Here is a 142,160-nt window from a genome sequence, read left to right as displayed (position 1 = left end):
GGGGGAGGGGCTCACTCCAATGACTGGTGTCCTTGTAAGAAGGAAATTTGAACAGAGACACACAGAAAGGAGAAGGCCACGTGAACATAGGCAGAGAGACACGTAGGAAGAATGTCATGTGGTAACAGAGGCAGAGACTGGAGTGACGCATTTGCAAATCCAAGAAAGGCCAGAGACTGCCAGCAGACCCTGAAGCTAGGAAGAGGCAAGGGAAGATTCTACTTAGGATCTCCAAGTGGCCATAGGCCTGCTGATGCCTTGATTTCAGAATTCCAGTCTCCAGAACTAGAAGAGAATAGATTTGTGTTGTCTTTTTAAATTTTTATTTATTTTTAGTTTTGGCTGCACTGAGTCTCCATTGCTGCCCACAGGCTTTCTCCTGTTGTGGAGAGCAGGGGCTAGTCTTTCGTTGTGATGGGAGAGCTTCTCACTGCAGTGACTTTTCTTGTTGGGGAGCACGGGCTCTAGGGCACACAGGCTTCAGTAGTTATGGCACACAGGCTTAGTTGCCCCACAGCATGCGGAATCTTTCTGGACCAGGGATCGAACCCACGTCCCCTGCATTGGCAGGTGGATTCTTTACCACTGGACAACCAGGAAAGTCCTTGTGTTGTCTTAAGGCACTCAGTTTGTGGTCATTTTTCATGGCAGCCCTAGGAAACTAATATATAATCCAATTCCTCATTTCTCTAACTCCCTTTTATAGTTGGGGCTTCCCTTGTGGCTCAGCTGGCAAAGAATCCGTCTGCAACACAGGAGACCTGGGTTCACTCCATCCATAGGCTGGGAAGATCCCTGGAGAAGGGAAAGACTACCCATTCCAGTATTCTGGTATAGAGAATTCCATGGACTATAACAATCCATGGGGTCGCAAAGAGTCAGACACGACTGAGTGACTTTCACTTCACTTTTATAGTTGATTTTCTTTCTTTCTTTCTTTCTTTTTTTGCCCCTTTGGCTGTGTAGAATCTCAGTTCCCTGAACAGGGATTGAACCTGGGCCACAGCAGTGAAAGCCCAGAATCCTAACCACCAGGCAACCAAGGAATTTCTGATAATTAATTCATCCTTGTTGAAATTGCTGTGTGGATTCTTTCTCCCAGTTGCATCCAGACTTGCACCATCACCAACAAAAATACCAGTGTTTATGTACTAAAGAAAATGGAATATCCAAATCTTGAAAGTTCCTACTGCAATTAATAGGAAAATATTATCAGAGAGAGTTGGCCATTTTTGACAGAGGTTTAAAATCTTCATTGCGGACATATTCCTTAAAGGCATTTTGAATACTCCTATCACACCTGAAAAAGAATAAAAAATGAGAACAGATGGTGCCTGTGAGGAAGCTGACTCAACCACAGTGGAGGATGTTGTGCTGGACAGCTGCCCTGTTGTCTCAAAGCCATTCCTGGCCTTCTGTGGTTTCAGGTAACGGCCAGCTCTAGACAACACTCAGAATACAAGTCTAGAAATGGGTGCACCCAATATTATAGGTGGGAAGAAAGAGAGATAGTGGTATCAGTAGCAGTGCTGGGGCAGGAAGGTCCATGACACGCAGAAAACACATTCACGGGGACTTCCCTGGTGGTCCAGTAGCTAAGATTCCATGCTCCCAATGCAGGGGCCCTGGATTCATTCCCTGGTCAGGGAACTAGATCCCATATGGTGCAACTAAGAGTTTGCATGCCAAAATGAAGATCAAAAGCCACAAATAAGATCCAGCGCAGCCAAATAAATAAGTACATATTGAAAAAAAAGAAAACCACACTCATATGCCAAGACCTTTGCCCTAGAGAAAGAGGCCTAGGTGAAGGAGGCAAGGGCCAAGGCTTGTCAAAAAGGCTGTAAATATGAGATGACATGTCCATCTATTTGTTCAACACATTTTTAAAACGCCAACCACATGCCAGACACACAAAAAATACTGTGGCAAGCAAGACAATGAGAGTCCTTGTCCACAGAGAGAGAAGCAAAGAGAATGGTGAATAGTGACATAAATGCTAAACTCAGCTTATATACAGATTCCCAAAAAGGACATAAGCAGAGCTAGAGAAATTCTCAGAAAAAGTGATGAATCATCTAAGAACTGAAGGAAAAGGGTTTGGGGGAAGGAGAAGATTGTACATGGGTCAGTACAACTGTGCAGAGGGGCAGAGGGTAAACTCAGAAGGCTGCAAATAATTTTTGGGTGTCAGCCTTCCATAACTAATGCACATGGGCTTCCCTGGCAGTCCAGTGGTTAAGAATCTGCCTGCCAACACCGGGGACATGGGTTTGATCCCTGGTCCAGGAAGATCCCACGTGCTGAGGAGTAACTAAGCCCATGTGCCACAACTAATAAACCTGAGTTCTAAAGCCCGAGCTCCGCAACAGGAGAAGCCACTGCAATGAGAAGCCTGTGCACCACAATAAACCTCATAACCCTTGTTCATGGCAACTGGAGAAAGTCTGCATACGGCAATGAAGAAGCAACACAGACAAAAATAGCATAAATAAATCTTTAAAAAATATAAATGTATAAAAGATGTCTTAAAAAGAACTAATGCACACCTTTTAGAATAAATGTGTTGAATATATGCTCCTTTTACTGTGACAAAATAAATGAGTAGAGAAATAACCCATCTACAATCCTATTTTCTGAAAATCACTAACCCTTAATACAATTTAAAGGACAAAATCATTAACTTAAAAATATGTATCCAGTGGTAACCTATACATAACTTAGAATAAAAATTACAGCTATAGGCAACAATGAGTGAATTTTGAAGCAGAAGAAGGCAGATGTTAAAATGTGTGTGTGTGTATACAAAATGATTCCATTTGTATTATGTTTGAAAAGAGGCAAAACTAATCTGTAATGTTAGAAATTGGACTAGTGGTTATCTTTGGGAAGAGTGGCGACTAGAAGGTGCATAAGAGGTTTCTAGGAAATGCTTTGGTTTCTTGATCTGGATACTGGTTGTGTGGGTGTGTTCATTTTATGAAAATTCATTGAGCTTACACTTAAGATTTGTGCACCTTTGTGTATATTATGCTTTAAAAAAATGTACATCTCAATATATAAATGCTTGGGTAAGGCTTTGCCAAAGGATTTAGTGAAGTGTTCATATAGAAATATGCTTGCACCTACACAAAAGGCTTCCCTGCTGGTTCAGATGGTGAAGAATCTGCCTGCAATGCGGGAAAACCTGGGTTCAATCCCTGGATTGGGAAGATCTCCTGGAGGAAGGAATGGCGACCCACTCAAGTATTCTTGCCTGGAGAATTCCACAGACAGAGGAGCCTGGTGGGCTACAGTCCATGGGATTGCAAAGGGTCAGACATGACTGAGTGACTAACACTTCACATATAGGATTTTTTGTTTAACTTTTTTTATTTTTAAAAATTAAAAAAAAAGTTATTTATTTATTTAGGCTGTGCTGAGTGGCTTGCAAGATCTTAGTTCCCCAACAAGGGATTGAACCAGCACCCTCAGCAGTGAAATTCCTAAGCATTGTACTGCCAAGGAATTCCCTAGAATTTCTATGAACATAGCAGCTACAAACCTTTGACTGTGTGGATCACAATAAACTGTGGAAAATTCTGAAAGAGATGGGAATACCAGACCACTTGACCTGCCACTTGAGAAACCTATCTGCAGGTCAGGAAGCAACAGTTAGAACTGGACCTGGAACAACAGACTGGTTCCAAATAGGAAAAGGAGTACGTCAAGGCTGTATATTGTCACCCTGCTTATTTAACTTACATGCAGAGTACATTACCCACTCCAGTGTTCTTGCCTGGAGAACCCCATGGATGGAGGAGCCTGGTGGGCTGCCGTCTATGGGGTCGCACAGAGTCGGACACGACTGACGTGACTTAGCAGCAGCAGCAGCAAAGTACATTATGAGAGACGATGGGCTGATGAAGCACAAGCTGGAAGCAAGATTGCTGAGAGAAATATCAATAACCTCAAATACGCAGATGATACCACCCTTATGGCAGAAAGTGAAGAAGAACTAAAGAGTCTCTTGATGAAACTGAAAGAGGAGAGTGAAAATGTTGACTTAAATCTCAACATTCAGAAAACTAAGATCATGGCATCTGGTCCCGTCACTTCATGGCAAATAGATGGGGAAACAGTGGCTGACTTTATTTTTTTGGTCTCCAAAATCACTGCAGATAGTGACTGCAGTCATGAAATGAAAAGATGCTTACTCCTTGGAAGGAAGGTTATGACCAACCTAACAGCATATTAAAAAGCAGAGACATTACTTTGCCAACAAAGGTCCCTCTAGTCAAAGCTGTGGTTTCTCCAGTAGTCATGTATGGATGTGAGAGCTGGACTATAAAGAAAGCTGAGTGCCAAAGAATTGATGCCTTTGAACTGTGGTGTTGGAGAAGACTCTTGAGAGTTCCTTGAACTGCAACGAGACCTCACTAGTCCATCCTAAAGGAGATCGATCCTAAGTGTTCATTGGAAGGACTGATGTTGAAGCTGAAACTCTAATACTTTGGCCATCTGATGCAAAGAGCTGACTCGTTGGAAAAGACCCTGATGCTGGGAAAGATTGAAGGCAGGAGGAGAAGGGAACGACAGAGGATGAGATGGTTGCATGGCATCACCGACTCAATGGACATGAGTTTGGGTAAACTCTGGGAGTAGGTGATGGACAGGGAGGCCTGGCATGCTGAGGTCCATGGGGTCGCAAAGAGTTGGACACGACCGAGCAACTGAACTGAACTAAACTGAGCAGCTACAAACTCAGGCTGTCACAGATGGGTTCTATTGCTGATTCAGATTCAAGTGTAGCCATTTATGCTGTGATTTTCCAAAATGGCAAACAATTCTCAGCAAAATTCCAAACTAAACAAAATAAAATCTTCCCTCCATATACACAGGCTTTCCTGGAAATGTCGGGATTAAAACTGTACTTGTAAGTTTGTGCTTCTACATAAAGTAGATTCAGGTTCTGTACTCAGACAATCACAAACCTATTTTTACCTACATGAATGTCCATGGAGCATTCTGACAATGATGGGGAACAAAGGACAGTTTTTCACTGAGCAGGACTATCTGGTTCTGAGCAAGACAACTGATACCCTTGGGCCCACCCTTATCTATGTTTATTGGAAATGGACCATTCTCCCACTGTGGAATGTAAGCATCTTGAGAGGACCTTTGCCTGTTTTTTTCCACAGATTTATCCTAAACTATAGGATACAGAATAGACTGGAACTGGCAGGGAAAAGCCATGAGAAGGAAGGACTAGGATAACAGGATTTTAGGTCTGATATACTTGCAACGTAAATGAAGTATAGTTGAATAATCAACTAAAATGTTTAGGAAAAACAACAAGCTCTTTCGACTCAACAAATATGTGAAAATATTTAGCAGCCAGTTAGATGTGCAGGCCTAGAGGCGGATTTCTCAACTGCAGTTGGTTGCCTGAAACTTCGGGAAATTTACATTAAAAATAAGGGATGTAACAAAGAAAACAGAAAGATGAACTGAAAAATAAAACCAACAAAACAAAAAGGGATTCAGAAGCCACTGGAGGAAAGTGGCAGAGTGTTTTAACAAAGAGGTTGGCAGGACTTGGAGAGAATTCCTTTAGCAGAACAGTAGGACAACAACCTGGTTGGCATGAATTTGTCCTAGGTGGACAGGTGATGAAAATGTAGCCCAGTAGCCAGTAAGAAGGGGAAAGCAAACAAATTTTTTCCCCATTATTTCAATATTTTTGAGAAATTGCTGTGCCAGGAGTAGCTGTACAGCAGAATGGTTGGGATACATGGGCTTCAAAATCAGATACACTGGATTCTATTGCTGTTCCTTAATTTAGCAGTGTCGGGCTTCCCTGGTGCCTCAGCGGTAGAGAATCTGCCTGCAAGGCAGGAGCCGCATGAAGCGTAGGTTTAATCCCTGGGTCGGGAAGATCCCCTGGAGAAGGAAATGGCAACCCACTCTAGTATTCTTGCCTGGAGAATCCTATGGCTAGAGGAGCCTGGTGGGCTATATAGTCCATGGGGTCGCAAAGAGTCAGACACAACTGAAGCGACATAGCACACACAAATGTTACAGTAAAGAGGTTCTAACTCGACTGCGCTTGAGCGCCCCCATTCGGAAAGTCCATGGGGTCGCAAGAGTCGGACACAACTTAGCGACTAAACCACCAAACCGCACAGCTGCTGGCACATGGTGTGGGTTGTTTTTCTTGTTTCACTATAGTTATTAGATGCTCAGGTTAAATTCTGACTTTGCCCACTCAGCTGTCAGAGCGGTGGAGAAAAGGGAAGGGGGCTCTTCTGTAAGTCACTGAAGTCCAGCTAGTCTGTCAGGGACTTTATGACAAGACTGTCAAGAAATGGACAGTCTCGGGGCCAAGATGTCTCAGAAGGAAAAGCCCTAGTGATTAGGTCAGAAAGAGCACTGGACTTGGAGCCAGATAGACCTGGGTACCAGTCACCCAGTCTCAATGTTCTTTTTTTAAAAAAAATCTTATTCTTAAATAGGGCTTCCGTGGTGGCTCAGACGGTAAAGCGTCCACCTGCAATGCGGGAGACCTGGGTTCGACCCCTGGGTTGGGAAGATCCCCTGGAGAAGGAAATGGCAACCCACTCCAGTACTCGTGCCTGGAAAATCCCATGGACGGAGGGGCCTGGCAGGCTACAGTCCTTGGGGTTGCAAAGAGTCTTTAACAGGGACCATACTCCCTGACCTCACATGGAGCGTTGCTCAGAGTTAGATGATTCCAATCAGAAGACTGTTTTGCACCTGAGGAACAATGTAGAAATTCCACAAAGGTGCTCAGTTCCATAAAACCGGCATATCTCAGGACAGGAACCCAGTTCATTTTGCTGTCAGGACGCACTCTCTGAGGCCTTGGGGGTCAGCAGAACAGAAAGAGTCGACGTAGAATCTCCCAGAGGGCGCTGATCAGTTTGGGCTCCCTTCATTAGTAACCTCCTGGGGACTCCTGCTGCAGACCTGCGAACCTGGCCCTCTGTCACGCGTTACCTAGCAACAGCGTCCTGGAGTCTGGCCCAGGAGGCCAATCAGCGTGGACTTCGTTATTTCAGTGATGTAAACAGTCCAATCACTGGGCATTGTCAGAAGACACGTCCTCAAGCTAATCTCCCCAAGCACCAATGAGGGGTTAGGAGTATTAAGAGCTGGAGCTAAATATTTGGAGCTGGCTCTTATTTGATAAGATCATCTGAAGGAAACGAATGACTAGCTTCCGACTGTATTTGAATGATGGTTGTGAAGGCAGTCGCCGCCATATTCTCTTAGGGCATTTTCCGATGCCTTTGTTCACTCTTGAGTCCTAGAGTGACCCACGACGCTATGATTCCTCTGTTTTGGCCGCAGCTTGGCCCCACGTGTAGCCAGATCCGGGCCGACTCAGACGCCGGGTCTAGCAGGGCAGTGCTCCTTGGCTCGGAAAAGAGAGTGGCCCTTGGATTGGGGCATCCAGGACTTGGGGACTGGAAGAATTCAAGCCCGCCGCACCAGCACCGTTCCGCAGTTGAAGCCCAGAGCCTGGATCCCGCCAAGGAGGCTGTGAGCTGTTTAGCTTTACCGCCGCGGCCGAGTATTCTTGGAGAAGTGAAATCTGAGGCGCAGAAGGCTCTTTACCGAAAGTGATGTAGAGACCTATGGCCACCTGGGGGCACTCTGTGAGGGCCTTTCGTGGTCTCCCTTTATTCGTCTATTCACAGAGTACCTAATTAAGCGAGTTCTTAGACGGGAGCCGCAGAAGCGGATTACTCAAACCGGGCAAAATGCCTGAAGGGGAGAGGAACAGAGGGCGTAGTGAGCTGAAGCTTGGGGAGGGGCTGTCCTAGAGTGTCTACGAAGCCTTTTATAATTATTTACCACGATCATCTTGCTATGTCTATGACTGCTGCTGCTACTGCTAAGTCGCTTCAGTCGTGTCCAACTCTGTGCTACCCCAGAGAGGGCAGCCCACCAGGCTCCCCCGTCCCTGGGATTCTCCAGGCAAGACATAGTTTTGTTTTTTAACGGCTTTATTGAGATATTATTCACACACCATATAATTCACCCGTTTAAACTGTACAATTCAATGGTGTGGGGTGTTTTGTGTGTTTTTTTTTTTTTTTTTTTAGTATATTTAGAGTTATGAAACCATCACCACAATCAACTAAGCACATTTTCATAACCCCAGAAAGAATCTCCTCAGCTATCACTCCTCATTCTCTCCTCCCTCAGCTCCTGGCAACCCTAATCTGCTTTCGGTCTCTGTAGATGTGCCTTTTCTGGACACTGCATGTAAAGGAAATGTAAAAGATTTTGTCAAATTCTTTTTGCACATCTGTTAAGATGATTCTGTGGTCTTTGCCTTTATTTTATTGACACATGATGTATTACATGAATTAATTTTCAGATGTCATGCCAACCTTGCACCCCTGGGCTAACTCCCATCCAATCATGGTATATAATCCTTTCTATAACCCCACTAGAATAACAACAAAAAAGAAAACAAGAGGAAAAAAAAAAAAGAAAAAAAAACACCTTCCTATTCCTCTCTCTTCAGCCCATGATAATCACCCAACCACCATGCTACTTTGTTTCTATGAAACTGGCTACTTTAGATACTTCATATAAATGCAGCCATACAGTATTTATCATTTAATGACTGGTTTATTTCACTTAGTATAATGTCCTCAAGTTTCATCTCAGTTGTAGCATGTTGCAGAATTTCTTAATTTTTTGACTGGTTAATATTCCATTGTTTGTAAACACCACATTTTCATTATCCATTCATTGGTCCACAGATACTTGGGTTGCTACCACCTCTTGACTATTGTGGATAATGCTGCTATAAACACGTGTGTGCATAAATATCTCCTTAAGACCCTGCTTTGACTTCTTTGGAGTATATACTCAAAGAGGAGTTGCTGGGTAATAAATTATATTTTTCAATTTCAGAGGAACAGCTATACTGTTTTTGGTGGCACAGTGGTTAAGAATCTGCCTGCCAATGCAGGAGATGCACAAGATGGGGGCTTGATTCCTGGGTCGGGAAGATCCCATGGAATAGGAAATGGCAACCCACTCCAGTATTCCTGCGTGGAGAATTCCATGAACAGAGGAGCCTGTCAGGCTACAGTCCATGGGGTCACAAGAGTTGGACACACTGAACGACTGAGCATAGCTAGTTCACCTCTGGACTTGATGGCTTCTTATAACCAAATCACAACTAGCTATACTAATCATTGAAATTTGTTCTCTTTTTGTTGTTTTCAAATTATGTATGCTCTGTGTCTCTCTGCTGTGCTGTGCTTAGTCGCTTAGTCATGTTTGACTCTTTGCAACCCCATGGACTGCAGCCCATCAGGTTCCTCTGTCCATGGGGATTCTCCAGGCAAGAATACTGGAGTGGGTTGCCATGCCCTCTTCAAGCGGATCTTCCCAACCCAGGGATCGAACCCAGGTCTCCCTCATTGCAGGCAGATTCTTTCCTGACAGAGCCACAAGGGAAGCCCTGTGTCTCTCTGCTGTACTATAATCTTATTAATATTACTAGCTGTATTACTTATAGCCTATTTATTTTATAAGATTGTTGCCTCTTGCATTACCTAATGTATAACCAGCTTCCCTGGTGGCTCAGAGGTTAAAGTGTCTGCCTGCATTGCAGGAGATCTGGGTTCGATCCCTGGGTCAGGAAGATCCCCTGGAGAAGGAAATGGCAACCCACTCCAGTGTTCTTGCCTGGAGAATCCCATGGATGGAGGAGCCTGGTGGGCTACAGTCCATGGGGTCGCAAAGAGTCGGACACGACTGAGCGACTTCACTTCACTTCTTGCATTACCTAATGTATAACCAGGCCTCCAACAGAATTAATGGTGGCTAAATGTCTTGAGGCAATTGATCATATATATAACTCTATATTAAATAATTCTAACAGTGTTACTCTAGGTATGAAGAAGCAACAGGGGAAAACATTTCCTGGCCCTAATCCAAAAATAGCACATTGGGTGGCTGATCAATAAAATCCTCCTCTGACCTAGAAATGAAAATTCCTGGTGCCATGGGACAAATTGATTATGAAATGCCTCTTAAACCTAACTTGAATTTATGACCAAGAGGGGCCCCTGTATGGGGGGTGGGGTAGGCCCTGTATGAGAGTTCCCTGTGGCCAAGGGGTTAGGATTCCAGGCTCTCGCTTCTGTGGCTAGGGTTCAATTCCTCATGGGGGAACTGAGATCTCACAAGCCTAGGGGGGTATCCCCCCCGCACACCAAGAGGGCGGGGCCCTATGGAGAGGGAAGACATCCTGCTATTCATGCCATAATGTTGGCATGAATAAATGAATAATGAATTAATGAATGAATAAACCGCAAATGTTGCCCGCCATCAGCCACTAAAACCGCCAAGTCCCCCTGTCCCTGTCCTAATGGGCACCCTGAGGTGAATTCAAGACGGAAAAATACAGGAAACATTCTATTCTTTAGATACTGGGCTATAGTTACAATAAATTGCATATCTAAAGAACATTTTCAACACGTTCCGATGCTCTTCCAACAGAGAAAAGTACAATATCATTAATTTGAAATGTCGGGTTTTTTTGTGATCAGCAAAAATCTTTTGATTATTCCCAACACATATTTTTGTGGAAATATTATTTCCAACAAAATCTGCTATATATACTGGCTCCTTCCTCGGAGCAGTTCCTCAGAGCTATCGGAGAGAATATAGTCCTCAGTTAAGGTCCCTGAATAAAACTCAACTCGCAAGTTTCAGGCTGGTGCGTTTTTCTTCAGTACCACAAAATCTTTGTTCCTTCTGCTTACTAGCAAGTACCCTCTGACTTTTTCCTCATCGGTAGAACCAGGATGATAAGCATCACTTCACACAGAAGTAGCAAAAAATAAATGTTGAAATGTGTAATATGTTGGGCGTGGTACCTGCGTACAGGAAACACTAATATTAATTCCCTTCCCCAAAGGGCAATAAGGAACTAACCCACTATCAGAAGAGAAAGCCAGGAAAGACAACCCAGGGAAATCGCGGGCCCCGGTTGGCCAGAGTGGCTCCGTCGCTGAAATCCTTCCCTGCCTCGGCTGGGCTGCACCTCTAGGGAACAGGGGACCGTTCCTGACCCCGACGGGTTCGCCCCTTTCCGCCTCAAGACTCCTGGCAGTCACCCGACCCGAGGGTCCAGCTTATCTGCCCTTACGCTTCCCTTGGCTTCGTTCAAACAGGCCGCTTTCGGCATCATCCAATCAGAATGCTCGATCTTCGGCCGCTGCCCAATGAGCGCGTGGAACGGGGGAAAAAAGGGCGTGAAGCCCAATCGCAGCGCCATCACACTTGAGGGCAAAGAGGTTAGGCAGCCGGCATGGCGCTCCGGTCAATAAAATCGATAGCTGGAAGCTGCCTGTGTTTCAGGCAAAGGCGGTGCAGTAGCGGCGCCGCCATTTTCCCCGAAGGCATCTTCCGGTGCCTTTCACCCAAGTTCGGGCAGGAGTTTCCTGAATAACAGCGAAAGGTTTCCGTTAGCCCCGCAGGCGGCTGATTCCGGTTCCCGCCGGGCCTCCCCGGCACGCTCCGCACGGGTCCGGCGGGGGCTCCCAAATCCCCGGCCCCTCCAGCGCCCAGGGGCCGACGCTGGGACGGGCAAGGCCGTGGTGCCGGCTTCTCGGGTCCAATGGCGCGGCCTTCGCCTCCGCTTCCTGTGCGGGGACCAGGAGAGGCCAGACCCGGCCGGAGAAGGGGAAGGAGACCGAGGGCGGTGAAGTTCGGGGACGTGGCCTTGTACTTCTCCCGGGAGGAATGGGGGTGTCTGCGGCCCGCGCAGAGGGCCCTGTACCGGGACGTGATGCAGGAGACCTACGGCCACCTGGGCGCGCTCGGTGAGGCCCGGCCCAGTCTGCTTCCGCGGCCCGAAGGGATGGAGGAGCTGGGGGTGGGAGGAAGCAGGGAGTCTAGAGGTCCAGGGTCCTGGCCTGCGACCACGTTATGTCAGGGGAGGAGGACGGGAGCTGGGCAGATGATGCCACCGGGTAGATCAATCTACCCAGGATTGTGTATGAGCTGGGCGTGACTGGTTCTCCTTCCCTCAGGCTGCGCAGGTCCCAAACCAGCCCTCATCTCCTGGTTGGAACGAAATACTGATGATTGGGAAACGGCTGCCCTGGATCCACAGGAGTGCCCAAAAGGGGTAGCAGTCCAAAGAAGTGAGTGGAAAATGCCCCTGGAGGGCTTGCAGCCTCTAATGACTCAGTCCAGAGTTTTTCGGTGCCGAGGGGTAGCTATGACCCAAGCTGGAATGCTCCATTTACTGTATTTATTTTCACAACTTCAGAGTTTTTTTCTCTGTGATGGTGTCCAATCCCTGTTGTCAATTTCTAAACTGACCACATGCAGTTGTCTGTTGTGTAAATGGATCAGTGAACTTTTAATAAGAGTTACCATCCTCTTGGGGCTTCCCAGGTGGCTCAGTGGTAAAGAATCCATCTGCCAATGCAGGAGACCCTGGTTGGATCCCTGGGTCAGGAAGATCACCTGGAGAAGGAAATGGCTCTCCATTCCAGTATTCTTGCCTGGAGAATCCTATGGACAGAGGAGCCTGGTCGGCAACAGTCCATGGGGTCCCAAAGAATCAGACATGACTGAGCAACTAAACCTCCACTTCCAACACCCTCTTGCCTCCTTCCCAGGACTCTGCCTCCAGCCTGTTTTAAATTGGGCTCTAAGACAGCCTATAGGGCTTCCCTGGAAGCTCTGAAGGTAAAGAATCTGCCTGCAATGCAGGAGACCCAGGTTCAATCCCTGGGTCAGGAAAATTCCCTTGAGAAGGGCATGGCACCCCACTCCAGTATTTTTGCTTGGAGAATTCAGTGGACAGAAGAGCCTGGTGGACTGTGGTTCATGGAGTCGCAAGGTCAGACAGGACTGAGCAGCTAACACTGAGAGTACCTATACCTCTTGAGTTTTCTAGGTTTGGATTGAAAGGATGAGGGAAGAGTGGTCTGGCGTGCACTGGCCTCTTTTTGCCCTTCTGGCCAAGTGACCCTGATCAGTGCAGGAATCTTTAGTCCTCAGGATGAAGTAAGGCTCTGATTAAGGCCATTCAGGTAACTGGAGTTTCTTTGCCAGGTTCTCTAAGAGCAGGGATTTTTCTAAGTTTTGACATACTTCCTTGCTTAAAACTTTTCAGTTTTTGCCAAGGCAGTTGTCAAATGGTTGGCAGTTATATGTAAGTCAGTTGGGGAATTTGGTGAAAATACACATTTCTGGACCCTATCCCAGAACTATTCATTTACTCATATAGATGTGTGTGTATGTGTGTGTGTGTATTTTCAATAGCCCCAGTTGATTTGGCTGTATATTTAGGTTTGGTTCCCAGAGTGTGGTCTCAGACAACCAGCAGCAGCAGCAGCATCACTTGGGAGTGTATTGGAAAATGCAGAATCCCAGGCCCCACCTTAGACCTGCTGAATCCCAAACTGGGAGTAGGGCCCCACAGTCTGTTTCATACCCACATGCTCAGTCACTGGGTCGTGTCCAACTCTGCGACTCCATGGACTGTAGCTCGCAAAGCTACTCTGTCCATGGGATCCTCCAGACAAGAATACTGGATTCGGTTGCCATTTCCTCCTTTAAGGGGTTCTTCCCAACCTGGGAATTGAACCCTCATCTCCTGAGTTTCCTGCATTAATAGGCAGCTTTACCACTGCGTCACCTGCGAAGCCCTAATGTGTTTCATTAAACCCTCCAAATGATTAGGATCACAATAAAATTTGAGAAGCATGGACTTAGAGGGCCTTATGACCTAGTTACTGCCAGATCATACCTCATTTGTTTTCATTTCCTGCCTTAAATTTAACCTCTTCAAAAATTTTTTGGTGTTTATAGTCAGGTTAATCTTTCCAAGAAACCTTCCCTGACTTCTCCAAGCTGGATTAGGGGCTTCGGTAGTGCCCTCCATATTCTGGAGTGGTATGTCTCACTTGGTTGGTTGTCTGTGTCACTAACACTCCTTGAAGATGGTGTTGAGTCTGTTTTATAACCTGTAACACTAATAGGAAAGAGTAGAAGCCCAGTATTTGTTAATTTCTCCTTTGTGTCCCTGTAGAAACCAGAAAGAAGAATGAAGAGAAGGAAGTATTCCCACCTAAGGAAGCGCCCCGAAAGGGGAAGCGTGGTCGGCGGCCCAGCAAACCCCGCCTGATTCCCCGGCAGACCTCAGGAAGTCCCATCTGCCCTGACTGTGGTTGTACCTTTCCCGATCACCCAGCCCTGCAGAGCCACAAGTGTGCCCAGAATCTGAAAAAGCCTTACCCTTGCCCAGACTGTGGGCGCCGCTTTTCCTACCCGTCCCTGCTGGTCAGTCATCGGCGGGCACACTCTGGGGAATGTCCCTACGTTTGTGACCAGTGTGGCAAGCGGTTCTCCCAGCGCAAGAACCTCTCCCAGCACCAGGTCATCCACACAGGCGAGAAGCCCTACCACTGTCCTGACTGCGGCCGCTGCTTCCGGAGGAGTCGGTCCTTGGCCAATCACCGGACCACGCACACGGGTGAAAAACCCCACCAGTGCCTGAGCTGCGGGCGTCGCTTCGCCTACCCCTCCCTGCTCGCCATCCACCAGCGTACACACACCGGAGAGAAGCCCTACCCCTGCCTGGAATGCAACCGGCGCTTCCGCCAGCGCACTGCCCTGGTCATCCACCAGCGCATCCACACGGGCGAGAAGCCCTACCCGTGCCCGGACTGCGAGCGGCGCTTCTCGTCCTCCTCTCGCCTGGTCAGTCACCAGCGGGTGCACTCTGGGGAACGTCCCTACGCCTGCGAGCACTGCGAAGCCCGCTTCTCCCAGCGCAGCACACTGCTCCAGCACCAGCTCTTGCACACGGGAGAGAAGCCGTACCCCTGCCCGGACTGCGGCCGCGCCTTCCGACGGAGCGGCTCCCTCGCCATCCACCGCAGCACGCACACGAAGGAGAAGGAGAAGCTGCACGCGTGTGATGACTGTGGTCGCCGATTCGCCTACCCCTCACTGCTAGCCAGTCACCGGCGCGTCCACTCGGGCGAGCGGCCCTACGCCTGCGACCTGTGCTCCAAGCGCTTTGCCCAGTGGAGCCACTTGGCTCAGCATCAGCTCCTGCACACGGGGGAGAAGCCCTTCCCCTGCCTGGAGTGTGGCCGCTGTTTCCGCCAGAGGTGGTCTCTGGCGGTCCACAAGTGTAGCCCCAGCGTCCAGAACTGTGGCCCTAGATCTGCCATAGGGGCGCCTAGCCAGAAAGGCCAGGCCCTTTAGAAGGGGAGGGACTGTGTAAGTTCATTTCAGTTCATGGAGGGGGCCCGGAAAAGGGAAGGAGCCCCCTGATCATACAGATCAGAGTCAGAACTAAACCGTGTTGCTATACAGAGATGAAGTTTAGTGTATTCTACCATGCTGGCTGCCTTAACATACGTATCTAGAACAGATAGCCTCAGTAAGGAGAGGGGACATTATGCGGTAAAAATTTTCCAACCTGCCCTGTCCTAAAGGACTTGCTCTGTGTGGGGTATCAGGCTAAAGATTCTCCCCATCTCATTTAGGGGCTGTGTTTTCTAGTTTGTGCATGCAGTCAGGAGGATCCCATTCATGGGGTGCAAGATCTTCCCCCTCCTCTGCCTCTTCTTCCCTGCTAGGTTTAAAACAAACTTGGTTTAGCCCCCTTTTGACAGTATTCCTGCCAAGTGATCTGCCCTTTAAAACCTCCCTTAATGCAGCTCACTACCTCACAAGGCGGGTCCTTTCACTGTGGCATAGCTCTGACCTTTAGAAGGCCCTTACGTCCTACATTCTTCTTCCCTGGAAGCCTTGCCCAGAATATGTTTAAAACTTGATCTACGCGGCAGCCCTTCAGAAAACGTAATCACAGATATGTTTCCATGTTTTCAGGTTCAGTTCAGTTGCTCAGTCGTGTCTGACTCTTTGCAACCCCATGAATCGCAGCACGCCAGGCCTCCTTGTTTTCAGGTTAAATAGCATTAATTTGGTCAATCATTCCTAAAAGACAGGCTTTCAGTTCCCACACGTGATCCCTCCCCAGGCAGGTCCTGGTTTTTCGATGTCTTTTTAAAAGAGTCATACAAAATAAGCCAGCATCATAGTGTGCACTATACCTCCTTGGTCTGGACTTGTTTGAAGAGGTCTATATTGTACTGGATTGGAGGTGGTGCCAGTGTACCACGGCTTTATTGGGTTGCAGACACCTATATATCTAAGCTGTTTTTTTAAACCGCATGCTTAAGTCTTCTGCACCCTGCGTTTGGAAGTTTGGTTCAAGGTAGGTCTGGGACATAAGCACAGGTGAGCTTTGGGAGACTGATATTAAGGAAAAGCAGGGTGGGGGAGCTGTGGTCTAGCAGCAAGAAGTAAAACCAGGACCAGCTTGTACTTTATCTGGTGGATTTGAATTTCTTGGGAACTGGGTTTCACTCCTCCCTGATTCTCATGAGAATAAGGAAACACTAGTATAGAACCTTCTGTTGATTCCTCTGTCAGCATCTTTCATGAAATGAGGCGAGGCCATTCAGGAAAGTTAGAAAGTTAGATAATTGAATATGAAGCAGAAGTCTAGTCATCAAGTTGTGTTCATGCCTGCCTCCCTCACAGAAGCTCCATATGGCAGCAGCAACATGTTTTAACCTTTGATATGCCTTCATGGCACCCATCCCTAAGTAGGTGCTCAGTAAAGCTTTACTGAATTAATTAAACAAGGCCTACCGCTTGGCCTTGGGGAGCTGCACCAAATTGGAATTTCCAAACATGATGTATAGTCCAACCCTTGGAGTCTTTCATCCTCCTATCCATTGCTTCTTCCCTCATTTCTTCTGCCATCAGCCCCAAGGGTGTGTGGCTGGGGCAGAGTGTTTGTAATTACCTCTGTTCTGGTTTTTAGCAAGTTGCATTGTAACTGTTTCTTCTTGGATTGATGGGCTACCCCAAAGCAGAGGTCATATCAGATTGGGATTCATTAAAATGTCTGATGAGTGACTATGTTCCCTGTGGAATTATTGTTTATAAAATATAAATCTAGTTCCTTGACTAAGGAGGCATTTTTATAGTTATAATAGAAACCTTGCCCTTCCCTAGCAGAGACCTACTAGAATTCTGCCTCACCTTCTGTTGTAGAACTGATTATTTTCCCTACTTTTATCACCAGGCTAACCCAACTATTTCCTTTCCTAGGAATTTTAGAAATTTCTTTGGACCTCAATTGTAACTCATAAAATTTCAGAGCTGTTGGTAGGCAATCCCAGTATGTGGTCTGTAGAGGGCTGAGATGAGACAAGTTCTTAGGTTTACCTCATCAGTCCCAGGATCCCAACTTGAGCTGGTTGATCTAGCCAGTGGGAGAGTTTTTGTTTTTGGCTGTGCCATATAGCTTGCGGGATCTTAGGTCCCAAACCACGGACTGCCTTCTCTTTCACTAAGAAAACAGGGTGTCAAATAAGAACTCGCTCAACATTCCACTATATTGTCACTCCAGAAGTTCTGTGTGACCACGTGTTCCTGCTTGCTGTCGGGGGGGCCCTCGTACAGTGCTTTCCAGTACAGGTATGCCTGGATTTCCTCTACTGCTGCCCCTCATGGGCTTGGCTCCATCTATTATTCTCTAGGTTTTATAGTTTCAGAGTCTTGTTTTTTTTTTTTTTAAAGGTACAAACATACCTTAAAAAAAAATTCATTATTTATTTGGCTATACCAGGTTTTAGTTGTGCATGCAGGCTCTAGTTCCCTGACCAGGGGTTGAACCTGGGGCCTCTACACTGGGAGTGGAGTCTTGACCCTTGGACCACCAGGAAGTCCTAGTTTCAGAGTCTCTTTTCTGAAACATACATACCAACCTATAAACATGCTAAGATCTGTCTTTAAAAACAATAAATTTCCCTTGGCCTCTGTCCTAATCTCCTATTTTCAGCTAAATTTCTTGAAACAGTAGTCTACATTCACTGTATCTACTCTGTTTGTTCTTTGGCCCATTGCAATAGTATTCTAGCCACTTTGTTGAGCATCTGTGATGTGCTGTGTACTGTGTTAGGCACTTCATATACATTCCTGTCTGTAGTTCTTAAAAGAACTCCATAAAGCCAGTGTTAGGAAATGCTCCTCCTTGGGACTCTCATGTTGCAACACATCTTGTTGAGTATGCAAAAATGCAAGGCCCTGTCTTCAACAAATTCTCAGATTTGTGTCAATTCCAGAGCTGGAGCCTTTTGATAGGAGGTTGGGTCCCCGTGATGAAGGACCTTGTTACATTGGCAAAGACATGCTGTCTTCCTACTCTTTACCAAAGATAGCTGCACCCATTTACCAGGATGGCTGGGCATGGGAGAAGGAAAGTAACTAGAATTTTCAGGGTTCTAATTCTTAAGAGATCCAAATGAGAGAAATTTTATTAAGTAAGAGAAAATGTTCTTCCAGAAGTTAACCCTAATAGTTATGATTAATTGATTTTCAACAAAGGTGCCAAGACAGTTCAAGTCTCAATCTTTTCAACAAATGGTCTTGGGACATCATAAGAAAGAAGTTGGACCTCTAATCATATACAAAAATTAACTCAAAATGAACCCCAGAACTAAACGTAAAAGCTATAAAACTTCACAAAGGAAATATAAGTATGTTTGTGATTCTGGATTAGGAAATGGATACTAAGCTATGACACCAAAAGCACAAGTGATAAAAGAAAAAACTGATTAACTGATCATCAAAATCAAAATTTGGGGGGAGTTTCCTGATAGTCCAGTGGTTAGGACCTTAGTGCTTTCACTGCTGTGGCCTGGGTTCAATCACTGGTTGGGGAACTAAGATCCCGTAAGCCATGCAGCACAGCCAAAAAAACCCAAAATTTTAAAAACCACTTTGTGCTTCAAATGACACCTTGAAGAGACTGAAAATGCATCATAGACTGGGAGAAAGTATTTGCAAATCACAGATCTGAAATGGAATTTGCATCCAGCATATATTTTGAAAACTTTTACACTGATACCAAAGACAGGCAAAGACACTACAAAAAAATTACAAATATCCATTGTGAATATTGACATAGAAATCTTGAACAAAATATGAGCAAACCAAAGCAGTACATTAAAAAAAGGTTTATATACCATGACCAAGTGGGATTTATTCCTGGAATTTGAGAATGCGTCGATAGACAAAAAATCAATGTGATATGTCACCTTCATAGAATGAAAGAAAAAAACCCCAGATCATCTCAATTAATGCAATAAAAGCATGACAAAATTCCACATCTTTGCACAATAAAAACACTTAATGAACAAGAAACAGAAGGAAACTCACTATGATAAAAACCATACATGAAAAACCCATAGCTAATAACATACTCAGTGGTGAAAGACTGAAAGTTTTTCCCCTAAAATTAGGAACAATGTCTGCTTTTGCCACTTCTAGTAAATATTATATTAGAGGTTCCAGGCAAAGCAAGTAGGCAAGAAGAAGAAATAGGCATTCAAATTAGGAAGGAAGAAGTAAAATTATCTCTAGTCACTGACAACATGATCTTATATCTAGAAAACCTAAAGATTACACCCACTAAGAGCTAATAAATGAATTCAGCAAAGTTTCAAGATACAAAATCAACGCACAAAAATCAGTTGCAATGAACAATCCAAAAAGATAAGAAAACAACTCCATTTACAATAGCATAAAAAGAATACTTAGGAATAAATGTAACCCTGAATCAAAGTCTCAATGGTGATGAAGCTTTGAAACTAGAGAGGCGGTGGTTATACAACATTGTGAACGCACTAAATGCTACCTGATTGTACACTTTAAAATGGTTAATCATGTTTTGTCCAGACAATACCCAGCTTGCTTCTCTTTCTCTTTTCCTCCCAACATTTTACTTTTAGAATTTTTCAGTGAACACCCATATACTCATCAACTATTTTCTACCCATTAGCATTTTACTATTCTATTCTTTACTATTCTTTATCACATAACTACCCATCTTTCTACCAGTCCATTTTATTTTCTGATGCATTTCAAAGACACTGTCATCATCAGTACACTTCGCCCCTAAACATTTCAGCATGCATGTCGTCAACTAGAGCTCAGTATCTGTTTTACATATTTTTGAGTCAAACCTACATAAAATGCACAAATTTTAAGTGTATTTTGCTGAGTGTTGACAAACGCACCCATCTGTCTAACCCAACCCCCTATCAAGATACAGAACATTATCATCATCCTAGAAATTTCCCTCAGGCCCTTACTTAGTCAATCCCAACCACACCCTACCAGAGACAACTACTGTTGTAATTTTGTCCCGACCATACATTCATTTTCCATTATATAAAACTTCATATAGCTGGTATCACAGAACATGTATTCTTTTGTCTAAGGCTTCTGTCATTCAGCATGATATCTTTGAGAACTGCTTCTCTTTTAAACCTCCAATTTTTGAATTCAGAGCTAGGAGGATGCTCCCAGACCCATTAAAAAAAGCAGAACTATATGTGCTGAAATTGAGCAATTCAAAAGAGATATAAAGTGAAAGGGGCAAAAAAAGCAGTGAAGTGTGATTCATATGGTACTTGTGGGAAAAAAAAAGATGTAAGCTTTTATATGCTTAAAATAACTCAAGAAGGACACAAGAAACCGGTTATAGAAGTTGCCTCAAGGGATGGGAAAAACACTAGAGAAGAGATTTTTTTGGTGAAAAACTGAAGCATAATACACATACAAATAAGTTCACATATCACAAGTGTACAGCTCAGTTTTCACAAACTGAATACATCTGAGTATCCAGCACTTAAAACAGGAATCAATCTGTCAGCACTCTAGAAACAAAAGACAACCCTCTATCACAATTCTTTCGTGGGTGGGGGGGGCAGGGGGCTATGCTGGGTCTTCCATGCTCTGTGGGATTTCTCTAGCTGTGGAGTATAGGGGCCACTCTCTAGTTGCCATGCTCAGCTCTCTCACTGGAGTGGCCTTCCTTGCAGAGCACAGGTTTCAGGGCACGCGGGCTCCAGTAGTTGCAGCTCTCAGGCTCTGGAGCACAAGCTGAATAGTTGTGGGCTTAGTTGCTCCAAGGTATGTGGGATCTTCCTGGCCCAGGGACCAAACCCGTGACTCTTGCATTGGAAGGCGGACTCTTTACACTGAGCCACCAAGAAGCCCAATTCTGTTGTTTATACTCTGGTTTTTTGGCCATGAAGCATGTGGGATCTTCTGACATTTTAACTGTGTCTTGGTGTGGGTCTCTTTGGGGACATCATGTTTGGGACTCACTGCTTTCTGGACCTGGTTGTCTGGTTTCTTTGCCAAACTAGGGAAGTTTTAAGCCATTATCTCTTCAAATAGGTTTTCTGTCCCTTTCTCTCTCTCTCCTCCTTCTGGGACCTCTCTAATGCAAATGTTCATCTGCTTGATGTTCCCTCAATGGTCCCTTAAACTATCCTCATTTTTGTTTTGTTTCCGTTTCTTCTATAATTGAGATTTTACTGGTTGTTTTGAGGATCAATACACAGATGTTTCAATTTGTACACAACTCTTAAGGTACATACTAAAAATCTAAAAAAATCATTTAGTTGTGATTATTTTCTGAACAGTTATTCCAGTGACTTTCCAGCTTGAAATTAGAGGCAAGTTTTCCTTAACAGGATGTGCTTAGTCGCTCAGTTGTGTCTGATTCTTTGCAACCCCGTGGCTCCTCTGTCCGTGGGGGTTCTCCAGGCAGGAATACTGGAGTGGGTAGCCTATCGCTTCTCCAGGGGATCTTCCCGACCCAGGAATTGAACCAGGGTCTCCTGCATTGCAGGTGGATTCTTTACCAACTGAGCTATCTGGGAAGCCCCCTCTACACTCTATCCACTCTTAAGTTTCTCTAACACAAATTTTCCTACCAGGGGAGTTTACTAATATCTAACCCTTGACATTTACAGAAGAAATGCCACATCCAAATTTGCCACTATGCAAAAAATGTTCACTGAATGGAATTTAATGCATTGAACTCATAAAATGACTTGCTCTCATTTTGTCACAAGAAAAATGCTATCACCAGTAAGAGTGTTCCTGACCTAGGAAGCAGCAGCAAATGAGTCACCTTGGAACATGATTTGCCATAAATGACAAGATGCATAACTGTAAAACCCTATTATCATAGTGTACTTACACATATACATTTACTGATGATATATAATATAAACAACATACTACAAGCACAACATACTGTAACTGAAGTACTAAACTATCTCTACCAAGGGGAAAAACACTACCTCATCAACAATGGTAAAAAAAGAGCAAAGCAGAAGCACAATTACACTAAAAAACCATTAAGGCTCCTTCTATCCTTTTTCCATGAAAAATACAACCCAATGATACTGCAAAAATGATAAATATAACCTAATCAAATTTGGAACAACATTCTCGCACTAATTTTAAAGATAGGATTGCTTTTATCACTTAGATTTCTTAAGATTTCAAGAAGAATAATGACACTACATGTAAAGATCAAGAGTTCAATCCAATTATAAATATATATCTATAAATCCAATTATAAATATATATATATAAATCCAATTATAAATATATATGCACCAACACGGCTATGGATGGAGGTTCGTGACATTGTACTGGAGACAGGGATCAAGACCATCCCCAAGAAAAAGAAATGCAAAAAAGCAACATGGCTGTCTGAGGAGGGCTTACAAATAGCTGAGAAAAGAATAGAAATGAAAAGCAAAGGAGAAAAGGAAAGATATACCCATTTGAATGCAGAGTTCCAAAGAATAGCAAGGAGAGATAAGAAAGCCTTCCTCAGTGACCAATGCAAAGAAATAGAGGAAAACAACAGAATGGGAAAGACTAGAGATCTCTTCAAAAAAATTAGAGATACCAAGGGAACATTTCATGCAAAGATGGGCACAATGAAGGACAGAAATGGTATGGACCTAACAAAAGCAGAAGATATTAAGAAGAGGTGGCAAGAATACACAGAAGAACTGTACAAAGAAGAATCTTCACGACCTAGATAATCATGGTGTGATCACTCACCTAGAGCCAGACATCCTGGAATGTGAAGTCAAGTGGGCCTTAGGAAGCATCACTACAAACAAAGCTAGTGGAGGTGATGGAATTCCAGTTGAGCTACTTCAAATTCTGAAAGATGATGCTGTGAAAGTGCTGCACTCAATATGCCAGCAAATTTGGAAAACTCAGCAGTGGCCATAGGCCTGGAAAAGGTCAGTTTTTATTCCAATCCCAAAGAAAGGCAATGCCAAGAATGCTCAAACTACTGCACAATTACACTCATCTCACACACTAGTAAATTAATGTTCAAAACTCTCCAAGCCAGGCTTCAGCAATACATGAACCGTGAACTTCCAGATGTTCAAGCTGGTTTTAGAAAAGGTAGAGGAACCAGAGATCAAATTGCCAACTTCCGCTGGATTCATCAAAAAACAAGAGAGTTCCAGAAAAACATCTATTTCTGCTTTATTGACTATGCCAAAGCCTTTGACTATGTGGATCACAATAAACTGGAAAATTCTGAAAGAGATGGGCATACCAGACCACCTGACCTGCCTCTTGAGAAATCTGTATGCAGGTCAAGAAGCAACAGTTAGAACTGGACATGGAACAACAGACTGGTTCCAAATAAGAAAAGGAGTATGTCAAGGCTGTATATTGTCACCCTGCTTATTTAACTTATATGCAGAGTACATCATGAGAAACGCTGGGCTGGAGGAAGCACAAGCTGGAATCAAAATTGCTGGGAGAAATATTAATAACCTCAGATATGCAGATGACACCACCCTTATGGCAGAAAGCAAAGAAGAACTAAAGACCCTCTGGATGAGAGTGAAAGAGGAGAGTGAAAAAGTTGGCTTAAAGCTCAACATTCAGAAAACTAAGATCATGGCATCCGGTCCTGTCAGTTCATGGGAAATAGATGGGGAAACAGTGGAAACAGTGTCAGACTTTATTTTGGGGGGCTCCAAAATCACTGCAGATGGTGATTGCAGCCATGAAATTAAAAGACGCTTACTCCTTGGAAGCAAAGTTATGACCAACCTAGACAACATATTAAAAAGCAGAGACATTACTTTGCCAACAAAGGTCCATCTAGTCAAAGCTGTGGGTTTTCCAGCAATCATGTATGGATGTGAGAGTTGGACTATAAAGAAAGCTGAGCACTGAAGAACTGATGCTTTTGAACTGTGGTGTTGGAGAAGACTCTTGAGTCCCTGGGACTGCAAGGAGATCCAGCTAGTCCATCCTAAAGGAGATCAGTCCTGAGTGTTCATTGGAAGGACTGATGTTGAAGCTGAAACTCCAATACTTTGGCCACCTGATTCGAAGAGCTGACTCACTGGAAAAGACCTTGATGCTGGGAAAGACTGAAGGCAGGAGAAGGGGACGACAGAGAATGAGATGGTTGGATGGCATCACCAACTCAATGGACATGAGTTTAGGTAAACTCCGAGGGTTGGTGATGGACAGGGAGGCCTTGCGTGATGCGGTTCATGGGGTCGCAGAGTCGGACATGACTGAGTGACTGAACTGAATGGGTTTCCCACATGGTTTAGTGGGTAAAGAACCTGCCTGCCAATGCAAGAGACACAGGAGATTAGGGTTTGGTCCCTGGGTCAGGAAGATTCCCTGGAGGAGGGCATGATAACTCACTCCAGCACTCTCACCTGGAGAATCCCATGGACAGAGGAGCCTGGCGGGTCACAGTCAACAGGATCGCAAAGAGTCCGACACAATCAAAGCGACTGAGCACACACGCACGCACCCAACAAAGGAGCACCTCAGTGTGTAAGGCAAATACTAACAACCATAAAGGGAGAAATCGACAGTAACAGAATAATAGTGGGGGACTTGACTACCCCACTTTCACCAATGGACAGATCATCCAGACAAAAAATGAATAAGGAAACACAGGCCTTATGTGACATTTTAGAAGAGCTGGACTTAAATGACATTTAAAGAGCATTTCATCCAAAAGCAGCAGACTACACATTCTTCCCAAGAGCACACGAAACCTTCTCCAGGACTGACCACATGGTGCACCACAAGGCGAGCTCTGGCAAATTTAAGAAAATTGAAATTAGACCAAGCATGTTTTCTGATTGCAATGCTATGAGATTAGATATAAACTACAAGAAAAAAACTCTAAAACACAAGCACATGGTGGCTAATCAATATGCCACTAAATAATCAATGGGTTTCACTGAAGAAATCAAAAAGGAAATTAAAAAAAGACCTAGAGATAAATTAAAATTAAAGTACAGGGGTCCAGAACCTATGGGATGCAGCCCAAGCTGTTCTAAGAGGAAGGTTTATAGCAACACAACCTTACTTCAAGAAACAAAGAGAAATCTCAAGTAAACAACCTAACCTTACACCTAAAACAACTAGAGAAAGAAGAAAAAATCCCTGGTGGCTCAGAGGTTAAAGCGTCTGCCTGAAATGCAGGAGGCTTGGGTTCAATCCCTGGGTCGGGAAGATCCCCTGGAGAAGGAAATGGCAATCCACTCCAGTACTCTTGCCTGGAGAATCCCATGGAGGGAGGAGCGTGGTAGGCTACAGTCCATGGGGTCACAAAGAGTTGGACAGGACTGAGCGACTTCACTTTCAAAGTTAGCAGAAGGAAAGAAATACAAAAAGATCAAAGCAGAAATAAATGAAATAGAGACCAAGATAACAACTGCAAAGATCAATGAAACTAAAAGCTGCTTCTCTGAATTGATAAACAAAATTGATAAACCTTTAGCCAGACTCATCAAGAAAAAAAAGGGAGAGAACTCAAATCAATGAAATTAGAAATGAAAAAGGAGAAGTTACAACTGACTCCACAGAAATACCAAGGATCCTAAAAGACTACTACGAGCACCTGTATGACCAATAAGGGATTAGTCTCCAAAATTTACAAACATCTCATGACATCTAACAGTTAAAACGAACAACCCACTCAAAAAATGGGCAGAAGACCTCAGTAGATATTTCTCCAAAGATTACACACAGATGGGCAACAGGCACAAGAAAAGATGCTCAACATTGCTAATTATTAGAGAAATGAAAATCAAAACTACAACGAGGTTATCACCTCACATCAGCCAGAATGGCTATCATCAAAAAAGCCACAAACAATAAATACTGGAGAGGGTGTGGAGAGAAGGGAACCCTCCTACACTGTTGGTGGGAATGTACATTGGTATAGCCATTATGGAGAACAGTATGGAGGTTCCTTAAAAAACTAAAAACAGAACTACCATATGACCCTGCAACCCCACTCATGGGCATATCTCCAGAGAAAAACATGATCTGAAAAGATACACGCACAATGGAGGCTAAGACATGGAGGCAGAGGAAGCAACCTAAATGTCCATTGACAGAGGGCTGGGTAAAGTAGATGTGGTGCATATATACAATAGAATATTACTTAACAGGATACACCTACCAATATCTTCAAATGTTGATATGTTGTTACATCATAAGTCCCACTAATTCACAATTTAGTATCATATACAAGACATACTCAAGGTTTTCAAGTGTTCATAGCAAATAACAAAGTTACTAGGAAAATTGGACTACCATGACCCAAGACGTTACAGAGTGCACAAAATTCTGACCAGAGAGCCAAGATCAAGGAGTGGTTTGCTTTGGGAAACAATTCTACCCAAAAACAACAGGGAAAGAGAAGAAATTTAAAGTGTTCAATGAGACTGTCCTGGCAGTCCAGTGGCTAAAACTCCATGCTCCCAAAGCAGGGGGCATGGGTTTGATCCCTGGTCAGGGAACTAAGATCCTTCATGCTGCGTGTCAGAGCCAAAAAAAAAAAAAAAGTGTTTAAGACATTAAATGCACTGCTGATTCCAAATCGCCATTTAATATGCTTCCCAAATTCAATATAATAGTATTTTCTGGTTGTACCGGAAAAAAAAAAAAAAAAAAAACCAACCAGCAGATAATCTCAACTCTTAAATAAAAAGTATTTATAGCAGCAACATGGATGGAGCTAGAGATTGTCAAACTGAGTAATGCCAAGGAAAGACAAATATCATATGATGTCACTTATATGTGGGATCTTAAAAAATGGTACAAAACAACTTACAAAACAGAAATAGAGTCACAGATGGAGAAAACAGCGTTATGATTAGGGGTGGGGGGGGAGGGAGGGAGGGACAAACTGGGATTGAGAAAGACACATACTATATATCAAATAAATACTGCAGTATACAGTATAGTACAGGAAACGTCACTCAATACTCTGGTTTAGGCCTATATAGGAAAGAATCTAAAAAAAGACTGGATATATGTATACCTAATTCACTTTGCTGTGCACCTGAAACTAACACAACAGTGTAAATCAACTATGCTCCAATAAAAAAAGTACTTGCACTTTAAAAATGAAGTAGGATTTCTACTTTCTTAAAAATACTACTAGAGCTACTAAAAAACTTTGCATTTACAAAATAATTGATAAAAATATTCCTCTGGATTGTTTGAGAAGGGACCACTGATAGACTAGGGTGTGTGATATTAATCACACGTAACTTCTTTCTTTCCTTGTTTTCAGTCTCTCCATTTGATGCAGGTAAATCTTTAGTCTCTTGGGTGGCCATTTCCACCTGTTTTCCCTTTGCTCGCTTCTTCCCTTTTGTATCTGAAGATTCATCCTTTCCTGTTGCCTTCTTTGGCTTTGTTTCCACTTTGGCAGCAATAGATTTAGTTGACAACCTCCCAGGTCGCCTCTTGGGCTCCTCCTTCCCCATCCCTGATGAGGAGTTGACCTTCCTCTGGGGCACCCCGGCAGCAGAGTGGGCACGTGCTGGGAGTGGGGAGAGGAGTCTGGAAGCTGGTCTGCCTGCCCACGGCTGCTCCTTCCCCTGCCAGAGCAGCTGGGACACCTCATGGGCCCTATTCTTGTTTTTTTTGTTTTATTCTTTTTCCTTTTTGGTGTTCTGATTGAGTGACTTTTACTATCCTTGTCACCCAGATCACCGGTCTGTTTTTTTCCCTTCTCTGACTTCCTGCTGGTTTCCACTAGTGTATTTTGGTGTCAGTAAATGAATTCAAAAGTTCTAAATCTTTCTTTTTTATAGTTTCTAGCCCTTTGCTGAAGGAGGCTTGCAAATCACCTAGGCTTTTGGTGATTCTCTCATCAAGTTCATCCAGTTTTCTACTGAGTCTGATGAACATCTTTACAACTGTTATTCTGAATCCTCTATCTGGTAAGTTTCTTATCTCCTCTTCATTCAGTTGTTTTTCTGAGAGAGCCTCATATTTGAAAGATATTCTTTGAAAGACATTTTGTAGTTCCTTCATTTTGCCTAACTCTGTGTTTTTTTCTACGTATATCAGCTTTGTCGCCCAGCCTTGAAAGAGTGGCCTTATGTAGGAGGTGTCCTATAAGGTCCAGTGGTGCAATCTCCCCTGGTCAACAAAGCCAGGTGTCCCAGGGTATCCCCTGTGTGGGCTGTGTGCCGCCTGTGATGGATGGACAGCAGTTGTTGCAGCTGTGTTGGTGAGTGAGATTGGTCCCCAGGCAGACTTGGCTGTGACTGCTGCAGATGGCCTTAGTAGGTCAGGCTGGTCCCTGGCCCAAATGTCTACGGGCTCTGGATGAAACTGCTGCGGGGAGGGGGTGCTGGTGTATAGGTGGCCTCTTGAGTTCTCAGGGGAAAGCAGGGGCAGGGCAGGTGGTGTTAGTTAGGCTGATGGAGACTGATTGAAATGGTGCTCAGCAGTACCACGCCAGCTACGTGGAAAGAAAGTAAAAACAAATGCTGTCTGCCAGCACTTCCGTCCCTAAAGTTCCATTGGACCTCTGCCCCTCTGGTGCACACCCTGAAATTAGTCAATGAGTCAATGACTCTCTTTCTTGCATGGCCCAGGCACTTTTCAAGCTGCTGCCTCTGTGATGGACTTTGGAGCAAGTGAGTTTCTTTGTGAGTCCTTTAAAAGTGGAGTCTCTTCCCTTTCCTACAGCCCCTGGGCTCCTCGAGATGGGAACCCTGCTGATTTTCAAAGTCAGCTGTTATGAGCGCTCAGCTTCCCAGTGCAGGTTCCCCCAGGCTGGGGAGCCTGATGTGGGACCTGGACCCCTGCTCCTCAGGGGTACCTCTGCAGTTGTGATATCTCTGTTTGTGGGTTGCCGCACAGGAGTGTGTGGGGGTGGTTCTCAGTAGACCAGGACTCTGCGCCTCCTACCTTTCTTAATGTGGCCTTTTCCTTATATCCTTAGTTGTAGAAAATCTGTCTGCTACTCTTCAGGTCAGTTCTGAGAGGCAGCAGTTCTATATGTGGTTGTAGTTTCGGTGTGTCCTCCACCAGCTTGATATGAAACTGAACAAAATTTTTAAGAGATGGTCTGCTTCATTCCCCAGTGTTATTAATCATTTATGAGCTGTAATTTGAACACAGGTTTTCAGATCGAGGCCTGTCCAGTTAGTGTTATAATTACAATAACAACTACAAGCTCCTATTTATTGAGTACTTTGGGCAAGGCTCTGTCCTAAGCACTTGGCTGAAATTAAGTTCAACCTAAACGAGGGCTAGAAAAGGACTCTGGAATCGAGCTCTGCTGCCCCTTGAGCAGTCACTTGCCCCGTCACTTAGTTTCAGTGTCTGTAAAAGGGGAGACATCTGAGACCTTGGAGCATGGGCCAGATCAAATACCTGAGGAACCTATTTCCACAGCCCAAGGAGCCAGTCCTGCCTGAGTACCAGGGCACAGTTCAGTTCAGTGCAGTCGCTCAGTCGTGTCCGACTCTTTGCGACCCCATGAATCGCAGCACGCCACAGCGTTGGGATAAGCCTCCCTCCACTCCCTTACCTCCAGAACCCGCCTCAATCTTGCCCTTGGGCTTTTACACACCTCCAGTTCCCGGAGATCTCAAGAGATCTCAAGAGAGCAGCAGAAAGGAGTACCTTTACTCCGTCAGAACCTCTCTCTTAGATGCCAGAAAAGCCAGATCAAGAGCGACCCCACGGCCTTTCAATGCCGACCACCTTCAGCTCTGCCGTTACTGTACTCTCGGCCTTTTAAACAAACCGCCCCGGAAAGTCTAATCCGAGTCCTTCCCACGGCGACCCGCGCTGTCCAACCAACGCACGTTATCTATAGCCAGGGTTAAGCCTCCTTGTACGTAGAGGACAGCTTGAAAAAAGCCCGGATGTTGACGTCGGCGAGGCGCCATCCTAGTTAAGGGCAGGCCTGTGGGCCCTTCTGGCCTTTTTGTGAGGCCGGGCGGAAACAGCTAACAGCATTTCCACGTTTCCCAGAAGCCTCTCTGCGAAGCACAGAAGTTTCCCGTGGTGCTGCCCCTGGTCCCGTTGAAGGTGGTAGATGTGCCCTGGGAGGCCGGGACCCAGCGGACGAGGGAAATCAACCGAGGGGCCGGGAGCTTCGGCGGATGTGGCCGGGTACTTATTTCCGGAGGAGTAGGGATGTTTTGCGGCCTGCCCAGAGGGCCATGAACCTGGACATGATGCTGGAGACTTACAGCCTCCTGGCCGCGCTCCTTGCAGCCCGGGCGGCTCAGCGAGGACGAAGTACTTTGTGGGAGGGGAGGACTGATGTGCCCAGAGGCGAGTGGGTTGGAAGTGTGGGGCACTGGGCAGGCGTCCTCAGCTTGCCTCTCAGGTTCTCAAGGGAGGCCAGTGTTTCCCTTTGAAGTGAAGTGAAAGTCGCTCAGTTGTGTCCGACTCTTTGCGACCCCATAGACAACTATACACGCCATGGAATTCTCCAGGCCAGAATACTGGAGTGCGTTGGGTAGCCGTTTCCTTCTGCAGGGGATCTTCCTAACGCAGGGATCGAACCCAGATCTCCAGGATTGCAGGCAGATTCTTTACCAGCTGAGCCACAGGGACCCTTCTAGGAGGTAGTTAAGACCCCATACCTGCTTCTACCCCTTGGTGGAAGGAGAGGTGCTGGCTCAGGATCCAGATCTCAGCTGCTGTTAGCAGAGACGAGAGAAAGATAAACGCCTCCCCTACTCTGATCCTTTGCACACATTCCCTTCTCCAGAGCCCCTCCGTGTCTCCCTGAATCTCATCTCCAGAAAGCTTCCTTTCTCACCGTACAGTGGCCCAAGTGAGTGAAAGTTGCTTAGTCATGTCCGACTCTTTGCAACCCTATTGACTGGAATAGGTAACCTTCCCTTCTCCAGGGGATCTTCCCGACCCAGGAATCGAACCGGGGTTTCCTGCATTGCAGGCAGATGCTTTACCAACTGAGCTGTCAGGGAAGCCCTGATATCACGGAAGCTATCCGGGGAAGCACAATGGCCCAAGAGAACACCTAAATTAGGACTAGTAGCACTCTTGGGCGGAGAAAGCAGTGGCAGTCCACTCCAGTACTCTTGCCTGGATGGAGGAGCCTGGTAGGCTGCAGTCCATGGGGTCGCTAAGAGTCTGACTCGACTTCACTTTCACTTTCATGCATTGGAGAAGGAAATGGCAACCCACTCCAGTGTTCTTGCCTTGAGAATCCTAGGGACGGGGGAGCCTGGTGGGCTGCTGTCTATGGGGTCACACGTTGTCAGACACAACTGAAGCAACTTAGCAGCAGCACTCTTGGGACTGCGTTGCTGCCATCTCTTAGGAGGGCACCTTCAGCCACCTGCTCTTAGTGTTCAGCATGAAGGCTGAACTCATTTCCTTTTAACTTTTTATTTTGTAGTGGCTCAGGTGGTAAAGAATCTGCCTGCAAAGCAGGAGACCCAGGTTCGATCCCTGGGTCAAGAAGATGCCTGGAGAAGGGAATGGCTACTCACTCCAGTCTTCTTGCCTGGAGAAGAATTGTAGCCTAGCGGGCTGCAGTCCAAGGGGTCGCAAAGAGTGGGACACAATTGAGCGACCAACACTTTCAGTTTCATAGCAGATTAACAATGTTGTGATAGTTTCAGATGGACAGTAAAGGGACTCAGCCATACATATACATGTATCCGTGCATGCCTGCTAAGTCGCTTCAGTCATGTCTGATTCTTTGCGACCCTATGGACCATAGCCCCACCCCCAGGTTCCTCTGTCCAAGAGATTCTCAATGGATTGGGTTTCCATGCCCTCTTCCAGGGGATCAAACCGGTGTCTCTTACATCTCCTGCACTGGCAGGTGGGTTCTTTACCACTAGCACCACCTGGGAAGCCCCTAAGTGTATCCATTCTCCTCCAAACTTCCCTCCCGTCTAGGCTGCCACATAACCTGGAGGAGAGTTCCCTGTGCTCCACAGGTCTATCCATTTTAAATACAGCAGTTGAACCCATTTTCTGAGGCTCCCACTCACACTTGGAAACTAATTCACCTAACTGGTTTTTCTTTCTGGGTTATTTCCTCCCTTACAGAGTGTTCTGCTTTCTGAACTGCAGCTGGAAATATGCTGGGGAATTTTTTAAGAAGGAGTATATTACTTGGGATTAGAGTTGAAATCACAGCATAGTTATCTTCCATCTTTATTTTTACCATAATGTTTTTATGTGTCAACAGTTGAGAGGTCTTTCTGACCCATTGAGATTTGCTAGCCCTACTTTAGAACAGGAAACTCTTAAAAGAATAAACACAAGGTTGGTGGGACTAAGTATGTCTGCATGTAAGGAGTGGTGCTGGAGGCTCAAATATTGGTATCTCTTGACCAAAGACTTCTCTGAATATGTTTTCCAAAAATGATTATTAATGGGAACTGAGGGTTACTTTTACTTTGCCACATAGCCTCTTCTGAATTGGTAGATCTGGATTCCAGGTTCAACTCAGTCCCCACTAGCTGTGTAGCCTTAAGCATGTATTTTTAAAACATTTTATTTATTTATTCTTGGCTGCGCTGGGTCTTCATTGCTGCACGTGGGCTTTCTCTAGTTGCGGAGAGCTGGGGCTACTCTCTAGTTGCAGTGGGAGGGCTTCTCATTGCGGTGGCTCCTTCTGTTGTGGAGCATGGATTCTAGGGTGCAAGGGCTTCAGTAGCTGCATCACATGGACTCAGCAGTTGTGGCTTGAGGGCTTCATTGCTCCACAGCTTGTGGAATCCTCTCAGACCAGGGATCAAACCACGGTCCCCTGCATTGGTAGGCGTGGATTCTTAACCACGTCCAGGGACATCCTGCCTTAAGTAGATTACTCAACATTTCTGAGCCTTAGTTGGCTCCACTAGCAAAATAAGACCAATGTCAACTTCACAGAGTTGTCTGAGATAAAAGGTGAAGGCATCTAGGCATATCTTTATGATTTGAAGAATGAATAGCAGAGCTGCCTCCTCAACATTTTAGTGTGAAAACTTTTCAACATTTCTAGAGTTTAAAGAATTTTATAGTAAGACTTCTCTGGTGGTGCAGTGGTTAAAATCCACTTTGCCAACCAGGGAACTCCCGGTTAATCCATGGTCGAGCAACTAAGCCAGAGCGCTGTAACTACTGAGCCCAGGAGCCACAACTAGAGAGTCTAGGCACTGCAAAGAAAGATCCTGAATGAAGCAATGAAGATCTCACACGCCGCAACCAAGACTCAACACAGACAAATAAAGGAAGAATTTTATGGTTAACACTCACATGTTCATCATGGTGTGGTTGTGCCCATGACACAGGCAGGATCTTAGTTTCCCAACCAGGGATCCAACCTGGGCCCCCTTGCATTAGGAGCAGGAAGTCTTAACCAGTGCACCACCAGGGAAGTCATTGTATTAATTTTTAAAAGCCATGCATATTAATTATTTCGGAAAAACTTGAACCGAAATTTAGGGTGGGAAGGTGCTCAAGAGGGAGATTATATATATATTTATGGCTGATAGCCCTTATTGCACAGCAAAACCCAACACATTATAACGCAATTTTCCTCCAATTAAACACACACACACAGATAATTTAAAACTTCCTAATTCCAGCTTCACCAAGCACCTTCCCAAGTCGAGTCGGAGTCGGGTGGGCGCCGCGGCGGGGAAGAGAGTAAACCTGTACGAGGTCTCTACCTCGGCGACCCCGGGTTAGGACAGGTGTGTGCGTCTTTCCGCAGGAGCCAGGACCCGCTTCCGGATCCGCGGTCGGGAGGTGTTGGGGCCGTTGGGACACAGTCCAGGACCCAACAAACGCCGAGGTCCTTGGTGGGTTCCACATCCGGCTCATCGAAACTTCCGGGCGAAAACGCCCCCCAAACCCCGGTCTCGCGGCTCAGCCGCTTCCTGCTGTCGCGGCCAATCACCCGTCGCCGCGCGACGCGGGCAGGGAGAGTGCTAGAAGGCCCGGGGCCTTCCATCTTTCTTGAAGGCAAGAAAACTACCCTTTGCCTTCCAGTCCCTTACAAGTCCACCTGCAGAGCCATTGTATTTAAGGGCAAGTGAAAGATGAGAAGCCAGACGGACGCCATGTTTGATACGGTCAAAGGACGGGGCCCTTAAAGGCAGACAGAATTGAAGCCACGGTGTCGCCATATTTTCTGGAGGCACCTTCCGGGTCTCTTAACTCTGGTGTCTGTGTCCAAGCTGCCATGAAGTGAATAAACACCGAGGCGGTCTATTTGTCCCCATCAGAATCCCGAATCCCAGCCCTGCTCCTTCGGTTCCCTTGGCTGCGTACGGAAGCCGAGGCTGGGCGGGGCCTCGGGCTTGGGAGCCCTTCTTGTGGACGACGAGAGCTGAGGCCGGGCGCGGGGACCAGGCGGCCGCTGCTCGGGGCTGGGAGGCCCCATGGCGCCGCCCCCGGCCCCGCTCCTGGTGCTGAGACCGGGGGAGACCGGGCCTGGTTGCAAGAAGCCCTTGGCCGTGAGGTTCGCGGACGTGGCCGTGTACTTCTCCCCGGAGGAGTGGGGGTGTCTGCGGCCCGCGCAGAGGGCCCTGTACCGGGACGTGATGCGGGAGACCTACGGCCACCTGGGCGCGCTCGGTGAGGCCCCGGGTCAGAGCCCCCCTCCTGCTTCACTGGGGTTCACAGGGGAGATCAAATAAGGACCTGGAGGATTGTAAGCCTTAATCCTGCCCTATCCCACCAACAGCACCTGCCACCTCCCATCCCTAACGTTTCAGGTACCCCCACGGGAGTCCTTCCATCTCACATCTGCTTCCTTCTGGAAGGCGCACTGGAGACCCAGTCCAGATTGAGCCTAAACTTTGAGGAGATGCCCTCACCCTGACGCGAGGGGCGCCGTCTTCCCAGGGCAGCCTCAAGCCAGCACCATGATCCCTGTTCTCTCCCAGGATTCCCAGGCCCCAAACCAGCCCTCATCTCTTGGATGGAACAGGAGAGTGAGGCTTGGAGCCCCGCCGCCCAGGATCCTGAGGAGGGGGAAAGCCTGGGAGGAGCTCTGAGAGGTGAGGGATGGTCCCAGGTCTTCCCTGCCTGGCGTTCCAGAGCTTCCTGTCTAGCAGTGTTTCCTTTCAGATCCCCAGCTCCGGCACCCCTAAAGGAATGAAAGAGCCAACCGATGTTGGATACTACCTAAGGAAAAAAGGCAGACCTGATACAAAGTTTTCAGAACTTGAGACAACTTGAGACCAGAATAAGAATCAGGAGCCCAGACTCCCTGTCCTAGAAATGGTGCTCATTCTCTCATTTTCAGGAACTAAAACTCCCTAAGAGGTAAAGAACCTGCCTGCCAATACAGGAGACACAAGAGACAGGGGTTGGATCCCTGAGTGGGGAAGATCCCCTAGAGGAGGAAATGGCCACCCACTCCAGTATTCTTGCCTGGAGAAACCCATGGGCAGAGGAGCCTGGTGGGCTACAGTCCATGGGGTCTCAGAGTTGGACACAACCGAAGCAACTTAGCATAGAAGAATGAAAACAGCTTCAGGTCTGCCTTTTACATTCCTCAAGCAAAGCAAAGTGGTACAAGAGAAAATACCCAGTAATTGAGAGCTTGGCTCTTCACTCCCCACTGGCCCTCACCAGAATCCTCATCAGCACATGTCTTTCCTCCTCTGTAAATGCCTTAATCCTAGCAAAAAAATTGAGGAACCATAAAAATAATAGCTACTGCTTATTAAGCATTTACTAAGTGATGCTTCTACTCATGTAATCCTCCCAACAACCCTGTGAAGTAAAGAAAGCATTACGATTCCCATTTGACACATGGGGAGCCAAGGCCCACCTAAGAGATTTGAACCCTGCTTATGGGTCGCTAAGGGTTGGACACAACTGAGCGACTTCACTTTCACTTTTCACTGTCGCATTGGAGAAGGAAATGGCAACCCACTCCAGTGTTCTTGCCTGGAGAATCCCAGGGACGGGCGGGGGAGCCTGGTGGGCTGCCGTCTTTGGGGTCGCACAGAGTCAGACACGACTGAAGTGAGTTAGCAGTAGCAGTATGGTTTTTCAAAGCCGGTGTTATTCGCTGGGCAGTACTTTTCTGGCACTTCCCTGAGGAAAAGCATCCTATAACCTAAGACAATATAAGCAAATGTGTTTTTAAAAGGAACTTGATTCCTGTTTCCTAGGAGCTACCCCCAACAAAAAGGAAGAGGAACCTGAAGCAGGACTAGGAGCCAAAGCACCGAGAAAGGCTCCTGGGAAGGAGAGGCCTGAGGAGCTGGTTAAACACAACCCTGGCACGACCATCAGCAAAACCTCAGCCAGAGCACAGCCACCCAGACAAGCTGTCTGGGACCAGGGTGCAGGTGCTCAGCCCCCGGCCCCTGTACCCAGCGCGGATGCTCAGGCCAGCCAGCGGCGCCACGTGTGTGCAGACTGCGGCCGGCGCTTCACCTACCCCTCGCTGCTGGTCAGCCACCGGCGCATGCACTCGGGTGAACGGCCGTTCCCCTGCCCCGAGTGTGGCATGCGCTTCAAGAGGAAGTTCGCCGTGGAAGCTCACCAGTGGATCCACCGTTCCTGCTCTGGGGGGCGGCGGGGCCGGAGGCCTGGGATCCGGGCTGTGCCTCGGGCCCCGGTCCGAGGTGACCGGGACCCTCCGGTGCTATTCCGGCACTACCCGGACATCTTTGAGGAGTGCGGGTGAGCGGCTTCCGCTGGCAGGGTTTGAGCCTGACCTCGGCGCTGAGGACTCACTGGGTCCCAAGGGAGGCTCCTGAGTCAGGGCTTTGGGACCTGCAGTTCATCCCTTGGGCTTTCCTCAAGGATCCCTCAAGTTTCCAAGCTTGTAAAAAGAGAAGTGCCTGTAAAGATTCAAATAGATCAAACTCGATACCCCCTCTCCCCCCATCTTTCTTAAAAAAAAACAACGAAGAGTGAGATGCTGGACTTTCCTCAAAGTGTTATCTCAGTGGCAGGTGCAACTAAGATCAAAACTGTCTACAAAAATCCCCACTGCTTATCTGCAGCAGAGGTAAATGCCGAGGGGGACTAAGGCTGAGGAGGAGGCCTCAGATGGAGGGCCTGGTCAAGCCCTAGGTCACTCAACCAACAGGAGGCCCAGGCAGTGAAGTGGGTGGGAAGTGCACAGAAGCACCAGATGCAGACCTCATGTCTGTAGCTTGCTCTCAAGGCACAGCTGGTAAGTCACCCACCCTCCCTGAGCCTCAGCTCCCTCATCTGTAAAATGAGGATCAATAATATCTACCTCAAAGGGTTACTGTGAAGACTGACATTGTAACAAGATAATATGTGTGGCAAAGTAAATGTGCAATAAACATTTGTTGAAAGAGTGAAAATGACTATTGATATTTTCCACTTCAGATCATGAAAAGAAGTCTGCTAAGGAGGCAGGGATGAGTATCAATAGCTGTGTTTCCAGATGAGTCACCCGGGGCTCCAAGTTTCACTGCTACAAGGCCGCAAAGCTGGAAACTGGCACTGCCCACATATTTCTACTACTTCCTATGAGCAGTCAGATCTGGGCAGAACACAGATCAGGGCCTCAGGTAAGAGTGAAGTGAAGGAGCCAGCCTTGCCCGTTGGGCAGTCTCAGCAGGAAAGTGAGAGCCCCACCATAGCTAGAGACCTTTCACTGAGAAAGGGCAGTCAAGGGACTTCCCTGGTGGTCCAGTGGTAAAGACTTTGCCCTCCAATGCAGGGAACTAGGGTTCAATTCCTGGTGGGGGAACTAAAATCCCACATGCCTTGTGGCCAAAAACCCAAAATATAAAACAAGCAGTGTTATAACAAATTCAATAAAGACTTTAAAAATGATCTAAATAAAGAAAAAGTTCTTAAAAGAGGAAAAAAGTCAACATTCAGTGATCATATTGAATGACTTCTGTTGGAGACACTGCCTGGTGATAAAGGACTCCCAAGATGAGGAAGACTAATTTCCCTCATTCTGCAACATCATCTGTGGAATTTGTGTAGGGCTCCAGGGACACACTGACTCAGGACCAACATTCAAAAGATTGATTGGGGCTGTAATGGAGGAGTCCAGAGGCACCACCATCCTGGTTGGTGATATACCAGGAAATGCAACTTGGAAGAAAAGGAGTGGTTGTGCTTCCTACAGCATTATGTAAGAAATGGTTGTAGTGAGATTTTTCAGGCAGAGGAAGTAGGGATGGAGGCTTATTTCCCAGAAAGGATAAAAGATGGACACAGTGTGGAGTGGAGGTTAGAAGCATGGGCTCTGGAGTCAGACTGTCTGCCTTCAGATCCTGACTCAGCTGCTTTGTAACTGTGAACTTGGGCAAGTCACTTCTTGCTCCAAGTCACCTCTCTATGCCTTACTATCTTCATCTATAAAACCTGGATAATAATAGCATCTACCTCAAAAGACTGATGTAACGATTAAATGAGATAATACAGGATGACGCCTTGTACATTATAGTTTAACAAACATTGGTTATTGTTGTTATTCAAACACAATACAAAATAGTATGTGAGCAGGACCAAGAGGAGACATGGGCAGGTCTTCTGAATCAAGGAAGTCTTCCTAGAGGAGATACTTCAACTGTCCTTGAAGGATGAGAAAGATTTCAACCAGGATGGGCATGTATAGGGAATGATTAGCAGCTCCACTTGATTGAAACATAAAGACTGAAAGTAAAGAATAATGGATACCAGATGCAGCCAAGAGGCGGGACCTATCTGGGAGGACCACAGATCCTAGTGGGGGATCTTGAGGTTCACCCTGTAGGCACTGAGGAGCCATAGAAAGTCCCTGTACTCAGTAGGAGCGAGTTCCTGCTGTCAGAAACTGTCAGAAAATGTCTTTGTCTGGACTTCCCTGGTGGTCCAGTGGTTAAGACTCCAACTTTCCAATGCAGGGGCTGAGGGATTGATCCCCGGTCAGGGAACTAAGATCCCACATGCCCTGTGGCCCAGCCAAATTAATATATATATATGTCTTTGTCAAACAGTGTGCAGTGTGACCCATGAGAGGAGCCTGGGCATGAGACATGGGAAATCTACTGGGCATCTGCTCCCAGGTAGAAACAATTAGTAGTGGGACCAAGCTAGAAAGCAAGACTTTTTGTTTGTTTGTTTGCAGTTACCCTTGTCTGCTGACCTTGGAAAGAACGGTACTCCTGAGAGACTTCTGTCATAGAACCTGCATGGTTCAGTGAACTGACCAACATGAGCTGTGAACAAGTAAGTCCCAGAGGTTTCAAGCGTAGAGAGCTGCAGCAAGGGAGCCTAAGCACTAGGGCAGGTGTGAAGGTCCAGGGGTGACCAGTACTGGATGAGGTGAGTTATGGGGGGCAGGGGGAGAACTGAGAGGAGAAGCCACCGAGAGGGGAACAGAACCAGACATAATGTGTCACGCAGAACTGCCCAGGTCAGCACTTGGCACAGAGCAAGTGCTGTCTACTCTTTCTCGTTTATCCAGTTAACACATATCTACTAAGCATTTGAAAGTGAAAGTGAAAGTGAAGTCGCTCAGTTGTGTCCGACTCTTTGCGACCCCATGGACTGTAACCTATCAGGCTCCTCTGTCCATGAGATTTTCCAGGCAATAGCACTGGAGTGGATTGCCATTTCCTTCTCCAGAGGATCTTCCCGACCCAGGGATTGAACCCAGGTGTACCATAACTCCCAAGCACTCAAACGACATACTCATTTCCCATGATTTGACCCCTAAACACAACCCTATTATGTACTTTTGGTAAACAATCCACCTGCAATGCAGGAAACCCTGGTTCGATTCCCGGGTCAGGAAGATACCCTGGAGAAGGGCTAGGCTACCCACTCCAGTATTCTGGCCTGGAGAATTCCATGGACTACACAGTCCCCGGGGTTGAAAACAGTTGGACACAACTGAGCAACTTTCATTTTTTCTATTATGTACTTTTAATATTTAGGGTCAATGTTGATGTTTGATAGAAAACAACAAAATTCTGTAAAGCAATTATCTTTCAATTAAAGAATAAATTAATTTAAAATTTTTTCAGTTCAGTTACTCAGTTGTGTTCGACTCTTTGTGACCCCATGGACTGTAGTACACCAGGCTTCCCTGTCCATCACCAACTCCCAGAGTTTATTCAAACTCATGTCCATGGAGTCAGCGATACCATCCAACCATCTCATCCTCTGTCATCCCCTTCTCCTCCCGCCTTCAATCTTTCCTGGCATCAGGGTCTTTTCCAATGAGTCAGTTCTTCACATCAGGTGGCCAAAGTATTGGAGCTTCAGCTTTAGCATTACTCCTTCCAATGAAGATTCAGGACTGATTTCCTTTAGGAGGGACTTGTTTGATCTTGCAGTCCAAGAAATTCTCAAGAGTCTTCTCCAACACCACAGTTCAAAAGCATCAATTCTTTGGCACTCAGCTTTCCTTATAGTCCAGCTCTCACATCTATACATGATTACTGTAGCTTTGACCAGACGGACCTTTGCTGGCAAAGTAATGTCTCAGTTTTTTAATATGTTGTCTAGTTTGGTCATAGTTTTTCTTCCAAGGAGCAAGCATCTTTTAATTTCATGGCTGCAATCACCATCTACAGTGATTTTGGAGCCCCCCAAAATAAAGTCAGCTACTGTTTTCACTGTTTCCCCATCTATTTGCCATGAAGTGACGAGATCGGATGCCATGATTTTAGTTTTCTGAATGTTGAGTTTTAAGTCAGCTTTTTCATTCTCCTCTGTCACTTTCATCAAGAGGCTCTTTATTTCTTCTTCACTTTCTGCCATAAGGGTGGTGTCATCTGCATATCTGAGGTTATTGATATTTCTCCCGACAATCTTGATTCCAGTTTGTGCTTCATCCAGCCCAGTGTTTCTCATGATGTACTCTGCATATAAGTTAAATAAGCAAGGTGACAATATACAGCCTTGATGTACTCCTTTCCCAATTTGGACCCAGTCTGTTGTTCCATATCCAGTTCTAAATGTTGCTTCATGACCTGCATACAGGTTTCTCAGGAGGCAGGTCAGGTGGTCTGGTATTCCCATCTCTAAGAATTTTTCACAGTTTGTTGTGATGCACACAACCAAAGGCTTTGGCATAGTCAACAAAGCAGAAACATGTTTTTTCTGGAACTCTTGCTTTTTCTATGATTCAACAGATGTTGGCAATTTGATCTCTGGTTCCTCTGCCTTTTCTAAATCCAGCTTAAACATCTGGACGTTCACAGTTCACATACTGTTGAAGCCTGGCTTGGAGAATTTTGAGCATTACTGTGCTAGCGTGTGAGATGAGTGCAATTGTAGGGTAGTTTGAATATTTTTTGGCATTGCCTTTCTTTGGGATTGGAATGAAAACTGATCTTTTCCAGTCCCATGGCCACTGCTGAGTTTTCCAAATTTGCTGGCATATTGAGTGCAGCACTTTCACAGCATCATCTTTTAGGCTTTGAAATAGCTCAACTGGAATTCCACCACCTCCACTAGTTTTGTTCGTAGTGATGCTTCCTAAGGCCCACTTGACTTCGAATTCTAGGATGTTGAAATAAAAAAAAATATTTAGAGCTCATCATTTTAATTTCTTCTCTCTACATTTAATGCAACAGAATGGAATCACATACCTACTCCATTATTCTTTCTGGGAAATCCCATGGATAGAGGAGCCTGGTGTGCTAAGGTGCATGGTGTCACAAAGAGTCAGACATGACTTGGTGACTACAGAACAACAGTGGAATGGCATAGGTGACCAGAAGCAGTATTTCTGACTTCCAGGTCCCTGCTTCTTGTCCTACCCCACATACAACTGCATCTTCGTGACCTGGCCTAAAATCCCACCTCTCTCAGGTTGCTGAGATTGTGTCTTCAGTAACCCATGATGTCATGAGTTCTGGAGTCAGAACACTCACTAGCTGTGTGGCCTGCAGTAAGGTCATTCCCTGGGGCTGTGGTCTACTGATCCAGAAGGGTACTTATCTCTGAAGTGTTCTGAGGGATTAAATGAGTTAACAGGCAAATGCACTTAGAACAGAGTCTGGCATGTATTAATAGTAAGTGATTGATCAAGGTAAGCTAATATTATTGATGTCTTACTCACTTCACAGAACCAACTGCAGTTCTTGTATAATTGGCCACTGTTCTGTTAGGAGAGCTTGGAATTGGAGGCACACTGAGATGGAGCATTGAAAGCAAATGAGTCCTGTCATCCCTTAATTCATCTCACATTTTAAAACTTTTTTTAAAATCTTTTTTTTACTTCAATCATAACTTAATAACTTGAGAATCCAGTTCGTTTTCACAATGTCAGCTGCTGCTGCTAAGTCGCTTCAGTTGTGTCCGACTCTGTGCGACCCCAGAGACGGCAGGGGCCCGTAAATTCGAAGCGTTAATGTTGCATTTCTGGAAGGCGTCTGAAGGAGGCAGCGCCAGGAGGAAAGGCTGGATTAGGAGTCTGAAGACCCAGTCACTAACACGCGGCCAGACCTTGGGTCTTAACTGGGCTTCAGTTTCCTCTTCTGTAAAATGCCTGAACTCTAAGGCACTGAGAAGCATGCGTCCCAGTGCCCTCAGTAAGATACAGTAAATGTGTGAAAATGATAGATGTCTCTGCAGGGCGTAGACAATCAGTGTAGGAATATTTAAGAAACCGTTAGTAGAGGTATGGTGGGGGCTGGGGGAGAGGACATTCACTGAATATTCTGCTGTAACCTTCTAAATGAAAAATAAACAAAAATATGAGAAATAGTTTGTTAAAAAAATTTTTTTAAACACCAGGCCACTGAATGGGCCTTCTTTCGCGGATTGAGAAGGGGACGTTTGTTCGTATCGCCCCTTATTCCTGGCCCTGCGGCCACTCTTCCTCGCCACCGCGCAGCCGCGCACCCGCCTCACCTTTCACCCGCCAGATATGAGCGCGGACGCCGAAGCAGCTGCGGCCATCTTAACTATGGGCAAGAGGCCCTTGCAAGGCCACCGGCAGAATAGCAAGAGAAGACAACTCGAGGGGGGAATAAACCAGATATCAATGCCTTTCTCTAAAATGGACGGTAGAGTGCCACCGCCTCTTCTGAGGGAGCCTTCATTTCTCGACCCACGGACCAATGAGTTCGGTTAAGGGGCCGTTACCCGCCGTCCTAGAGGGGGTCCCACTACAAGCTACTTCCGGTCGCCTGGGCCTGGAGGGACCCACCCCCACCCTGCACCGAAGGCCGAGTCTCTAGAGTCCACCCCCGGCTCCCGATCTGGGCGCCCAGAGGTGTCGGTGAAGACCCGGCGGGAAGAAGGGGGGAGAAGGCCGCGGGCATCGTGAAAGTGGCCCTATATTTCTTCCCCGAGGAGTGGGGTGTCTGCGGTGAAAAACCTGCACCGGCCGCGTTCGGTGACGCCCAGCGTCCCGGATCTCCGAGAAGGGAAGGCAGTGGGTGGGAAGAGCCAGAGCCGGGCTGGGTGTCTGACTCCACTCCTGCCTCATGATAATTGGTTCCCGGGATCCTCGCCAGATCAGTCTGACTGAAATTCATGAGTTACCCTCCACTGTCAGATACCAATACTGGCTCCGCAAGACTTGTGCAAAAACTAAAGAACCTGTACTGGTCTTCAAGGCCCGTAACACTCTTAACATCTTCCTCTTTCTGTACCAGCACGCCATCTCATTGGCTCCTGCCAAGTAGAATCTTTGTATTTTGGACATGCTTCTAGCTTAATGAGTCTTTGTTCTTGCTGTTCTGTCTGTTACACACTACCCTCCAACTCTCACACCCTTCACTGCCTTTCTCAGATGCCATCTTCAAGAAATTTCTTAGGAGAGGGATGAATTGGGAGATTGGGATTGACAAATACACTCTACTATATATATTAAATAGATAACTAGAGCTTCCCTGGTGGCTCAGTGGTAAAGAATCTGCCTGTCAATGCAGGAGACATGAGTTCAGTCCTGGTCTGGGGAGATCCCACATGCCGAGGAGCAGCTAAGCGCAGGTGTCACAACTACTGAAGCCTGCTCGCTCTAGAGCTTGTGCTCTGCAACAAGAGAGGCCACCGCACTGAGAAGCCCTGGCACTGCAACTAGAGAGTAACCACCACTCACTGAAACTGGAGAAAAGCCCTCCCATCAACAAAGATGCAACACAATCAAATCAATAAATAAAAATTTAAAAATAAAATAAATAACTAATAGGGACCTACTATAGAGCTTAGGGAACTCTACTCAATACTCCAATGATCTATATGGGAAAAGAATCTAAAAAAGAATCAATGTACATGTAACTGATTCACTTGGCTGTACACCTGAAACTAACAACACTGTAAATCAACTATACTCCCAATACAAATTTATAAAAGAAGAAGAAGGAAAGAAAGAGAGTAAAGAAATTTCTTCTGGAGCTTTTCTGCCCTGTACTGGAAGTCTCCAAACTGTGGCTCTGTGTCCATCTCTAGCCCTGAGCACAGTCTGCCCAGAAGTCCTCTCTGCACCTTTGCCAGCAAAGCTCCTACCTGGAATCTCTCTTAAAACACCTAGAACAATGCCTGGCATATATGAGGTGCCCAGTGTGCTGTGTGCTTAGTCGCTCAGTCGTGTCTGACTCTTTGTGACCTCATCTGACAGGTTCCTCTGTCCATGGAGATTCTCCAGGCAAGAATACTGGACCGACGTGTTGTGCCCTCCTCCAGGGGATCTTCCCAAACCAGGGATTGAACCCAGGTCTCCCACTTTGCAGGCATATTCTTTACTGTCTGAGCCACCATGGAAGCCCGAGGTGCCCAATACATTTTCATTAAATGAATGCAAAGGTGCCCTCAGGCTGCACCTTCATCCCCACGCCACCGAGTGCAATCATGGTTTGCCTTTACTTACAACTTGGCCCAGTGCACGCCTCTCTCTCTTTTAAATGTTTATTTTATTTGGGTGCTCTGGGTCTTAGTTTTGGCAAAGGGATCACATGGACTCAAGTTGTAGCTCACAGGCTCAGTGGTTGTGACTCAGGGGGCTTAGTTGCTTCAAGGCTTGTGGGACCTTAGTTCTCCAATCAATGATTAAACCTGAGTCCCCTGCATTGTAAGGCAGATTCTTAACCACTGGACCACCAGGGAAGTCCACACAGGTAGTCTTCCCAGGAGTAGGAAGTCTGAAGGCAAGCCAGAAAGATGAAAAGTAGAATCGACGTCCCAGTTCCAGCTGGAAGGGAAAAATGTTTGTTGAGTAAGAAACACCCTCTGCATGTTCTTTACCGCTGACCTTACTAGTTTTTGCTGATCTGAATTTATGACACCCACTGGATATTGCAATCTTGACCTTCTCTTTCTCACTTAATTGGCTCTGAAGCATCCAAGTGGTCCCATGATTAGGTCATTCTTTATGAATCATCCAAAGGTCAGTGGCTGTGTGTGAATTCAAGTTTAAGACGGAGGCAGTGTGAGACTTCCCTGGCAGTCTCGTGGTTAAGATTTTGTGCTCCCAAGGCATGTCCCACAGCATGGCCAAAAAATAAAAGTTTAGGATGGAGACAGTTTATCTGTCTCTCAGGTCCCTGGTCCCATCACAGCTGCTCCTCTGGTTGAGAGTATCTCCTCTGTTGACCCTGGAGTGGGTGGGAAAGTCCCTGACCTGCAAGCCCTCAACTGGCCAACACAGTCTAGAAGGGGGCTTCCAGGGACTGGGTACCCACTGAATGCTTCTTAGTGAAGTTTGGTTCTATCAGCCTGAACATGAGTAGACCTTGGAGATTTAACAGGGAAAAATGTAAGTTTTGAATCTGTTTCCCAGCACTCATTCAGAAAAGTGATACATTTGGAAGGGGTCAGCAACAGGAGTTGTCATGAGGCCCTAGAGTCAGAGACACTGACGTGGTCTTTGAGCCTATGGCCAAGGCTTCCTGTAGTCGGGGTTTTCCCAGGCCCTCAGCCTGTGCCCAGCTTCAACACCTGGCACTGACGACTTACCTTCATCCCCAGCCGGAGTGCAATTATGCTTTACCCTTACCTTCAACTTGGCCCAGGGCACTCTTTTTTTTTTTTAATATTTATTTTATTTGGCTGTGCCAGGTCTTAGTTGTGGCATGTGACGTCTTTGTTGCAGCATGCGGGATCTAGTTTCCTGACCAAGGGTTGAACCCAGACCCCCTGCAGTGGAAGCACTGAGTCCTAACCACTGGACCGCCAGGGTAGTCCGGGCCCAGTGCACTCTGGGGAGGGACCTGTCACTTGCAGCTAGTGCTATACCTCTCATGCGATTTGCTGACTCACACAGGCAAGGAGTCTTACTACTGTCCCCACAGTGGAAGGTGCTGCAGCCAGAGGCCAGAGCAGACCCACCAGCCTGGTGCTGTGGCCCTCAGAATCCCATCTAGGGGAGCAGACTCCGCCCTAGGCTCTTCTCCAGGAGGGTCCAGACTCCCCTGCAAGTGTCCAGGACTACCCAGGGCTCTCTTCCGGATCTGTGTGTGATGGGGTTGGGCACTGACAGGTGACAAAAAACCTTCAGTCTTAATGGAAATTTTCTATTGTCTTTTTTGTCTTTCAGGGGGCCTGAGAGGCAAGGAGGACTAGGGCCCCTAGTCAACTCTGTGCCCTTAGTCCTTGTCCTCTACTGGCCACCCTCCAACAAGCCTCTCTCTTTAGCCAGGCTGACCCCTCCCAAGTTTATGTCTTCCCCTTCCCTTCTTCTGTTGAGATTTTTTTTTTTTTTTTTTTTGGCTGTGCTGAATCTTAGTTGCAGCATGAAGGATCTTCGATCTTCATGGTAGCATGCGGGATCTTTAGTTTCAGCATGCAAACTAGTTGCAGCCTGTGGGATCTAGTTCCCTGATCAGGGATCGAACCCGGTCCCCCTGCACTGGCAGTGCAGAGTCTTAGCCACTGGGTCACCAGGGAAGTTCAGAGATCGGTTCACTTGCCCAGCTGGCCTGGGGAGAAGCAGCCACCAGATACAAGGAGTCTGCGAAGGTCTCAGGGAGGCCTTTGGAAGGAAGGAGGCAAACAGACCAAAGCTCCAGAGTAAGCCCCCAGACCAGCAAATGTGAAGCGCTTGTCCATGAAGTGTGTGAAATGCAGTGATTGATTTATCTGGCCAAAGGAAAAATATCAAGCCTTCTTAGGCAGGGTATATTTATGAAGGCTTGTGGGAAGCACTGAGTAGGCAGTCAGTAAATGTGTCCAGTGAGAGAGCTTGGAGGTAAAAATGATGAAGAGAGTTGGTGCCATTTGCTAAGACAACACCCCAGGGGCGGCAGGCAGAGGGAAGTAAAGGATGAGTTCAGCTTGAGCCTGCAAAATCCGAGGTGTTCGTGGGCCATCCATGCCAGGGCACGGTGGCAAGTGGCTCTGGGACCAGGAATTCAAGGAACTCGCCTTGCTGCTGCTGCTGCTGCTAAGTCGCTTCAGTCGTGTCCGACTCTGTGCGACCCCATAGACGGCAGCCCACCAGGCTTCCCCGTCCCTGGGATTCTCCAGGCAAGAATACTGGAGTGGGTTGCCAACTCGCCTTGAGCTAGAGCTAAATGGATGTTTGGGAGGCGTCCTGAAGGGTACGTGGGGAGGGGGTAAGCTTACAGAAAGAGGGTCCTTCCGACCTTTCTCAGACCTCATCCTACCCTTCGCCGACTGCCCCCACGATCTCCTGAAACTGAAGTTCCCAGAATTTCAAAGCTCGATCAAGTTTCTTTTTCCCGCTCCATTCTTTTACTTTCGACAGCGCGGGAAGCGTGCAGTCACCCAGCGATGGGCCAGCCACGAAACCTAACGTCTGAAATCACTGCGCGGAGCGGGTCGGAGTCGGGGCTGGAGGTCGCTGCTCCAAGTCTGGGCGGGGCCACGGCGAGGCCTCCAGCGCGGCGGGCGCGGGGACCGGCAGGGGAAGCCCGGCCGCCGCGCCGGAGAACGCCTCCCCCACTGCCCGGGCCGGTGGCGGCGCCTTCCCGGGCGCCTGTAGCCGCCGCGGCCATGTTGGCTGAGGGCTCGAAGACAAAGCCACCTGGAGACAGCAGGGTGGCGTCATACGGGCACGATGGCGCGGGAGCGAAATGCGTGGGGCCGCGTGGCCGCCATCTCTTAGGAGAGCACCTTCAGCCACCTGCCCTCAGTGTTCAGCCACCCCCGTGGACCCTCGAGGGGCCGTTCCTGCTCTCCCGGCCTCCCGACCGCGCCCTGACTCTTGAGCCCGGCCGGGGAGCGTTCTGGATCTCGGAGGCTCCGCGGACCCCGGCGGGTAGGGGTGGCGCCGGCCCGCCGCCCGGATGGCATTTACGATGGCGCCGCCCCCGGCCCCGCTCCCCGCGCGGGAACCTAACGGGGTCAGGCCCCAGGGGGGGACATCCGAGCCCGTGAGCTTCGCGGACGTGGCCGTGTACTTCTCCCCGGAGGAGTGGGGGTGTCTGCGGCCCGCGCAGAGGGCCCTGTACCGGGACGTGATGCGGGAGACCTATGGCCACCTGGGCGCGCTTGGTGAGGCCCCACCCGCCCGCCTGTGCTCACAACCCCGTCCACCCCGCCCAGCCTCTGGATCCTGCACGTGGAGTGGGAGGGCCCAGGAAGTCGGGACCCTGGGCTGCGGCCTCCCCCGCAGCGTGGGCTTTGCGTTCTCTCCCCCTTCCCTCCAGGCTTCCGAGGCACCAAGCCAGCCCTCATCTCCTGGGTGGAGGAAGAGGCAGAACTGTGGCGTCCAGATGCCGGGCCTCCTGAGATGGGAGAATGTCTTACAGAAGCAGACACAGGTGAAGTAGTGGGGACCTCCTCTGGGTCCTACCCATCATGTTACCCTGTGCCAACTCCTTACCTGCTCATCAGTTTCCTGCCTGAATTGCTTTCCCAGCTAAGGTTATAATTATGCCTGATCCCTGCCTAGCTTCTGGATTCAGCCTAGAAAGGGCCAGAGAGTGTGACCCAGGCATCCCTGCCTCTCCACTCCCCAGCTCCTCCGAACCTGAGCCCCTGACCTCTAGCTGGTCTCTAAGTTCCTCTGAGCGCCACATCACCCCACCTGTTGTTAGCCTGTTCTCTAGCTCCTCCACCACCTCCTGTGTTCACTTTGGTTTTGTTATATTTTTGTTGCAGCCTCCTTTCTCTTGGCTGGTACTGTTTTGTTCCTTTGGTTCATTCTGTCCTCCTGTTGCACTTGTGCCCAGCCCCTTTGAACTTGGCAATGCCTGCCTCCTTCATGCCTCTCAGTGCTGTTCCCGCTGCTGGCTGCATACTTAACATCCACTCATGCTCTGTGATCTAGCTCAATTGTCGTCCCCCAACCCCCATTTCCCCAGCTCCCAGAATGTACTGTGCCCCTGTCCTTCCTTCTCTTTTTGCCTCTACAGTTTTTCTTTCTGTCCTGCGCGACTGAGGGTAAAGTGTAACTTCTAACTTCCCTGCCTGTACCGAGCTGAGTCCCAGAGGCAGCTGTATCTAAGAGGCTTCTCTGATCCCATAGTGGGTGTGGGCATCAAGGACCAGGATAAGCTGAGGTCTGAGCTCTCCCCTTGTCTCCCGGCAGTTTCCGGAAATCAGGCAGAAAAAGGACAAAGAGGAGGGAGGCAAGCACTGGGGAAGATTCCTTCTGTGGACACTCAGCTTCCCGGGCTGACGGCTCTCAAACCCCTCTCTGCTGGCTTTCCTTATGGTTGGCAGCAGCCACCGAAGGTGCCTCGCCGGGGTCGCCCGCCACTCTCTGCCCACCCTCCAGTCCCCAGAGCCGACCGGCGGCATGGCTGCTACGTGTGCGGGAAGAGTTTCGCCTGGCGCTCCACCCTGGTGGAGCATCTCTACACCCACACGGGCGAGAAGCCCTTTGCCTGCCCGGACTGTGGCAAGGGCTTCAGCCAGGCGTCCTCTCTGAGCAAGCACCGGGCCATCCACCGTGGGGAACGGCCCCACCGCTGCCCGGACTGCGGCCGGGCCTTCACGCAGCGCTCGGCGCTCACCACCCACCTCCGGGTCCACACGGGCGAGAAGCCCTACCGCTGCACCGACTGCGGCCGCTGCTTCAGCCAGAGCTCCGCCCTCTACCAGCACCAGCGGGTTCACAGCGGGGAGACCCCCTTCCCCTGCCCGCACTGTGGCCGAGCCTTTGCCCATGCCTCCGACCTCCGGCGCCACGTGCGCACCCACACCGGCGAGAAGCCCTACCCGTGCCCAGACTGCGGGCGCTGCTTCCGGCAGAGCTCGGAGATGGCCGCCCACCGGCGCACCCACAGCGGCGAGCGCCCCTACGCCTGTCCTCAGTGTGGCAGGGGCTTTGGCCAGAAGTCAGCCATGGCCAAGCACCAGTGGGTCCATCGTCCAGGGGCGGGGGTGCGCAGGGGCGGGGGTGCAGGTGGGCTGCCTGTGCCCCTGGCCTCTGCCCGAGGGGACCTGGATCCCCCCGTGGGCTTCCAGCATTACCCAGAGATATTCCAGGAGTGTGGGTGATGGCTTCATGGGTGACAAGGCCAAGGGTGAAGATGTAAACATTGTCTGAGGCCCAAGATGGCCTCAGGGGCCTCAAACTCAGGCAACTCCAGGGAGGTCACAAAATTCCCAGAGGCCGCTGGACCTGGGGGTGGGAGGTGAGGACCATTTTATCTTAGGCCTTCACTAGTTTCATCTGCTGAGACCTTGTCCCCTGTGGTCCCAGACTCTAGAGCCCCCTTTGTTGAGTCAGGGCTGAGGTAAGAACCCCCACTAGACTTCCACTCTGGGAAAGGCTGTTTCTCAGCTTAGGTGTAAGAGGACTGAGGTGGAGAATTTTGTTTTATCCACTGATTTGACTGGAGAAGTTAAAAACTGATGGCCAGGTACTGAATCTGGTCTCCCAGCAGCCTTTTACAATACATGTATTTTTAGACCAGCCAGCATTTTTCAGTGTTATGAATTATTTGTTAAGATGTAAAAATCAGGCTATTTCACACAAAAAAACAAGTTTCTGGCCTTTTGAAAAAAATCCAAAGATTTGGCGGCTTGATCTGAGCTCCCACAAAACCACCGTTGTCAGGAGCTTAGAGGCCCCTTTGAATGGAGCCCAGGCTCTTCAGTTCAGCCCACCTGCCAACTCAGCACTTCCTGACCAGGGTCAGCTGCCACTTGTCATGGCTGTTTCTGGCAAAGCAGGCCCTCTCCATCTGGCATTTTCTACTCATTTACATGACCTGTTGGACTCCTGTAGTCACTTTTTAAACAATATATATTTTTAATACATAAAAATATGTATTTATTTATTTGGCTGGTCTTAGTGGTCTTAGGATCTAGTTCCCCAACCAGGGATCGAACCCGAGCCTGCTACATTGAGAGCACTGAGTCTTAGCCACTGAATTGCCAGGGATGCCCCCTCCTGTATTCATTTGAGTTTACAAACTATAGTCTCTGGCATTCAGTTGTTTTTGAATCAGGGATTCAGGTAGAGAGCACATTTGTGAAAGGGCAGCAGGAAAGAAGTAAAAGCAGGCTTTTCTGTTAGATCTTGGCTCATATTGCATTTTACGGTTTACAAAGGACTGTCTCGTCCATCAACTCAACTCACCCTCATAATTGCCTCTGGAAGGAAGCATCTGCTTGGAGAGGACAGGTCATCAGGAAGAGGCAGTTAGGACTGAATGTTTTCAATATTTATTTGGCTGCATTGGGTCTAGTTGTGGCACACGAGCTCAGTAGTTGGGGGTGCAGGTTTAGTTGCCCTGTGGTATGTAGGATCTTTGTTCCCAGGCCTGGGATTGAACCTGCATCCTCTCCATTGGAAGGTGGATTCTTAACCAGTAGACCACCAGGGAAGTTCCAGGACTGAATCTGTTGCCCCAAACAAGTGGTGGCTCCACCTCGGCACCCCTCAGCTGACCTGCACTTCCTGTTTCTGAAGGAGAAGGACCCAAGAGCCCCTGTGATGTGTTGGATCTTTGTTCCCTTCTTGGGCCTCCCTGGGAGAGCCCTATGGCTTAGGCTTTGCCACTTTAGGCTGAGATAGGAAGGCCTCATTACATTTTTTTTTAAATGGCTTTATTTCATTTAATCTTTTGCTCTCTGGCATGTAGGATCTTTGTTCCCTGAGCAGAGATCAAACCTGTGCCCCTTGCATAGGAAGCACAGAGCCTTAACCACTGAACCACCAGGGAAGTCCCTCATCACATTTTTGAACTGAAAGAGATCTGAGGCTTTCCATCCTTTTGCAGCTGGGGACACAGACTGGGAAAGACTGAGTAACCTGCCCACGATCTCACACAGGGCAAGAGACGCTAGGATTCTGGGTTTCCTTCTGTCTTCACACCACTCCTGAGTTCCTTGTCAGTGTCTCAGCCAGGGTTCTGGAGGCATCTCCCAGACAGGGACAGAGCAGCCCAGTGTTAGTGAAGCCCAGGTACAGGATGAGTGACAAAGCCACCAAGGCAAGGGAAAAACCGGCCTGAGAGGAGAGTTCCAGGGCCAACAGAATCAAACCTTGCATCTTCACTCTCTAGGATCTCCGTCACCAGCAAAGGGGGACCAGAACAGGAACATTTGGGATCAGCAGCCAGAGGGAACTGTGCTTGTCTATATTCCCAAGCTCTGCACAGAATCCCTCCCCCATCACCCTGCGACTCCATTATTCATCTTCCACTCATTTCTTTGTGGTCAGAGTCCAGCATTGCCCAGGTGATGGAAGCAGCCAGCCATGGACAGACAGACTCTTTCCTGCCACTGGTCAGGACAACCTTTCACCTCAAGTAGGATTAGCAAGGGCCTATGTCCTCGGTTGCCTTCTGACAACTCAGCCCTGTGTCTGGCCTAACTTAGGAAGAAACCAGATTTGTCAGCCTAAAGGAATTAATAAAGGAAGAGCTTGAAAATTTGGGGAAAAGACTGTTTAGGTAAACTGATGAACTGACTTGATTCCAACCTAATTGGCCCCACCAAGACCTCTCTTAGCCTTAAGTTCACTGGGAGAATCTGCCAACTGTCACAAGGGAGATGTGGGAGTGAGGAGAGGCACCTTGGCAGTAGTAGCTACCTTTTAATCCCCTAAAGAAGCCATCCTTCTGCCCTTCAGCACTGCCTGAGGAACACACAGCCTGCAATACCAGTTCTCAGCTCAGCCTCAAAGCCAGATCTAGACCCTGCCCTGAGCTTGCAAATTTACAGTATTGTAATTACTATTTTCTCTTGAGTACTTTGAAGTTTTCAAGACTTGCTTAGGGCCCTCAAACCAAATCCAACTCCTCTGCTTCCTGCCCTCCTGACCCAAATTTCCTCCACTTAATGAGTTTCTGAGAGTCATGGAACACCTAAGCCTCAGTCTTGCCCCCTTCTTAGCTCCTCACTCCTTGGCATGGATTCTTCCCCCTGGCCCCGCTAAAGATAGGGCTTCTCTTTAATTACTGGCTACACTGGGTCTTCACTGCTGTGCATAGGCTTTCTCTAGTTGCAGCAGGTGGGGGCTACTCTCTAGCTGTGGTATATGGGCTTCTCATTTCAGAAGCTTTGCTTGTTGCAGACCATGGGCTCTAGAGCGTGCAGGCTCAGTAGTTGTGGCTCACAGGCTTAGTTGCATCCAAGGCACGTGGACCCTTCCCAGACCAGGGACTGAACCCGTGTCCTCTGAATTGGCAGGCAGATTCTTAACCATTGGACCACCAGGGATGTACCATAGGTCTTTGAGGCTCAGCCCGCGAAGCAAGTTGAGCCAGGTAGAGGGTTTTTCTAGGGCTTCTTTGGTGCATCAGGAGAAATGCTTATCTGTACTAGTGAAAACCTGAGCCCTATCCACACAGCGTATCCCTAATGTGTCCAGGTCATGTAAAGGGTATTGATTTGAGCTCCAAAGACCCCCTAAGTCTGGGCAGTGTTGGGGGGTGGGCGATATTTGTTTATGTGTATCTTTCTAGGAACATGTGCAAAGACATTTATGATTCAGAGGCTAAAATCTGCCCCAGACCAGTACTTTTCAAAGTAAGGCCTTTCTGCCGCAGAATTATATGTAGTATCTTTTCAGAAGCAGCTGTCTCCCTGAGCCCTGTCCCTAGTCTGTTGAATCAGTATTTCCAGGGATGGAATCTTATGCCTGCTAAAGTTTGAGAGGACGACTGCTCTGAACAGAAAACTTATTTTTCTGGCTGCTCTTAGCTTTACAAATGTAGGGGTTGGTCTCTGGGCATGTTCCGAATGTGTCAGGCCAGCCGATGACCTTGCCATACACACAGATTCCCATTTCCTTTGTTCTTCCCAAAAGGGCCTGTGCCGTGACTGGTCTTTTCCTGGGTACCTTAAATCTTGAATATACTAGGACATCGCTTGTAGCATCTGACAGAAGGACTTTTACTTATTTTTTTAAGTTTTTTTTTTTTTCTTCTTTTGACTATTATTTGACTATTATTTATATTTGGCTGCACTGGGGCTTTGTTGCTATGCAGAGACTTTCCCTAGTTGCAGCAAGTGGGGGTTACTCTTTGTTGCCGTGTGTGGGCTTCTCATTGCTTCTTGTTGCAGAACATGGGCTCTAGGGCACCTGGGCTTCAGTAGTTGTGGCACACAGATTTAGGTGCTCCTCAGCACATGATCTTCCTGGACCAGGGTTTGAACCATGTCCCCTGCGTTGACAGGCAGATTCCTAACCATGGCACCACCAGGGAAGCCCCAGAAGGCCTTTCAGAGGGTTGGTCCGTTGCATGCAGGGAGGAAGCAGATCACAGAGGTGCCTCTCTCACACTGAGAACCTACCTTGAATGTGGGCCAAGCCACCATAAACCAAGGCTCTGCCCCGGTGCTGCTGCACATCACAGGATGATTCTGTGGATAAAGTGGTTGCCCAACTCAGGACACACACACTCAGGGTCAAGTTGGAACCCTCATCAGAGGCTTACCTGTGCTTCTAGCCTGTCACTGCTATGGGTGTGTGGCAGGCAGAGGCTGGCTGCCTCTTGAAGGCCCACTGATGAGAGAGGACAGGTGCTGGAGGCTGCCTGGCAGTCGGTCATGTACTAACAGACTGAATTTCCACGTGGAAATACTGGTGCCAGAGCCGAATGAAGCCCTGGCCCCACACCTGCTACTTATGGGGTTTGAGGCTTGTGCTATGAAGAGTCCAGGCAGTGGACCACGTCAGAGATGGGGCTGGAGGGCTTACTATACACTTTGCAGGGGACAGCTGCTCTCTGGTATGAATTTCCTGGTAGGTAAGAAGGTTGGAGGTCAAAGAGAAGTGTCTTGGGAAGGTCCTTTGTGTGCTTTGGCAATGATCAGAAGATGCCCCAGGTCCCACTCTTCCCATAATCACTGCACTTGTAGGCTCTTCTGCCTGTGGACCCTCTAGTGCTGGACCCTGTGATGGGAGAGAGGTATGGAGCTGGAAGCTGATCCTTTGGAGGGCAGAAAAGGACTTCTGCTTTATTAGTAGGAAGGTGTCTGTCTGTGATTGTTTGTAAGCCTCTACTGAGAACTGTTTCTCTCCAGCCTTTGCCCATTTGCAATTCTCCAAATTCTTGTTCTCATCGCTTTTCAGGAGAATGGAAGATGTCATCTTTCCTCTCAACCAGTTTCCTTCCTTCGTCTGAGTAGGCGACAGGAGAACAATCTATGGCTCCTGCATCATTCACAAAGGGAGAATTTGGTTCATTGGTTGTCAAGAACACTAGTTTTAGCAGCAAGGGTAGAAAAAGGTCAAGAATTGGATTCTATTCAGTTGTCTTTCCAGGATCACTTTTCCTTTGATTCAAAGCTGCATCTATGTTTCTCAGGTTCCCTTTCTCTAGAAGCCTCTATCCAAGTCAGACAGGAGTGGAAAATTCTTAACTGCCTTAAAGGCCAGATGGTTCTCTATCCACTTCCCCTCCTGAACTCTATTACTTTCACCTGAAGGAATTTTCATAGGATCCTTGCTTCCCAGTGAGAAAATCCAGGAACCAGGGACTAAAGCTCCAAGGGACTGAGTTAAACTCAGGCTTCGGAGCAGGATGGGGGGAGAAGCAGGGTAACAGAAAAGAAAGCAACCTTCTTTCTGCAGCAGGATCCCCCCAACCCAACCTCCTCTGCCCGGACTGGCCCCTTTGGGAACCTGGAACCTATGAGAAAAAGAAAACTGCTGGGAAAGGGAGAGAGAGGAGCCAAGGGTGTCTGTCCTCAAATCCCTGTCTTTCATTCTTCAGAAAGATAAACTTTAATGAAGGGTAAATGAGGGCGGGAAAAGCCCTCAAAGTACAGGTCAGAGAAGACGAGAGACGCCAGGACCTCCCTCGCATTCCTCCCGGGGGCACTTTTGGAGCACGGAGAAGGTGGAACCGGCCTGCGCACCCTGCAACCAATCAGAAAGGTGCCTCGCAGTCCCCGGCGACCCTTAACGCTTAATAGTTGGTGTAGTGGTAAGAGGCGGGATGGTGAGAGCACGAGCTCCACCAACCAATCGCGGAGCTCCCTGGGAGGGACGGGCGGTGCCTTTGGAAACTGGAGGCGGGGCTGTTTCCTTGGCAACGATCCTAGCCCTCCCAGAGCGGGGGAAGGGTGGAGATTAGAAGCAGCGAGGTGCGGGGGGCGGGGGGGACCAGGAGGAGTGAGGGCGGGAGCGCCCGTATAGGGGAGTGGACTTCGAAGAGGGGCGTCCCGGACTCAGGTGCCTCGATGAGCCTAAGTCAGGGGTGAGGGTAGCGGGAGGTCTGTCCAGGCTCCCGAGACGCGGCCAGAACTGACCCCAAGGCCCGGGAGGGGAGAGGAGCTAGACACCGCCCCCGCTGGCGCCGGGAAGCGTCGCTCCTTCTCGCTGACCTTGGTCTCTCTTGTTGCCTCGCCCTTGGCCACAGGCACTGACGGACGCAGGGCCCTGGAGACGGACAGATAGGCCCTCGGGCGGACGGAGACCTACGACATAGGCACATAAACTGCCCCAGCCTCTCCCGCGGGCTCCAGGGTGCCCAGTCTTCCCCCTACCTCGACGCCGGGGCCATCCTGCCCAGGGTTAATGCCAACGAGTTTCCACCTCCAGCCGCTCCTAGAGAGGCCGCGAAGCTAGCCGGCGGGGGAAACTGGCCGCGGACGGACACTTCCTGTGCGGAGGGGAGGGGGTCGGCCAGCCGCAGCCCAGCCGGGGGCTGGGAGGCCAGACGACGGGGTCTCGGGTGGGGAGCGGTATCGGGGGGCAGCAAGGCGAGTCGTGAAGCCCTTCACCTCCGAGGCCACGACGCTTGGGGGCCTGCGAGGACCCCAGGGCAAGCCGAGACCTTGTGGGTGGGGGCGGGGCCGCGGGTAGGGGAGGGGCCCGGCGGGCCGGAGAGGCCCAGGGTCAAGACGTCCGGCCTCAGGGGCCGGGGCTGGACAGCCGGGTCTCCTGGCCGGCGCTGAGCGGGCGGGCGGCGAGGGCTCGGGTCTTGGGGCACTCAGACCGAGTCGCAGGATCGTCCACCATCGCCCCCGCCGCCGCACTGGGAGTCGGCGGGGATGGAACGGGAGGCGTCGCCGTGGGGCCTCGAGCCCCGAGATATGCAAAGTCCTGATGAAATGGGGAGCCCTGAAGGGTCCCTCAAAGGTGAGGGAGGGAGCGCCCCTCCGAGAAGTGTGCCTGGGAGCGGGAGAGGGGGCTGTGGTGGGTGGGAGGGGAAGAAAGCAGGGGGCTTGGACACCTGGGACTTGGAGGAGGCGGGGTTGGGGACCTGGTGGCCTGGGTTTGCTGAGGGGGAGGTGGGAATTTCAGCACTTGCCCAAGGGCCAGCGACCCTGATTGAGGAGGAGGGAAAGGTTTGTGTCAATTAACGATGGGACCCAGTAACCTTCCAGGTCCCACACAATCTGGGTTTTTTGTAATTCTCTGATCCTGCAGGCAACATGAGTGAGAATGAGGAAGAGGAAATTTCTCAGCAAGAAGGCACTGGGGACTATGAGGTCGAAGAGATATCTTTTGGGCTTGAACCCCAGAGCCCTGGTTTTGGGCCACAAAGCCCAGAGTTTGAACCCCAAAGCCCCAGGTTTGAGCCTGAAAGCCCAGGTTTTGAGTCCCGAAGCCCTGGGTTTGTGCCCCCAAGCCCTGAATTTGCACCCAGAAGCCCTGAATCAGATTCTCAGAGCCCTGATTTTGAACCTCAGAGCCCTAGGTATGAGCCCCAAAGCCCTGGGTATGAACCCAAGAGCCCTGGGTATGAACCCCGGAGCCCTGGGTATGAACCCAAGAGCCCTGGGTATGAACCCCGGAGCCCTGGATATGAATCTCAGAGTCCCAGGTATGAACCCCAGAGCCCAGGGTATGAACCCCAGAATCCGGAGTTCAAAACCCAAAGCCCCGAGTTTGAAGCTGAAAGTTCCAAATTCCAGGAAGGTGCAGAAATTCTTCTGAATCCTGAGGAAAAGAATCCCTTGAGCATCCCCTTGGGAGTCCACCCCTTGGACGCCTTCACCCAGGGGTTTGGGGAACAGCCTTCAGGGGGCATGCCCCTAGGGCCCCCATTTGAGATGCCCACGGGGGCCCTGCTGGCTCCACCCCAGTTTGAGATGCTCCAGAATCCCCTGGGCCTGACGGGGACCCTTCGTGGTCCAGGCCGCCGGGGTGGCCGGGCCAGGGGTGGGCAGGGCCCAAGGCCCAACATCTGCGGCATCTGTGGGAAGAGCTTCGGGCGGGGCTCCACCCTCATCCAGCACCAGCGCATCCACACGGGTGAAAAACCCTATAAATGTGAGGTCTGTAGCAAGGCCTTCTCCCAGAGCTCTGACCTCATCAAACACCAGCGCACCCACACGGGCGAGCGGCCCTACAAGTGTCCCCGTTGCGGCAAGGCCTTCGCTGACAGCTCTTACCTGCTTCGCCACCAGCGCACCCACTCTGGTCAGAAGCCCTACAAGTGCCCACACTGCGGCAAGGCCTTCGGCGACAGCTCCTACCTCCTGCGGCACCAGCGCACTCACAGCCACGAGCGGCCCTACAGCTGCCCCGAGTGTGGCAAGTGCTACAGCCAGAACTCCTCCCTGCGTAGTCACCAGAGGGTGCACACTGGGCAGAGGCCCTTCAGCTGTGGCATCTGCGGCAAGAGCTTCTCCCAGCGCTCGGCACTTATCCCCCATGCCCGCAGCCATGCCCGCGAGAAGCCCTTTAAGTGCCCCGAGTGCGGCAAGCGCTTTGGCCAGAGCTCGGTGCTCGCCATCCACGCCCGCACCCACCTGCCAGGCCGCACCTACAGCTGTCCCGACTGCGGCAAGACCTTCAATCGCTCCTCCACGCTGATTCAGCACCAGCGCTCGCACACGGGCGAGCGGCCCTACAGGTGCGCCGTGTGTGGCAAGGGCTTTTGCCGCTCCTCCACGCTGCTGCAGCATCACCGGGTCCACAGTGGGGAGCGGCCCTACAAGTGCGATGACTGTGGGAAGGCCTTCTCTCAGAGCTCCGACCTCATCCGCCACCAGCGGACCCACGCAGCCGGCCGGCGCTGACCCGGGGCCCCGTCGGGGTTGGGGAGCTGGTAGGCAGAAAAGAAGGGGACAGGGAGCTAGAGCAACTTTGCGAGAGAATAGTGGAGACGGGAGGAGGAAAGAGATTCTAGGAGGTGAGGGGGCCAGGGTGGAGGAAGTGACATGCCCTGGAGAGTTGTGGTAAATGGGCTATGAAGAGGGGTTGGAGGGAGGCCAAGCTGGCAGCCGGAGGCTCTGGGAGAGATCGAGAAAGAGGTCAGTGGAGAGCTGGCCTCAGCAGCAGCATGCCCCTTGGTGGAAGCCTGGCTTGGCAAAGTGCTAGATGGGGGTGGGGGGGGGGGGGGGTCGGGTTACTTAATTAGATCGGGTAGCTTAGACTGGTAGCTACTGAGACCCTCATTGAATCAGGAAGGGGTGAGGGGAGGGGTGGGGCCCAAAGTGGGGCCTGGCTTCTGAGCGCAAACCCCAGCCTCTCTTGTCTTCCTCAGGCTTTGGAGCCCCTGAATTTGAGTTCAATAAATACCTTTATGTGGTAAAAGAGACTTGTCCTTAAATTTTGTGTGTGGATAGTTCCCTGGGCATTGAGAGACGCTGGGTCATAATGGCAGCCAACGAAGCCATAAGGCCTTGTCTGGGAAGTGCTCTTAGATTCAGCGTTTTACCGGAATCCTATAATCCGAGGCACAGGAGACATGACTTGCCCATATCTGCTCAAGTTCACGTCCTGTGCTTTGAATCCTGCACAAATGCGAAAGGGATTCACGGTCGGTGTGAGAAAAACTCAACTTTGTTCACAAACACGGAGGGTCTGTCCTTGGGCCAGAAAATAGACCCTGATTCTCATATCCAGGCCCAGAGCCTGCATTCCAGCATTCCTAGGCTCCCAGCACCCAGCTGGGCCATCCCCTCCCCCTCCCAGCTGGAGCCTCAAGCCACCCTTCTGTACACACTAGTGTGTCAATTACAGGGAGTGTCTCCAGTTCCAACCCCACCCACAAGGGAACATACTGGATCCAGTATGAAGGTTAGACAGCTTCAGGCTTCAAGACCCTCCCACCAGGCTGGTCCTTTTTAGGACCACCTTGTTACCACCCCACCTTTCTCCTACTTTCCTTTCCTGAGTCTCAGCCCTCCCAACACTCGACTTCTCAGGAAATGATGGGGAGTTGGTGCCATCAGTCTGGGGGATTCTGGAGTGTGGCCAGTCATGACCTTAGCTGAGGAGGCCAGGCTGCCCCTCAGGGAATTACCCAGCTGCCGGACACATCTGAGATGAGCACCTACTGAGGGCTGGGCAGTGCCCTGTGAAGGAGACATTCAGAACATGCCTGCCTGGCACCAGCTGCCCCCAGCAGCTCAGCCTCACAGGCGGGTGGGGAGTCATTGCTCCATGAGACCTCTAGGGCCCCAGGACCCTGACATCACCCTCGGCCTCACACCCATCCTCATAGCCGCCTTAGAACTTGTCAAAAGCAAATAACTTCTCTAAGCACATTTCAGTCCAACCTCTTGGGATCTATAAACTCTGGAAAGGGCCCCCAGACACGTAGTTCAGTACAGTTTGGTGTGTTTAGTGGTTTTCAAAGTTTAGATGATTTTGGATACAGAACATTACTTTTCAAGTGAAATCTCAGTTTTTTAAAGACCTTTGTAAAATGTATGCACATTTCTGTACAGACACACTACTACACACAATTTCAGATAGTAAAATACTCCAGTTCTCACATCTAATATAATTCATATATGTTGAACAGAACTGCATTTGAGTATCTGACATGATATCACATTAGTAGACATTTACTGCAACATTTATTTCAATTATACAATTCAATCTCCTCATTTTGGAGGTGGATTTTTCTTTGGCTCCAAAATGTAGGCACTTGAAAGCTAGAAGGCCTTGGGCACAGTGCCTGTGGTGTTCAACTGTAGCACCACAAAGTAGCCTTGGTTTTTTTTTTTGTTTTTGTTTTCTTCTTTTTGGTCACATCCTTCATGCCAAATCTTAGTTCCCCAACCAGGAACTGGATCTGTGCCCTTGGCAGTGAAAGTACTGAGTCCTAACCATTGGACTGCCAGGGAATTGCCATTAGCCTAGGTATTTAAAATCGGTTCAAATGAGGATGGAGATGTAGATGCTCTGCTCCTACCCCTCTCTTCATGACAGCTCCTGGGGTACCTTCAGTTGCCAGGTGGAGCAGACCAAACCCAGAAAGGACATGTGTGTTCTTCAGCATCAAGGTAGAAGGGACAATGGAAGATCTTGGTCTCCAGCACCAAGTCTCTTGACTCTTGGTCAACCTATTGCCTTTTTTTTTTTGATGGTCATTTTGTTTATTTAGTTACTTATGGCTGTACTGGGTCTTTGCTGTTTGCATGGGCTTTTCTCTAGTTGCGGTGAGCGGGGGCTTCTTTTTGTTGTGGTGCTCAGGTTTCTCACTGTGGTGGGGAGCGTGGGCTCTAGAACTCGGGCTCAGTAGCTGTGGTGCATGGGTTTAGTTGCATCCGAGACATGTGGAATCTTCCTGGACTAGGGATCAAACTGGTGTCCCCTGCATTGGCAGGCAGATTCTTATCCACTGTGCCACCAGGGAAGTCTCAGCCTGCTGCTTTTGCTATGCCCTCCTGCTTCCCTTGTGTCTCAGCTGGTAAAGAATCCTCCTGCAATGCAGGAGACCTGGGTTCGATCTCTGGGTGGGAAAGATCCCATGGAGAAGGGAAAGGCTACCCACTCCAGTTTTCTGGCCTGGAGAATTCCATGGACACAGTTCATAGGGTCACAAAGAGTCGGACACGACTGAGTGACTTTCACATCACTTCACCTGCACAACAGACCAACCACTTCTGTCCACCACCATTAGTGCTTACACACTAGGAACAGTGCTAAGCAGTTTACACATGTTACTTAATGCTCAGAGCAGCTCTGAGCTATTACTCCCGTTTAGCAGATGAAGAAATGAATCCCAGAGAGGATAAGGAATTTGCTCTACATGACACAGCTAGGAAGCGGAAGAGCCTGGATTCCATCCCTTCCTAAGGATACTAAGGGCTTCCCTGGTGGTTCAATCGGTAAATAATATGTCCGCAATGCAGGAGACTCAGATTTGATCCCTTAGTTGGGAAGATCCACTGGAGGAGGAAATAGCAACCCACTCCAGTATTCTTGCCTGGAGAATTCCATGCGCAGAGGACCCCAGTCCATGGGGTTGCAAAGAGTTAGACACGACTGAGCGACTGACATTAATAATACTAAGAAGTTATTTACTTTTTTCACTCTCTTTCTCCCACAAGGAACAGTTTTCTAGAAGCTGCTTGACATATGATAACGTATGTCATCACTTTGATGGCTTGCGTGGAATGTGGACTGGGGTATTCTTATGTTTTAAATTTTTCTCCATTTCAATTTCTAATTGGATAAAACCAATAGATTTAATCCATATACACTTAGGATCACTGAATCAAACCATTATGAAATGATAGCTTGCGGTGAATGATGTCAGACTTGTGGTCTCTGAAGAAGATTTAACTTTGGGATCAGGGACCATGCTTGATTACTCAAGAGCTTTTGTGTAGCAGAGTTTTATTAAAGTGAAAAACGACAGAGAAAGCTTCCGACATAGACATCAGAAGGGGAAGGGAGAGTGTCTCCAGCTAGTCTTATCAAGGCCTTATATACTTTAACAGACCCACTCCCATAACATAAATCTTAAATTAACAAGATTAGAACTAAGAATAGAAAAGTCTTACCAGACCCACTTCCACAATTTGCTTTTTAAGATAACAGGTTTAATCAGAAGTTTCTTAAGAAGGAGAAACATGTTCTCGAGCAGGATACATTATTGTTACATAGTTTAAGATGAGTTGTCTTGTGTAATCATTGACTCTGGGCTTAAAGAAAATAAAGTCTTAGGTGACTAAGACAAATCAATGTAGAAAAAAACAAAAAGTTTGTCCTTTTCTCCTCCTCGGTCTAGTCAAGGCTATGGTTTTTCCAGTAGTCATGTATGGATGTGAGAGTTGGACTATAAAGAAAGCTGAGTGCCGAAGAATTGATGCTTTTGAACTGTGGTGTTGGAGAAGACTCATAAGAGTCCCTTGGACTGCAAGGAGATCAAACAAGTCCATATTAAAGGAAATCAGTCCTGAATATTTATTGGAAGGACTGATGCTGAAGCTGAAACTCCAATACTTTGGCCACCTGATGCGAAAAGCTGACTCATTTGAAAAGACCCTGATGCTGGGAAAGATTGAAGCAGGAGGAGAAGGGGATGACAGAGGATGAGATGATTGGATGGCATCACCGACTCAATGGATATGAGTTTGAGTAAACTCCGGAAGTCGGTGATGGACAGGGAAGCTTGGTGTACTGCAGTCGATGGGGTCGCAAAGAGACACAGCTGAGTGACTCATACTTTCACTTTGGATGAAAACATCCACTTTTTCCCTCAAGTCACATCGTATTGCCTCCTCAGAGAGACTTTCCCGATCACCTATGTAAAAGGCCCCTTTCCTTCACCCCCTTACCCCTTACCTTGCTTCATTTTTTTTCACGGCCCTATCCCTACCTAGAATCATATTTCTACTTTTTGCTCTGTTTCCCACTGGAGTGAAGCTTCTTGAGGGCAGGGACTTGTCTGTTATGTTCACCATGTCCTCAAACTCAGCCCAGGGCCTGACACAGAGTGCTCAGGAAACCCTGAATAGAACCTCTTGCTTCCAAGGCTTATAGATCATTCCATGTACTTTTAGTAGTTCTGTGATACTCCTTTAAAAAAAAAAACAAAACGATATGATGAGATTTGCCTGGAGGAGGGCATGGCCATCCGCCTAGAGAATCCCCATGGACAAGGAGCCTGGCGGGCTTCAGTGCATAGCGTCGCACAGAGTTGGACACAACTGAAGCAAGTGAGCATGCACAGCATGATGAGATTTAATTTTAATATTAATATTTTGGCCATGCCACATGGCATACAGGATCTCAGTTCCCTGACCAGGAATGGAACCTGTGCCCCTTGCAGTGGGAACTTGGAGTTCTAACTATGAAACCACCAGGGAATTCTCCTGTGATACGCCTGGTCAAAACATTTCTTCCCCTCTTTGGAAAAATGAGCCTTGCTTCTTCCTGCTTGATGTCTTGCTTTGGAGCCAGACCCATGGTTCCTTGGGGGCTGGACCAGAAGGGCATTGATGAAGTGGACAGGCTGGCAGGCTTTGAAAGACTGTTCTGGGCTTTGTGTGTCTGGCTTAGGAATGTCCACTTACCCTGCTGTAGACAGAAAGGAGCCATCGAAGGTCACTGCTTGGAGAACAAAATGTTGCTTCTCACCTCCCAGGTCTGGACAGGAGCTGGCCGTAGGAGTACTCAATACTCCCCTGGAATCCTACTGACCACAAGAGGGCAGCAGTGACCAGTTCCGTCTGTTCCTTCTGAAGGTAGAGGTGGTTTCAGGGTCAAGGCCCTACAACAATTAATTGCTTTTTTAAAAAGAGGGGGCGGTGGGCATAAATCAACAATAGGATAAACCAGCAACGAAGATCCAGGACAGACAAAATAATAAATTAATAAATAAAATTTAAAAGAGGGGTTGTCTACCACCTCTGTTTCCCCAAAGCTGACCTGGGATACTGGTGAGCTAGCTTCTTTATTGCGAAGCCTGCTCTCCCACTCATGGCCATCGAGCGCTCGGAATCTGCCCAGGATCCATTGGTATTATCACCGGTGACCCGGCTCGGGAAGCCATGGGGAAGTAGCAGCCTGGCAAAGCCAACGGCAGCTTCCAATCCTGAGTGAACACCAGCAGCCCCCAGACTTCCTTCCAGGGCACAGGCTCATCAGAGATCCCTCCTCTCCCATCCCCTCTCCAAGACTAAGCAGACTGCAACCCACAGAGACAGTTGGGCTTTTAATATGAAAACAGAAAAATACCAAGAAGGAAGTTGAGAGAACCCCATCCTTTACTATCCAAGCCACACAAGAGACTTCCTGATGTCCCATAACCCTTGCCTTGTACCAAGTGGAAAATAATCTCCAAGCAACAAATAAAAAAAGGTGGGGTGGGGGGGTAATGTCAGCGAAGGTCTATTGTCACAGCCTAATAAATGTTCAATGCCCCTCCCTAACCTGTTCCTCACTTTCTGTGCCTCTCTCACGGCTTCTTCTTCTTTAAAAAATATTTATTTATTTATTTGGCTGTGCCAGGTCTTAGTTGCGGCACACGGGATCTTTAGTTGCAGCATGTGGGATCTTATTCCCTGATCAGGGATTGAACCTAGGCCCTCTGCATTGGAAGTGCAGTCTTAGCCACTGGAACACTAGGGAAGTCCCTCTTGCTGCTTCTCTTCAATTAACTCACAATATCAGGCACAAGTCAGTTTCTGAGGGTCATCATGGCAAAAAAGAAGAGGGGAAGGAGAGGAAGAAGGGGAAGAGGAAGGAAGAAAAAGAAAGGAAAGAAAACAACCAAAAAAAAAATCTGACTGTTTTGGGCCCACTTAGTGGAAGGGTTGAGGAGGAAATGTTCATTTAATTGAGTCAGGCTGGAATGTTACACCAGTACAAAAACATCACAAAATTGGCCAGAGTTTCCTGTTTATTTGCTAAATACATGCAAGCACTGTGGTTGGCACTGGGGGCCAAGTCATTGGATGTAGTTTCCATCTTTGAGCACACAATCTCCCAGCGGGGGCCACAGTAGGATGTGATGGGGTCCTGGGGTGGGGGGCTGTAGAATGAGGAGGCAGGTGCCTGGGGGAGGCTGAGCCTCAGTGGATGAGGTTGCCCAGGGGGCCCACCCAAACTTTTTTCCCTGTCTTCCCACAGGCACCCACACTAATACAGTGAAACTGTGTCAAGCACCTACTATGTATCTGGCTCTGATATCACCAGGGGTCCCAAGGTGAACAAGACAGCTATGATCCTCACCCTCATGGAGTTCATCGTTTAATTTCAGAGACAGATATGAAGTAAATCATTTAACAATTAACAGATATGATCAGTGCTATGCAGAACAAGTACAGCCTGTGTAAGCATGTATAACATGGGAACCCAACTGAGGTGAGGTTGGGGGGGTGGTGCTGCTCTGCGAAAGTGATGTGTAAGCTGAGAACTGAAGGCTGAGAGTTAGGCAGGAGGAACGTGAGAGGAGTCTGAAGTGAGAAGTGAGAAGAGTCTGGGTGAAGGCAGTAAGCCAGGAAGGAGCGGTGCAAGTGAAAAGGCTAGTCACCTCAGGAAGGAAGGTGGGACATTTCTAGAAGAGTCTGGGAGGGAAACAGGGGCCCAATTTTGCAGATTCTGGAAGGCATATTAAGGAATTTGGTTGTTAGTCAAAGGATTTGCAGGAGCAGTGTAGTGACACAGAAGAGATTTGTTCTGGCATGAGAATTAAAAGCTGACAGGATTCCAGGGAAGGCAGGGCAAGGTTCTGGGGAGGGGGGCGTGGTCTGAGGTCCCTGAGGACATCCAGGCACAGGTGGATATGACAGCCTGGAGTGTTACTAGGTCCTGAGATGACCATTTCTCCAAATTTAGAACAGATGTTCTCTTCCAGGGGAGGAAACTAACAGGGGCCGGTGGGAACCAGGACATGTGGTAATTACAAGGCCTCACCTCTGTGACCTTCCTGGTGCATCCCTAAGTGGATCTTTACCACAGGCCTGCACAGGAGGCAGGCAGGAAAGGGCCCATGTTCAAGATATGGAAACTGACGCTTATGGAGGGGCAGTGGCTTGCCTAGGAACACACAGCGAAATTCAGGTAGAGGTAGGCTGGTACCAGGCACCCCGAGTCCAGTCCTGGGCCCTCTGCATATGGGCTACACCTCAATCTCCACCACTTTCATCCTCATCCTTCTTCTGGAGGGGCTCCAGGCAGCCTGGGTCCTTGAACTCTTTCTCCAACTCTGGCTGCCCAGCATCTTCTGCAGGGATTTCACTGGAAGCATCTACATTTGCCTCCATCTTCTCCTTCAGGTTCCGTTTGAAGAAACCAACCTGTAGGAAGACAACACTGGAGTGAACAACGAGCCAGCAGAGCCCTAACTTCTATTCATCCTTCAAATCCCAACTCAAAGGCCGCCTCTCTTGAGAGGCTTTCCTGGACTTCCCCAGCCTCGGTTAGACTCCTGTGTTACAGGCTGCAGAGCATGTTCACATCCATCCGCCGTAGAGATTGGGAGCATCTCAGAGGCATGGACCATGTGTGTAGTCTGTGCCTCTGTATCCCAGGGTCTGGCCCTCAATACATGGGAAGTTCCTTCTTCTTCTCCCTGGGTACCCAGGTCTGGCTTTGCCAGTGCTTGTTGAGGGATGGGGCAAGTCTTGCTTGCTCTTTAGGCCTCAGCGGGCTTATCTGTAGAAGGAGGAGTAGGCTGAGGTCCCTTCTGGCTTTAAAGTCTTGGTGCTCTGCTCCCTGACTCCACTCAGTTCTGCTTTCCACAGACTGGTTGGGTGCCCGTTCTTTCCAGAAGCTCCTACCTTGTACAGAGCTATGAAAATCAGGAGCAGCAACAACAGCCCCCCGATTCCACTCAGCACGTAGAGATAGAGCATCTTTTTCTCATATACAAGGTCAACCTTCATGACGACCTGTGGGAGAAGAGAGACAGAAATGCGGGCAGGAAGCTCTTCCCACCCTGGATGCAACGTGTGAATCTGGCCTCAGACTCTAGGTCTTAGCTTTTCCCATCTGGACTGTGTCACGCAGAGCACGGGGCTTGGGACCAGACCCTCCCTCTCTAGTACATCTTCCACCGCAGCCACTGTAATGAACCAGCAAACCTGCACCTCAGGCCCCCCCTTAAGCCCTTGAAAGGCTTCGCTCAGTCCCAGGATGAAATCCCAACTCAAAGCCTTCCGGAACCTGGCTTCGGTTTACTTTTTCAGCTATCTCTTCCCTTCTGCTCTGAGCTCTCTGCTCTTATTTATTTTTATTTTTTTCCTTTTTCTGGCCATGCATCACAGCCTGTGGACTCTTCAGTTCCCAGACCTGGGGTCGAACCCATGCCCCCTGCATCAGCTGCGTGGAGTTTTAACCACTGGACTGCCAGCGAAGTCCCTGAACTTCCTGCTGTTAAACCCACCTCGCCCGCTCTCTCAAAGCTGGGCCCTGCACGTGCTACTCTCTCGCCCAGAGCACCTTCCCATTGTGCCCCGCCTGCAGGGTAGCGGCCCCTTGGCTGAGCTGTCATCAAACTCATCCTGGCCTTATGGTTGGTCTGTCTGCCTGCCAGAGGTGGTGGGGAGCTGTGCCAAGGCCAGTGGCTCTGGCTGAGAGGAGCTTCTTACGGCACTAACACCCCAACCTTCTCCTCCCTGGCTTCCCACACTCCCAGCTTCCGCTCTCCTAGCTCTGCCCTGGGGCTCCTCCCACCCCTTTGCTCTCCTCTGTTCCCGGGGCTTCTGAGGAGGCAGAGATACCTGGGCCATGGAGGCGTTGCTGCCATAGAGGTGAAAGTGCTTGCTGCTGTTGAAGGAGATGGAGAGGGAGCTAGAAAGGCTCAACATGGAGGAGGCCTGTGGGAGGCAGGGGTGCAGGAGGGGCAGCTATCAGGCCAGAGGGAAGGAGGACTTGGGACCCCCTGACTTCTGCCTCCCCAGCACAACTCAAGGGGCAGAGGCAGTGGAAGGGTCCTGGTGGGCACACTGTCTCTACTCCATTCTCTCCTGGAGTGTCCTAACATGCCGCTTGTTACTGTGGGAAGGAGGTTTTTCCTACAAAGAACTTGTAAGAACCATCCGTGAGTGAGTGAGTGAGTCACTCAGTCATGCCCGACTCTTTGAGACCCCATGGACTGTAGCCTGCCAGGTGCCTCTGTCCATGGAATTCTCCAGGCGAGAATAATGGAGTGGGTTGCCATGCCCTCCTCCAGGGGATCTTCCCGACTCAGGGATCAATCCCAGGTCTCCTGCATTGCAGGCAGATTCTTTACCGTCTGAACCACAAGAGAAGCCCTAAGAACCATCGATCGGCCCATGAAAACAGTCCTGCAAATTTTAAACAAGTGATCCTCTTTCATCTGCAACTGTGTAAATGTCGGGGACATTTCCTCAAGACAGAACAAAAAAAAAAGGCAGGTCTGCTGGAAGAATCTACTCTCACCTCTTGAGGCCAACCCCCCCGCCAACCATTTGGGGTCTGTGGCCAGTGGGTGCTTCCTACCTTGATCGTCCCCCTCAACTCCACCGTCCCGTTCACTTGGACAAGGATCTCCTGCCTGAAGTCGATTGGGCAGCGGAACTCAGTTCCAAACGAGCCAGGCTGATGGGAAGAAGGAAAGCAGGGGATCAGCGAGGTCTCTTTGCACCTGCCCCCTGCCCAGCCCCTGCCCCGCAGTTGCTGAGGTCACGGCCGGTACCTCAGCCACATCAGATGGACTCTCCAGATTTCTGGAGCTGCAGTTGACTGGAGGCTCCTGGGAAGGAGGAGGCAGGGTCTTCAGTTAGTCCAGAGCTGAGAGGATGCCGGCCCCTTGAGCCCAGACCCATCATTCCTCCCCACCTCTCAGATACCACCTTGTCTCCCAGTTCACCCCTGCTTGGTTCTTGGCAGGTTCAATCAGTCCACTACCATCTCCACCCATCTCTCGCCCCTCATTCCCCATCAGGAGCTCCCCCGCACAGACCTGGGTGCCCTTCCCTCCTCTGGGCCCACTCACCATCTGTATGCTCCACCTGTGGGTGATGAGCTCCTCGCTGTGCACCTGTGGTACCCTAACCAAGGCCTCCAGTGGGGGCACGTTGTCATAGTTAGAAGGCTGGATCCTCACCTGGTACAGAAGACAAGGGGCTGCAGAGCCCTGAATGCCACCCCAACTGTCACCCCAGATCCAATCCTCCTCAGCTGGGGCCCAAGGACCCCCCTCTTCATTAGGCAGCGGGCCATGGTCAATCACACCCTCAGAGCTTGGGTTCTTCTCTGCTTCCTCCATGTGGCTTACCCTTGCCCATCCTGCAAGATACTGCTCAGACATCATCCCTGAAGGTCTGGCTGACTCCCCCACAGCACTTTTGTTCCCCAGCAAGATAGTAAACCATCTGCTTGTGTGTGTGTGTGTATCCCCCCTAGACTGTGAGCTGTGTGAGGGCAGGAGCCAGGGATCATTTCACGTGCACTTCATACGGCCATGACACAGTATGCAGCACATAACCAGCCTCGCAAGAGTTGTTTTCTGAATGAGTGGAAGAGGAAGGACATTTAACAAGGACGGACGCAAAAATTATTTAAACAGTGCAGGTTGGCAAAGACATTTTGGCAAGTGGATTAATTTAAGAAACATTTCCTGGAGTTCACTGGCTTAGTGTTTAGGATTTCAGGCTTTCACTGCTGTGGCCCAAGTTCAATCCCTGGTTGGGGAACTGAGATCCTGCAAGCAGTGCCTTGAGGCAAAAACAATCAAACAAACAAAAACCTAGGTTTTCTCTGAAAGACATGAATTGGATTCCATACCTAACTGAGAACACAATTAGCAGATCAAATGTCTACATAATTGAATCTTAAAATAAATGGGAATTTTCTATTTCAAAAAACCAAAAAAGCATTATAACACTGAAAACCAATTGTGCATGAATGCGTGCTAAGTTTTGCGACCCTATGGACCATAGGCTGCCAGGCTCCTCTGTCCATGGGATTCTCCAGGTAAGAATACTGGAGTGGGTTGCCATGCCCTCCTCTAGGGGGTCTTCCCAACCCAGGGATCTAACCTGCATCTCTTGTAGTCTCCTGCATTGGCAGGTGGGTTCTTTACCACTAGTGCCACCTGGGAAGCACATATCAATCATACTTCAGTAAAATAAATACAAAAACCACAAATCAGTGACTTCCCTGGTGGTTCAGTGGTTAAGACTTTGCCTTCCAATGTAAGGGGTGCGGGTTGATCCCAGGTCAGGGAGTTAAGATCCCACATGCCTCAGGGCCAAAAAGCCAAAACGAAAAACAGAAGCCATATAGTCACAAATTCAATAAAGACTAAAAATGGTCCATATCAAAAAAAATTTTAAATATAAAAACAAAACTCAAAAAACTAGGTTCTTTCTTAGAGTACTGGGCTCTAGATTCTGAGTTCTTGAGTTCTGTGATTCCAGAAATAATTTATCCAGGTCTGGAAAGGAGCCGATGAGTATGCTGCCACTGGGAGCGTCTCAGGAAAGGATCACAGAAGGTGGAGGGCTGGGGTCCTTTAGGGACAGGATCTAGTTGGTCTCTGCTGCATACTTAGTTCTTAGGATGGGGCTGCGCCTGGCACTTCTAAGGACTCTTTCACATTGAGGTTCATACCTGGTAGATGTGCTTGACATGGTGGATCTTGGGACTCTTGGGGGTGAAGTTGATATACAGTGTGGAGTTTTCCTGGCTGTGGAGAGAGAGGAGCAGCTGGAGATGATGGAGAAGACAGCAAACCAGTCACGCGGGGGGCCCAGGGCTAGGGGAAGCCTTGGAGTTGCCAACCACTGTTCTAGAAATGGCGCAGGTTCGGTCTCACATCATCCCGACGCTGCTCTGCTGTTGCCCTTTGGAAATTCAGGCTCACAGAAGGGGTCGGTCTTACTCAGAGTCCGGCAGTGGGGGACCAGGGCTGGATCACAGAGGGGTGGCCTTTGGAGCTGTGTTCTCCCCACTAGACACCACCTCACTGGGGCCTCCATTGTCCTTTGGACCCTACTGCTCATCTCCTAGAGAACTACACCAGCCTCTGGACCACTCCCCACTCCATCCTTCTAATGACCTTCCTAATCTTGTCATGCATTTCCTTTGAATCCATCAGTGGTTCCCTGGTGCCCACAATGAGTCAGGTCCAGTGTTCCCCCACAGCCAGACCTGCTTGTTTCCTGGTCTACCTGCTGACTGCTCCCCGCTCACACCTGCCACCTCTGGGCCTGCCCACTCCTTGCTCCCCGGATCGGCCCCACTGTTTGCTGCCTCCATGTTGCCCCCTCCACTTGTCTCTCTGATAACCACAGATGCCTTCCTTCCTGGCCTATATCTGAACCACTTCCACCCCCATCCTCCAGACCCCAGTTCAAGCCCCTGTTTCCCACCAACCCTTCCTTCCAAGTGTCCTCCAATCCACATCATCTTTCCTGACTCTAATTCCATATCACGCCTCAGAAAACATCATTGTGTGTGGCATTTATGTTCAAAAGCACCAGGGACGCCGGCTCAGACACCATCCTCATCCTTATCTCATTCAGATGACTTAAAAATGCCACTTCCTTTTTCTGGCTTCCTCCCCTTTTGGTAAACAAGAAAATCCAACAAGTGAGCCCTATGGGTCCTTCCTACCACAACATTCTGAGACTCATTTCCTCTGTGTGTACATGAGTTTGGGCTCTCCTACCTGACCATAAAATCTCCGTGGGCAAGGGTCATGGTGAAAACTTTTCTATCTCTTCTAGCTCTGCTGGCCCCGGGGAAGAGGGAGTCTAGCACAGCTGGAAGTAGTAAAGAGCTTGGCTGGGGTTTGAAGTCAGACAGACTCAAGTTCAGATCTTGGGGTCAGTGCTTCGTAGTTGTCCCCTCTGGGCAAGTTCTTCCCTTCTCTGGGCCTCATGGTTCATAAGTAAATGGGACAGAGGCAAATGGCTGCCCCACGAGGTATTAAAAGCTCCCAGGAAAGTCCCCAGCTGTGCATCGCAGCTGGTGCAGAAGGCGACACCAGGTCAGTAAGTTTCCATCTGACTCAGACTCAGAACTCTCCGAGGGCCTTTATTCTACAGAGTACTGAAATCTGCTGGGGTTGTGGCTGGAATCAGTTCTTATCGCCCCTGGGCCTCTAGTGCGTGGGGGGAGGGGCAGCCTTGGGAGGAAGGCTGGGGCCCTGTGTGGGGAGGCCGAGGCAGGAGGAGAAGGTGGGGTGGCTGCTCAGGACTCACTCCTTGGTGAGGATGTTGATGGGGTACATGACAGGGATGCTGGCGGTGGCCGAGTTGTCCTCCAGGAGGCTTGAGTTCTCATTGTCGCTGCAGGGGGCAGGATAGAGGGCAGTGTTAGGAGACAGCTTGGCCAGGACTGTGAGACTGTCTGAGGCCAAGGGCGGGTGGAGACGCGGGTGGGGGTCTGCTCACCAGCTCACATTGGCGTGCAGCTTGATCAAATCCCCCCAGGAGCCTTTCTGCAGCGTATTAAACATCACCTGGATATCAACCTGGCAGGAGAAGAGAGGGGTATGAAGAAGGAAGGGGCCTGGGCCTCGGGGGACTGCCTTGGGCCCTCACAGCCCCGTGGCCCCACTGCCATAGTCATAGGAACCTCCCTGGGCTAGGTGCTTCATCCCCACTGTAGAGACGAGGATACCGAGGTTCCGAGTGATTAAGACGCGTGTGTACGGTCACAGTATGTATGACCCAGCCCTGGGTTTCTCTGATTCCAAAGTCCAGCTTCTTGAACATGAGACAGGACACCTCTGCACACACTCTCTTGGGGGTAGGGAGTGGGGTACACCTGGCCTTGTCAATCACCTTCCTCTTCCCCAGAGCCAGGAGCTCCCTCCCTCCCCTCCTGAGCTTACAGCCCCTGGCCACTGGGCTCCTGGGGGCTGGAGGCACTCACCATGCTGTCTGCTCCGAAGATGGGAGAGCTCACGTTGCAGGAGAGGGCCCTGCTCTGCAGTATGGCCTCCTCAGGAAGCTCCTCACAGCCCACAGGTACATGGCTGTGGGGCTGGGGGTGAGACGCAAGAGAAGGAGCTTTTTAGTGGGCAAAGCTAAGGGTTCCCCAAAGGCCACTAACCTCTCAGGGCCCACTTCCTCCCTGCCAGGGCCCGTGTAGAGAACGGTCGGGCCAAAGAATCAGGGATTCAGTACAAAGATGTTCACTGTAATGACTTCCCTGTGGTCCAGCATTTAAGAATCCTCCTGCCAGTGCTGGAGACGTGGGTTCCATCCCTGGTCTGGGAAGATCCCACTTGAGGGGGGCAAACAAAGCCTGTGCGCGGCAACTACCGAGCTGGTGCTCTAGAGCCCACATCTCAACTCCTGAAGCCCATGCACCCTAGAGCCTGGGCTTCCCAGCAAGAGAAGTCATCGCAGTGGGAAGCCCGAGCGCTGCAACTACAGAGTAGCCCCTGCTTGCCGCAACTAGAGGAAGTCCACACACAGCAAAGAAGATCCAGTGTAGCCAAATAAATGAATAAAGTTTTAAAAAAGATGTTTGTATATCTATGACTGAGTCCCTTCACTGTTCACCTGAAACTGCCACAATGTTTTTCATAGGCTAAACCCCAATACAAAATAAAAAGTTTAAAGTTTGGGAAAAAAAATAAAGGTACAGGAATATTTTTTGTTTTAAAGTACTTAAAAAACAAAGATGTTCACTGCAATACTATTTATCCTAGGGAAAAACTGGAAGCGATCCAACAAGCCAAAGAGAAGCATGGTTCAGTGAATTGAGGTACAATCACAGGAGAGTTAAAATGCTTCATTCACACATTCAGCAACCATTTCCAAAATGTATTTGATCCTGGGCTAAGCAGAACAAAACCCTTTATCTTCATGACTATCCGGAAGGGACAGGTTTCAGCTTAGATTGGGAAGAAAATTGGACAGGAAATAAGGGTTCAGGCAAGTCGAGTGACTTGCCCGCAGTCTCATAATTAGGTAACCTTGGCAGGAATCTGGTAGGAACTTGAACACAGGTCTGTTTAACTCCAGATCTCAAGTTCTTAATTGCTCTACTATGTGTCCCTTAAGGGAGCACTCAGAACTTCCATAGTGGTCCAGTGGTTAAGAACCTGCCTGCCGGCAAAACGAGCCGCGCGGCCGGAGATTCCGGAAGAAACAAGAGCGCGGCGTGAACATGGGGAAGCAAAAGAAAACACGGAAGTATGCGACCATGAAGCGAATGCTTAGTCTCAGAGATCAGAGGCTTAAAGAAAAGGATAGATTAAAACCAAAAAAGAAAGAAAAGAAAGATCCTAGTGCACTCAAGGAAAGAGAAGTCCCCCAACACCCTTCCTGCTTATTTTTCCAATATAACACACAGCTGGGCCCACCTTACCACATCCTGGTCGATACCAACTTTATCAACTTTTCCATTAAGGCCAAACTGGACTTAGTACAGTCAATGATGGACTGTCTGTATGCCAAGTGTATCCCTTGTATAACTGACTGTGTAATGGCTGAAACTGAGAAATTGGGGCAGAAGTATAGAGCGGCTTTAAGGATTGCCAAGGATCCAAGATTTGAATGATTACCGTGTACACACAAAGGAACCTATGCAGATGACTGCTTAGTACAAAGAGTAACTCAGCACAAGTGTTACATTGTGGCCACAGTTGACCAGGACCTTAAACGAAGAATCCGGAAGATCCCTGGAGTTCCCATCATGTACATTTCTAACCATAGGTACAACATTGAGCGGATGCCAGATGATTACGGAGCCCCTCGGTTCTAATGAGAAGAGAAAATTTCTCCACCTTCCTTTGACCCGTTTTCTCTTTTGCAAGTTCATTAAACATGCTATAGTGTGAATTACTATTGCACTCACCCACTTGCTCTATAATGAGCTGAGTATAGTTAAATATATTCACTTTTCAATGTTGTTTTTAAAATTATATTTTGTGTCATTTTAAAATTTGCTGCATCTTTTTATAAATCAGAAAATTGCTCACATGAAAAAAAAAAAAAAAAAAAGAACCTGCCTGCCAATGCAGGGGACACGGGTTCCAACCCTGGTCCAGGAAGATTCCACATGTGAAGGAGAAACTAAGCCCACGCACCACAACTACTGAAGCCCGCACGCCCTAGAGCCAGTGCTCCGCAACAAGAGAAGCCAGCGCAATGAGAAGCCTGTGCACTGCCACGAAGAGTGCCTGCTCACCGCAACTAGAGAAAAACCCGCGCACACCAACAAAGACCCAATGCAGCCATTAAAAAAATTAATAACAATTTTCAAAAAGAAGCAGTGAACGTTGCTGTATAAGAATAACTCAAGGGTCCATCAACAGATGAACAGGTCAGCAAAATGTGCTATATCCTTGTGATAAAATATTAGCCTTAAACAGGAATGAAATTCATATGCTACCCCAGGGATGAACCTCAAAAACATTAGGCAAAGGTGAAGAACAGTATGCTAAGTGATACAAAACACAAAAGGACAAACATTATATGACTCAAGGTATACAAAATATCTAGAGATGGCCAATTCATTGAGACAGAAAATAGATTAAAGGTTACCAGTGGCAGAGAGTGGGGAATGGGAGTTATTGCTTGTGGGTACAGAACTTTTTTTGGAAAGTTCTGGAAACTTTTTCAGATAGATAGTGGGGATGGTGGCATGAACTGTGAGTGTACTTTTTTCTTGTTGTACACCTTCCACTTATACAGTGCTTTCTGTCAATTATATCTCAATAAAACTGGAATTAAAAAAAAAAACAAAACAGGCCATCAGGCTGAGAACCCAGACGTGATCTGAAGACTTCCACCCACATCTTCAGGCTGTCCTGGCCGCCTGGGGCTCCAGGAGGCAGCAGATGCTGCAGGACTAGCCTGGCGCCTGGTCTGTGGGCAGGCCCTGCCCTCTCACTCACCTTGAGCGCCTCCACTTTGCGGAATGAGAGTCCCTGGGGGAAGCTCAGGGTGACCTGGACCCAGTAAGCATCTTCTGCTGTGTTCCTCAGTGTCAGCCTCACAGAGAGGCTGGCGGAGGGGGTCAGATGCAGGATTTTGGATCTGAGGGGAAATCAGGGCAAAGTTATGGGAGTCCATGAAAGAAACAGGATCAGAGGTGGAGGTTTTCACAACTGAGGGATCTGGTAGGCCAGAAAAAAGAAACATAGCAAAATATGCTCCTATGCACAGGCTTTAAGTTTTGCCATCTCCTCTGTTCCTGATAGGAGGGCTGCAATGAACCAGCATTTCTCAGAGGAGGAATCTAAGGCCCAGATGACAAATAAGAGTCAGTGTCCATGGGGGTCTTCTGACTGTCATGACATACAAATACTACTTCTTTCTTTTCTTGTAAAAAGTACTTATATATTTATTTATTTTTGGCTGCTTCAGGTCTTGATTGTGGCATGCGGGCTTAGTTGCCCTGAGGCACGAGGGATCTTAGTTCCCTGACCAGGGATTGAACCCAGATTCTTAACCACTGGACCACCAGGGAAATCCACCCTGTGTTCCTTCTATAGCCAGGAGCTGCCTCGGGAAAACATTGGGTGAAACAGGAGGGCCCGGGGGTGGGAAGCCTTACAGACCTCATGTCGGAGAAGGCCAGCTTCAGGTCTGCCTCACAAGTCTTGTCCTCTCCGCAGTTCTTCTCAAAAGGAATCTGAAAGGCCAAGAAGAAAGGACCTGGAGGCTCAGGTCCCCACACCCAGGAGGGCTGGCCCCCACCGCTCTGTCTGCCCCTCTGCCCCTCTTACCTCCTTGGTCTCCAAGTGTGGTGAGGGTTTCAGGATGGGCGGGATGTCCCTGCCCTGCTGAGCACGGAGGAGGGGGAGACAGGAGTAGGTGGTTGAGGCAGCAGAGCTGGAGGGCTCAGAGCAGGGGCTTAGCTGGGGGGTGGGGTGTGGTTGCATCCCTCCCAGGAGCCAAAGCCTTCCCAGTGTGGGCCCCATCTCCCAACTCAGCCTGAGGCTGTCTGTGCTGCCCTCCTCTGGAGGCAGCTCCTCGAGGGAGGCTCAGCACGTGTGTCCACTTCCCATCCTGGCCAGGAGATCTGGGCCTTGACCATGCATTCGCCTAGCTTCCCCCAGCCCAACTTCTCTGCTCGCAGGAACACCTGGCTGCACAGCCTCTAGGCTCTTCTGCTGGGGAATAGCTCTTCCTGTGGTTCTTTCGTGTGAGTCCCACTTCCCTTCTAGAATAGCTCTCCAGCTCTTATTAGATCAAGGCCAGTTTTTTCAATGTTTCTAGAATTTCTGCTCTGGACCAGACTCCCATGTGCATGCATGCTCAGTCCCTTCAGTCATGTCCGACTCTCTGTGACCCTGTGAACCGTAGCCCCCCAAGCTCCTCTGTCCATGGGATTCTCCAGGCACGAATACTGGAGTGGGTTGCTATTTCATCCTTCAGGAGATCTTCCCAACCCAGGGATCAAATCTGAGTCTCTTATGTCTCCTCCATTGGCCACCTGGGAAGCCCTCAGACCCCCCCACACCAGAGAACAAAACAGACACCCTGCCCTTCCTCCCAATCTGGTGAGAGAAAGGGCCAGGCACCCTCAAGCGTGAGAGTGGGACAATACAGGATGTGTTTAAAGGGTGTAGAAGGGGACTCTCCCATGCTTGGAGATCAGGGAAGCTTCCTGAAGGGATGGCATCACAACTGAAATATAAAGGATGAGGAGGAGGGAGCCAGGTGAAGAGGATGGAGAGAGAGGAAGAAAGAACAGTTTACACTGAGACCAAGGCAAGAGAGACTGCCTGCATAAGGTGTAAGGAGCAGAGAGGTGCTCAGACTGGCTGGGGTGCCACCTGTCAGGAGGTGTCCAGATGCAGGGTCCAAATCCCCCTGGCCTGACAATTCATATTAGGCAGTGGAGGGTAACGGGGGTCACAGAAATATTTTATGGGTGATCATCTGCATGTTCTAGAGAAGACTCCAGCCTCCTCGACTTCTAAGCCACCTGCCAAGCAGCCTCTGACTCTTCCTTAAAGGCAGGGGTCCTGGCATTCTCTGCTGAGTGCTTTCGCCTACCCTCAACATTCACACACAAATTATTCCCACCACCCACCAGAAACTACAGTCAGCTCCCAAAGGGGCATCCAGGGCCTCTGTCTTGCTCAGTTGTCCTGACAGAAGCTAAGCCCACCTTCTCATTGTCTCCAAAATTAAAACCACGCCTCTCCTCCCCACAAAGTCCACTCATTCTGTGAGATCCAGAACCAATGACAGTTCCCCCAGGAAGCCTTTTTGACAACTGTGACCTCAGGTCTCTTTTTAACCCTGAGTTGCCGCCCCACACAGTTTGCCTTTTCTTTTAATTAGTACCAGGGGGAGAAACTGCTGGTTGTCCCTATGCATCCTGAGTGCGTGGCAGGTTGGGGAGTGGGGCACTGGCAAAAGCCACAAGAGAGTCGCCATGCTTAGCAGTCACCATGCTCCAGTTCTGAAGGGGCCCACAGTGCTGGGACTCACTTCAGAGCAGAGACAGTCCCGGAGTAAGACAGAACCTGCTTGTGCCGGGGCGGGGGAAAAAAAATCCAGGGGTCTTGGCTGGTGGCTCAGTGGTGAAGAATCTGCAGCCAGTGCAGGAGACAGGGGTTCGGTCCCTGGTCCAGGAAGATCGCCCAGGCTTGGGAGCAACTAAGCCACAACTATTGAACCTATGCTCTAGAGCTTGGGAGTCACAATTGCTGAGGCCACGCGCCTGCGCCCTGGAGCCCATGCTCTGCAGTAAGAGAAGCCAGTGCAAAGAGAAGCGTGAGCACCACAGCTAGAGAGTAGCCCCCACTCGCTGCAATTGGAGCGAAGCCTGTGCAGTGGCAAAGACCCAGCACAGCCATAAATAAAACAATAAACAGCTTTGGCTGGGTCTGTAATCAACCAAGAATATTCCTTAAAAAAAAAAAATCCTCATCTTCAGGCTTCCAGGCCCAGGTTCCTTCCATCAGACCCTGCTCCCTTCCAACAGAAGCTAAACCAGCGGCTGAGTGTCAAGGATTTGAGAAGAGGAAACCAGGCTTTTGGCGCTGGGCAGGGAGCATGTGATCAGGTAGACAAAGATAGACAGCGTTTTCCTCTTCTTTTCCATAACAAGGGCACCCCAGTGAGGCTCTGCGGGAACTACCTGCCCCCTCAGTGGAGTATCCTTTGGCAAGGCTGATCAAGGTGCCCTGTTCTTCCACAGATAAGGGATGGTCCTAGGCCTTCTGGTGTTCTCTCCCTGGAATTTGCTTCTCTCAGACATTTGCCTCCTGTTGGAAGCCTAATGAGGCTTCCCAGGTGGCCCAGGGGTAAAGAATTTGCCTGCCAATGCAAGAGACGCAGGTTTAATCCCTGGGCCGCGAAGATCCCCTGGAAGAGGAAATGGCAACCCACTTCAATATTCTGGCCTGGGAAATCCCATGGACAAAGGAGCCTGGCAGGCTATACAGTCCATAGCATTGCAGAGTCAGATACAACTGGGCAAGAGAAGCCTAATGAAATCTGAAGCTGATGTGCTGAGGGACTGGGAGAAGATTCACAGAAGGGGCCATGCCCTGGGCAGTCCATCCGTTGTTTCTTCCTATTGAGAGCCCCTAGAGACTCTACCCACTCTGGTCCCCCATCTTTCCAACCCCAGTTTTCCAAATGTCTTTTAAGTACAAAACTCCCATAGACTCCTTCCTGCTTAAGTAAGCATATTTCATTTCTACTGCTTGAATCCAATATAATACAATCCTGCCAAATCGAATTTCTATTCTCCCCTGTTTACTATCAATTCCCCCAACTCATCTGTTCTTACCGCCCTTGGGTCCCTCGGTGTCCCTTCTTCCTCCCAGAGAGAATAACTTAGGGAGACGTTGATGGGAGAGATGAGATCTTGAATGCATATCTGAGGACCACAAGAATACATCCTTTGTCAAGAGTTTAACCTTTACAACACTTCCAGTGAAAGACACACCTTGTCCGTACTTTATAAATGAGGGAATTCCAGCAGCTAGTTGTCTGAGAACTTACTAATGGGAATATGTTTACTACACATCGGGTGTTTGTGAAATGCCTGACTTGCTTTTCTGTCAGTGTTCATCCCTCAGCCCTAATTCCAAGGCAGGTATCAGCCATCAACCACAGTGCTTTTCCTCCCTGAGTCCTAACAGAAGCCCCCAGATCTTTGTCAAACTCGTCTAGGCAACAACTATCAAAGTTTGCACAAAGAAAAAATACTCTGGAATAACCAGAATATCTTAGGTCCTCGAGAACAGGAGTGGGTCTTGGTCTTTTTAAAAAATTAATTAATTTGGACACCTTGGGTCTTAGTCATGGCACCCAGGTTCTTTAGCTGTGGCATGTAGGATCCTAGTTCCTGGACCAGGGCTTGAATCTGCATCCCCTGCATTGCAAGGGGGATTCTTTTTTTTTTTAAATTTATTTAATTGTGTACTTTATTTCTATTATTATTTTTTTAAAATTTTTATTCAAGGATAATTGCTTTACAGAATTTTGTTGTTTTCTGTCAAACCCTCAACATGAATCAGCCATAGGTATACATATATCCCCCTCCCTTTTGAACCTCCCTCCTATCTCCCAACCCCATCGCTCCCCTCTAGATTGATACAGAGCCCCTGTTTGAGTTTCCTGAGCCATACAGCAAATTCCCGTTGGCTATCTGTTTTACATACAGTAGTGTAAGTTTCCCTGTTACTCTTTCCATACATCTCACCCTCTCCTCCCCTCTCCCCATGTCCATAAGTCTATTTTCTATGTCTGTTTCTCCACTGCTGCCCTGTAAATAAATTCTTCAGTACCATTTTTCTAGATTCTGTATATATGTGTTAGAATATGATATTTATCTTTCTCTTTCTGACTCACTTCACTCTGTATAATAGGTTCTAGGTTCATCCACCTCATCAGAACTGACATGCGTTCCTTTTTTGTGGCTGAGTAATATTCCATTGTGTATATGTACTACAACTTCTTTATCCATTCATCTGTCGATGGGCATCTAGGCTGCTTCCATGTTCTAGCTATTGTAAATAGTGCTGCAATGAACAATGGGATACATGTTTCTCTTTCAATTTTGGTTTCCTCAAGGTATATGCCTTCAAGGGTGATTCTTAACCACTGGACCACGAGGGAAGTCCAGAGTCTGGGTCTTTTATGTTATTATTAATACCAGTGCCTGACACTTTGGAGACATTCAGATTATACTTAGGTAACATTTCCCCCAACTTGAAGAGGTAGGTATCATTATCCTCAAATTATACACAAGGAAAATGAAATATAAAAAGGTGACACATTTCCCTAAGGACCAGAACTAGGGAGCGAACCCAGACCCTTCCAACTCCCAAGCCTAAAGTCTTTCTATGATGTCACAGTGCCTCTTGTCTGGCTAATTTCTGTTTAAAATGTCTAAATTCTATGGTGGGGATTTGCAGTATGAGACAGACAAGCTCTGAATGAAGTAAGATTGTCAGCTGATAATTGTTGAAACCAGGAGATGGATATTTGGGATTTCATTGAACTATTTTTTCTACTTTTGTATGCCTAAAAGTTCCCTTAATAAAAAACTAAAAACAAACTTACACACCAATTTTATACTTAGTTTCTTATGAAATACTTAAGAGACCAGGATAAAATCTAGTATCAATCCTATTTCACACAGGATGGTTGTCAACAAACTGAATTTGGATATTTTAGCAGTTATTTAAACTAATAACTTAAAAAAATTCTTTTGGGGATGGATGCTAATAATAAATGACCATGTATACCTGGAAAATAGTGACACACTGCCATGCCTGAATATTCCATAAGACTACATATTCTGTAGCCATTAAAAATAATCTGGGGATTTCTCTGGCAGTCCAGTGGTTAAGACTCTGAGCTTCCAATGCTGGGGGTAAGAGCTTGATCCCTGATTGATTGGGGAACTAAGATCCCACATGCTGCTCGGTATGGCTCCCCCCCCCAGAATCAATAAATCTGAAAGCTAGACTGCAGCATTGATATACAATGTGTGAATAGAGTATGGGAAAAATGGTAAGCATTTTACAGTTGTAGTCATGTTAAAAATGCCTGTGGACATGGATTAAAGACTCTAAGATAACATGCTGAAGGTATAGTTACTACTATGGTACAAAGAGGAAATGGTAGGACTGGGAGATCAAGGTGACCTGTGACCCTCACTGGACAATGATGGAGCTGAGCCTGGCACTGGGGCTGCCTCCCGCTGTGGTCAACTCATCCACCCCTCCCCTGCCCCAAGCAGCCTTGCTGGCTCCTCACCGGGAAGTGGAACCAGAACATAAAGCAGGACTTGACAGAGGTGACAGCTGTGTTCCCGTTGAGTTCGTGTTTCCCTCCTGGGAACAACCCTCGGCTTCGGGTCCGATGGCCGTCCAGCTGCAGAGTGTAAGTGAGGTTGGCAACCAGGTGCCCTGGGCAGGGTGGAAAGGCAAGACGTGAGTGGTGGCAGATCCTGGGGCCAGAGGCTGGGATTGGGGGCCACCCAGAGGACAGCACTGACCTTGGAAGGTGGAGATGAGAGACTTGACCTGGAAACAGACTGTGATGTTAACGCCTTCCTTCTCCTGGTTGCTGGTGGAATAGGAGCACTCGACTTCACGTACTGGGATCTCGGCCGGGGAGAAGGACACGCTTGTGATGATGTCTACCACAGGCCGGGAGCTGCAGGGCAGGAAACAACCAACACTCTCCCTTGGCCTCAGCTGCCACCCCTAATCAGACCTGGGGCTCCAGCAGAATCCAGAGGACTTCCCTTCCCTACTGCAGACCTCATCGTCACTGTCTCTTTGCAACAACAATAATAATGATCATTCATTAGGGCTCCCCATAATGATAATTCATCCTACCAGCCTTCTGACCTATTTTCCATACAGAAGAGTGAGTTTCTAAAGAAAGAAGTCAGGGAAATCCCTGGTTGCTCAGTGGTTAGGGCACCAAGCTTTCACTGCCAAGGGCCCAGGTTTGATCCCTGGTAGGGGAACTAAGATATTATACTACTTCAATGCCGGTAATCTTGCAAGGATGCCCCATGATATTCAGAGTAAAATCCAGACTTTTCACTGTCTTTTCATACCACCTGCCTCTCCAGTTTTACCACCTACCACGCTGACCCTCTTTCTTTCAGTTCCTTACCCTCTTTCAGTTCCATCATACTTTTTCTTTTTATAGTAATTTTTAAAATATCTTGGCCTGACTTATTTATTTTTACATTGTGGCCTCAAGGCATGTGGAATCTTAGTTCCGCAACCAGGGATCAAACCTGTATCCCTTGAAGTGGAAGCTTGGATTCTTCACCACTGGACTGCCAGAAAAGTCTTGACATGTCATACTTTTGCCTGCCTTATAGCCTTGGCACCTCCTGGGCTTTCAACATAGAAAGCTCTTATCCAAGATTTCTGCAAGCCTGGCTCTTTCTTACCTTTCATGTCCCAGCTCCTCAAACAGGCCTTTCTTGGCCATCCAGCCTATCGTAGTTCTCCCCTGCTATTCTCTCTCACAGAACCCTGTTCATGTCCCTAGTGGCACTTACCACAGTTATAGTTACCTATTTATTTTACTTTTTTATTATATGTTCCCCCCCACCCCATACACCCTGCAGTCAATGCCTGTTTCAGTACTGAAGACAGTAGGTGCATCAAGTATTTAGCGTGATGTCATTCACTATGTGACATGACATGAGGCTTCCAGTGACTCTAAAACATGCATCAGGCAGGAAATGCCATTCCAATTTCAAAGATGACTAAAACCTTGAGGTCCAGAGCAGCTAAGTGACTGGGGTAAGATGACCCAAGAAGTTAATAACGGTCTTTGACTTGAACTCGAATGACCAGGTTCTAAAGCTACCACACGCTTCAGTAGGAGGTTTTAGTGTCAGACAGTTGTTGTTTAGTTGCTAAGTTGTGTCCAGTTCTTTGTGACCCCATGGACTGCAGCCCACCAGGCTCCTCTGTCCATGGGATTTCCCAGGCAAGAATACTGGAGTGGGTTGCCGTTTCCTTCTCCAGGGGATCTTCCCGACCCAGGGATCAAACCCACGTCTCTTGCATTGGCAAGCGCATTCTTTACCACTGAGCCACCAGGGAAGCCGGTGTCAAACTTCAGTTCAAACCCCAATCTGCCACTGAACAGCAGCTGTGTAATCTGGAGTAAGACACGAAGCCGATATGGAAGGAGAAACAGGTTCACAGGGTTGGGCTGAAGACCAAATGTGCTGATGGCGATAGCATTTAGCATGACGCCTACTACACCACAACTGCTCAAAAGATGAGAGCTGCAACTAACCCCAGGTAGGACTCAGGAGTCCCATCTTACCTGAGCACAATCACCTGGCCCTCAGCCCCCACAGCCACATCTGCCAGGCCATCCCCGCCAAGGTCCTTCACCCCGTGGATGGAGCGTCCAAACCATTGAATTCCTGAGAACATCTGGGTCCCTTCTATCCGCTGAAGCCAAGAGAGAAATTCATGCTAAGCTAGTGGAGAGGATGGGCAGAAGGGTGGGAAGAGCTGGACTGGGGAGCAGGATAGGGGTTTGAAAGTTTCCAGGGGCCTGGGAATGGGTTTTGATTGGCAGGTCAGGATCCTCACCTGACTGGGCCGGGGGCTCAGCCCCCCTTGCTGCCCATTGAAGATATACACAGCCCCCTGCTCCTCCAGAGGGGCTCCCACAGCCACGTCCGTCAGCTCATCCCCATTGATGTCTGTCAGGGCAGCGATGGCGGCTCCAAATCGTCCAAGGGGGTAGCCGGTCTCCCCCTGCAGCTCTGAGACCATTTGGAACCCCAGCTGGGAAGGAGCAAGGCGACAGGTTGCGCCTCAGTCACTCAGTAAGCTTTCACAGGGTAAGGCACTGGATCTGGAGTGTGTGTGCCCGCTTCAGTCGTGTCCGACTCTTTGCAACCCCATGGCACGTAGCCCACCAGGCTCCTCTGCCCATGGGATTCTCCGGCCATGAATACTGGAGTGGGGTGCCATTTCCTTCTCCACTGGACAGGAAGAACACTACAGAAATACTGGGTGTGGTCCTTTCCAGAACTGGAACAGTGTAGTCACATCAACCTGGGCTCAAGTTCCAGCTCCCGCTTTTTTATTTGGCAGAGGTCTAACTGCTGGACCACCAGGGAACTCCCCACCCTTGCTGTCGGTATGACTTTGTGCCTTTGGAAAGTTGCCCAACTATGCTGAGCTGCAACATTTCCATTCATAAAGCTCATAGTGTCCCAGAAAGTGATTATGAGACTCAAACGAGGTATCCTACATATAAAAAGTTTGGCACTGGGCCTGGCACAATTTTAGCCACCCCTGCATACTAGCTATTGTTTGCCATTGTTCTAAAGGTCTGATTAACACAGGGTCAGACAGGAAACTTTCAGAATAACTGAGACCTGAGAAAGCCTGGGAGTCTCTCTCACGTTCTGTGCTTAGTGTTCTGGTCCCCACCTGTATTTTCTGGTAGATAAACACCCGGCCTCCTCTCTGCTCCCCATAGTACAGGGGGGCTGCAATCAGCAACAGCTCTGTCTCCCCATCTCTGTCCACGTCAACGCCACACAACTCGCCACCAAAATAAGAGCCAACCTGCAAGGAGAGGAAAATGTTTGAGGAAGAAATCCAGAGCCACACACCTCCTTCCTCATCAGCTGCACCACATCCATCCTACTCCAAGCCCTCAAATAAAGGTGCAAGTCCTGGATCCTGAGACAAGCTAGGACCTGCGACACCTTGGGCTGCAGCGTTGCAATGCTTGGACCTGCACACATCTCTTTGTATTGTATACAAAGAAATTGTGTGAGACTAAATTTAATTGTGTATGTGCCTGCAGTTAGGTCAAATTCTGGATAAATGATAAAAAAAGAGACCAAAAAAACCTAACTGCGGCTTTTGAAGAGCCTGGAGCAAAAACAGGGGGTTGGGAGCAAAAGCAGGGTAATGCGCATGCCCCCGGCACCCAACACCACCTAAGGAGTGGGCAAACAACCTAAGTCAGCCCTCCCTCATAGAAGGAACCCTACCCTCACCTCACAGAAGGAACAAGTCTGCCCTCTCTTGGGGAGCAAGCCCACAAGGGAACCTGTTGTTCTTGATCTGCCCTGCTGCATCAAGGACTCCAGTAAAGCCACGCCTGAGTGTCTTGTCTGGCCTCTGATCAATTTCAATTGATGAAGGAGGCCAAGTAAAAATCCAGCTTAGAGCCCATATGAATTTAGACAAGCGGGGTTCTTTTTGTTTGTTTGTTTAGTTGTGGCCCGTGGGCTTAGTTGCTCCACGGCATGTGGGATCTTCCCGGACCAGGGATCGAACCTGTGTCCCCCCGCATTGACAGACGGATTCTAATCCACTGTACCACCAAAGAGTCCAAATTGGGTTCTTAAATTGGCAAGAAAGTGAAAGTGTTATTCGCTCAGTCGTGTCCGACTCTTTGCCACCCCATGAACTGTAGTCTGCCAGGCTCTGCTGTCCTGGGATTTCCCAGGCAAGGATACCGGAGTGGGTAGCCATTACCTTCTCCAAGGGATCTTCTCGACTCAAGGATCGAACCTGGGTCTCCTGCATTGCAGGCAGATTCTTCACCATCTGGGCCACCAGTTCAGTTCAGTTGCTCAATCATGTCCGACTCTGCCACCCCATGGACTGCAGCATGCCAGGCTTCCCTGTCCATCACCAACTCCAGGAGCTCACTCAAACTCATGTCCATTGAGTTGGTGATGCCATCCAACCGTCTCATCCTCTGTCGTTCCCTTCTCCTCCTGCCTTCAATTTTTCCCAGCATCAGGGTCTTTTCCAGTGAATCAGTTCTGTGCATCAGGTGGCCAAAATATTGGAGTTTCAGCTTCAGCATCAGTCCTTCCAATGAATGTTGAGGATTGATTTCCTTTAGGATTGACTGGTTGGATCTCCTTGCTGTCCAAGGGACTCTCAAGAGTTTTCCCCAAGACCACAGTTCAAAAGCATCAATTCTTTGGTGTTCAGCTTTCTTTATAGTCCAACTCTCACATCTATATATGACTACTGGAAAAACCATAGCTTAGACTAGATGGACTTTTGTTGGCAAAGTAATGTCTCTGCTTTTTAATATGCTGTCTAGTTTGGTCATAGCTTTTCTTCCCAGGAGCAAGTGTCTTTTAATTTCATTGCTGAAGTCACCATCTGCAGTGATTTTGGAGCTCCCATACCCCCCAAAAAAAGTCTCTTGCTGTTTCCATTGTTTCCCCATCTATTTGCCATGAAGTGATGGGACTAGATGATCAGCCATCAGGGAAGCCCCTAAATTGGCAAGAGGGGATGACAGAACACCCCAGAGGCTTTGTGGGGAACAAATGTGACAGTGGTTGGCATAGGGCCACCACACAACAGGTGCATGAGTGTTCAGAAGACGACAGAGAGCATAATTAGTATCACGCCAGCCCCTCATCGACTGATGCCACTGCAGCCACGCTCACCTGGATCCCATCTATTTTCTGGATCTGGCTCCAGGGTCCTCCTCTCTTTGGCTGTTGGAACAGCAGCACCCGCCCGACATGCTGGTATCTGGGGGCTCCAGTGGCCAGCAATGACATGGTCCCTCGGGAGGGCAGCCAGGTCACCGTGTAACCTGAGGAGAGAGAGAGGGAGGGCCTTGGAGTCAGGAACACAAGGGCTGCTGAAAGAAGGTACACCCCAGGGGAAAAGGTGGTGGAGATCCTGGGAAGCTGGGTTAGCAGGAACGATGCACTGAAATCATCAGAAGACCTTCTCCTGAGAAGAGCAGCCATGTGCTCCGAGGGGTACAAATCCTGGCGCCATGGTCCAAAACTGTATTTCTCAAACCGTGGATAAAACGCATGCGCAGACAAAGCAGCCGCGGGCTAAAGGGTAAACATCTTCCCGAGATTCAGTTCACCTGAGGGTCTGTGAAGGAGACTACCTTCTTTTTAAAGAATGAAATAAAATGTGATATATTAGTAAGAAGAAGGCAAAGTTTGCATGAAGATTAAAAACAGGGCAAGAGAGACCTCAAGACTGCCAGCCTGCCCTATGGATTTCATACTTGGCAGTTCTCACACCGCATGACCCAATTTCTTTCTTTCTTTCTTTCTTTTTTTTTTTTAAGAAAAACATATTTATTTTTGGCTGAGCTGGGTCTCAGTTGCAGCAAGTGGGGGCTACTCTCCTGTTGTGGTGCAAGGGTTTCTCACTGTGGTAACTTGTCTGTTTCAAGCACGGGCTCTAGAAGGCTTCAGTGGTTGTGGTGCACGGGCTTGGCTACCCCACAGCATGTGGAATCTTCCTGAACCTGGGCTAGAACTTGTGTCCACTGCACTGGCAGGCAGATTCTTAACCGGTGGACCACCAGGGAAGTCTCCAGTTTCTTAAAACCAATCTCTTTATAGACAGATGAGAAAAGAGACAAAAAGAATTATTTATCTTTATAAAGATACAGATCTAGATATATCCTGTTGGCTTTGTTTCCTCCGGAGAATGCTGACTGATAGTATACATTTGTGTATATTATTCTTTACATATATACGTAAAGAGAGATAAATCAAAAGTGGCCAATGTTAATAACTGATAAGGTGAAAAGTATATGGGTGTTCACTGTACTGTTAACTTTCCTCGAAAGTTTGAAAAATTTTTCATAAAAATTTAATAGAAAAGATTGAAATAAAAAGATTATACAAATCAATCAGCCTGGAGACATAGCCTAATAAAAATACTGAAATGTAAACATAAAGAGCTGGGATGACAGAGAATGAGATGGTTGGATGGCATCACTGATTCAAAGGACATGAGTCCGAGCAAACTCCAGGAGATGGTGAAGGCCAGGGAAGCTTGGCACGCTGTAGTCCATGGGGTCCCAAAGAGTCAGACACAACTGAGCGACTGAACAACAAACACAAAGAGTAGTGACTGTACAGCACAGAGAATATAGCCAATATTTTATAATAACCATAAATGGAGCATAATCTATAAAAACTTGAATCACCATCTTGTATATCTGAAACTAATATATTATTATAAGTCAACCATACCTCAAGGAAAAAAAAAAAAAAAGGAGGTGACATGAAAATATTTCCTGCTTCAAAGTATCACGGAGGTTATCTTCATACTTCACAGCTTCTGTGGCGAGGTTTCCTGCCCTCTGTTCCTACTGACAAAATGCTGGAGCAAGTGCTGCAGGAAATTAGATCAGGGATTGTGTGAGAGCCAAGAGCCAGCTTATAGGAATGCTCTGAAGATGGCTCACTAACCCAACTTGACCTTCTTTGCTTATTTTTTAAAATTAATTTGTATTGGAGTATAGTTGATTTACAATGTTGTGTTAGTTTCACATATATAGCAAACTGATTCATATATATATATCCACTCTTTTTTAGATTCTTTTCCCATGTAGGCCATTACAGAGTATTCAGTAGAGTTCCCTGGGCTATATACAATATATACTTCTATTTTATATATAGTAATAAATGGCAACCCACTCCAGTATTCTTGCCTAGAGAATCCCATGGATGGAGAAGCTTGGTGGGCTACAGTCCACGGGTCGCAAAGAGTCAGATACGACTGAGGGACTTCACTTTCACTTTCACTTTAATGTGCATATATCATTCCTGATCTCTCAGTTTATCTCTTCCCTGCATGACCTTCTTTGCTTAGAGCAATTCAAAGTGAGTGAGACAAAGAGATGTCTGAGAGTCTATAGCCCAGGAGAGGAATGGTGAAGAGGCCAAACCACTCTCCTGGTTTCTTCATGTATATTCCTGAAGCACAGGGATTAAGAACTTGATCTCTGAAATTAGAGAGACTAGGTTTTAATCCAAGTGTGACTTCTTCCTGGCTGTATAATCTTGAGTAAATTACTTTCTTTTTTCTGAGCCTCAGTTTTCTCATTAAAAAAAAAAAAAAAAAAGAGATAGTACCAATCTTACAGGGTTGTTTTCAGGATTAAATAAGATCGTGGATGTAAGATGCTTGGCACCATGCTAGTGAAACATAAACTAAGATCTGAAGGACAGTAGCGTAGCAGGAAATCAAGAATATATTTACTTCTACATATATGTAAACACACACACACAGACATCTATGTGTGTGGGGGTGTGTGTGTGTATTGTGGGGTGGGTGCCTAACTAGAGATTCAACTTTGGCATTATTTCTTCTTATTTAGGGAGCCACCTTGCCAACTATTTTACAGTACAGTTGTCCCTAGGTATCCGCAGTGGATTGGTTCTAGGACTTGCCCCAATACCAAAATTCACAGATGCTCAAAGTCCTACAATTGGCCCTTGATATCCCTGACTTTCAAATCTGTGGCTTCACCCAACCTTGGATCGTAAACATGGAACCCACAGCTGCGGAGAGCCAGCTGGATACTGAAGCACAAAAAACCTCTTTGAAGGCAGCAGTGTAGATGCTGTAGGGTAAGTGAAGTGGTTACCAACCACAGACCCTGGGTTCCACCCACTAGCTCTGTGACCCTGGACAAGTTATTTAAAGTCCCCTGGGCTTGGGACTTTCCTGGTGGTCCAGTGGTTAAGAATCCGCCTTTCAGTGCAGAGGATGTGGGTTCAACCCCTGGTCGGGGAACTAAGTGCCCAGGGGCAACTCCACCCATTTGCTGCAACTAGTGAGCTTACGTGCTCTAGAGCCCAGGCACCACAGTTCGAGAAAGCCCTCGATCTGTTGAAGACTCAGCGCAGCCAAAATAAATAAATAAACAGTCTCCTGGCCTCAGTTTCTTCATCTGTAAAATAGAGATGATAAAAATACCTGCTTACAGTGTTGCTGGGAAGATAAAATGAGATCAAAGAAGTTAATAGGTGTCATGCACTTAGAACAGTGCCTGGTGCATAATACTTGCACAAAAAAAGAATGCATGTGTGCAAAGTCGCTTCAGTCATGTCTGACTCTTTGCAGCCCGTGGACTGTAGCCCACCCAGTTCCTCTGTCCATGGGATTCTCCAGGCAATAATATTGGAGTGGGTTGCTATGTCCACCTCCAGGGGATCTTCCTGAATCAGGGATTGAACCAGCATCTCCTGTAGCTCCTGCATTGCAAGCAGATTCTTTACCACTGAGCCACTGGGGAAGCCTTCACAAAAAAAGAATACTTGTCCCAAATACTTGTCAAAAAAAGAAAATGAAAAAAATCACTTGGGGCAGTCCCCCTTAGAAGGGTAGATGCGTGATGAATAGCACCAATTTCCCCGAGGAAAGTATTTAACAAGATCTTTGTGTTCTGAGAGTTGAATAATAATAGTCTTTGTGTAATGAGCCCACTCCTAGGCAAGAGTCACATGTGAGGAAGGGAGGGAGCTGTTGGTTCTAGACCTGTGAGGAGGTAGGACCCAGAAGCAGTCCTACTGCAGGGCTCTTGAAGTCAGTTTATGCCTTGAGACTGGTTGAACATGAACTAGAATGGCTATAACCCTGAGTGCAAGGCCAGGATCCCTCTGTTCATGAGACTGGCATCACCTTGGATGAACAGCATCCCCAGGACTGTGCAGGACAAGACATCACGAGGCAGAAAGAAGTAATAACAGTTGTGAGTTGACCAAACGCATTTCCTCTGTGCTTGGCATCTGGTGAACTCTTGAGACTGAATCAATCCTGGAGTTCCTGGACAATTCTAGAAGAAGAAACCTTGCAGAGGAGGGGCTGGTCCGCCTATTAATGAGTTAGATTGTTTTAAACTGTACTTGGTATTTCCTGGTGGTCCGGTGGTTAAGAATCCACCTGCCAATGCAGGCGACGTGGGTTCGATCCCTGGTCAGGGAAGATCCTACATACCATGGGGCAGCTAAGCCTGTGCACCACAACTACTGAGCCTGAGTGCTCTAGAGCCCAGGCTCGGCAACAAGAGAAGCCACCACAGTAAAATGCATTCAGGACTTAATGCATCAATTCAGTTCAGTTCAGTTGCTCAGTTGTGTCCGACTCTTTGCGACCCTATGAATCGCAGCACTCCAGGCCTCCCTGTCCATCACCATCTCCTGGAGTTCACTCAGATTCATGTCCATCGAGTCAGTGATGCCATCCAGCCATCTCATCCTCCGTCGTCCCCTTATCCTCCTGCCCCCAATCCCTTCCAGCATCAGAGTCTTTTCCAATGAGCCAACTCTTCTCATGAGGTGGCCAAAGTACTGGAGTTTTAGCTTCAGCACCAGTCCTTCTAAAGAAATCCCAGGGTTGATCTCCTTCAGAATGGACAAGTTGGGTTTCCTTGCAGTCCAAGGGACTCTCAAGAGTCTTCTCCAACACCACAGTTCAAAAGCATCCATTCTTTGGCGCTCAGCTTTCTTCACAGTCCAACTCTTACATCCATACATGACCACTGGAAAAACCATAGCCTTGACTAGACGGACCTTTGTTGGCAAAGAAATGTCTCTGCTTTTCAATATGCTATCTAGGTTGGTCATAACTTTCTTTCCAAGCAGTAAGCATTTTTTAATTTCATAGGTATGACTGAATGACAACACAAAGAGGTTGGGCTTCCCTGGTGGCTCAGAAGGTAAAGAATCTGCCTGCAATGCAGGAGACTTGGGTTTGATCCCTGGGTCAGGAAGATCCCCTATAGGAGGAAATGGCAACCCACGCCAGTATTCTTGCCTGGAGAATTCCATGGACAGAGATCCTGGCAGGCTATAGTCCATGGAGTCGCAGAGTCATACACATCTGAGTGACTAACTTAGACACACACACACACACACACATAAGACTGGGCGGTTTGAATAACATTGGTAGGCTCTGAGCTATAGGGATGGTCTTCAGTTGTCTAGTACCTGGGCCAGGGATGATTTAGGTCAGGGCAGATACTAGCCTGGTGCATGAAAGTTAGATAAAGAACTGATCGGGGAGCAGGCTCTGGATTGGCTGGTTGGCCTTGTTCTCCCAGGCAAGCAGTTTTCTACCTGTAGAAATTAACTAGCCCTGGGAGGAGCCAGTCTCTCCAGGACTAGCGAGGCCATAACATGTCAAAGCATCATAAGACACAGAAAATAAAAATGTGATTAATACCTAGGTGAGAGGTTATTAAGGAAAAAATAAAGACTGTCAGGACCATACTTGGGGCTTCCGTGGTAGTTCAGGGGTAAAGGATCGGCCTGCCTATGCAGGAGACTCAGATCCCATCTCTGGGTCAGGAAGATCCCCTGGAGGAGGAAGTGGCAAACCCCTTTGGTATTCTTGCCTGAGAAATCCCATGGACAGAGCAGCCTGATGGGCTGCCATCCATGGGGTCAAAGAGTCAGACATGGTGAGCATGCACCCACACACAAGGGGCTGTTAAAGAAAAATGGAGACTATTATGACCATATTTAAACTGAACTTCTTCATACTGTTGCTTCATTGCTTTCATTATGATTTTGAAAGTCAACGTGAGTGATTCTCTGGTTCCCCAAACCGGAAAGAAACCAGCAGAAAAAAAAGAAATACTTACCCAAATATCCTTCCCTCGATTCTACTGTCAGTTGTTCATTCCCAACAAATGTGCTGCTCTGCAGGTCTGCCTTCAGGTCGAGAAAGCCCCCAGCCCAGTCTTTGGCTCCAACGGCCCCCACAACACCATGGCCCTGCCAAGAGCGGCAGACGAGCGGGATCAGCTTCATTCTCACCACTTTCCTCTGCCAGTTGCCCCAGGCCCATCACTCACCTCGCTGAGGTCTGCGCTAATTCCGCTGGAGGACAGCTCCATGTTGAAGGATGTCAGGTCCTGTTTGCTTGTGCCTGAGGGATGAAGTAGGGAGAATGGGCTGAATCCCAAGAAGCAGTGATGCTCATGAAAGGACTGAGAAAAAAATCACACAGCATCTGCCCATAGGCAAGGTAGAAGGAGCATGAACTTTTTGAGGGGCTGCGTCACAGTTTATGGGATTTTAGTTCCCCCACCAGGGGTCGACCCTGGGGCCCTAGCAGGGAGGGCACCAAGTCCTAAACACTGGACCACCAGGGAATTCCCAAGAGCATGCACTTCAGAGTCAGACGGGGAAGCCACTTATGCCCTGAGTGTCCCCTGAGACTCCATGGGACCCAAATGTGGATATTCTGTTATCCAACTCAGCACATCTAAGAGGCAGCTCTTGATTTCTGTTTCTCCTCAGGCTTCGCCTCTTCAATGAAGGCCACTCACATCCACCTAGTGACTCATGCTAAAAGCCAGGAATCAACCTTGATTCTTCCCTTTTCCTTCGTTCTGTTTAATTTCTTTTTGACCATGTCTCAAGGCACGTGGGATCTTAGTTCCCTGACCAGGCATCGAACCCACATCCCCTGCAGTGGAAGCACAGAGCCCTTACTACTGGACTGCCAGGGAATCCCCTTGGAATTCATTTTTTCCTTTTTCTATGCCTCTTCCACAGAGCAAGTTAACTCTTTTTTTGAAAAATGTGTATCAGATCCCGTCTTTCACTTTCTTAAAGCCTTTCACAACTTCGCATTGGTCTGAAGACCAAAATTCAAACTCCTTATGAGGAACTGTGAGGCCTTGCCTTCTTCTCCAGCCTTTTCTCTCCCTTACTCCCCACATTCATTACATCGACCTTTTCCCCTGTTCCTCCATGTCCATCCCTGCCCCATCTCTGGGCCTTTGCACTTGACCTTATCTCTGACTATAATCCTTTTTGTCTACTCTCCTCCCATAACTGTCTGATTCTCATCTTTCACGCCTCAGCTCAAAAGTCATCTCTGAGTGAATTTTATCTCAATTAAAAAAAAAAAAAGGCATCTCATGAGAGTTCCCTGGTGGCTTAGTGGTTAGGATTCCAGGCTTTCAATCTGTGACCTGAGTCCAACCTCTGGTCGAGGAACTGAGATCCCAAAAGCTGGTCAGTGTGGCCACAAAAAAAATCTGCATCTCAGAAAGGCCTTCCTTAAAAAGCTTCCTTAACATGGCTTCTTCCAGTTAAACCTGTATTATCTCTTTATTCATTTACTTTACAGTACCTATCACAATCTTGAAACATCCTGCTTCAATCCAGTTGCTCAGTTGTGTCCAACTCTTTGTGACCCCATGGACTGTAGCACTCCAGGCTTCCCTGTCTATCACCAACTCCTGGAGCTTGCTCAAACTCATGTCCATCGAGTCGGTGATGCCATCCAGCCATCTCATCCTTGGTCGTCCCCTTCTCCTCCTGCCTTTAATTTTCCCAGCATCAGGGTCTTTTCAAATGAGTCAGTTCTTCAAATCAGGTGGCCAAAGTATTGGAGTTTCAGCTTCAGCATCAGTTCTTCCAGTGAATATCCAGGACTGATTTCCTTTAGGATGGAATTGTTTGATCTCCTTGCAGTCCAAGGGACTCTCAAGAGTCTTCTCTAACACCACAGTTCAAAAGCATCAACTCTTCAGCACTCAGCTTTCTTTATATCCAACTCTCACATCCATACATAACTACTGCAAAAACCGTAGCTTTGACTACATAGACCTTTGTAGGCAAAGTAATGTCTCTGCTTTTTAATATGCTGTCTAGTTTGGTCACAGCTTTTCTTCCAAGGAGCAAGCGTCTTTTAATTTCATGGCTGAAGTCACCAACATCAGTGATTTTGGAGCGCCCCCAAAATAAAGTCTCTCACTGTTTCCACTGTTTTGCTGTCTTACTATCTTTCTTTGTATTTATTTGGTTTTGGCTGTGCTGGGTCTTAAGGGCTTTCTCTAGTTGCCACGAATGGGCTTCTCATTACAGTGGCCTCTTCTGTTACAGAGCTCAGGCTCTAGAGTGCTTGGACTCCATGGGTGCGGCCCCTGTGGGATCCTGCTGGATGAGGGATCGCATACATGTCCCCTGCATTGGCAGGAGGACTTTCAACCACTGGACCAGCAGGAAAGCCCCTTATCTTTCTTTATTCAACCTGAACATGAGTTCTATGTTGACACTATCCCTGAGAGTTGGATTCACAGTGACTGCTCCATAGTTGCTGCCAGCATTAATCAATAAGATGAAAATAATTACCACCAGCCTGGCAAGGATACTAAGAATGGATTCAGTGATATAGATAAAGGGCCTGTGACCTGTAAGTTTTTAAGAACCATAGCCATTATTATGAAGATGTGTTCATTCACTGAAGAAATATTTACAGTCACTAAATACTTGGTGCCAGGAACACAGTGGTGGAAAATCAGGCACCATGCATACCGAGATAGACATCTCAGTATAGTGTGGGAGACAGACATCTAATAGAGAGTTCTTCCTCTTTTTCAATTTTTTTCAGTCCAAGTTTTTGTTTGTTTTAAATTTTTATTTATTTATTTGGCTGCACCAGGTGTTAGCTATGGCATGCAAACTCTCAGCTGCAGCATGAAGAAGTGAAATCGCTCAGTCGTGTCTGACTCTTTGCGACCCCATGGACTGTAGCCTACCAGGCTCCTCTGTCCATGGGATTTTCCAGGCAGTAGTACTGAGTGGCTTGCCATTTCTTTCTCCAGGGGATCTTCCCGACCCAGGGATGGAACCCGGGTCTCCTGCATTGTAGACAGACGCTTAACCGTCTGAGACACCAGCTGCAGCACATTCCCTGATTAAACCTGGGCCCCCTGCATTGGAAGCACAGAGTTTAAGCCACTGGACGCCCAGGGAAGTTCCTATTTGTTTGTTTTTTAATTGAATTATGGTCTATGTACCTTCTCCAGTGATTTTCCAATGTATTCTTTTTTTTTTTTAATGTATTTATTTTCGGCTGTGCTGGGTCTTTGTTGCTGTGCAGGCTTTCTCTAGTTGTGATGCTTCTCACTGCTGTGGCTTCTCTTGTTGCAAAGCTTGGGCTCTTGGGTGCTTAGGTTTCAGTAGTTGTGGCTGCCAGGCTCTAGAGCACTGGTTCAATAATTGTGGTGCATGGGCTTAGTTGCTCTGTGGTATGTGGGATCTTCCCAGACCAGGGATCAAACCTGTCTCCTGCATTGGCAAGCAGATTCTTTACCACTGAGCCATCAGGAAAGCCCTCAACATATTCGTGACTCCATGGCTAGAATTAACAAACTTGAACTTCCCTGACCAGACATCAAACTTATGCCTCCTGCAGTGGAAGCTGGGGGTCTTAAGCACTGGACCCCCTAGGGAAATCCTAATAGGGAGTTCTAATACAATGTATATCCTAGCGGTGTGATGGGAAACAAACACAGTGGTTAAAGCAGCACACAGGATCCCAGACTTGGGATCAACAAGGAAGTATCAGAGAGGATGACATCTAAACTGTGATCTGAAGGATGAGTAAGGGCTGGGAGGGCAGAGGATAAGAGCTATGACTTACTTAGAGCCTACAAGCTACCAAGCACTTTCTAAACAGTCATTAAGGCTTGAGCTGTGTACCTTAAAGAAAATATACTGAAGTCTTAACCCCTTGTACCTTAGAACGTGACCATATTTGAAAACAGGGTCTTTACAGAGGTAATCAAGTTAACAACTTACTGACCAGAGTCATGGTTATATGTCTTTTGTTACTCGGATGTTATTGACAGGAGTGTTTCAATATTCCCTTACATAACATAAATTGCCAGCCACAGGCATTAGCTTATGATGTGTTTAAACGAGGTCATTAGGGTGGGCCCTGATCCGATATGACTGGTGTCCTTATTAAAGGGGCAATTTGGACACAGAAGGACAGACACACAGAAAAGATAATGGCAGACACACAGGGGAAAGACAGCCAGGCAACCAAAATGATGTAGCTACAAGACAAGGAATGCCAAGGAATGTTAGCAAATGCTGAAGTTAGAAGAGGTGGGAGGGACTTCCCTGCTGGTCCAGTGGCTAAGACTCCACACTCCCAATGCAAGGGGACTGGGTCAAGGGACTAGATGCCACATGTTGCAACAAAAGATCCTGTGTGCCCCGATGAAGATCAGAGATACTGTGTGCCTCAACTAAGACCCAGCACAGCCAAATTAATTAATTATTCACCTTTTTTTTTTTTTTTAAAGAAAGAGGCAGGGAAGGATTCTCTCCAAAACCATCCCAAGGAGCATGGCCCTGTCAAGCTTTTGAGTATTGATTTCTAGGCTGCAGAACTGTAAGACAACCCATTTCTCTTGCTTTAAGCCCCCTCATATTTGGTACTTTGTTACAGTAGCCCTAGGAAATGAATACAGTGGTTAAACCTTACCACCTTCTGAGATAGCTATTACTATTCCCGTTTGACAGAGCAAGGAGCCTCAGAGAGGGAAAGTGACGTGCCTGAGGTCACACAACACAGGCAGAGTTAATTCTGCTTGGTCCCATTATATATAACACATTGCCTCTTCACATGATGTGAACACCAAGGCTGTGTCCTAAGTGAAGGGGCTTCCTGAGGGAATCACGTACCTTTCAGCAGACTAGGCTACTTGGGGAAATACTCTCCTGTCTGACAACTACAACCAAACTTCTCTTATTCTGGGGCAAGAAAGAGGGCCTATGGGCTCCTTGCACTCAGCCCCTCCCTGCTTGCTCTCAAATAATTTGAAGCCCAGGTTAAATGACAGCGAGGGAGCTGAGTTATGGAAACAATTATAGTCATTCTACAGAACACAGCTGATACCAATAAGACATAGGTCAGCTCGGAGCCCCATCCTGGACCAGGCTGAGCTTCAAGAGGAAGACAGAACTTCAGAGGAAAATAGAGGCTGCTCCTATATCACCCTCCCCTAAGTTCCTACCTGAGGTCTTTTATCCAGAGAACTCTTAGCACAGTGACACATGCTCTGTAAGCGCTCATGATTATTATTCCGCATGCCTCAAATCTAACGTCCTAGGTGAGGTTCTTTATACACCCCCAAAACCTCTCTCCCAGGGCCTGCCACTCACCCTCAATGACATAGATCTTTTTCTGCAGCTCGGTGAATAGATCTTTCAGCTTCTCAAATGTGTCCAGGATCTTTACAAACTCCTCCACGGGTTTGGAGGCAAACTGATGGAGCGCCTCCTGACTTTCTTTGGTCTTAAAGTTCTTTCCAATCTGGAAGAAATGAAGAGTGAAGAGCTGGCATCTCCAAACTTGCTGAACAATTTCCTACTATTTTCACAAGACCCTGGCCCCAGGGAGAAAGGGAGTGGGGTTCAAGAATAGGAGAGGGAAGACGGGTCCTAAGAAGTAGCAGGGACCTGGGGCCTGTACCCCAATGATGTAGCGGATAATGTCTTTGGCCGCATCAATGTTCTGTTCGTCGGTGGCTTCCCCATCAGTGATGATGATAAGCACTTTGGTGGCATCTGGGCGGGCTCCCAGCTCTTGCCGGAACACTTCTTTCCTGTATCCAGGAAGAGGGGGATGTAAGAGACTCCCCGCCAGATCCTCTGAGGCTCTGCCTCACCATGCTCATTAAGTCACTGCCCTGCTAATGATGACAAACCCCTCTTCACAATTACCAGGCAGCTATTTCCAGCCCTCAAAAGCTCTCTTCTGAGCCTCCTTCCTCAGCCCAGGTCGCCATATCTCTCCTTCTGGACCAGTGGTCTTCAACAGAATTCTAGGTAGCCACGAGGTTGTCCCAGAGACCGTGGGCAGTGAGGGGAGACTCTGGGCTTCCTACTCTCCATTTCAACCACATGGCAACTACCCTTCAATCAGTTAGATATGCTGGTGATCTAGGTGAGATTCCAGTGGAAGGATGGGTTCCATAGCCAAAGAGAACTGGAAAGGCACTCTTCTAGAGAAAGCTCATTCAACACCACCTCTGCCTCCCCAACCATCTCCAGGCTGCCTGCACATCTCTGCAATGGCAAGTTTCCTAGGGAATCAAAGAGGCTTGTTTCCATGTCAATTTCCCCCACAAATCATGAGCTCCCCGAGGAAAGAGCCATGTTTGATTTGCTACTGTATCTCTGGGTCCTGACTCGAGTAGGTGCTCAGTCATGTGACAGAAGAGAAAGAGGGGAGGGCTAAATTCTGGACAGGTCCAGGCTGCAAATTCCTGCCCTGCCCACAGCCTCCTTCTGAAGCAAGACGGGCTGCCCACCACTTCCCCTGGGACAGCCACTCTATCTGAACCATCCTTCTCTCCTCACCCCACAGCTAACCAACTGCTGCTGCTAAGTCACTTCAGTCGTGTCCGACTCTGTGTGACCCCATAGACGGCAGCCCACCAGGCTCCCCCGTCCCTGGGATTCTCCTGGCAAGAACAATTGGAGTGGGTTGCCATTTCCTTCTCCAATGCATGAAAGTGAAAAGTGAAAGTGAAGTCGCTCAGTTGTGTCCGACCCTCAGCGACCCCATGGATTGCAACCCACCAGGCTCCTCCGTCCATGGGATTTTCCAGGCAGGAGTACTGGAGCGGGGTGCCATTGCCTTCTCTGCAGCTAACCAAAGATGGACAATTTATCTAAGAGTGGCCATCCCACCATCGCTGACTTAAGGCATGATCTGCTTTAGGCACAGAAGCTGAAAGTCGCCTGGAGAGGCCACAATGTGAGGTGAAGAGATAACGAGGGGAGAATGGGAGAGCTATTAACACTTGGAAGGTGCCAAGGACAGAAGAATCTGATGGGTGGGCCGGGTCAAAACCACTTGCTGCCAATATCTCTGGTTCTATCTTGGATGCAAATGTTTCCCTAGCTTCCATCCACCTGAACACAGTCTGTCATGGATCCTGTTCAAGGATTCCCACCCTGGCTTAAGCCACCATCGTCTCTCTTCTAGATTGTTCAATAGCCTGCAAACTGGCCTCCCTGCTTCCACCCTTGCCCTTCCCACAGTCTGATCACAACTCTGCAGCTGGAGGGATCCTTTTAAAAACACAAGTCAGATTATCACTCCTCTGTCCAAAATCACCAATGAGAGACTTCCCTGGTGGTCAGGTGGCCTATACTCTACGCTCCCAGTGCAGGGGGCCCAGGTTTGATCCCTGGTCAGGGAACTAGATCCCACATGCAGAAACTAAGACCCGACACAGCCTAAAATAAATAAATAATTAAAAAAAAAAAAGGTTGTGAGAGTGACATTGAAACATATACATTACTATATGTAAAACAAATAGCTACTAGGAAGTTGCTGTATAACTCAGGGAGCTCAGCCCATTGCTCTGTGAGGACCTAGAGAGGTGGGATGAGGTGGAGGGTGGGAGTGAGATTCAAGAGGGAGGGACATATGTATACTTATGGCTGATTCACGTTGCTGTATGGCAGGAACCAACATGACATTGTGAAGCAATTATCATTCAACTAAAAATAAATCAATGACAGGACCTGAACTAAAATAGCTCCACTTGAATTCTTACAATAACCTGTCCCTTGCTAGATCCACCTGTTGAGTTCCTACACCTTGCAACCTGAAGAAGCTAGTAATACCCAGGACAACCGATGGATGGGATCTTTCACAAAAGGGAACTCACGCAACATAGTTGATGGCACCAAAGGTGTTGGTCAACAAACGCATGTGTTTGACTCCAGCCAACAGAGCGTCAGGGTCCTTCTGTCTATTGTAATCCAAGAAAGTAAATTCTGTTTTGAAATCTGTAGAAAACTGAACAGCCGCAAACTAGAAAAAAGAAGGAAGACATGAAGCTCTTTACACAGCCCTTCCCACTTGGAGCCCTTCCCTGCTCCAATCTCAACTTCTTATCCAAGACCTGGGCAACCCAACTCCACATTCCTGCCTCAAATCATTCTTTTGAAAATGAGGCTGTATAAAAGAAGAAGAAGGAATGAGGTTGTATATAAACAAACACAGAAATAAATACATTTCAAATCCCTTATAGAATGCTGTCTGCTGGGCTCTGGTTCTCTGGGTTTGCCCACCTCACCAACAGGAGATGGTTCCTAGCAGCCATATTTCTGCTGAGTATGAATATGACCCTGCTAAATTGGGTACAACTGGCTGGGCGGAAGTTGGCCACTGGACTGAGGTGAGGCCAGTCAAAATCTTTCCTGTGTGAAACTGGAATTTACAGAGGGAGGGGTTGCTTGAGAAGATGATTTAAAAAAATTTAAAAAACCCAACAGCCCTCCTGCAACTTGAACATGTGAACTTGGACACTTTCCACCAGCGCATGTGATCTAAAGAAGCTGAGAGCCAGTCTGCAGAGAGAAACAGAAAGAAAGAGAAGAGGGAAGCAAGAGGCAAAAAGAAACAGGAATTAGGGAGAATTCTGGAAGCAAAAGTCCAGTAATAGTCATGCCCTTAGGTTATAGAGACACACTGTATTAGTACTAGAATTTCCCTTTATGCCTTTAGGTAGCTATTGCCTACCACCAGGAATCCTAACTACTATATTTACCTGGTAGGAAGAGTTGCTGAGTTTCTTCATCACATCCTTCATGAAGTCCACAATTTTCCCAAATTCATCTTGCTGCAAGCTCATTGAGCCATCAAACAGAAATACCAAGTCTACGTTGCCCTTTATACATTCTACAGAGGTCAGACACGGAGGGACTTGGTAAAGGGTCTCCAGGGGTTGGCCTCCCCATGCTTGTTCCCATGAAAGGGCAACCACTTGAAGGTATTGCTCCCCACTGGGCCCCCCACTCCTTACCCTGATAACCAGGGTGCCCTTGTAGCACGGGACCCCTCAGATTCTCATGGATGAGGTAACAGAGACCACTTAGATAGATGTTCTGGTCACATGTTCGAGACAGCCCAGGATCACAGGCCTGAAGGAAGCAAAGAGTTTCAAAAAGGTTGAGGCTGGCTTCCCTGGTGGCTCCATGTGGTAAAGAATCTGCTAGCCAATTCGGGAGACACGGGTTCGATCCCTGATCCCGGGAGACCTCACATGCCTCAGAGTAACTAAGCCATGTGCCACAACAACTGAGCCTTTGTTCTAGAGCCCAGAAGCCGAAACTACTGAAGGCCATGTGTTGTAGAGCCTGTACTCTGCTACAAGAAAAGGTGCTGCAATGAAAAGCTGTACACTACAACTGGAGAGTAGCCTACTCAGCAATGAAGACTCAGCCCAGCAAAAAAAAAAAAAAAAAAAAATTTAATTTCATTATTAAAAAATGAAACGGGTTGGGGCTTCCTCTTGCTGTGTGTCTTTTGTGCATCATCAGCCAAGAACAAAAACCTTCACCACATCCTTCGTGAAGTCCATAATTTTCTGAAATTCATCTTGCTGCAAGCTCCTTGAGCCATCAAACAGAAATACCAAGTCTACGTTGCCTTTTAGCATCATTATCCCTCGACTCTCATTCCTTATAACCAACTGGTTACCAAGGCAAGGTAATTCAGCCTCCAGGTCTTTTGTATCAGTCTCTTCATCCTCACTACCAATGCTATACCCCAATGGATGCTCGCTGCCTCCAGGATGAAATCTAAACTCGTTAGTTTGGCATTCATATTGTTTACAGTGGGCACTATTGTACATTTCCAGGCCCATCTGCTTCTATTCCCAATGACACATTCTGCGTTTACACCAAATCAAATGACTATTCCTAGAATCTTCAATGTTGCTTCCTTTTTGATGACTATCTTTCCTGCCAGACTGTAAATTTGAAAGGTCTGGATCATGTCATAGTCGTCTTTGTATCTCATTCCCCTCTCCCCCATCAGAACCCAGTACAGTGCCTGGTGTGTAATCATAGCTAAGTAACCAAACTCCAAGTAAATACTGGATAAATATTGGGTTGGCCAAAATGTTTGTTTGGGTTTTTCCATGCTGAACCCAAAGGAACTTTTCAGCCAACCCTTTATTTCACTCACTTAACCTTCTGTCTCTCATACACCTGGGTCAGGATACCGCTGAGATGAATTGGGAAGAACAATGGACTCGTCTCAGATAGCAATCTGATTCAAATCCTGGCTCTTCCTCCTTAAAACTGTGTGATCTTGACAAAGGCTTTTAACCCCTTGGGTCCTGTTTCTTCCTGTGTAAAATGTGTATACTGATCCCTATCTCACCTCTGTCCTAAGGATTAGAAGAGATGACGCAGGGTTTCTCAAGCTTTAGGCATTTGTGTATGAATTCACAATTTCTGCCATATGGGCATATCACACATACTATTATTTATTTAATATTTCATTTAATTTTTTTTAATTGAAGTAGAGTTGATTTACAATGTTGTGTCAGTTTCTAGAGTACAGCAAAGTGATTTAGTTACATATATATATGTACATTCTTTTTCATATTCTTTTCCATTATGGCTTATGACAAGATATTGAATATAGTTCCTTGTGTTATATAATAGGACATTGTTGGGAGAGAAGGGATAGGGGAGGAAAGGATTGGGAGTTTGAGATTAGCAAATGCAAACTATTATATATAGTTATCCTATATAATGTATATTATACATAGGATAAACAGCAAGGTCCTACTGTATAACACAGGGAACTATATCCAATATCTTGTCATAAGCCATAATGGAAAAGAATATGAAAAAACATATGTATAACTGAGTCACTATGTTGTATGGCACAAATTGACACAACATTGTAAATCAACTAGACTTCAACAGAATTAAAAAGAAAAAAAAAAACAAAACCCCAGGACTTTGTTGCTTAAAATCAGCTCTGGGCATCTGGTCTCATGGTCTTAACCGACCAAAGGGGTAAGAAAAGGGATAGGGGGCTTCTCCTCCCTGTACAGCCTCTGAACCCAATTGTGAATACAATGCAGCAATTTTGCTGGCCCCGCACTCCCCTCCCGGTCCAATTCTGAAACTCTTGTTTCTAATGACAAAGTGGCTATGTGCAATGGATATAAATGTATTGTGAGTCTCTTGGTTCAGTAATAATGGGTTCATTTTTAATTTATTTATGCTGTAAGTTATTTTGCTTCCTTCTCCTGGACCTACTTCCAGTCCCATTTTGCATTCCCTCTTGGGTTTTTGCTTTGTCTAAAAAAAAAAAAAAAAAAATTTACTTTTTAAAACTTTAGCCTCATCCTAAGCAATGCAATCCAAGAAATCATGAATTTGAGGGACTTGTATATTTTTTTTATAATAAACCATTAAATCAATGTATAACTATTAAAATGTTAAAGTTGTGTACCACCATAAGTCATCTTGTGTATGAATGGTCACAGATATTTCACATTTGGGAAAAAAAAAACAACAACTGAGGTAGCTAAGGTCTTAAAAAGAGCTGATAGTTGGGTCTCAATAAATGCTAACTGAATCCAAATCTCTCTGGTGCCTTTAATCTTCCATAGGATCTTTTTTAAAAAATGGAGTATATATGCTTGACAATGTTATGTTAATTTCTGCTGTACAACGAAGTGAACGTATAGTGCCAGCTATACGTATACATGGACCTCTTGGACTTCCCACTTGGGCCCTTGGCCCTCCCTCCCGGTCCCCTCATCTCACCCCTCGAGGTCATCACAGAGCACTGAGTTTAACTCCCTGTGCTATGCAAAAGCTTCCCATTAGCTATCTATTTTACACATGACAGTGTACATGTGCCCATTCTAATCTCCCAATTCGTCCCACCCTCCCCTCTCCAACTGTGTCCGCACATCCGCTCTCTCCGTCTGTGTCTCTATTTCTGACCCGCAAATGGGTTCATTTATATCACTTCTCTAGATTCCACAAACGTATGTTAATATATGATATTTGTTTTTCTCTTTCTGATTTCCTTCACTCTGCATGCAGACTCTAGGTCCATCCACATCTCTACAAATGACCCAATTTCATTCCTTCTTATGGCTAAGTAATACTCCATTGTGTGGTTTCCCCAGTGGCTCAATGGTAAAGAATCCACCTGCAATGCAGGAGACTTGGATTTGGTCCCTGGATCAGGAAGATCCCCTGGAAGAAGAAACGGCAACCCACTCCAGTATTCTTGCCTGGAGAATCCCATAAACAGAGAAGCCTGGTGGGCTACAGTCCATGGCATCGCAAAGAGTTAGACACGACTTAGAGACTAAACAACAGCAATATTCCACTGTATATATGTACCACATTTTCTTCATTCATCTGTATAGGATCTTTAATTCACTTTTTTCTTTCTTTTGTCTCCCTTTCCTAGCAAAAGCTTCATAGGTACTGATATCACACTATACAAAAATCTTACCAAAAGGTTGCCACTTGTGGGGTCTGTTGCCAGGGTCATTCCCAAGTACTTGGAGGTATAGCTGGAACCTGTGGGCACCAGAAGATTCACCTGGAGAAACTTAGGCAACCCAGGTGTGATGGGGCCAGCCTCGACTTCCTGAGCACATTCCTCCCAAACCAGTTACTCACTCAGTGTGACTGGCAGGCAGTCTCCAGTTTCTGGCTGGCACTGATACAGGTTTCCCATCCTGTTCCCTTCATTTGGAGCTCCCACAACAACCCTGATGAGAAATTCCGCCTGTGAGATGGAGTTGCCCAGGTCTTTACCCAACCACTCTGACCTATTAAGGGGGTTCAGATCTCCCAAAAGGTTTCTGGAAGCAATTCAGCCACTCCCTATCCGGGTGGATGCTAAGCTCCCATCTCTTCCTTATTGGATCCCAGAAAGATAATCCAATATGCCAGAATTCTAGAAAGTTAAGGATCTTTTCCATTAACAGTACAGAAAAACAGGCCGAGAGAATGATCTGCCAGAATGTGACACTGTGGTTTCATTCAATTAGCAATCAATTCAAAAGTCACATATGGCTTACCTGCTATGTGCTATGTACTAGGGATGGAGAGGGGATTTGAGAGAGAAACAAAATCTCTGCCTTGAAGGAGTTCACTGTCTAGTTTGGGAGAGAGTCTGGAATTGAGAAAGTGTGGCAAAGCGTTTTAGGGGTTGTCATATGTATCCCCTTCTATTAGGCACTTATAGGGCTTTTTTTTTTTTTTTTCACACCACAATGTGGGATCTTAATTCCCCAACCAGGGATTGAACTCTGCCCCTGAAGTGGAGGCCTGGGGTTCTAATTACTGGACCACCAGGGAAGTTCTGGGGCCCTTTAGCGATGGATAGTTCTCATCCTACTATCAGATGGCCTTGCTTGGATCCCACCACAGACTCCTCGAAACAGGAAGGTCCTGGCCAGGGCAGAGAGGGCTTGCAGCAACAGCTCACCTGTTTCCCACTTGCAGAACACGGTACCCAAAATGCCTCCCGGCAAGTGGGAAGGAGAAGTTTTGTACATGTCGCACATCCAGGTTGTAGCTCCAGGCTGGGGCTGAGACAAAAAGCAGATCAGCCACTTCCGATCAGGGGCTCCTCCTTACCTCACAAGCCCCCACAGCGGCAGGCGCTGATTGGCCGCCAACCACAGCCCTTAGTATGGTCAAGCCACCCACACCTGGGGCAGGACCAGAAGCTGCAGGACCTCCAACCTCTCCTGGGGGTCTGGACTGCAGGGCATATGGAAGCCGCGATTCCTACTACCCAGAGCTCTAAAGGACACACAACTTCTGACTGGCCTCTCAGCAAAGGAAGGATGAGAAGATGGTGGCGCCTAAGGGAGGAGCAATCTGAAGGGGCCCCCTGTGGTGATGGGAATGCTGCAAGGGTTTGCAGCTCCTCACACACCCACTTCTCCCTGGGACATGGGGCCCAGTCGCCCTGAAAACTCAGATCATTAGCCTCAGGCTTCCTCCCTGTGAAAGTTGGAGATCCCCTGAGTCTGTGAGGCTGCCTCCTTGCTCAGGTAACGCTCCCTAACTTCCCCCACCCCCATGGACCAGTCTCTGCCATAACCATTAGATCTCAAATTCCCCTATCACCTCCCCAACCTCAGTGATCCTTGGTGTCATCTGAAAGGCCCCACACTGTCTTTTTTCAGCCCTGCTTTCCTTACAGGTCTTGGGCTTATTTCACACAACTTAAGGTGTCAGAGATGCAGGCCTCGTTTATTCAGATGAAGAAACTGAGCCCCAGAAGGGACTTGTCCAGGATGACAATGAGAGGTAGAACCATGCATAGAACCAGATCCTAGGCCAGATCTATGTGTACATTAACCATTCCCCCCAGAAAGCATGGCACCCCACCCCAGTGTTCTTGCCTGGAGAATCCCATGGACAGAGGAGCCTGATGGGCTACAGTCCATTGGGTCGCACAAAAGTGCAAAAGTGAAGTCTCTAAGTTGTGTCTGACTCTTTGTGACCCCATGCGCTGTAACCTACCAGTCTCCTCTGTCCATGGGATTTTCCAGGCAAGAGTACTGGAGTGGGTTGCCATTTCCTTCTCCAAGGTTCGCACAAAGCTGGACACAATTGAAGCGACTTAGCACGCAGGCATATCCCCCTTCTAAGAGCCCCCTCCCCCATCTCTCACTGCTGTGACCTTTTTCTCCCTCTTTTGCCTGAAAAGACCTTCAGATCCTGCCTGTAGTTTGTTTGTTTGTTTGTCTGACTTTCTTTGTTTTTCTTTCCCTCTCCAGGATTCCCCAGCCCCCCGCATTACCTATGGCCCATGCCACACTTAAATCAGCTGCTCATTTACTCTGTTCGAAGTTCTACAAAGACCTGCTGTTTCCCTCAGCACAGAGGCATGCCCCTTCCCCTCCCCATCTCCCTTGCCTACCAAAGACAAAAGGCCCAGACAGCAGGAACCTCATCACGATGGTGCAGGAATTCATCTTTCAAGCCGGCTGGAGGGAGCCACCCCAGGTATAGCCTCAGAGGGCTCTTGGGATTTACTGGCTACCGGACTGGGTGAAAGAGGGAAATGATAAATCCCCAGGGTGTCTTGCAGTGGAACTTTCTCACAGAGGCGCCAGGCTGGTGACAGGATCTGGGCGAGAGAGGGTTGTGCCTAGGGAGGTTGTGAAACCACATGCATGGGGTTTGGAGAGGAAGTGTTCAGCAGGTTAGACACTTCCTGTGCCTCTTGCATTTTTATATTATCCTGGGGAAGACAGCAAGTCGTGCTGCCCAACAGCTGCGGTGTCTCTGTCCTTCACCAACACAAGAACTTAAGATTCATTAACACTCGGGGGAAGACTGGTCAGATGAACTGTGGTACAACCGTCACGGAATGCTCTATAGCCACAAAAAAGGAAGGAAAGAAAAAAATAAGATGGGGGTGGGGGATAAAGGATGAGATAGCTTTCCCTTGACATTGAAAGATGCCCTTAATATACTCACTGTTGAAGAAAAAAAAAAAGCAAGTTACATTTAATCATTCATTTTGAGTCTAAAAAATAACAACAAAAAACTAATTTCCACAGAATGGAAGATATATGATTTGTAAATCATCTGGTACAGGACTTGTATCCAGAACATATAAAGAACTCTGGTGAGACTTCCCAGGCGTTCAGTGACTAGGATTCCAAGCTTCTCCTGCAGAGGGAGTGGATTTAATTCTTATTCTGGGGACTAAGATCCCACATGCTGTGAGGTGTGGCCAAAAAAGGGAAAAACAAAACAGAATATATGAAGAACTCTTGTAGCTCAGTGATAAAAAGACAACCCAGTTTTTCAAGTGGGCAAAGATGTTTCTCCAAAGACAGTATATAAAATGGCCACTGAGCACATGAAAATGTTCAATATTATTAGTCACTAGAGAAATGCAAATCAACACTAAAAGATACCACTTCACACGCACGAGGATGGCTAGACTAAAAATGAAAGAAAGAAAAAAACTAAGGGTTCGTGAGAATGTGGAGACACTGGAACCCTTTTGCTTTACCAGTGGGAATTTAAACTACTGTGAAAAACAGTTTGACAGTCCCTCAGAAAAGTTAAACACAGTTTCGGTCTAGATCGAAAAGAACTGAAAACATGTGTTTGCAAAAAAACTTATACAAGAGTGCTCAAATCAGCATTATTCGTATTAACCCAAAATTGGCAACAATGCAAACGTCTACCAACTGATGAATGGGTAAGCAAAATGTGGTCTATTCATACAATGGAATATTAGTCAGTCATAAAAAAAGAATGATATGACATCCCCTACATGTGGACTCTAAAAAGAAATGACACAAATAAACTTACAAAACAGAAAGAGACTCACAGACTCAGAAAACGAACTCATGGTTGCCCCAGGGGGAAGGGATAGTTAAGGACTTCGGGAGGGTCAAGAACACACTGCTATCTTTGAAATGGATAACCAACAAAGACCCGTTGTATAGCACATGGAATCCTGCTCAGTGTTATGTGCCAGCCTGGATGGGAGAGCGTTTGGTAGAGAATGGATAAATGTATATGTATGGCTGAGACCCTTTGCTGTTCACCTGAAACTATCACAACATTGTTAATCATCTATACCCCAATACAAAGTGTTTTGGGTGTTAAAAGAAATTTTTTTAAAAAAAGAATGAAGTTGGCACCTCCCTGGTGGTCCAGTGCTTGACATTCTGTTCATCCACTGTAAGGGGCTAGGGTTTGATCCCTGGTTGGGGAACGAGGATCGTATATGTAGTACAGTGTGGGTAAAAAAAATTAGTGAATAAGAAAAAATAAAATTTAAAAAATCAGGGACTTCCCTTGAGGTCCAGTGATTAAGAATCCTCCTTGCAATGCAAGGGACCCAAGTTCAATTCCTGGTCTGGGGACTAAGATCCCACAGGCCTCAGAGCAACTAAGTCCAAGCCACAGCTACTGAGCCTGCAAGCTCTGGAGCCTGCAAGCCACAGCTGGAAAGTCCATGCGCTGCAACAACAACAAAAGGTCCCCAATGCCAGAGCTAAGACCCAAGGCAGCTAAATAAATAAATAAATACAAATTGTTGAGCTTAAAAAACAAATATTTTTAGAAGGATGAAATATTAGTACATGCTTCAACATGGACAAGCTTTGAAAATCATGCTAAAAGAAAGTGAAAGTGAAGTCGCTCAGTCGTGTCCGACTCTTTGCAACCCCATGGACTGTAGCCTACCACACTCCTCCCTCCATGGGATTCTCCAGGCAAGAGTCCTGGAGTGGGTTGCCATTTCCTTCTCCAGGGGATCTTCCTGAGCCAGGGATTGAACCTGGGTCTCCCGCATTCCAGGCAGACTATATAATTGCACTGAGGTGAAATCTCCAGAACAGGCAAATCTCTAGGGACAGAAAATAGATTGGTGGTTGCCAGGATCAGGAACTGGAGAAAGGGAGTGACTGCTATTGGGTATAGAGATATTTTTAGAGTGAGGAAATGTTCTGAAATTAGTGGCGATGGTTGCACAACTTTGTAAATATATGAAACCGATGAATGGCGTGTGATTTATATTTAAAAAACAAAGGAAGAGGGGAAAATGGAAGTTGAAATCATGAGTGTATAGAAAAAATAATAATCTGAAAGGACACAACCAAACTCCAAACAGTGGCTACCTCGGCAGAATATAGATTACATATTTCTGGAAAAAACTTTTTTTTTAACAACAAAGGTGTCAAACTTGAGTAGCTTCAATTTTATTTACTCATTTATTTTTGGCTGCACTGGGTCTTCGTCGCTGTGAGGGCTTTTCTCTAGTTGTGGTGAGAGGGAGCTACTCTCTAGTTGTGGCTTGGGCTTCTCATTACAGCAGCTTCTCTTGTTGCGGAGCTGTTGCGGAGCACGGGCTCTAGGCCACGTAGCTCAGTAGTTGTGGCTTGTGGGCTCTAGAGAACAAACTCAGTAGTTGTGGTGCACGGGCTGAGTTCCTCCGAGGCATGTAGGATGCTCCCAGATCGGGGATCAAACCCGTGTCTCTTGCATTGGCAGGTGGATGCTTTACCACTGAGCCACTAGGGAAAAAATTACCCAACTTGGGTAATTTTTTTAAAAAAATTAAAAACACAACAGAATAGAGGAAGTGTGCTTGTTTATGGGAAGGCAATGCTGATACACTTCAGATTATCTTCCTGTTGCGAGGAGATCCTGCTCAACCAGTAAGATCACTTTTAGTATTATTGCCTTGAGGAAGGCTTTTTTTTTTCGGCTGCACCACAAGAAGTGGGATCGAACCTGCACCCTCTGTATTGGAAGCATGGAGTCCCAGTCATAACCAGGGAAGTCTCCTGGGGAAAGCTTTTGCAAGCAGATTACCGGTAATCTACTGCCAAGCAGTTACAATGTGACAAGCTAGCTCTTGATAATGAGATGATGTTAAATAGTCTTTTTCAGATTCAGTTAAAATCAGGTAAGTCAGACTGATTTCATTAATTCTCTGTACAGCAGTTCCAATTTACAGCTAACCAAATTCTTCTGTTTTTTAACTACAAAAAGAATGCACATTTTAAAATTCAAACATCATAGAAGTATATAAAGTAACAGAATAAAATCTCTAGAATAACCATAGGCATCACTGACTCAATGAACATAAGTTTAAGCAAACTCCAGGAGAAAGTAGAAGACAGGGAAGTCTGACGTGCTACACTTCATGGGGTCGCAAAGAGTTGGACATGACTTAGCAGCTAAAAAACAACAAAACCATTTGGAGTTGTACATTCTTCGTGACAAAAAATTATTCTAGTAGTTAAATGCATACGGATTTTATCTGTCTGGAAAAATTGTAATTCTCCTCTCACCACGGAGCATCGTTGTTGTTTACTTGCTCTGTCATGTCCGACTGACTCTTTGCAACCCCATGAATTATAGTTCACCAGGCTCCTCTGTCCATGGGATTCTCTAGGCAAGAATACTGGAGTGGGTTGCCATGCCCTCCTCCAGGGGATCTTCCCAACCCAGGGATGGAACCTATGTCTCCTGCATTGGCAGGTGGATTCTCTACCACTCAGCCACCAGGGAGGCCCACGGAACATCTAACCCAGAATTAATAGTCAAATTAGCCATCTCCAGTGTGAAGGTTTTCCTATACAGTCCAGCAGTCCCCAAACTTTTTGGCACCAGAGACTGGTTTTATGGAAGACAACATTTCCTTGGACAGGGAGTCGGGCAGGGGGATGGTGATGGTTTCAGAATAATTCAAGAGCATTACATTTATTGTGCACTTTATTTCTATTTTTATTACATCAGCGCCACCTCAGATTATCAGGCATTTTAGATCTCAGAGGTTGGGAATCCTTGCTTTACACCAGCTTCAAATTTTAGATGCTTGAGTTAGGGCTTAAGTTTATAGAAACTTCAAGTGTATTACTAGCAATGAATACAGCACCTGGGATGAAAGGAATTCAGGAAACAATCTCAAAGTCTCCACTTTTTGGATTATGGTTTATGTGTATGTTTCAGCAGGTGGGTATACTCCTTTGTATATTTATCACGTTTTGGTTTTCAGCTTGAAAAAAAAAAAAAGAATCACTTGCTGTCTCCTGCACTGGGCCTCTGACTTCCCAGAATGTGGGGGGCTTACTTGTGCTTTGTAGCTTCAAGAAGCTACAAATGTCTCCTCAGTGTTCAAACAGACCAAGTATCTAGAGAAAAACAGATGAAACTCACATAATGTTGGTCATACTTGAACCTCCTTCTAAGGAAGTAGCTTCAGCAGCTGGTTCTGTGTTATGTCATCTGGGCTGGATCACATGAACAGTGTGAAACAGATCCTGTTGGCATGGTGATGGCTGATGGGACCTGACGTCAAGCCCAGGGCAAAGATGGCCATGGATAGGTTGGACTCAACAGATGCAGCTCTCTCCAGGATGACATGGTTGTTCCACTTAAGAATTGTTCCATACAGGACCATGGAAATGAGCTCAAACTTATCACCTCGCAGAGGAGTGACAAGTGAGATCTCAGATTGGGAAGTTCCAGGTTACACAAAATCCATGAAACTAAGACTGAACCAATGGCTTGGATGCCTCAAGTCTCTGTGCCCTCTCTAGGGTAAAGTGATTTTCATTGTCTTAATTTTCTGTAGGTTCATCTGAAAATGATGAGAAAATTTTCTCTTGCTCCACTCAAGAAGGCAAACAGGACGTTGTATCATGCTTTTTTTTTTTTTTTTGGCCACACCTTGCAGCATGCGGGATCTTCCCCAACCAGGGATCAAACCCATGCCCTTGCACTGGAAGTGTGGAGTCTTAACCACTAACCTACCAGGGAATTCCCTATATTATGTTCTTTTGCACCTTCATCATTGATCATTCCATGGTTCAAGTCATCATCATTTTGTGCACAGATTTTTTTATTTTGCATCAGATTATTCTATATTTTTTGGTAAGTGTATCAGTACAAATAATACTGTAATCCTCCCTCATGCCCTCTCCTCAAGGCAATAATTACAATTGTTTGAAGGTAGTGATGCTTTCCATAGACTGAGGAGCCTGGTAGGCTATAGTCCATGCAATCGCAAAGAGTCAGACATGACTGAGTGACTTCAGTTCAGTTCAGTGATGCTTTTATATTTTAGTATGTATAAATATCACAATAAACATTTTGTGATATTTGTGATTTTTAACTGACAAAATAATTTCCAAAGTGTATAAAATATTCTGTACTTTGCTTTGTTAACTCAGTGTCTGTGAGCCCAATCAAAGTAGATATGAATGCATGTATGTGTGCTAAGTCACTTCAATCATGTCCAACTCTTTGTGACCCTATGGACTGTAGCTTGCCAGACTCCTCTATGGGATTCTCCAGGCAAGAATACTGGAATGGGTTGCTATGGCCCTCCTCCAGGAGATCTTCCCGACCCAGGGATCGAACCCACATCTCATGTCTCCTGTAGTAGCAGACAGGTTCTTTACCACTAGCATCACCTGGAAAGCCCAGATATGTATAGCTCTGGTTTATTCATTTTGACAGCTATATAATATTCCATTATTTGGATATGTTCACATGTAGTCTTCCTTTTTTTTTAAGTCTTCCTTTTCTGATAGATATTGAGTTGCAATGCTTCAATAAAAATCCTGGTATATGTCTCTTTCTTTATTCTTTATAAATTTCCTTATGATGTAGCCATAAGAATTAAAGTCATAAGGCATATATATCTTCAAAAACAATACATAATAATAAATTGTCTTTCAGAGGAATCATGGCAATTCTACCAATTCTCCTTTTCTTTACTTGTCAACATCTCACCTTTTTTTCTCTTGATGGTCTTGTCAACTGAAAAAAAAGTGAAAGTCTCTCAGTCATGTCCGATTCTTTGCAACACCGTGGACTAATTCTCTAGGCCAGAATACTGGAGTGGGTAGCCTTTCCCTTCACCAGGGAATCTTCCCAACCCAGGGATTGAACCCAGGTCTCCCGCACTGTAGGCAGATTCTTTACCAGCTGAGCCATAAGGGAAGACCCCCCCCTCCCGCCCCGGTCCCCCGCCAAAAAAGAAATGCACACCATAAAAGCATCAAATTTCAGTTTTATCTGAGACCTTATTGAGTATTATACCCAGGAGCTGGCCTCTCAGATAGCTCTGAGGAACTGCTCTCAAGTGGGAAGTGAGGAGCCAGGATACCTATGACTCTGGGGCTGGGAAATACGCGTCGTCAAGCATACATCTGGGTGTACGTGTGCTCAGTTGCTCAGCTGTGTGCAACTCTTTGCCACCTCATGGACTGTAGCCAACCAGGCTTCTCTGTTCGTGGAATCTTCCAGGCAAGAATACTGGAGTGGGTTGCCATTTCCTACTCCAAGGGATCTTCCAGATCCAGGGATCGAACTCCAGTCTCGTAGTCTCCTGCACTGGCAGGTGGATTCTTTACGACTAGCACCACCTGGGAAGCCCATGCCTCTTGGTAAAAGATTACTAATCTAATCACGAAGCTAGAGATCTTAAATTAATGATTTTACTACTTTTCTACATATGAGAAGATGCAAGCATCTGGGGTCATTGACATCCTTCCTTAGACATGCATCTTAATTATCTACATCCCAAACACAGAAAGCTCCACCTATTTTTCTTCTGGAATTCCCTGTACTGTCAGCAGGCAACTGCTGTGGTTTACAACTTAATCCTGTAGAACAGGAATGGTGGGCAACATTGTTTCCATTGTAATGTCTAGGTGAAAGTATTTATTTATTAAAAAAGAAATTCAGAAAGGGAAAATGGTAATCTGAGGAGGCCTTTCAAATAGCTGAAAAAAGAAGAGAAGTGAAAGGCAAAGGAGAAAAGGAAGGATAAACCCATTTGAATGCAGAGCTCCGAAGAATAGCAAAGCGAGATAAGAAAGCCTCCCTCAGTGATCAGTGCAAAGAAATAGAGGAAAACAATAGAATGGGAAAGATGAGAGATCTCTTCAAGAAAATTAGAGATACCAAGAGAACATTTCATGCAAAGATTGGCACAACAAAGGACAGAAATGGTATGGACCTAACAGAAGCAGAAGATATTAAGAAGAATTGGCAAGAATACACAGAACAATTATACAAAAAAAGATCTTCATGACCCAGATAACCACGATGGTGTGATCACTCACCTAGAACCAGACATCCTGGAATGCAAAGTCAAGTGGGCCTTAGGAAGCATCACTACAAACAAAGCTAATGGAGGTGATGGAATTTCAGTTGAGCTATTCCAAATCCTAAAAGATGATGCTGTGAAAGTGCTGCCCTCAATACGCGAGCAAATTTGAAAAACTCAGCAGTGGCCATAGGACTGAAAGAGGTCAATTTTCATTCCAATCCCAAAGAAGAGCAATGCCAAAGAATGCTCAAACTATCACACAATTGCACTCATCTCACATGCTGGCAAAATAATGCTCAAAATTCTCCAAGTGAGACTTCAACAGTATGTGAACTGTGAACTACCAGATGTTCAGGCTGGATTTAGAAAAGGCAGAGGAACCAGAGATCAAATTGCCAACATCTGTTGGATCATCAAAAAAGCAAGAGAATTCGAGAAAAACATCTACTTCTGCTTTATTGATTACACCAAAGCCTTTGACTGTGTAGATCACAACAAACTTTGGAAAATTCTTCAACAGATGGGAATACCAGTTCACCTGACCTGCTTCCTGAGAAATCTGTATGCAGGTCAAGAAGCAACAGTTAGAACCAGACATGGAACAATAGACTGGTTCCAAATTGGGAAAGCAGTATGTCAAGGCTGTATATTGTCACCCTGTTTATTTAACTTATATGCAGAGTACATCATGAGAAATGCTGGGCTGGAGGAAACACAAGCTGGAATCAAGATTGCTGGGAGAAATATCAATAACATCAGATATGCAGATGACACCACCCTTATGGCAGAAAGTGAAGAGGAACTAAAGAGCTTCTTGATGAAAGTGAAAGAAGAGAGTGAAAAAGCTGGCTTAAAACTCAACGTTCAAAAGCAAAGATCATGGCATCTGGTCCCATCACTTCATGGCAAATAGATGGGGAAACAATAGAAACAGTGACAGACTTTATTTTCTGGGGCTCCAAAATCACTTGTGGATGGCAACTGCAGCCATGAAATTAAAAGATGCTTGCTTCTTGGAAGAAAAGCTATGACCAACCTAGACTGCATATTGAAAAGCAGAGACATTACTTTGCCAACAAAGGTCCACCTAGTCAAGGCTATGGTTTTTCCAGTGGCCATGTATGGATGTGAGAGTTGGACTATAAAGAAAGCTGAGTGCCGAAGAATTCATGCTTTTGAACTGTGGTGTTGGAGAAGACTCTTGAGAATCCCTTGGACCACAAGGAGATCCAACCAGTCCATCCCAAAGAAAATCAGTCCTGAATATTCATCGGAAGTACTGATGCTGAAGCTGAAGTTCCAATACTTTGGCCACCAGATGCGAAGAACTGACTCTTTGGAAAAGACCCTGATGCTGGGAAAGATTGAAGGCAGGAAGAGAAGGGGATAACAGAAGATGAAATGGTTGAATGGTATCACTGACTCAATGGACATGAGTTTGAGCAAGCTCCAGGAGTTGGTGATGGACAGGGAGGCCTGGCATGCTGCAATCCATGGGGTCACAAAGAGTCAGACACAACTGAGTGACTGAACTGAACTGATAATTCAGAAACAGCCAGAAGGAAAAGATGAACAGGGCAGGGTGTGAGGAAAGAGCTTCCTTGTCCTCTCTAGGCATTACCCTCTCCCAGCACCTCCACCTGTTCACCAGTACAGAAGCTCCTTGTATCTAGATTTTGTGGCAGTCCCCTAACTAACCGGTCCTGCTTCCAACTTTGCCTCTGCTACGGCCAGAGGGGTCCTTTGAAAATATGTCAGAGACTTCCCTGGCAGTCCAGTGGTTAAGACTTCAGGTTTCCATTGCAGGGGACATGGGTTGATCCCTGGTTGAGGAACTGGTAACCCACATGGCATGTGCTCAGCCAAACAGAAATAAATAAAAATAATAGGTCACATCAATCTCTTGCTCAAAACCCTCCAACTTCTTCTCATTTCACTCAAAATACCAGCCAAAGTTCTCACCATTGCCCATGCAGCTTTAATCCGTCAGATATCTCATCATCTGTTTGAGCTTGCCCGCCTCAAGCTCACTCGTTTTCAGCCTCTCTGCTCTCCCGGCTCTTTGATCACCCTCTGCCTCCGGACACTTGTTCTCCTGCAGGCTCCTTCCCTCATCTCCTTGAGGTTCTTGTTCCTTAGCACTAACAAAGTACTTTTACTACCTAATTTCCTTAGCCATCCAGTTGATTGTCCATCTTCCCTGTGCTGTGCTTAGTAGCTAAGTCGTGTCCGACTCTTTGCAACCCTATGGGCTGTAGCCCGCCAGCCTCCTCTGTCCTTGGGAGAGTCTTCAGGCAAGAATAGTGGAGCGGGTTGCCATGCCCTCCTCCGAGGGATCTTCCAGACCCAGGGATCGAACCCTCGTGTCTTCTGCATTGGGAGGCAGGTTTTTTTTTTTTTTTTTTTTTTTTACCACTAGCGCCACCTGGGAAGCCCTCACTGTGTGCCCAGTACCTAAAGCAGTACTTGGAGCAAAGTGAATAAATATTGAATCTGTAAGTATTCGTTGAATGAATGAATGCTTGGGGCTACCCTTTTCTCTAAGGATAGTTAAGAGGCTTTTGCTTTCCAGGATCTAGGCTCTTAAGAAGCAAAAATCTGTATCATCCTAAAGGAAGAGGTTGAAGGAGATTAAAGAAGGCTGAGTTCCTTACTTAATGGCTGTATAACACGAAACAACACACTGGTGGCAGGTAAGCAATCCATTGGCTTCTGCCAGAATGTGAGCTGGGGAACAGAGAGAGGATTGTCCAGTTATAAGTGAGGAGAGGGCAGTGCAAACACGCAGAGAAATATGTCATGAGAGATAGAAATATGAGCTCCATAAACCAGGCACAGCGATAACTTGGAAGGCGGCATCCACTCCTAATGGCCTCTCGTGTCCCAGTCCACTCAGACTCTCACACTGAGCCTTTTCTTTCCTGTGGCTCGTTTTTGTTTTTTTTTTTAAGCTTATTTATTTATTTGGCTATGCTGGGTCTTAGTTGCAGCATGCAAGATCTAATAATGGTTCCCTGACCAGGGATCGAACCCAGGCCCCCTGCGTTGGGAGAACAGACTGTTACCCACTGGACCAGAAAAAAAGTCCCTTTCCTGTGGCTCTTGAATGAATAAAATATTGACTAAGCAAGGCTGTGGCAGGAGGGAGACTCCAGTGTTCAGGGACCAGCGGGCTTCTGGGTGATGTAGCTGGCAACAGGAAGGGGCTGAGGCCTCCCTGCCACACCCACCATCTACCAGGCCCAACTGCCTCTAAACCCAGGACAAATCAGGGCAGAGTTCTCTTTTTTGATTCACAGCAGATCCGCTGGTGTAAATGCCACCCGCTGCCATCAGCTGCTATTTCCCAGCCGCCGGGTCCCCACCCACTACTTCCTCCTGGGTGTCTTGACACAAGCTGCTTTGGTCAGGATGATTCTGACACAAATATCTGGGCCACCACAAGGTTGCTTCCTCTTCTTCCCAGCTGCCAGTAGAGGTTAGAAGGCAGACCTCCCCAGAGAAGGAGACAGAGCCTCAGGGGAAAGGAGTTTACTAAGTCTATCACCCTCTTCCAAGGCCCTTATGATGTCATGGCTAGGTGGACCATGCATTCTAAAGTTCTAGAACCTCAACTTGGGTTTTTCCTCTACCTGGAGGGAGGGCTGAGCGGAACACACCAAAGGTAGGGATCTCCTAAAGATGGGCATTCACCTGCAATCCATGGACCCCATGGTCCCTGGGTGACCTCACTTCAATGGCTCCATTCCCAATCTCTAGATGTAACATTGATTTTTTTTTTTGGCGGGGGGGGATTGACTTTTGTGGCCAAAAACTAATATAGTTCAGGGCCAGCAACCTGGAACTCAGTTGAGCCCTACTGTCTTGCCATGTGGTGCTGATCAATTTCTTTACCTCTCTGGGCGGTTCCTTCTTCTGAACGTAGCTCAGAGGACAGGAGTCAACCTCTGTGAGTTCAAATAGGATCATATTCATCTTTATCCTCCCATGCTGTTGCATTCTGACCCCCACATGCTACTACAAGGTCTCCAGCTTCCTGCAAGTCTTCTGTGCTATTTCAGAAGGCCAGTCCCTGGTGTGTGAGCTGCTCCAGGCTTCCTACCTCAGCTTCTAGAGCCTAGACCTGAGGCAACTAGCCCCAAGTCCTTCAAATGCCAAAGTTGACTCCAGGGGGTGATAGAGTCAGGAGAAAATCTCTCTATTCTGAATTTCCATTATGGTAGAGGTGTCCCCAAGGCTCCACTGCTTGGGCTCCAGGGCGTTCAGCTGGTGAAGCAGTTCTTTCAGGTTTTACTTACTCTGCTTTCTCAACTTCTCTTGGTCTTGAACCCTAAGTTATGCTCAGGGGGCTGAGCCAGATATATATACTTAGATAATAGCTACTGTGTATAGGAAAGACCTCAGCTCCCCTCTGGCAACTTCATTCTTGGGTCAAGTTCATGAGTCTCCCTCACCTTCAGGAAACTTCTCTACTGTCTCTTGAAAAGAATTTCTGTAGGGTTACCTCGAAAGTTCTCTGGGCATGCCCAGCCATTCTTGAACTTCCAAAGTGGTCATAACCCAAGTTTGGCCTGCTTTATGTGTATTGAGGATATCAGTAATGTCACCCTGTTTGATTTGTTACAGCAAAGAAAGTGACTCCCTACCATCTCTCTACCTCTGTGAGAAAAAAGAAAACATTTCCCATCTTCTGATTAGAAGGCTTGAGTCCATCTAGAAAACAGGTCAGGGAAAATTCCCTGGTGGTTCAGTGGTTAGGATTCTGTGCTTTCACTGCTGTGGGTCAGGGTTTGATCCCTGGTCAGGGAACTACGGTCCCGCAAGCCATGTTGTATTGCCAGAAAGAAAGAAAGGAGGGAGGGAGGCAAGAAAGAGAAAGCAGGTCAAACAGAAAAACAGAATCTGGAAGACTGGTTATTGTACAAGTGTTTGCACCGAATGAAGTGTTTGGGGGGATAGCTAAGTGATCAGGGAGGCCTCCTTTCGGGTCTCATCACCTATCAGACTGTCCTCACCCTCTCTGCCACCCCTCCTCCAGATGAATATTCCTGAAACTCCTTCAGGAACTATGGATAATTCCCTTCAAGGCCTTGGTTGACTCCCTATGAAAGAAGGTCTTGGCCAAATCTCACATTGTTGCAAGTACCAGGAGCTCATCTGAACTGGCTAAAATTAAAACAATAAATCTGTTTAAAGGATATCACAGAGCCCTCAGGGGGACCTCAAAACAACTGAGTCTTCCAGGTGGCTGGAGCGAGCACCCCATCTCCCCCCATCCTTCACTTCCTCTCTGCAGACCACCTTTCTCTACCTCTTCAACAAAGCTCAAAAAAGGTTGCCCTTTATTATTTTTTAAATGCTTATTTATTTGGCTGACCCGGCCCTAGTTGTGGCATGCAGGATCTTTAGTTGTGGCATGCAAACTGTTAGTTGCAGCTTGTGGGATATATATAGTTCCATGACCAGGGATCAAACCCAGGCCCCCTGTCTTGGGAGCACAGAATCTTAGCCACTGGACCACCAGTGAAGTCCCAAGTTTACCCATTATTGACAACCTCATCCCAAATGAAAAGACCATGGGGCCCTCAGGGGGACCTCAAAACAACTGAGTCTTCCAGGTGGCTGGAGCAGGCATCCCATCTAAAAAGGGAGAACCTGACTGGGCCAGCTACAGTGTCAATGTCTACTCTACAGTAATCAGCTGAGCCCAAGGGAACAGGGTCACATTCGAAATATAAACCAGCCTATAAACCTGCATCTGGCCATCTCATCCTCAACCCCCCTGGAAGGGGCAGTAGTACTCAAACAGAAGTTGTGAGGCTAGGGTGAGGCAGAAATGCCCAAAGTTCTTTGTTATTTGGGGTAAATTTCAATCTTACGACATAACTAGGCTGAAACTTCTTTAGTTTCATGTCTTACTCGTTCTTCCTCAGTCTCTCATCGGCCCATCCCTTTTGCCTGAAATGTGCATTCCCCATCACCATGTGTCAGAATCTTCCCAAGGTGATCTCAAAGGCTTCATGCCAGCTTCTCCACGCCATCCTTTATGACATCTTCTGCTAGAAGTGTAATAAGAAAATTTCCGATTTGAAAGAACTCCTGAATCACCTAATCCAACCTTCCCTCACTTCACATAAATCTGCTATATTTTAACTTCCACCAAATCTTCAGCCAGGGGCTACTCACACACCTCCAGAGATGGGACACACATGACTTCTCAAGGAGATTCACTGTGTCTCCAGCACTGCTGCCTGTAGGAAAATGCTTTCTTGTATTACATGCCAATGTGCCTTCCTGCAATTACTGTTCTTTAATTTTTTTTTTTTTTTTTTCCCTGCATGGCATGTGGGATCTCCATTTCCCAACCAGGACTGAACCTGTGCCCCTTGCGTTGGAAGTGCAGTGTCCCAACCGCTGGAATGTCGGGGAAATCTCCCATGCTTTAGACTTGGCTCTGCCCTAGGGAAATTCTTGTACCCACTTTCCTGTGTGCTGAGTCCCTTCAGTCATATCTGGCTCCTTGCAACCCAATGGACTACAACCTGCCAGACTTCTCTATCCATGGGGTTCTCCAGGCAAGAACACTGGAGTGGGTTGCCATGCCTTTGAAACTGAAACTAAAACTGAAGTCACTCAGTCGTGTCTGACTCTTTGCGATCGCATGGACTGTAGCCTACCAGGCTCCTCAGTCTATGGAATTTTCCAGGCAAGAGTACTGGAGTGGGTTGCCATTTCCCTCTCCAGGGGATCTTCCCAACCCAGGGATCAAACCCGGGTCACCTGCACTGCAGGCAGATGCTTTACCGTCTGAGCCACCAGGGAGACGACTCTTCCCCCTTTGAGAGAGTCGATTCCTAGGCAGGTTGATAAGAAGTCTGGGGTCCCCAGGGAAGAGAAAGGGGTCAGGGGTTCTTGAAATGGAGATAGCGGTCTGGAATTCTCAAGAAAGAGGAAAGGACAAACATCTGTTTTTCTCCACATTCCTTAATCTTAGTCACATAAAACGTTTTTTTTCTTTAAGCTGGGAACTGATTATTACATAACAAACAACTCTCTTGAAACCCTGTACTAAGGATTATATAATAACGGTGTATCCTGCTTGAGGACGGTTTTTCCTGCCTGGAAAACCTTCTGGCTAATCCTGTTATCATAAATGTAAATTTACAATCTTGAGACGTTCTTTTGATTTATTGTCCATTCAGTTCAATTCAGTCCCTCAGTCATGTTTGACTCTTTGCAACCCCATGGACTACAGCACGCCAGGCCTCCCTGTCCATCACCAACTTCCCGAGCTTGCTCAAACTCATGTCCATTGAGTCAGTGATACCATCCAACCATTTCATCTTCTGTCGTCCCCTTCTCCTCCTGCCTTCAATCTTTCCCAGCATCAGGGTCTTTTCCAAAGAGTCAGTTGCATCAGGTGGCCAAAGTATTGGAACTTCAGCTTCAGCATCAGTCCTTCCGATGATTATTCGGGACTGATTTTCTTTAGGATGGACTGGTTGGATCTCCTTGCGGTCCAAGGGATTCTCAAGAGTCTTCTCCAACACCGCAGTTCAAAAGCATCAATTCTTCGGCACTCAGCTTTCTTTATAGTCCAACTCTCATATCCATACATGACCACTGGAAAAACCATAGCTTTGACTAGACAGACCTTTGTTGGCAAAGTAATGTCTCTGATTTTCAATATGCTGTCTAGGTTGGTCATAGCTTTTCTTCCAAGAAGCAAGCATCTTTTAATTTCATGGCTGCAATCGCCATCCACAAGTGATTTTGGAGCCCCAGAAAAAAAAGTCTGTCACTGCTTCTATTATTTCCCCATCTATTTGCCATGAAGTGATGGGACCAGATGCCATGATCTTCGTTTTTTGAACGTTGAGTTTTAAGCCAGCTTTTTCACTCTCCTCTTTCACTTTCATCAAGAGGCTCTCTAGTTCCTCTTCACTTTCTGCCATAATGGCTGTGTCATCTCCATATCTGATGTTATTGATATTTCTCCTGGCAATCTTGACTCCAGCTTGTGCTTCATCCAGCCCAACATTTCTCATGATGTACTCTGCATATAAGTTAAATAAACAGGGTGACAATATACAGCCTTGACATACTGCTTTCCCAATTTGGAACCAGTCTATTGTTTCATGTCAGGTTCTAACTGTTGCTTCCTGACCTGCATACAGATTTCTCAGAAGGCAGGTCAGGGCTTCTGGTACTCCCTTTCCTTTAAGCATTTTCCATGGTTTGTTGTGACTCACACAAAGTCTTTTGCATAGTCAATAAAACAGAAATAGATGTTTTTCTGGAACTTTCTTGCTTTTTCTATGATCCAACTGATGTTGGCAACTTGATCTCTGGCTCCTCTGCCTTTTCTAAATCCAGCTTGAACGTCTGGAAGTTCACAGTTTACATACTCTCGAAGCCTGGCTTGGAGAATTTTGAGCATTACTTTGCTAGCACGTGAGATGAGTGCAATTGTGTGGTAGTTTGAGCATTCTTTAGCATTGCCCTTCTTTGGGATCAGAATGAAAACTGACCTTTTCCAGTCCTGTGGCCACTGCTGAGTTTTCCAAGTTTGCTGGCATATTGAGGGCAGTGCTTTCACAGCATCATCTTTTAGGCTTTGAAATAGCTCATCTGGACTTCTATCACCTTTACTAGCTTTGTTCATAGTGATGCTTTCTAAGGCCCACTTGACTTCCCATTCCAGGATGTCTGGCTCTAGGTGAGTTATCACACCATCATGATTATCTGGGTCGTGAAGATCTTTTTTGCATAGTTCTCTGTGTATTATTGCCACCTCTTAATATCTTCCCTGGTGGCTCAGAGGCTTCCCTGGTGGCTCAGAGGGTAAAGCATCTGCCTGCAATGCAGGAGACCTGGGTTTGATCCCTGGGTCAGGAAGATCCCCTGGAGAAGGCAATGGCACCCCATCTAGTACTCTTGCCTGGAAAATCCAATAGACAGAGAGGCCTGGTAGAATACAGACCATGGGATCACAAAGAGTCAGACACGACTGAGCAACTTCACTTTCTTAATATCTTCTGCTTCTGTTAGGTCCATACCATTTCTGTCCTTTGTTGTGCCCATCTTTTCATGAAATATTCCCTCTAATTTTCTTGAAGAAATCTCTTGTCCTTCTCATTTTATTGCTTTCCTCTATTTCTTTGCATTGATCACTGAGGAAAGCTTTCTTATCTCTCCTTACTATTCTTTAACTCTACATTCAAATGGGTATATCTTTCCTTTTCTCTTTTGCCTTTCGCTTCTTTATTAAAAAAGTATATAACTCCCTTGCTAACACTAGCGGGGTGTGGGGCACGCTCCATCCCCCTTCTGATGTCTATGTCAGAAGCTTTTTCTGTCCCTTTTTATACTTTAATAAAACCCTGCTATTCAAAAGCTCTTGAGTGATCAAGTCTGGTCCCTGGTCCCAAAATTAAATCTTCTTCTTTGGAGATCACAAATCCAACACCATTCACCGCAAGCTATCATCTTGGGAGCTTGTCTGGTATCTTCAGGACAAGGTAAGAACAGTCAGAGCTCTAGCCTCTCTGCTTTCTCAGTATGCACATTTTCTGCTTTACTTTACTAACTCTACGGTGTGCTTGTGTAAATGAATGACACGCCCTGTGCGATGCAAGTGATGAGCCCCGCTCTGTGGTTTCATGGTGCCTCGTAATGACTGAAGGCAGTCCCAAAAAAGGGAGCCTTGTCGGGGGTTTATACCGACCTGTCAAGGCCAAGAGACACTCCAGGTCCCTGCTAGGGGAATGGCCAGAGACAGGCAGAGTGTGTGGACTGAACTTTCCTTTCTTGGTCATCTTTTCCTGGTCTCTGGCCATTTAGTGATTGCATGGGGAATTAGAACTACTAACCTAATTTGTCATATCATACACTTTGAAGGGAATTGTGATCCATGCTGCTACTGTGTACTTTTACATAGACCCCATGTATGGGAGCGCTTAGCCTTGCTAGACTAGGCAAGCCTCACTAGAAAGTTACTGCTGCTGCTGCTGCTAAGTTGCTTCAGTTGTGTCCGACTCTGTGCGACCCCATAGACGGCAGCCCACCAGGCTCCCTCGTCCCTGGGATTCTCCAGGCAAGAACACTGGAGTGGGTTGCCATTTCCTTCTCCAATGCATGACAGTGAAAAGTGAAAGTGAATTTGCTCAGTCGTGTCCAACTCTTAGCGACCCCATGGACTACAGTCTACCAGGCTCCTCTGTCCATGAGATTTTCCAGGCAAGAGGACTGGAGTGGGCTGCCATTGCCTTCTCCAAGAAAGTTACTAGGAGCATGTAACTCTAGCTCCAGCAGCACGTTCGGGAACTCGGCAGAACTCGAGCTCCAGGAACGCCTCTCAGGCTAGAGGTTACTCCCTTGGCTGCCTGCCTCAGGGGCCAGCAACCTGAAAGTGAGTCTTTGTCATGGCTGTGTCTCCTCTCTGTGGATAGAAGCACTGCTGGTGACCATGTGTTTCTTGAGGACACAGATCAGGTTACAGGGTCTGGTCAGATTGGAAATACAATGGGCTTCTTCCTTTGGTAGCCTTGCTCTTAATGGGCCAGAGGAGACCCTCTGATGGCTTTTATCTCAATTCCTTAGGTATTTCTTTCTGTGTAATCTGTGGAAATGAACTGGAAGGATTGGCCCTAGTAGCTTGAGGAGAAAAATCACTCTTCCCTCGCTGGCCAGCCCTCCACCACCTCTTTTGCTGTCACATATACTGGCGTGGTGACACTCAGAGGCACATCCTGGCTGTTGGTCATCACTTTACACTCACCATCTCTACTGCGGGTAGGGCTGTACTCAGGAATGCACCTGAGCACACGTAAGACGGATGCTTCCCCCTAGTAGTACTTGCCTGGGAAACATTCCAAGCAAGTACTTGCTTGGGAAAGCTAATCTGTTACATTCTGCGTGGCATCAGAGGAGAAGGGGAAATCAAATAAAGGTCTTGGCGGTAGGGAACTAAATCATTCTGGGATGCCATCAGGTCTACCCCTGGGGCATCTCCACCCCGCCGCAGTGGTAGAACCAGGAGGGGTGAGTAAGACGCCTGTGTCAGTAAGGGACAGACTAAGTCCGACCAGGGAATGAAAGCTGCGGTGGAGAGTCTGTCTACATCCCCATCTAGAGCAGGGAAGGACACTTCCATTGGAAAAAAGTCACGGCTGTGGATGCCACTTTTTTCTCTCTTACAGATGGGAGCTAGCAATTCCAGAACGACTTCTTCAAAATGTAATTTTAAAAACTGGGGCAAGTTTGATCCCCAGAGTTTAAAAAAGACACTCCTGATTTTCTTCCGTGATACTGAATGGCCACAGTGTCCTTTAGAAGATGGGGAATGCTGATCTGTTGAAGGATCTCAGTTATCGCTGTTTTACAACTAGACCAGATCTGTAGAAAACAAGAGAAACGGGTAGAAGTGACTTATGTGTTGCTCTTTATCTCTCTGTAAGACATGTCAGACTTATGTCCTAAGGGCACAGATTTGGGTGTGAAATCTTCAGCTCCTTCCTGTCCTCTTTGCCCCTGTATCAGGGGCTCCCAACTGAGCAGGCTGAGAATCAGGGCACACTTCCAGGAGGGGTTGCCTCAGTCTCGGTAGAAATTCAAACAGTACCAACTGCAGTGGAGACTATCTAGAGAATCCAGAAAAGTATATAGAAGACTTTGCGGGACTAACTTTACTTTACGACCTTACTTGGAAAGATGTAATATATGTCTTGGGACAGACGCTGACTCCTGACTCGAGAGCTCTAGTTCTGAGGGAAGCTACTACTCTTGGAGACGAATGGCTTGAACGTGAGACAAGGGGAAAGAGGGAACATGAAATAGCCCTCCTTCTTGCTAGGAGCCAAGCAATTCCTATAACAGAGTCACTTTGTCTTGTGTATTCTTAAAGGACTCAAGTGAGCACATGCTAAGACTTTAAACTATGCTAAGTTTGCTGACATAGAACAGGGAGAGAAGGAAAGTCCTGATAAACTCCTAGTGCAGACTACGAGAGGCTTTCCGCAAGTTTACTAATGTCAATCTTCAAAGTGCAGAAGGAGGAAAATAGAAGGAAAAAGAACCAGGCAAAAGACTGAAGCCCCAAGCTGTTAGATCTGCTCTGAAACAGCCTCAGGAAAAACGCCCAGAGGAACCCAGGTGAAAAGGGATGGGCTTACTATCATTGTGGAAAGGAGGGGCATCTCAAGTGGGATTGCCCTCAGGCAGCTAAGCTGCCCCAGCTCCCTGTCCTGTCTGCAAAGGACCTTATGGAGAAGAGATTGCCCTCTGAGGTGTAGGCCCCAGGGGTCAGACTCTTAAGACAATCGGACCGGAAGTGCCCGGGGATCCCCACACAAGCTCCTGTCCTAGTAACACCTGAGGAAGCCCGGGTATTAATAGCTGTGGAGGGCCAATCAGTCTTTTCTTTTGGACACTGGGGCCACTTTCTGCTCAATAAAGCTCCTGGTCTGCTTTCTTCACGATCCACTGCCGTAATAGGGCTGTCTGGACAAGCCAAATATTTTTCAATCATTGATTTGAGGGATGCTTTCTAGAGTTAAACCTATGTTAGATCATCCTCTACCTATGACTTTAAGACAATTGAAAGGATTCTTGGGCATTTCATGCTACTGCCAAATTTGGATTCCAGGTTATGGGGAACTTGCCTGGCCTTTATATAAACTTATAACTGAGACTTAGCAGGCCCAAACCGACAAGCTGGTTTGGTCTCTAGTTACTCAAAAGGCTTCTAAGACTCTTCAAATTGCTCTCTTGCAGGCTTCAACTTTGAGCTTGCCCACAGGATCAGAGTTTTGTTTGTTTGTTACTGAAAATAAAGGCTACAGCCACATTGTTTAAGGGTGATTGTTACTATTGTTTTACTAATACCTAAAGCTTGTAAGTTGACTAATGGGCAAAATCTTACTGTACTGACTTCTCATGATGTAAGTGGAATCTTAAACTCTAAAGTTCAGAGCAACAATGCTCCACCTTTAAAGCTGCTGTAACTCAAGGGGTGTCAAAAGCTCTAGGAATAGAATTATCACTTACACTGTTCCTGAAGACCCCAATCTTCAGAAAAAGTTAAAAAGGATAGTGACATTATTAAAAGACACCCGTGTAAGGTAACTCAGGAAACACAAGACAGCTGGTTTACAGTTCTACCCATAGCTTTAATGAGGTCTTGAACTGCCCTCCCCATCCAAAGAAGGGGCTGTCTCTATGACAGACTGTTTTTGTGAACAGATATTGTCATAGATCCTGAAGTTTAAAATTAACTATGTGACTCAGATTTTAGCTTTTCAAAAGACATTACTGGGAGGTTAACTCCTGACCCAGTCTTTGAATCAAACAAGATGGTGTTTGAGCCAGGAACCAAGATGGGCCTGAGAATCTATGTGGGCTTGCTTCTGCTGACTCCAAAAGTCCTGAGTCTGCCTTTTGGCCCTCAAGACAACGCCTTCCTGCCCTGGGCTCATTCCTACGCCACATAATTGCTGGGTCTGTGGAGCACTCCCCTCCTCGTCAATTAAAGACTTCCCATGGTGAGTTTCTCCACTTCAAGGAAAGGACTTTCTTCAGTTCTGAGAATACCTTCACCAACAACAATCATATGTGACTCCTCTTCTTGATTTGATGACATCTAACAATCCTAAGACGGAGAAGGCAATGGCACCCCACTCCAGTACTCTTGCCTGGAAAATCCCATGGATGGAGGAGCCTGGTAGGCTGCAGTCCATGGGGTCACTCAGTCGGAGCAACTTCACTTTGACTTTTCACTTTCATGCATTGGAGAAGGAAATGGCAACCCACTCCAGTGTTCTTGCCTGGAGAATCGCAGGGATGGGGGAGCCTGGTGGGCTGCCGTCTATGGGGTCGCACAGAGTCGGACACGACTGAAGTGACTTAGCAGCAGCAGCAGCAGCAACAATCCTAAGATGGATGTAACTATGGGCATAATGTAACTTTTAATTTTGATTATGTTTCAACTTGGTTTAATGACTATTTTGCTGCACAAAAGAAGGTTAATGGGTCTAGATCTGGTGGTTTTCTACCTGATGTTTATCAAATATGGGATGAGGTCATATGGCTAACTCCTAAAGAGGGATACCTCCTAGCTGATACTCCTATATGCTGGAAACAAATACAGCCACCCCCAGAAGTTAGCTGACAAAGTAATTATAATGATTAGAAACAATTGAGATTTTTGCCTCAAGAAATATGCAATCTAATCATTCCTGTGTTCCTGTGTTTTCCAATCCCCGTTCAGGTCCTCCTTTTGCCTGGCCAGGCAATAATTGGGACTGGATCCCCCAGGCATGCTGGCTTGCCCCAGACAGGGTCTACTGGATATGTGGCTCTTACCTATGGGTGTGGCTTCCCCCTGGTTGGATAGGGAGACGCACCCTAGGTCTAGCTTTTACTCTTGGCTTCATATTTTCAGAGCTTACAGAGAAGCCTTACTAATCTGCCACATGTTAAAACTCATTGGGCAAGATATGTATTTCACTGGTATGATTATCTGGCTGCAATGTTCGTTCCCTCTCTGGGAACTACAGATAAGATGCTATGCTGCAAGTGGACACTCTGACTAACTTTCAGCCCTTAGTGATGAACAAATACAAATTAGAAAGGTGGTTTTACAAAACAGATTGGCCTTAGATATTCTAACGGCTGCACAAGGAGAACCTTGTGCCATTATTCACACCCAGTATGAGTACTAATGTTGCTCACTTTGCTAAACACATGAACAAGATGATTCAGGCTATGGATTCTCCTAAAGCCTCAGTCACCTCACTTTGGGAAACGTTAACTAGCTCCCCATGCTGGAAAACTATCTTAATTGTAATAATTCTAATTGTTCTGTTTTTACTGTTTGCTCCCTGCGTCTGTAACTGTATAACTGGATTTTTTTCTAACCATTTGAAAGCTTTTAAGTTACAAATGGTTGTCCAGGCTCCTACGAGTGCCACAACCTCTTCCAAATATTATTTGGAACCCCTGGATCAGAGACCCTCAATATGAGCCTTAAGGGAGTATGTTGCCTCAACAATTTAGGGACCATGCCCCTCAACAGCAGGAAGTAGTTAGGGAACGAAAATGACACCCCTTTTCCTTGGCAACATAATTCTCCTAAAAGAAAAGGGGGGAATGAGAGAGTCAATTCCTAGGTTGGTTGATAAGAAGTCCGGGGTTCCCGGGGAGGAGAAAGGGGTCTGGAATTCTCAAGGAGAAAAGGACAAACATTTTTTCCCTACATTCCTTAGTCTTAGCCACATGAAACGTTTTTTTCTTTAAGCCCAGAACTGATCATTACACAACAAACAAATAAGTTTAAACTCTGTACTAAGGATTACATAATAACAATATATACCGCTTAAGGACAGTTTCCCCTTTCTGAAAAACTTCTGACTAATCTTGTTATCTTAAAATGTAAATTGTGGGAGTTTGTCTAGTCAGATCTTTACAACCTTGAGCCATTCTTTTAATTTATTGTAATAACCAATTAAAAAAGTATATAACTCCCTTGCTAACACTAGCGAGGGGGCACACTCCATCCTCCTTCTGATGTCTGTGTCAGAAGCTTTCTGTCTCTTTTTATACTTTAATAAAACTCTGCTATACAAAAGCCCTTGAGTGATCAAGTCCTGAAGGTAAATCTTCTTCTTTGGAGATCAGGAATCTGACCTTTCACCATAAGCTATCACCTTCCTCCAGGGGATCTTCCTGACCCAGGGATTGAACCATATCTTCTGGGTGGGGCTCCTGACTGGCAGGTGGATTCTTTACCACTGATCCACTGGGCAAGCCTGGGGAAATGCTTAGAACTACTCTAATTATTTTCTCACTTGGAAGCCTCTTGAGAAATGTGAACACAGCTCATATCAGCCCTTAGTCTCTTCCTGGCTGAAAATCCTCAGTTCAGTTCAGTTCTGTCACTCAGTCGTGTCCGACTCTTTGCAACCCCATGAATCGGAGCACTCCAGGCCTCCCTGTACATCAGCAGCTCCCGGAGTTTACACAAACTCGTGTCCATCGAGTCAGTGTTGCTATCCAGGCATCTCATCCTCTGTCATCCCCTTCTCCTCCTGCCCCTAATCCCTCCCAGCGTCAGGGTCTTTTCCAGTGAGTCAACTTTTTGCATGAGGTGGCCAAAGTATTGGAGTTTCAGCTTCAACATCAGTCCTTCCAATGAACACCCAGGACTGATCTCCTTTAGGATGGACTGGTTGGATCTCCTTGCAGTCCAAGGGACTCTCAAGAGTCATCTCCAACACCACAGTTCAAATGCATCAATTCTTTGGTGTTCAGCTTTCTTTATAGTCCAACTCTCGCATCCATGCATGACCACTGGAAAAACCATAGCCTTGACTAGACGACCTTTGTTGGCAAAGTAATGTCTCTGCTTTTGAATATACTATCTAGGTTGGTCATAACTTTTCTTCCAAGGAGTAAGCGTCTTTTAATTTCATGCCTGCAATCACCATCTGCAGTGATTTTGGAGCCCAAAAAAGTTAAGTCTGACATTGTTTCCCCTCTTTCCCATGAAGTGATGGGACCAGATGCCATGATCTTAGTTTTCTGAATGTTGAGTTTTAAGTCAACTTTTTCACTCTCCTCTTTCACTTTCATCAAGAAGCTTTTTAGCTCCTCTTCACTTCTGGCATAAGGGTGGTGTCATCTGTGTATCTGAGATTATTGTTATTTCTCCCGGCAATCTTGATTCCAGCTTGTGCTTCATCTGGCCCAGCGTTTCTCATGATGTACTCTGCATATAAGTTAAATAAGCAGGGTGACAATATACAGCCTTGACGTATACCTATTCCCATTTGGAACCAGTCTGTTGTTCCAGGTCCAGTTCTAACTGTTGCTACCTGACCTGCATATAGGTTTCTCAAGAGACAGGTCAGGTGGTCTGGTATTCCCATCTCTTTCAAAATTTTCCACAGTTTATTGTGATCCACACAGTCAAAGGCTTTGGCATGTCAATAAAGCAGAAATAGATGTTTTTCTGGAACTTTCTTGGTTTTTCGATGATCCAGCAGATGTTAATTTGATCTCTGGTTCCTCTGCCTTTTCTAAATCCAGCTTGAATGTCTGGAAGTTCACAGTTCACATACTCTTGAAGCCTGGCTTGGAGAATTCTGAGCATTATTTTGCTAGCGTGTGAGATGAGTGCAATTGTGTGGTAGTTTGAACATTTTTTGGCATTGCCTTTCTTTGGGATTGGAATGAAAACTGACCTTTTCCAGGCCTGTGGCCACTGCTGAGTTTTCCGAATTTGTTGCCATATTGAGTGCAGCACTTTCACAGCATCATCTTTCAGGATTTGAAATAGCTCAACTGGGATTCCATCACCTCCACTATCTTTGTTCGTAGTGATGCTTTCTAAGGCCCACTTGACTTCCCATTCCATGATGTCTGGCTCTAGGTGAGTGATCACACCATCGTGTGTGATCACTATGTGATCTAATTATACTATTAGATATTAGACTAGATCGAATAGTCACATAAGACCAAGACCCAAGACTTAAAACCACCGCAGGAGGAACACATGTTTCAACTCTGCTTCTAAAATCTGGTGTCTCAAGGGACTTCCCTGGTGGTCAATGCAGGGGACTTGGGTTTGCTGCCTGGTAGGGAAACTAAGATCTCCATGGCATGGCATGAGGCAATTAAACCAAAGAGCTGCAAGTAGAGAAATACACTCAGGCCGCTATGAAGACAAGGCCCAGCCCAGAAAAAAAAAAAGGTGATGTCTCAAAATAAATACAACACAGATATCCAAAGAAATCTTTACATTAAAAAAAAAAGGTAGAAAATAAGTTAAATAGCCAATATGAATAAGAATTTGCTTATATCGCTTAAACAAATTCATTTTATAGAATATTGTTCAGCCTTTTACCAACAAATAGTAAATTTTTAGTGTAGAAAGATTGTCATGATAATGCGAGTAGAAAAAAAGTTGCAAAGCAGTGTGTCACATCTGTTTGTCTACTAGGCAGGAAGTCTGTCTTTCTCAGCTTCTCTCTCTCCCATCTCTCTGCCTCTTAGACATTTTGTTTTTTAGTGTATCTATATACAAATGGGGGGAGAATGTTTCCCGAACTCTGCATGTTGCTGCTACTGCTGCTAAGTCGCTTCAGTCATGTCCGACTCTGTGCGACCCCATAAACAGCAGCCCACCAGGCTCCGCCATCCCTGGGATTCTCCAGGCTAGAACACTGGAGTGGGCTGCCATTTCCTTCTCCAGTGCATGAAAGTGAAAAGTGAAACTGCAGTTGCTCAGTAGGGTCCAACTCTTAGTGACCCCATGGACTACAGCCTACCAGGCTCCTCAGTCCATGGGGTTTTCCAGGCAAGAGTACTGGAGTGGGGTGCCATTGTTTCTAAATACTAGAGATGTCTTGTTTCTAGAGTATAGAGGATGAGGTTTGGGGGATCGTAATGATATGATTGATATCTGTAACTTGTTTTTTATAAAAAGCGCTTATTACTTTCATAATCAGAAAACAGTGACAACAATAATAAAGGATTCACAGTGCTTTGGTGAGCTTACAGTGCTTTGGTGAGCTCCAAATATCATGGTGTTGATCTATTTCCTCCTTCACATTCTTTTTGTTTATTCATTCAACAAATGCTCGTTAAGGCCTTGTCTGCACCAGACCTTGGGCTCTTAGAGCTTAGTGAGATGTGATCCCCGTTGTGAGAAGCTCACAGATGTCAGAGAAAACCCAGCATGATAATGCTAGAACAGAGGAAATCACTGGGGGAGGGACTCCCTGAGTCTTGACGATAATAGCACTTGTCAGCCATAGACACTTTCTGGGTGATTGGGAGCGCCCTGTGCAAAGGCCTAGAAGCAGGAAGAGCTGTGGTGTGTTGCTTAACCCTCCACCTATTTCCTCCTAGTCCAAGCTATCACCATCCCTCATTGCCCTCCACTGCATGCTTCCCCTCCAGACTATCTTTGACCTAACAGCAGAGTGATCTTTCAAAAATACAAAGGCAACCATGTCAACCCTCTGCTCAAAACCAACTCTGTGGCTTCCTCTTGCGACTAGGAGAAAAAAATCCAAAGATCCTCCACCCAGAAGATCCTGCACCCAAGTCATCAGGAAATCTGTTGGTTCTACTTTCAAAACATGTCCTGACTCCGACTGCCTCTCGCCGTCTCCAGTGTAGCCACTGCTGCAAACCACCACTGCTTCTTCCCTGTGTTTTCATAGAAACTTCCTCACTGTCCTCCTGCTTCTAACTCCCAAACCCATCTGCCCCCAGCTTAGTCAGAGTTGTCATGTCAGGCCTCTGGTCTAAACGTCCAACATCTTCTATTTCACCCAGAGCCAGAGCCAAATCCAAAGGCTTCATAGTGGCCCATGGTCTCTGCACATCAGGCTCTTCATTGTCCCTCTGACGTCACCCCTTCCTGCTCTTCTCTCACCCACCTCTTCTCTCACCCGCTTGTCACTGCTCACAATGGCCTCCTGCTCTTCCGCTCACATCTGGCTCCCTCTGGCCCGGGGCCTTTGCTCCAGGGGTTTCTCTGTTTGGAAATCTGTGCTCCTAGATGATCACATGACTTCCTCTCTCACCGTCTTCAAAGCCGCTCTTCTGATTTCTATCTTTGTCTCAGAGCCCTCTCTTCCCTAAGTACCATTATCACTGCCAGCCTCTTTCTCTCCTTGCTTCTCTTTTTTTCTTGTGGCAAGCATCGACTCACTAGGGCTTCTCACGTTTGCCCCAAATACAGAGATGAAACTTCCTGCCATTTGGGACGATGGCAGGTGGTTAAGAGTGTGATAGCTATGTGGCTGTGGGTGTCAGTTCTCAAATTTTCCGAGGTAGGGGCTCTTGCTGAAGGAGGAAACAGCTGGACTCCATCTTAGACCAGGCTGCAAACATTAGGCTACACGTATGGTCACCCTCCCGATGGACTCTGAATTTTGCACCCGGTGTCTATAGAAACGGCACACCAATGGAAAACCAGACCCCCGGATAAAAGAACCTCAGGACTTGTACTTGGACTCTCTGTTGCCTAAAAAGTATGTTAATTATCTCTGTAACAGAACAAAGTGGTCAGTTCCATTATGTTTATCGGGATATGACCACAGGCCTATTGATAAATATCCACTGCTTATCTAGTCTTGTGACACATGAATCATGGGTTAACTTTGATCGTATCTCTCTTTTACCTTGTCCAGATTAGTTTCGAGGAATTTGGGGAGGTGGGTTTGAGCAAGTATACTTAGGGTATATAAGGTTTTCACAAAAACTGGTCGGGTCCTTGGCTAAGAGGAGACTCTGCCTTGGGCCCGCCGGTGTAATAAACTGCACTCCGCTATCTGCATTGTCCTTCTGAGTGAGTTTGTTTCCCGGAACGCGTGGCTACAACATTGCTAGATGTCCCACAGGGCAAGTTCAGGCGAGGTGAGAAATGGGAACTAGGGTTGAACATGGCCTGGGTCAGGTCCAAATCAGGGACCAGCAATGAGAACACTGACCTGGGTGTCAGGCCAGAGCAGGGGGGCTCAAGCCTATGGGAAAAGTTTTGAACCTTTGGGATTTGACTGAAGATTAAAAGCTTAAAAGTGAGGTTCCATCAATCCTACAAAGACCCATGAAACCCTATGTCCTGTGCCTGCTACCCTGTGCCCTTCTGTCTGACTTCATCTCCTCAAACTCTCCCCACTCACTATGCAGCAGGCACTCTGGCCTCCTTGTTCCTAGAACTCCCCAGGTGCACTCCTTCCTGCCCCAGGGCCTTTGCAATTGCCATTCTCTCTTCTTGAAACACTCTCTCCCAGGTGTCTGCATTCTTATTCCTCTTTTCATTCAGGTCTTTACTTCAAGGTCACCTTCTCAGTGAGGCCTTCCCTGGCCACAATCACACAATGCACACTCACATACCAGACTTCTTACCTCCCTCTCTCCAGATTTTACTTTTTCTTCTTAATATCTATCCCTAACTAACAAATTAGAGATAGAGCTGGACATGGAACAACAGACTGGTTCCAAATCAGGAAAAGAGTACATCAAGGCTGTATACTGTCACCCTGCTTATTTAACTTATATGCAGAGTGCATCATGTGAAATGCCAGGCTGGATGAAGCACAAGCTGGAATCAAGATGGCTGGGAGAAATATCAATAACCTCAGACATGCAGATGACACCACCCTTATGACAGAAGGCAAAGAGGAACTAAAGAGCCTCTTGTTGAAAGTGAAAACGGAGAGTGAAAAAAGTTGAATTAAAACTCAACATTCAGAAAACAAAGATCATGGCATCTGGTCCCATCACTTCATGGCAAATAGATGGGGAAACAATGAAAACAGTGACAGACTTTATTTTCTGGGGCTCCAGAATCAGTTGTGGATAGTGACTGCAGCCTTGAAATTAAAAGATACTTGCTCCTTGGAAGGAAAGCTATGAGCAACCTGAAAGAAAGTGAAAGGCGCTCAGTTGTGTCTGACTCTTTGTGACCCCCATGGACTATTCTCCAGACCAAAATACTAGAGTGGGTAGCCTTTCCCTTCTCCAGGGGATATTCCTGATCCAGGGATCAAACCCAAGTCTTCACTGCAGGTGGATTCTTTACCAGCTAAGCCATAAGGAGTCAGACACGACTGAGCGGCTGAGCTGAACTGTGGCATGTGGGATCTTAGTTCCCTGACCAGGGATCAAACCCAAGACCCCTACAGTGGGGGCACACGATCTTAACCCCTGGAAAACCAGGGAAGCCCCAACTTAAATTAAAAACTAAAAAAATAATAAAAAGAGGATCATCCTATTTATTTCTAGTAAGAAATAAAAGAGTGGTAGGAAAATATCTGGCAAGTAATAGATGCTTGAGACTCCCCTAGGTTCATTCACAAGTATTTATAGAAGACCTCCTTTGTGCACTGGCTCTTAGAGAAATAGCAGTGAACAGCAATCCCTGTCATCAGTCTGTTGACATGCTAATGGAGACAGAGATAATAATAGATAAAGACAGTCAATTGTTAGTTCAGTTCAGTTGCACAGTCATGTCCAAATCATTGCGATCCCATGGACTGCAGCACGCCAGGCTTCCCTGTCCATCACCAACTCCCAGAGCTTACTCAAACTCATGTCCATTGAGTCAGTGGTAGACTAGGGAAAAGGAGTCCAAAATGGCAGTGGCTAAAACACAAGGAAGGTCAAAGGAAGGTCCGAGGACCAAAGTGAAGACTTCAGGTACAACAAACAGCACTCCTGGCTAAGCCCAATTTGCATAGGGCAGGCCCAGGTGGAGGAAAAAAACATATAAAAGGAGGAGCCAAAACGCTCTCTCTCTCTCTTTTTCTCTCTCTCCCACCTCCGTGTGCTCTTTCTCTCTCCCTCTCTCTCTCTCCCCCTCCCCCATGTGCTCCTCCACTCTCTTTCCTTCAAGTCTTTGGGTTGGCATGCCCTCACACTTCGAGGATGGATTCTCCTGCTATTTTCTAAATAAAATAGAGCTGTAACACTGATTTGCCTAAGAGCTATAACACGATTTGTCCAAGACCCAAGAGCTGTGACGCGCTGAGGGCTTTAATGTCCGTCACTCCAAATCTTTGTTGTGACGAGACAAAGAACCAAGGAATATACACTAGCGTGACACAGCCATCTCATCCTCTGTCGTCCCCGTCTCCTCTTGCCTTCAATCCCTCCCAGCATCAGAGTCTTTTCCAATAAGTCAACTCTTCTCATGAGGTGGCCAAAGTACTGGAGTTTCAGCTTTAGCATCGTTCCTTCCAAAGAAATCCCAGGGCTGATCTCCTTCAGAATGGTCTGATTGGATCTCCTTGCAATCCAAGGGACTCTCAAGAGTTTTCTCCAACACTACAATTCAAAAGCATCAATTTTTCGGTGCTCAGCTTTCTTTATAGTCCAACTCTCACATCCATATGTGACTACTGGAAAAACCATAGCTTTGACTAGACGGACCTTAGTCGGCAAAGTAATGTCTCTGCTTTTCAATATGCTGTCTATGTTGGTCATAGCTTTCCTTCCAAGGAGTAAGTGTCTTTTAATTTCAAGGCTGCAGTCACCATCTACAGTGATTTTGGAGCCCCCAGAAATAAACTCTCTCACTCTTTCCATTGTTTTCCTGTCTATTTGCTATGAAGTGATGGGACTGGATCCCATGATCTTTGGTTTTTGAATGTTGAGTTTTAAGCCAAATTTTTCACTCACCTCTTTCACTTTCAACAAGAGGCTCTTTAGTTCCTCTTCACCTTCTGCCGTATGGGTGGTGTCATCTGCATATCTGAGGTTATTGATATTCCTCCCAGCAATCTTGATTCCAGCTTGTGCTTCATCCAGGTCCGCATTTCCCATGATGTATTCTGCATAGAGGGCTTCCCTCATAGCTCAGTTGGTAAAGAGTCTGCCTGTAGTGCAGGAGACCCAGGTTCAATTCCTAGGTCAGGAAGATCCCCTGGAGAAGGAAATGGAAACCCACTCCAGTATGCTTGCCTGGAGAATCCCATGGACAAAGGAGCCTGGCAGGCTACAGTCCATGGGGTCGCAAGAGTCGTACATGACTTAGGGACTAAACCACCACCATTCTGCATATAAGTTAAACAAGAGGGTGACAATATACAGCCTTGATGTACTCCTTTCCCAATTTGGAGTACGGTACAGCCACATGCGGCAAGGTACAGTTCAAGATTTTTTTTTTTTTTGGCCAAGAGGCATGCAGGATTTCGGTTCCCCCACCAGGAATCAAACCCTCACCCTCTGCAGTGGAAGCACAGAATCTTAACCATTGGACCGCTAGGGAAGTCCTCCGTCTTTTTGTGTGTGTAAGCTTATGTAATGCACCAAATACACAGCATGCTGCTCCACATAGCCTGGAGGGAATGACTGGGCGCCCCCTAGAGCTCAGTGTTAAGTGGTGGCCCTCCACCTAGCACAGGAAGAAAAACTTAGCTGTGCTCTACTAAGGGGTCATTAACACTCTTTCTGGGAGAAAGGATTTCAAGTGTTTTTTAAAACTTTTTTCCTCCTTCCTAAGTTGCAATTCGTGATTTTTCTACAATTACGTGCATGCTAGGTCGCTTCAGTCGTTGCCAACTTTTTTCGACCTCATGGACTGTATAGCCCAACAGGCTCTCCTGTCCATGGGATACTCTAGGCAAGAATACTAGAATGGGCTGCCATTTCCTCCTCCAGGGGATTTTCTTGAGCCAGGGATCAAACCTGCATTTCCTGTGGCTCCAGCATTGCAGGTGGATTCTTTACCACTTGAGCCACCAGGGAAGCCCTCAAAAAGCAACCTGTCCTTGCGACCATGACAGGACTCGAACCTGTAATCTTCTGATCCGAAGTCAGACGCCTTATCCATTAGGCCACATGGCCACAGACAACAACAGGACAGTGATTTTGTAACAAGAAAAAAATGTAATGGAAAGAGCCTGCTGAAGTGTTTTCAGTGTACTGAAAATGTACAGAATGTCTATCTTCCCACAACAACAAAATTTTCCAAGTGTATGGAGTAAATTCCCTTGTGGTCCAGGGGTTAAGACTCTGCACTTCCAATGCAAGCAGCATGGGTTCAATCCCTGGTCAAGGTACAAAGACCCTGCTTGCGGCTCGGCAGGGCAGCATGTATTGAGTTGGCCAAGAATTCATTTGGACTTTTCCATAAGATTGTATAGAAATATCCAAACAGACTCTTTGGCCAATTCAATAAAATAAATAAAACGAAAAGTGCACTGAAGCCTAAAGTGTAGTGTTATGATTCTGAATGATTATAACTGGAAATAACTGTAAGTAGCCCCAGCCCCAAGGCTTTTATTGCATATGAAAAACAAGTGGGGGTGTGAGGGGCAACAGACAGAGGTAAGGGATTGAGGTCCAAACTACTGATGCTGTGTATAAAATAAGTAAGCTACAGGGTGTATTATAAAGCTCGGGAGAAGTATAGCCAATATTTGATAATAACTTTAAGTTGAATACATCTGTAAGTTTTGAAGCTCTATGCTGTATAGCTGAAACTAATATCATATTATAAATCAACTATATGCCTCTATTTTTCTTTAAAATGATGGGCTGGTACTCAGATTATCTTATTCTTTAAAA

At 47.1% G+C, this 142,160-nt stretch overlaps 4 protein-coding genes, 1 non-coding gene and 1 pseudogene across 7 annotated transcripts; 4 read left to right on the top strand and 2 right to left on the bottom strand.

Annotated features, from left to right (window-relative positions):
• Positions 11,236 to 17,001, top strand: LOC102172682 (zinc finger protein 689). Its single transcript, XM_005697708.3, has 3 exons — positions 11,236 to 11,861; positions 12,072 to 12,185; positions 14,087 to 17,001. Exons 1-3 carry the CDS (start codon positions 11,657 to 11,659, stop codon positions 15,268 to 15,270), a joined length of 1,503 nt encoding a protein of 500 aa, XP_005697765.2. The 5' UTR covers positions 11,236 to 11,656; the 3' UTR covers positions 15,271 to 17,001.
• Positions 32,166 to 53,267, top strand: LOC102172404 (zinc finger protein 764). The gene is made up of 7 exons (XM_018039986.1): positions 32,166 to 34,848; positions 35,160 to 35,273; positions 36,399 to 36,917; positions 47,876 to 48,207; positions 48,393 to 48,624; positions 48,780 to 48,893; positions 49,664 to 53,267. The coding sequence occupies exons 1-7, from the start codon at positions 34,653 to 34,655 to the stop codon at positions 50,575 to 50,577; spliced, it is 2,421 nt and encodes an 806-aa protein (XP_017895475.1). The 5' UTR covers positions 32,166 to 34,652; the 3' UTR covers positions 50,578 to 53,267.
• Positions 57,267 to 60,028, top strand: ZNF768 (zinc finger protein 768). Its single transcript, XM_018040251.1, has 2 exons — positions 57,267 to 57,622; positions 57,914 to 60,028. The coding sequence occupies exons 1-2, from the start codon at positions 57,535 to 57,537 to the stop codon at positions 59,509 to 59,511; spliced, it is 1,686 nt and encodes a 561-aa protein (XP_017895740.1). The 5' UTR covers positions 57,267 to 57,534; the 3' UTR covers positions 59,512 to 60,028.
• On the bottom strand, positions 66,060 to 109,619 carry ITGAL (integrin subunit alpha L). Of its 2 annotated transcripts, none has more exons than XM_005697706.3 (31): positions 109,398 to 109,619; positions 107,949 to 108,051; positions 107,135 to 107,226; positions 106,965 to 107,032; positions 103,489 to 103,606; positions 103,234 to 103,364; positions 102,349 to 102,494; positions 100,137 to 100,269; positions 99,827 to 99,977; positions 94,708 to 94,781; positions 94,495 to 94,627; positions 88,526 to 88,677; positions 86,526 to 86,663; positions 85,674 to 85,871; positions 85,399 to 85,529; positions 83,588 to 83,748; positions 83,347 to 83,498; positions 80,867 to 80,956; positions 77,841 to 77,894; positions 77,673 to 77,746; positions 77,007 to 77,148; positions 74,030 to 74,140; positions 73,546 to 73,625; positions 73,354 to 73,440; positions 71,759 to 71,834; positions 70,140 to 70,250; positions 69,840 to 69,896; positions 69,644 to 69,742; positions 68,902 to 68,997; positions 67,960 to 68,070; positions 66,060 to 67,476 (listed from the first exon to the last, which is right to left on the bottom strand). In XM_005697706.3, exons 1-31 carry the CDS (start codon positions 109,450 to 109,452, stop codon positions 67,306 to 67,308), a joined length of 3,495 nt encoding a protein of 1,164 aa, XP_005697763.1. In that variant the 5' UTR covers positions 109,453 to 109,619; the 3' UTR covers positions 66,060 to 67,305.
• LOC102171833 lies at positions 75,220 to 76,028 on the top strand (annotated as a pseudogene). Its single transcript, XR_001297301.2, has one exon. The product of XR_001297301.2 is annotated as an rRNA-processing protein FCF1 homolog pseudogene (transcript).
• On the bottom strand, positions 141,365 to 141,437 carry TRNAR-UCG. Its single transcript has one exon. It is a non-coding gene; the product is annotated as a tRNA-Arg (tRNA).

Source organism: Capra hircus, chromosome 25 (assembly GCF_001704415.2).
Source record: "Capra hircus breed San Clemente chromosome 25, ASM170441v1, whole genome shotgun sequence".
In the NCBI taxonomy this organism is placed as follows: domain Eukaryota; kingdom Metazoa; phylum Chordata; class Mammalia; order Artiodactyla; family Bovidae; genus Capra; species Capra hircus.
This window is presented reverse-complemented; position numbering and strand designations above follow the sequence as displayed.

Excerpts from the sequence above, each read along its gene's own strand:
- LOC102172404 (XM_018039986.1), top strand. The coding sequence starts at position 34,653 with ATGGCGCCGCCCCCGGCCCCGCTCCTGGTGCTGAGACCGGGGGAGACC. Across the intron at positions 48,625-48,779 it reads TGGCCACCTGGGCGCGCTTG|GCTTCCGAGGCACCAAGCCA; the intron begins GTGAGGCCCCAC and ends CCTTCCCTCCAG. Across the intron at positions 48,894-49,663 it reads TCTTACAGAAGCAGACACAG|TTTCCGGAAATCAGGCAGAA; the intron begins GTGAAGTAGTGG and ends GTCTCCCGGCAG.
- ITGAL (XM_005697706.3), bottom strand. The coding sequence starts at position 109,452 with ATGAATTCCTGCACCATCGTGATGAGGTTCCTGCTGTCTGGGCCTTTT. Across the intron at positions 102,495-103,233 it reads TCAGCAACTCTTCCTACCAG|TTTGCGGCTGTTCAGTTTTC; the intron begins GTAAATATAGTA and ends TCTTTTTTCTAG. Across the intron at positions 69,897-70,139 it reads ACAGGTGGAGCATACAGATG|GAGCCTCCAGTCAACTGCAG; the intron begins GTGAGTGGGCCC and ends CCTCCTTCCCAG.
- LOC102172682 (XM_005697708.3), top strand. The coding sequence starts at position 11,657 with ATGGCGCGGCCTTCGCCTCCGCTTCCTGTGCGGGGACCAGGAGAGGCC. Across the intron at positions 11,862-12,071 it reads CGGCCACCTGGGCGCGCTCG|GCTGCGCAGGTCCCAAACCA; the intron begins GTGAGGCCCGGC and ends TCCTTCCCTCAG. Across the intron at positions 12,186-14,086 it reads AGGGGTAGCAGTCCAAAGAA|AAACCAGAAAGAAGAATGAA; the intron begins GTGAGTGGAAAA and ends GTGTCCCTGTAG.
- ZNF768 (XM_018040251.1), top strand. The coding sequence starts at position 57,535 with ATGGAACGGGAGGCGTCGCCGTGGGGCCTCGAGCCCCGAGATATGCAA. Across the intron at positions 57,623-57,913 it reads CCCTGAAGGGTCCCTCAAAG|GCAACATGAGTGAGAATGAG; the intron begins GTGAGGGAGGGA and ends CTGATCCTGCAG.